The sequence below is a fragment of the Colletes latitarsis genome, chromosome 9, assembly GCF_051014445.1.
Source record: "Colletes latitarsis isolate SP2378_abdomen chromosome 9, iyColLati1, whole genome shotgun sequence".
NCBI lineage: Eukaryota > Metazoa > Arthropoda > Insecta > Hymenoptera > Colletidae > Colletes > Colletes latitarsis.
Genome location: NC_135142.1, coordinates 11,110,453 through 11,254,631, shown reverse-complemented (window position 1 = coordinate 11,254,631; position 144,179 = coordinate 11,110,453).

Genomic DNA, 144,179 nt, shown 5'->3' with positions numbered 1-144,179 from the left:
CTGAAGCAGTCAATTAAACCTGGTTTCGATCAATATTTTAGAGGATAACACCGGTTAGGTCTGGGTTTCGTCTGGGTTATGCCCGCATCTGGGTCATGATTTTGCCGTCTTCGCATACTTGTTGGCCATATCCTGGATTTTTTTCGTGTTTGAATCACGTAGTAATGTGGTAACACAGTGAAGCAGTCAATTAAACCTGGTTTCGATCAATATTTTAGAGGATAACACCGGTTAGGTCTGGGTTAGGTCTGGGTTATGCCCGCATCTCGCTCATGATTTTGCCTTCTTCGCATACTTGTTGGCCAGATCCTGGGTTTTCATCGTGTTTGAATCACGTAGTAATGTGGTAACATACTGAAGCAGTCAATTAAACCTGGTTTCGATCAATATTTTAGAGGATAACACCGGTTAGGTCTGGGTTAGGTCTGGGATATGCCCGCATCTGGCTCATGATTTTGCCTTCTTCGCATACTTGTTGGCCAGATCCTGGGTTTTTTTCGTCTTTGAATCACGTAGTAATGTGGTAACACACTGAAGGAGTCAATTAAACCTGGTTTCGATCATTATTTTAGAGGATAACACCGGTTAGGTCTGGGTTAGGTCTGGGATATGCGCGCATCTGGCTTATACTTTCTCCTTTTTCGCAGACTTGTTGGCTAGATCCTGGGTTTTTTCGGGTTCGAATCACGTAGTAATGTGGTAACACACTGAAGCAGTCAATTAAACCTGGATTCGGACAGTATTTTAGAGGATAACATCGGTTAGGTCTGGGTTAGGTCTGGGTTATGCCCGCATCTGGCTCATGATTTTGCCTTCTTCGCATACTTGTTGGCCAGATCCCGGGTTTTTTTCGTGTTTGAGTCACGTAGTAATGTGGTAACACACTGAAGCTGTCAATTAAACCTGGTTTCGATCAATATTTTAGAGGATAACACCGGTTAGGTCTGGGTTAGGTCTGGGTTATGCCCGCATCTGGCTCATGATTTTGCCTTCTTCGCATTCTTGTTGGCCAGATCCCGGGTTTTTTTCGTGTTTGAATCACGTAGTAATGTGGTAACACACTGAAGCAGTCAATTAAACCAGGTTTCGATCAATATTTTGGAGGATAACACCGGTTAGGTCTGGGTTAGGTCTGGGTTAGGCCCGCATCTGGCTCATGATTTTGCCTTCTTCGCATACTTGTTGGCCAGATCCTGGGTTTTTTTCGTGTTTGAATCACGTAGTAATGTGGTAACACACTGAAGCAGTCAATTAAACCTGGTTTCGATCAATATTTTAGAGGATAACACCGGTTAGGTCTGGGTTTCGTCTGGGTTATGCCCGCATCTGGGTCATGATTTTGCCGTCTTCGCATACTTGTTGGCCAGATCCTGGATTTTTTTCGTGTTTGAATCACGTAGTAATGTGGTAACACAGTGAAGCAGTCAATTAAACCTGGTTTCGATCAATATTTTAGAGGATAACACCGGTTAGGTCTGGGTTAGGTCTGGGTTATGCCCGCATCTCGCTCATGATTTTGCCTTCTTCGCATACTTGTTGGCCAGATCCTGGGTTTTCATCGTGTTTGAATCACGTAGTAATGTGGTAACATACTGAAGCAGTCAATTAAACCTGGTTTCGATCAATATTTTAGAGGATAACACCGGTTAGGTCTGGGTTAGGTCTGGGATATGCCCGCATCTGGCTCATGATTTTGCCTTCTTCGCATACTTGTTGGCCAGATCCTGGGTTTTTTTCGTCTTTGAATCACGTAGTAATGTGGTAACACACTGAAGGAGTCAATTAAACCTGGTTTCGATCAATATTTTAGAGGATAACACCGATTAGGTCTGGGTTAGGTCTGTGTTATGCCCGCATCTGGCTCATGATTTTGCCTTCTTCGCATACTTGTTGGCCAGATCCTGGGTTTTTTTCGGGTTTGAATCACGTAGTAATGTGGTAACACACTGAAGGAGTCAATTAAACCTGGTTTCGATCAATATTTTAAAGGATAACACCGGTTAGGTCTGGGTTAGGTCTGGGTTATGCCCGCATCTGGCTCATGGTTTTGCCTTCTTCGCATACTTGTTGGCCAGATCCTGGGTTTTTTTCGTGTTTGAATCACGTAGTAATGTGGTAACACACTGAAGGAGTCAATTAAACCTGGTTTCGATCAATATTTTAGAGGATAACACCGGTTAGGTCTGGGTTAGGTCTGGGTTATGCCCGCATCTGGCTCATGATTTTGCCATCTTCGCATACTTGTTGGCCAGATCCTGGGTTTTTTTCGTGCTTGAATCACGTAGTAATGTGGTAACACATTGAAGCAGTCAATTAAACCTGGTTTCGATCAATATTTTAGAGGATAACACCGGTTAGGTCTGGGTTAGGTCTGGGATATGCACGCATCTGGCTTATACTTTCGCGTTTTTCGCAAACTTGTTGGCCAGATCCTGGGCTTTTTCCGTGTTTGAATCACGTAGTAATGTGGTAACACACTGAAGCAGTCAATTAAACCTGGTTTCGATCAATATTTCAGAGGATAACACCGGTTAGGTCTGGGTTAGGTCTGGGAAATGCGCGCATCTGGCTTATACTTTCTCCTTTTTCGCAAACTTGTTGGCTAGATCCTGGGTTTTTTCGGGTTCGAATCACGTAGTAATGTGGTAACACACTGAAGCAGTCAATTAAACCTGGTTTCGATCAATATTTTGGAGGATAACACCAGATAGGTCTGGGTTAGGTCTGGGTTATGCCCGTATCTGGCTCATGGTTTTGCCTTTTTCGCAAACTTGTTGGCTAGATCCTGGGTTTTTTTCGGGTTTGTATTACGTGGTAATGTTGTACCACACTGAGGCAGTCAATTAAACCTGGATTCGGACAGTATTTTAGAGGATAACATCGGTTAGGTCTGGGTTAGGTCTGGGTTATGCCCGCATCTGGCTCATGATTTTGGCTTCTTCGCATACTTGTTGGCCAGTTCCTGGGTTTTTTTCGTGTTTGAATCACGTAGTAATGTGGTAATACACTGAAGCAGTCAATTAAACCTGGTTTCGATCAATATTTTAGAGGATAACACCGGTTAGGTCTGGGTTAGGTCTGGGATATGCGCGCATCTGGCTTATACTTTCGCGTTTTTCGCAAACTTGTTGGCCAGATCCTGGGCTTTTTCCGTGTTTGAATCACGTAGTAATGTGGTAACACACTGAAGCAGTCAATTAAACCTGGTTTCGATCAATATTTGAGAGGATAACACCGGTTAGGTCTGGGTTAGGTCTGGGAAATGCGCGCATCTGGCTTATACTTTCTCCTTTTTCGCAAACTTGTTGGCCAGATCCTGTGTTTTTTCCGTGTTTGAATCACGTAGTAATGTGGTAACACACTGAAGCAGTCAATTAACCCTGGTTTCGATCAGTATTTTAGAGGATAACACCGGTTAGGTCTGGGTTATGCCCGCATCTGGCTCATGAGTTTGCCTTCTTCGCATACTTGTTGGCCAGATCCTGGGTTTTTTTCGTGTTTGAATCACGTAGTAATGTGGTAACACACTGAAGGAGTCAATTAAACCTGGTTTCGATGAATATTTTAGAGGATAACACCGGTTAGGTCTGGGTTAGGTCTGGGTTATGCCCGCATCTGGCTCATGATTTTGCCTTCTTCGCATACTTGTTGGCCAGATCCTGGGTTTTTTTCGTGCTTGAATCACGTAGTAATGTGGTAACACATTGAAGCAGTCAATTAACCCTGGTTTCGATCAATATTTTAGGGGATAACACCGGTTAGGTCTGGGTTAGGTCTGGGTTATGCCCGCATCTGGCTCATGATTTTGCCTTCTTCGCATACTTGTTGGCCAGATCCTGGGTTTTTTTCGTGTTTGAATCACGTAGTAATGTGGTAACACACTGAAGCAGTCAATTAATCCTGGTTTCGATCAATATTTTAGAGGATAACACCGGTTAGGTCTGGGTTAGGTCTGGGATATGCGCGCATCTGGCTTATACTTTCTCCTTTTTCGCAAACTTGTTGGCTAGATCCTGGGTTTTTTCGGGTTCGAATCACGTAGTAATGTGGTAACACACTGAAGGAGTCAATTAAACCTGGTTTCGATCAATATTTTAGAGGATAACACCGGTTAGGTCTGGGTTAGGTCTGGGATATGCGCGCATCTGGCTTATACTTACGCGTTTTTCGCATACTTGTTGGCTAGATCCTGGTTTATTTCGGGTTCGAATCACGTAGTAATGTGGTAACACATTGAAGCAGTCAATTAAACCTGGTTTCGATCAATATTTTAGGGGATAACACCAGTTAGGTCTGGGTTAGGTCTGGGTTATGCCCGTATCTGGCTCATGGTTTTGCCTTTTTCGCAAACTTGTTGGCTAGAACCTGGGTTTTTTTCGGGTTTGAATTACGTGGTAATGTTGTACCACACTGAGGCAGTCAATTAAACCTGGATTCGGACAGTATTTTAGAGGATAACACCGGTTAGGTCTGGGTTAGGTCTGGGTAATGCCCGAATCTGGCTCATGATTTTGGCTTCTTCGCATACTTGTTGGCCAGTTCCTGGGTTTTTTTCGTGTTTGAATCACGTAGTAATGTGGTAATACACTGAAGCAGTCAATTAAACCTGGTTTCGATCAATATTTTAGAGGATAACACCGGTTAGGTCTGGGTTAGGTCTGGGATATGCGCGCATCTGGCTTATACTTACGCGTTTTTCGCATACTTGTTGGCTAGATCCTGGTTTATTTCGGGTTTGAATCACGTAGTAATGTGGTAGCACACTGAAGCAGTCAATTAAACCTGGTTTCGATCAATATTTCAGAGGATAACACCGGTTAGGTCTGGGTTAGGTCTGGGTTATGCCCGCATCTGGCTCATGATTTTGCCTTCTTCGCATACTTGTTGGCCAGATACTGGGTTCTTTTCGTGTTTGAATCACGTAGGAATGTGGTAACACACTGAAGCAGTCAATTAAACCTGGTTTCGATCAATATTTTAGAGGATAACACCGGTTAGGTCTGGGTTAGGTCTGGGATATGCGCGCATCTGGCTTATACTTTCTCCTTTTTCGCAAACTTGTTGGCTAGATCCTGGGTTTTTTCGGGTTCGAATCACGTAGTAATGTGGTAACACACTGAAGGAGTCAATTAAACCTGGTTTCGATCAATATTTCAGAGGATAACACCGGTTAGGTCTGGGTTAGGTCTGGGTTATGCCCGTATCTGGCTCATGGTTTTGCCTTTTTCGCAAACTTGTTGGCTAGATCCTGGGTTTTTTTCGGGTTTAAATTACGTGGTAATGTTGTACCACACTGAGGCAGTCAATTAAACCTGGATTCGGACAGTATTTTAGAGGATAACATCGGTTAGGTCTGGGTTAGGTCTGGGTTATGCCCGCATCTGGCTCATGATTTTGCCTTCTTCGCATACTTGTTGGCCAGATCCTGGGTTTTTTTCGTGTTTGAATCACGTAGAAATGTGGTAACACACTGAAGCAGTCAATTAAACCTGGTTTCGATCAATATTTTAGAGGATAACACCGGTTAGGTCTGGGTTTCGTCTGGGTTATGCCCGCATCTGGCTCATGATTTTGCCTTCTTCGCATACTTGTTGGCCAGATCCTGGGTTTTTTTCGTCTTTGAATCACGTTGTAATGTGGTAACACACTGAAGCAGTCAATTAAACCTGGTTTCGATCAATATTTTAGAGGATAACACCGGTTAGGTCTGGGTTAGGTCTGGGTTATGCCCGCATCTGGCTCATGATTTTGCCTTCTTCGCATACTTGTTGGCCAGTTCCTGGGTTTTTTTCGTGTTTGATTCACGTAGTAATGTGGTAATACACTGGAGCAGTCAATTAAACCTGGTTTCGATGAATATTTTAGAGGATAACACCGGTTAGGTCTGGGTTAGGTCTGGGATATGCACGCATCTGGCTTATACTTTCGCGTTTTTCGCAAACTTGTTGGCCAGATCCTGGGCTTTTTCCGTGTTTGAATCACGTAGTAATGTGGTAACACACTGAAGCAGTCAATTAAACCTGGTTTCGATCAATATTTCAGAGGATAACACCGGTTAGGTCTGGGTTAGGTCTGGGAAATGCGCGCATCTGGCTTATACTTTCTCCTTTTTCGCAAACTTGTTGGCGAGATCCTGGGTTTTTTCCGTGTTTGAATCACGTAGTAATGTGGTAACACACTGAAGCAGTCAATTAACCCTGGTTTCGATCAGTATTTTAGAGGATAACACAGGTTAGGTCTGGGTTAGGTCTGGGATATGCGCGCATCTGGCTTATACTTTCGCGATTTTCGCAAACTTGTTGGCCAGATCCTGGGCTTTTTCCGTGTTTGAATCACGTAGTAATGTGGTAACACACTGAAGCAGTCAATTAAACCTGGTTTCGATCAATATTTTAGAGGATAACGCCGGTTATCTCTGGGTTAGGTCTGGGTTATGCCCGCATCTGGCTCATGATTTTGCCTTCTTCGCAAACTTGTTGGCCAGATCCTGGGTTTTTTTCGGGTTTGAATCACGTAGTAATGTGGTATCACACAGAAACAGTCCATTAAACCTGGATTCGGACAGTATTTTAGAGGATAACACCGGTTAGGTCTGGGTTAGGTCTGGGTTATGCCCGCATCTGGCTCATGATTTCGCCTTCTTCGCATACGTGTTGGCCACGTGTTGGCGATAAAACTGTAAGATAAAGGATGAATTAAGTTCCAAGTCCCTAAAATTTTCCAAATCATAGATTTAAAAATGATTTAGATATTTACATGATTTTAGTGTGGGTATTTATACAAGTATGTAAATCTCTATTTATGCATAACATGTTACCCCTAAATGGGCAAGTTAATGAATTATATACATGTTAATTGTATAATAATAACCCTTTGTTTCTCATAAAAATTCACAACTGAATTGCTATCATTCTAAAAAAATCCATCCCAAAATATATTATCAAAACTAGTAATAAATTATTTGAACAAGGTGATAACAGATTTGAAATATTTAATAAAATTTAAATACCAGAGATTGATAGTATTAATAAAAGATAATATTAATACTATTTTGACACTGTTATTTGATTTTAATATTAATTATAGATACTTTGATTATTGATTTATTAAAACATAAAGTTAATGAAGTCCCAGTAGATTATAAATATTTTAAAGAGTATGAATTAGCATAGAATTTCATAAAAAATTTGATGAGTGATAGAAGTAACTTGAATAATCTGAATTTTGTAGCTTTTACTATATCTTTGGATATGGAATCACAGATTCATTTTATTAATAAAAATAGAGATAGTACTGATGATTTACTCAGGCTCGTTAAAGTAAGTGGGCCAAGTGGGAAGAATATTAAGATAGATGGATAGATATTGGTAAAAGTATTCTTCTTGTCCTTATATAGGAAATCTTTAATATTACAAATAAACTCTTTCTGTAAAATCTTGAACTTATCATTATAATTTATAGAATTAAAGTCAACGCATCTAATAATGAAAGTGAACTGAAGTATTTTATAGACTTGTCAAGAACGTTTTTTGGTATATTCCTAGCAAACGACCCGTTCAACGATCGGGATGAGTTATACGTAATTCGATTCGTCTAATTCAGTATATTATTTCATTAGTATATGCATTTCATTATCTGTGGAAATTCGGTATTTTTACAAAGTAACTAAGTATTTTAAATATATTCTGATAGGTTCACAGGTGGAAACAAGTGACTGTCGTTACCTGTGTTCAAAATGCCAGCTAGTAAAATGCTAATTTGTTAACAATAACATTTGTTGAATGAAATTTCTGCTATTTCTGCAAATATCTCATTGAATAAATCACCATCTTTCTATTATATATACATTTACTAAATACATAATGGCTCAGGTATCCAATGAAGTTACTCTTATTGAAAATATAAAATATTGATAGTATTATATGTTAGAAAAAAGTGGTTTCTTCAATTTAATTCATGTAAGCATCAGTAATGAGATCTTGAAAATTGACGCTGTGATTAATTTTCAAATGGCCTCTGTGCCATTATTTCTACAACAAAATGTTGATTCATCAGTCTCTATCTACTCTACCCTTCCACAATTGCTGCGCAGTATTTTTATTTAATGTTAGTTATATAATATCACGACATTGCTCATAATTATATGTTAGCATATATGGTAATTTTAAAACAATATCTGTAACTGAGTTTGTTTTTAGAAAACCACGTTCTTTGCTTTTCAAATATCTTTATATAATGCAATGGCTTTTAAAAAATAAGGGTATAAACATCTCACCGTAAACCGTAAATAGTTTACATTTTAAAGATCCAGAAACAGGCGCTCATACGAATAAAACAGAAACTACGTGGAAGCATAGTAAACACTTTTTGCCTGAATATTGTCGGTTAGTATTTGCAGTTCCACACGTTTTTTAATATGTTTTTCTAACATATAATACAAAATAATAAATATTATATTTTCTATTTTCAGCAAAAAAGATAATTTCATTGGGTACTTAAGCCATTACGTGTTTTATAAACCTTCCAAGCAAGGAAAGGATGATTTATTTAATCAGTTCTTAAAAGAAATTTCAGAAATTTCATTTGATGATGATCGATTCTGTAAAAAATCAAAATATACCAGACTTAGATGATAATGAAATTTAATAATAAAAACAAGTTAAACCAACGTACTGCGTACAATAGTAATTAATGTAACCAGGTTTATTTGTAAATTTATTGTAAACACTGTCAGCGACGGGGAGACATTTTTTACTGTTGCTGCATGTACTGTCTACATACCTGGTTTTAATACTGTCCACCTGACCGACTCGTGGAAGTTCTATGCCTAAAAAAATGATTTTTATGCATCATACAAATTCTTCTACAAATTCCCATTTGACAATGTAGAATAGATCCAATTAGATAAATTATTTATAATTTTTAAAATGAACATAGCAACGATGGTCACTAGTTTCTATCTGTGAACCTGTCAAAAAATCTACTTGACCTTACTTTTTTACTGTAACTTTTTATAATAACTGTTAAAATACTGTTTATATTATTTATTATAATGAATCTTGTTACAAAACAAACACACTCATTTTCCATTGTGAAAAGAAAACTTAAAAACTAAAAGAACATTCCTCTACATGTGCTTCTTTCACACACACACACACACACACACACACACACACACACACACACACTACCCCTCTTATCTGAAACGGTAAACTCCTAAACACTAAAGAAACTAACGAATTTTAAGTCATATTTCTAACACGCCTTCTTGACTTAAAATTTATCAAAACAACAACAAAAATTTTGCCTTTCCTAACGATTTAGTCAGTACATCTGCAATTTGATCGTCCGTAGTCACACTTATTAGTCCCTTTTTTCATAATCATAAACAAAATGATAACTTATATCTATATGCTTGGAATTTTTTGAAAATTTTCCATTTTTTGATAAGGCTATCGCTCCAATATTGTCTTCATATATTTTTACTGGATTGTCATTCTTCACGTCAAAAACAGATAAAATGCCCTTAATTGGAATGATTTCTTCTACACAATCAGCAAGAGCGTAGTATTCAGCATGCGTTGAGGCTCTGGAGACAATTTTTTGTTTTTGCGATTTCCATAGTACTACATTTCCAAAAACTCGTATGATTATCCCTGTAGTCGATTTTCTGTCCGTAGTGTCTGCAGCCCAATCAGCGTCAACAAATGCATCCATTATTTCCTGAGTAGTTGAGTTATAAACAAGATTTATGGAACGAGTGTGATACAAGTATTTTAGAACACGTGTGCTGTCATAGCTATTTTGGAATCGACTTAGGTAATTGACCGCAAATGAAATGTCTGGGCGAGTACCATTTGCAATATACAATAATGCTCCAATTAAATTCCTATATTTCAGTTCTTCATCCACTATATCAGCAGGTTCAATTTTTCGATTCATTTCCATAGGTGTATCGAACCTTTTACTATTTATTATTCCGTACTTATGACTAAGATTTTCAATATATTTTTCTTGATTCAAGTATATTTCCTCTTTACTTTGGTTACGTTGTACTTCAATTCCCAAGTATTGCTTTATTTGTCCCAAGTCTTTCATGCGAAATCGTTTATTAAGCATGATCTTAACTTCATCTATAGCCATTTCATTTATACCACTGATTAATATATCATCCACATATAAAATAATATATATTTTTGTGTCGTTTATCTCTCCAGTATACAGACAGTAATCATAATCAGATCTTTTAAAATGCAAGCTTATCATGTAATTATGAAAACAATCATACCAGTCACGTGGACTTTCTCTCAATCCATAAAGCGCCTTCTTAAGTAAACAAACCTTATCTGACTGTATATTACTACCATCAGGAGGGTAGATGTAAACTTCAGACTTGATATTTCCGTTTAAAAAAGCTGTTTGAACATCCATTTGTTCTATTTTTAAATTTTTAACACATGCAATTGACAGCAACACCTTTAGCGTGCTCATTCTTGCAACCGGTGAATAAACTTCTTCATCGCTTTGGTACAACTGTTGGAAATGCGACTTTGGCGACAATGCGCGCTTTGCATACTCCATCTGTCTTAATTCTATATATCCACTTTACTTCAATTATTTTCTTATTTATTGGAACGTTGACCAAATCCCATGTGTCGTTTTCTTTTAAACCATCAAGTTCTTGTTTCATAGCCGCTTTCCATTTTCTTGACTCTTCGCAGTTCAATGGTTCTTGGTAGTTTTCAGGTATCAAAGCATTGCAATAGTTTGTATATACGACATGATCATCAAATTTCACAACATTTCACACATTATGTTACGCTTGGGGCGTGTATCTTATTTAACTTCCTCAGTTTTGCTGCATTGATCATCGTCAGTTTTATTTTCTTTTATTTTCAAAACTCTTTCTTCTTCTTCTTCTTTTGGCGTTTCCCCTTCGTATTTTTCTTCGTTATCAGTATTTCTATAAATGGTATATCTTGCACGTGACGACTTACAACTATTTTGTCATTAACCAATATCTGTATACCCTATTAATATTAATTCCTTTTTCGGCCTTTGGATTTAGCTTTGAATATCTGCATGCCTCGGGAATTCGTACAAAAGCAGTGCTTCCATATAAGTGTAAGTTTGAAACATCAGCCCTTTTATTAAAAAATATTTCATATGGTGTTTTTCTTATTCTTGTGTTTGCTAATAGGCGATTTCCAATGTAGGCAGCCGTGTAAATACATTCTGGCCAATAAAACTTGTCGACATTTGCCTCTGACAGCAAGCAGCGTGCACGATCCATTATCGTTCTGTTGTGCCTTTCGGCGACTCCGTTCAATTCGTGTGTGTATGCTGGTCCTGGTTTCAAATAAATACCTTCTCGTTTCGCTAATTCATCAAAGTTTTTGTTAAGATATGATTCTCTTCCATTGTCACATCGAATTTCTTTAATACTTTTTCCAGTTTGATTTTTTACTAATTTCCTAATATACCTAATGAAGCAATAAAAAACATCACTTTTTTGTTTTATGCAATACACAACAGCAATTTTACTGAAATCATCTATAAAAGACACAAAGTATTTCTCACCATTATGACCTGTCTGAGTTATTGGACCATGGACATCTGTATGGACTATTTGTAACAAATCATTTGCTCTTGTACGTTTGTTTTTAAATTTCAAATTTGTCATTTTATTCTCCGGACAAACTTCGCATTTTATAAATTCGTTTTCGAGTTTCACCGGTGTTCCATTTAGCAGCTGAGCTTCACACAAATATTTTAAATCTCTAAAATTTGTGTGACAAAGTATATATCTATGCCATTTTTCTATATTTGAAATTCCCATTGAACTAGTGTACGTACTTGTTTTCTTATTCTCAAGTCTGGCAACTTCTCCATTTAATTCAAAGAGTTTATTTCTTTTAACAGCAATAGCAATGAGTTTTTCTTTCGAATTACAAATTTTATTGTAATTCATTGTCTTTCTCAAACATTATTTTTAATTGTTTTGATTTACAAATACAAGAGACACTTAGTAAGTTTTGTTTCATTTCTGGTACATAGTATGTACATTTTTAATCTTTATTTCCTCCGACTTGTCATTAATGTTAATCATTACATTACCAATTTTTCCAGATATTAGTTTAAAACCATCACCAACTTTAATATCAACCGGGTTTTGTAGATTTTTGGATTCATAAAAGTACTCATCTGTGTTTATTATGTGATCTGAGCAACCACTATCTAGTAGCCATTTAATATTTCTACTTCTTCTATTTTGCTACTTTTCATTACTTCAACCTTGAATGAATTGTAATTTCTACTGTCATCTAGACTCGAATTTCCAGCCACTTTTCTATCGTGTCTATTTTGTATATGTTTGAAAAGGTTGCATTTTGTAATAATTATTAAAGTTTTCTGGGCAGTAACGTTGGATGTGCCCTGACTTATTACACTGACTTAACATACCGCTTCAGTAGTCGTTGCACTGCTATGCTGATTATCCTTTGAATTGAGATACTTGTTCTGATTGCGTTGTACGTGTCGAAACCTATGACCTCTAGGATTTTTAGTTAAATTTGAACTAAACGTGCGAGTGTAATTTCTGCTGTACTCAAAGTAGTAACTTTTACCGTTTCTCTTTTGATACTCTAACAGTAATTTAGATTTTACATACTCAACTGTTTTCTCCTTCGTTGGCAGTGCATCAATAATATCAACAATACGTGAGAAGTTAACGTTAATAACAGATAATTCAATTTATCCTCTTCATTCACAGTCTCACCAGTATTTTTGAGCCTATTTATATGCGTTTCAAATTCGTTAAAGAAGTCACTTGGATTTTCACCTTCTTTCATTTTTAATTCTAACAATCTTCTTTTACACAATAGCTTTACTGCACTGTTTTTAACTAGATAAATTTCGTCAAGCTTTGCAATCATATTTTTCGCAGTCGTTTCTGATATTATTAATTCTAACTGAGTGTTTGAAATACTGTTTACGATGTAACATTTTGCTTTAATTTCCGTTTTTATTCCAATCTTCGACTCTTATTTCAGCCGGTCTTTCATCACGTAGAATAACCTCGTTACAGTCTTTCATTTCTAAAAATAAATTTAGCCTGAATTTCCAGTTCCATAAAATATTTGTAACATGAAATCGTCCTTTTTTTCACTTGCCATGCTTCAAATTTAGGTTATCTTCCTTTCAGAACTAAATTTCTTTTCTTTACTGTTAACGAACAAACCACGGACCTCTGCTACCATGTTAAAATACTGTTTATATTATTTATTATAATGAATCTTGTTACAAAACAAACACACTTATTTTCCATTGTGAAAAGAAAACTTAAAAACTAAAAGAACATTCCTCGACGTGTGCTTCTCTCACAAACACACACACACACTCCTAAACACTAAAGAAACTAACGAATTTTAAGTCATATTTCTAACAATAACAGTAACAGTTTATAAAAAAATAACGAATTTCCACAGATGCATAGAAATGCATATCAATAATGTACTGAATTAGGCGAATCGAATAATGTATAACTCACCCCGATCCGTGAACGGGCCGTTTGCTAGGAATATAATTAATGTTCCATAACTTTTCAACAAAGTCTAAAATTTTTCCCAAGGGTTTTTGAATACCTATACACTGTATAGATATCCTGTTTCCTTCAACCGAACGACACGTGTCCCTAAAAAATATATTTATAAAGTAAGTCGGTCAAGTAGGAAGAATATTCAGATATTTAAGAATATGAATATATTGGTAAAAATATCCATTCCTCTTACCTTTATGTCCTGTGTATTGGATAATATAGATTTACATACTTTTACCGCTGAATTCGAAATTCTGAACTAAACATAGGTACAGGACTCGTAAAAACCGTTTTTTATTCTTTTTATAGTTTTATCTGTTTTCCAAAAAACAACCAATTAAATTAAGTTGCAAGAATGCAAAAGCGATAAAACTTACAGAGGCTTTAATAGAAAATTATAAAACAAAATGTTTACTTAAGACTTTACCTTTTGTAAAAACCGGCGATATTGACTGTGTGTGTGTAAATCGTCGTACGTTCGTGCCCGGTGCAGTAAAACACGTGCATCGATCTAGGTTACGTACGTTCCTCACGTGCCACTTTCTCAATCTATACTTTTACATAAAAATTACTTAGAAAATCACTCCTACTCCTCATTTGGACAGAATTTTTACTTTCATGATTTTAGCGAAAAGTCGTTTTCCTGCTCGGGGAACACATATGTACAGGGTGTTCGGCCACCCCTGGGAAAAATTTTAATGGGGGATTCTAGATGCCAAAATACGAAAATACAGACGAAAATCAAGAATACCAATTTGTTGATAGAGGCTACGTTGAAAAGTTATTAACAATTAAACTCAAAAATTTCAAATCGTTCTGGAAAAATTGTTATCGGTTGCGGGGGTCAATTGCAATCATTTTTGGTGAATACACATACCTCCGAAATCTTACCCACTTTCGAGATAAAAATTCGAGAATGTGTGAAATTTTTTCGATGGAAAAGAAAAATTTCAAATCGTTTTGGAAAAATTGTTATCGGTTGCGGGGGTTACTTACAACCATTTTGGGTGAATCGTCATACCCCCCTAATCATGCGCATTTTCGAGAAAGAAATTCAGTACGGGCGGAACTTTAAACGTTAATAACTTTTTAATAAAGCCTCCATTAACAAATTGGTATTCTTGATTTTCGTCTTACTTTGGTCTCTAGAATCCCCTGGGAGAAATTGTAATGGGAGATTCTAGAGGTTAAAGTAGGATGAAAATCAAGAATACCAATTTGTTGATGGAGTAATACGATACTAAACAAGTTATTGACGTTTAAAGTTCCGCTCTTACTTTCGAATTTTTTTCTCGAAAATGCGCAGGATTTCGTATGTGGTATGTCTATTCACCGAAAATAATTGTAATTGACCCCCGAAACCGAAAGTAATTTTTTCAGAACGATTTGAAATTTTCTTTTTCTTTCGTCGAAAAATTTAGGCACTGTCTGTCGATTTTTCTTAAAAATTCCTTTCTGATTTTTATTCAGTTTGTAAAATAGTTGTTTAATAATACTCTTTGTGTAGGTACCCATGAGCTCTACTCGCGAAAAAAAACGTTTCATTGGAATATATTCACTATTCACTATATCAGTAGGAGTTGCGGGGGCTGTTTGAAAATTTGACCAGTTATATGGGATTTTTCTCACTTTACGGGGTCAAGGAACAACTTTTCCAACATCTCTACATATTCTCCATTAAAATATGCGTTGTGTTGCTGTTTGAAACATTAAAATCGTTCAATCCGGCTGTCGACCAAAAAAAAAAAATGCTTGTAACTGACCCCTGCAACGAAAACTAATTCTTCCAAGACGATTCGAAATTCTTTTTTACTTGAATTTTTTTTGTCGAAACTGAGTAGGATTTCGGGGGTACGATTCTAACTGACCTCCGCGACCAAAAATAATTTTTTCAGAACGATTTGAAATTTTTTTATTTAATGTTATTAATAACTACTTTTTAACGAAACCTCAGTCGAAAAATTGATATTCTTAATTTTCGTCTTATTTTGGCTTCTAGAATCTCCCATTAAAATTTTTCCCAGGGGTGGCCAAACACCCTGTATATATTAAATCAATATTAATGAAATTACACCTTGACCGAATTCATTTCAATCCCCCCACACTAATACATATATTGTGTGTAGCCCATAAATGGTTGAGAATGGAGTCACCTTTCCTATACTGGTATTATTAGATGGTCGCAGGTCCTGCATAAATTTCAATTTACATAATTTTTGTTTTGAGTAAACTCATTTTACTTTTTTGTATATTATTACCTAATGCAACTCATATTTTCCAGCCATGCGATGTAGGAATATTTAGACGATTAAAAGTTGCATGGCGAAGGGTAGTGCAGGAACATAGACAAAGTACGTAGGTAGACTAAACCCATTACGAAGGTGAATTTCGCACCAATATATCATACCATATATAAATTCCATGAAGAAGGAAATGCTTTTAAAGCTTGTGGTGGCCTATGACCGTTTAACTCAAATACAATTTACTAGACAAAACGTATTTCAGAAAGAAGAAAATAAATTAGAATTCATGTCGCCAGATGAAACTGACATCAATGACAGCAATATAGGTAGTTTTACATAGCATTCAAGAGCATATTCCAGATGATCTGAGAGGGGAACAATTTTCTTTTCTATATAGAAAATATTAAAATACAATCGGGACACAACTAAGACACAACACAAGACACAACTCGCAGAGAGAAAGCACTGCTGATGTTCAACGCAGTGCAGTTCATAGTAACAGTAAAACCAATACCAGTGTAGAAGACTAATTTAACAACGTTTCGCTAGAAGAAACTAATATATGATATACTGATCATTAATTAACTTTAATATTTCATGACAATGATGCTTTTACTTTTTTCTAATGGGAATTGTTTTGTTTCCGATGGTACTGAAATCAAACTACATTAATTCTACAACGTTACTTTACTTATTTTCTCGTAAAGACAAAGATTCTTCAGAATCTATTCTGGATAAACATTATCAACATTATCAAAAAATTGAAAAAACAACAAAGAAAAGAAAAGAAAAGAAAAGAAATATAGAAAGGTGTGTGCAATCAAAGTTACATCAAAGACATGGAAATAGACTCAGCTTGAAAAAATAGAAGCAATTGATAACCAGGAAAAAGAAAAACAAAGAATGAAAGAAGAACGATTAGAAAAGAAAAAAACAAGCCGAGAAATTAAAAGAAGAAAAGCTATTGAAAAAAGAAAGAAAAACAGAAAAATGAAAAGGAAAAGGAGAAAGAAAAGCAAGACGAAGAGAAGGAGAAATGTAAAACTCAAACTAAAAATAAAAATAAAGTTAAGAACGTGAAAAGAAAATAATAAATAATATTATTGTGTTCTTTTTACAGGGTGAATGTAGTAACTGAACCAGGTGGTTATGACTATGCAACATTTTTATTAGCATCTTTTTCAAACTCCACTTAGAACAACACTGTACGTATGTATGTATGGGATTATCAGGAACCGTGTTTGTTCGTTAATCGGCACACTCGTATTTATTTCGTTAAACACAGTCACACCTACTACGTACTTTTCTTCAATCTTTCTCTCTTCCGTGCTGTCTTTTCTCGCTTTCTGGGTTATTCACCCATCAGCCGTACGTTCGGCCGTACGCTCACCGCGTGTTGACGGCTTTTTCGGCGGTAACCGTCTTCGCTCGTGCAAGCTCGTGGACAGCGAACGATTCGCTGTTCGGCCAAAAATTCGTGCGCGATTTAATAATTTTCAACTGCACGGTTCCCTACATACAGGGTGTTCGGCCATCCATGGGAAAAATTTTAATGGGAGATTCTAGAGGTCAAAATAAGACGAAAATCAAGAATACCAATTTGTTGATGGAGGCACTGTTAAAAAGTTATTAATGTTTAAAGTTCCGCTCGTACTGAATTTTTTTCTCGAAAATGCGCAAGATTACGGGGGTATGTCTATACATAAAAAATGATTGTCACCGACCCTCGCAACTGAAAATAATTTTTCACAGAACGATTTGAAATCTTTCTTTTTCATCGAAAAATAAAGGCACCCGATTAGAATTTCGGTAAGGAATTTTTTTCTCGAAAGTGCGTAGGATTTCGGGGGTATGTGTAATGACCAAAAATGATTGTAATTGACCCCTGTAACCGAAAATAATTTTTTTAGAACGATTTGAAAAATTTGCTTTTCGCCGAAAAATATCAACACATACTCGAATTTTTTTCTCGAAACTGAGTAGGATTCCGAATATATGTCTATTCACTAAAAATGCTTGTAATTGACCTCCGCAGCCGAAAATAATTTTTCTGGAACGATTTGAAATTTTTGAATCAAATTGTTAATAACTTTTTAACGAAGCCTCCATCAACAAATTGATATTCTTGATTTTCGTCTTAGTTTGGCCTCTAGAATATCCTATTAAAATGTTTCTCAGGGCTGGCCGAACACCCTCTATACTACTATGTTTACCAGATCCTGGGTTTTTTTCGGGTTTGAATCACGTAGTAATGTGGTACCACACAGAAACAGTCCACTAAACCTGGATTCGGACAGTATTTTGGAGGATAACACTGGTTAGGCTTGGGTTTCGTCTGGGTTATGTCCGCACCTGGCTCATGATTTTGCCTTCTTCGCATACTTGTTGGCCAGATCCTGGGTTTTTTTCGTGTTTGAATCACGTACTAATGTGGTAACAAACTGAAGCAGTCAATAAAACCTGGTTTCGATCAAAATTTTAGAGGATAACACCGGTTAGGTCTGGGTTAGGTCTGAGATTTACGCGCATCTGGCTTATACTTTCGCCTTTTTCGCAAACTTGTTGGCCAGATCCTGGGTTTTTTCCGTGTTTGAATCACGTAGTAATGTGGTAACACACTGAAGCAGTCAATAAAACCTGGTTTCGATCAATATTTTAGAGGATAACACCGGTTAGGTCTGGGTTAGGTCTGGGATTTGCGCGCATCTGGCTTACACTTTCGCCTTTTTCGCAAACTTGTTGGCCAGATCCTGGGTATTTTCCGTGTTTGAAACACGTAGTAATGTGGTAATACACTGAAGCAGTCAATTAAACCTGGTTTCGATCAATATTTCAGAGGATAACACCGGTTAGGTCTGGGTTAGGTCTGGGATTTGCGCGCATCTGGCTTATACTTTCGCCTTTTTCGCAAACTTGTTGGCTAGATCCTGGGTTTTTTTCGGGTTTGAATAACGCAGTAATGTGGTACCACACTGAAGCAGTCAATTAAACCTGGTTTCGATCAATATTTTAGAGGATAACGCCGGTTAGGTCTGGGTTAGGTCTGAGATTTGCGCGCATCTGGCTTATACTTTCGCCTTTTTCGCAAACTTGCTGGCCAGATCCTGGGTTTTTTTCGGGTTTGAATAACGCAGTAATGTGGTACCACACTGAAGCAGTCAATTAAACCTGGTTTCGATCAATATTTTAGAGGATAACACCGGTTAGGTCTGGGTTAGGTCTGGGTTATGCCCGCATCTGGCTCATGATTTTACCTTCTTCGCATACATGTTGGCCAGATCCTGGGTTTTTTTCGTGTTTGAATCACGTAGTAATGTGGTAACACACTGAAGCAGTCAATTAAACCTGGTTTCGATCAATATTTTAGAGGATAACACCGGTTAGGTCTGGGATAGGTCCGGGATATGCCCGCATCTGGCTTATACTTTCGCCTTTTTCGCAAACTTGTTGGCTAGATCCTGGGTTTTTTTCCGGTTTGAATAAGGCAGTAATGTGGTACCACACTGAAGCAGTCAATTAAACCTGGTTTCGATCAATATTTTAGAGGATAACGCCGGTTAGGCCTGGGTTAGGTCTGGGTTATGCCCGCATCTGGCTCATGATTTTGCCTTCTTCGCATACTTGTTGGCCAGATCCTGGGGTTTTTTCGTGTTTGAATCACGTAGTAATGTGGTACCACACAGAAACAGTCCATTAAACCTGGATTCGGACAGTACTTTGGAGGATAACACTGGTTAGGCTTGGGTTTCGTCTGGGTTATGTCCGCACCTGGCTCATGATTTTGCCTTCTTCGCATACTTGTTGGCCAAATCCTGGGGTTTTTTCGTGTTTGAATCACGTAGTAATGTGGTAACACACTGAAGCAGTCAATTAAACCTGGTTTCGATCAATATTTTAGAGGATCACACCGGTTAGGTCTGGGATAGGTCCGGGATATGCCCGCATCTGGCTTATACTTTCGCCTTTTTCGCAAACTTGTTGGCTAGATCCTGGGTTTTTTTCCGGTTTGAATCACGTAGTAATGTGGTAACACTCTGAAGCAGTCAATAAAACCTGGTTTCGATCAATATTTTAGAGGATAACACCGGTTAGGTCTGGGTTAGGTCTGGGATTTGCGCGCATATGGCTTTTACTTTCGCCTTTTTCGCAAACTTGTTGGCCAGATCCTGGGTATTTTCCGTGTTTGAAACACGTAGTAATGTGGTAACACACTGAAGCAGTCAATTAAACCTGGTTTCGATCAATATTTTAGAGGATAACGCCGGTTAGGTCTGGGTTAGGTCTGGGAAATGCGCGCATCTGGCTTATACTTTCGCCTTTTTCGCAAACTTGTTGGCCAGATCCTGGGTTTTTTCCGTGTTTGAATCACGTAGTAATGTGGTAACACACTGAAGCAGTCAATAAAACCTGGTTTCGATCAATATTTTAGAGGATAACACCGGTTAGGTCTGGGTTAGGTCTGGGATTTGCGCGCATCTGGCTTACAATTTCGCCTTTTTCGCAAACTTGTTGGCCAGATCCTGGGTTTTTTTCGTGTTTGAATCATGTAGCAATGTGGTAACACACTGAAGCAGTCAATTAAACCTGGTTTCGATCAATATTTTAGAGGATAACACCGGTTAGGTCTGGGTTAGGTCTGAGATTTGCGCGCATCTGGCTTATACTTTCGCCTTTTTCGCAAACTTGCTGGCCAGATCCTGGGTTTTTTTCGGGTTTGAATAACGCAGTAATGTGGTACCACACTGAAGCAGTCAATTAAACCTGGTTTCGATCAATATTTTAGAGGATAACGCCGGTTAGGCCTGGGTTAGGTCTGGGTTATGCCCGCATCTGGCTCATGATTTTGCCTTCTTCGCATACTTGTTGGCCAGATCCTGGGGTTTTTTCGTGTTTGAATCACGTAGTAATGTGGTACCACACAGAAACAGTCCATTAAACCTGGATTCGGACAGTACTTTGGAGGATAACACTGGTTAGGCTTGGGTTTCGTCTGGGTTATGTCCGCACCTGGCTCATGATTTTGCCTTCTTCGCATACTTGTTGGCCAAATCCTGGGGTTTTTCCGTGTTTGAAACACGTAGTAATGTGGTAACACACTGAAGCAGTCAATTAAACCTGGTTTCGATCAATATTTCAGAGGATAACACCGGTTAGGTCTGGGTTAGGTCTGGGATATGCGCGCATCTGGCTTATACTTTCGCCTTTTTCGCAAACTTGTTAGCTAGATCCTGGGTTTTTTTCGGGTTTGAATAACGCAGTAATGTGGTACCACACTGAAGCAGTCAATTAAACCTGGTTTCGATCAATATTTTAGAGGATAACGCCGGTTAGGTCTGGGTCAGGTCTGGGAAATGCGCGCATCTGGCTTATACTTTCGCCTTTTTCGCAAACTTGTTGGCCAGATCCTGGGTTTTTTTCGTGTTTGAATCATGTAGTAATGTGGTAACACACTGAAGCAGTCACTTAAAGCTGGTTTCGATCAATATTTTAGAGGATAACACCGGTTAGGTCTGGGTTAGGTCTGGGTTATGCCCGCATCTGGCTCATGATTTTGCCTTCTTCGCATACTTGTTGGCCAGATCCTGGGTTTTTTTCGTGTTTGAATCACGTAGTAATGTGGTAATACACTGAAGCAATCAATAAAACCTGGTTTCGATCAATATTTTAGAGGATAACACCGGTTAGGTCTGGGTTAGGTCTGGGTTATGCCCGCATCTGGCTCATGATTTTGCCTTCATCGCATACTTGTTGGCCAGATCCTGGGCTTTTTTCGTGTTTGAATCGCGTAGTAATGTGGTAATACACAGAAGCAGTCAATAAAACCTGGTTTCGATCAATATTTTAGAGGATAACACCGGTTAGGTCTGGGTTAGGTCTGGGTTATGCCCGCATCTGGCTCCTGATTTTGCCTTCTTCGCATACTTGTTGGCCAGATCCTGCGTTTTTTTCGTGTTTGAATCACGTAGTAATGTGGTAATACACTGAAGCAGTCAATTAAACCTGGTTTCCATCAATATTTTAGAGGATAACACCGGTTAGGTCTGGGTTAGGTCTGGGATATGCGCGCATCTGGCTTATACTTTCGCCTTTTTCGCAAACTTGTTGGCTAGATCCTGGGTTTTTTTCGGGTTTGAATAACGCAGTAATGTGGTACCACACTGAAGCAGTCAATTAAACCTGTTTTGATCAATATTTTAGAGGATAACGCCGGTTAGGTCTTGGTTATGTCTGGGAAATGCGCGCATCTGGCTTATTCTTTCGCCTTTTTCGCAAACTAGTTGGCCAGATCCTGGGTTTTTTTCGTGTTTGAATCATGTAGTAATGTGGTAACACACTGAAGCAGTCAATTAAACCTGGTTTCGATCAATATTTTAGAGGATAACACCGGTTAGGTCTGGGTTAGGTCTGGGTTATGCCCGCATCTGGCCCATGATTTTGCCTTCTTCGCATACTTGTTGGCCAGATCCTGTGTTTTTTTCGTGTTTGAATCACGTAGTAATGTGGTGATACACTGAAGCAGTCAATAAAACCTGGTTTCGATCAATATTTTAGAGGATAACACCGGTTAGGTCTGGGTTAGGTCTGGATTATGCCCGCATCTGGCACATGATTTTGCCTTCTTCGCATACTTGTTGGCCAGATCCTGGGTTTTTTTCGTGTTTGAATCATGTAGCAATGTGGTAACACACTGAAGCAGTCAATTAAACCTGGTTTCGATCAATATTTTAGAGGATAACACCGGTCAGGTCTGGGATAGGTCCGGGATATGCCCGCATCTGGCTTATACTTTCGCCTTTTTCGCAAACTTGTTGGCTAGATCCTGGGTTTTTTTCCGGTTTGAATAACGCAGTAATGTGGTACCACACTGAAGCAGTCAATTAAACCTGGTTTCGATCAATATTTTAGAGGATAACGCCGGTTAGGTCTGGGTTAGGTCTGGGTTATGCCCGCATCTGGCTCATGATTTTGCATCCTTCGCATACTTGTTGGCCAGATCCTGGGGTTTCTTCGAGTTTGAATCACGTAGTAATGTGGTACCACACAGAAACAGTCCAGTAAACCTGGATTCGGACAGTATTTTGGAGGATAACACTGGTTAGGCTTGGGTTTCGTCTGGGTTATGTCCGCACCTGGCTCATGATTTTGCCTTCTTCGCATACTTGTTGGCCAGATCCTGGGGTTTTTTCGTGTTTGAATCCCGTAGTAATGTGGTAACACACTGAAGCAGTCAATTAAACCTGGTTTCGATCAATATTTTAGAGGATAACACCGGTTAGGTCTGGGATAGGTCCGGGATATGCCCGCATCTGGCTTATACTTTCGCCTTTTTCGCAAACTTGTTGGCTAGATCCTGGGTTTTTTTCCGGTTTGAATCACGTAGTAATGTGGTAACAAACTGAAGCAGTCAATAAAACCTGGTTTCGATCAATACTTTAGAGGATAACACCGGTTAGGTCTGGGTTAGGTCTGGGATTTGCGCGCATATGGCTTTTACTTTCGCCTTTTTCGCAAACTTGTTGGTCAGATCCTGGGTATTTTCCGTGTTTGAAACACGTAGTAATGTGGTAACACACTGATGCAGTCAATTAAACCTGGTTTCGATCAATATTTTAGAGGATAACGCCGGTTAGGTCTGGGTTAGGTCTGGGAAATGCGCGCATCTGGCTTATACTTTCGCCTTTTTCGCAAACTTGCTGGCCAGATCCTGGGTTTTTTTCGGGTTTGAATAACGCAGTAATGTGGTACCACACTGAAGCAGTCAATTAAACCTGGTTTCGATCAATATTTTAGAGGATAACACCGGTTAGGTCTGGGTTAGGTCTGGGTTATGCCCGCATCTGGCTCATGATTTTACCTTCTTCGCATACATGTTGGCCAGATCCTGGGTTTTTTTCGTGTTTGAATCACGTAGTAATGTGGTAACACACTGAAGCAGTCAATTAAACCTGGTTTCGATCAATATTTTAGAGGATAACACCGGTTAGGTCTGGGATAGGTCCGGGATATGCCCGCATCTGGCTTATACTTTCGCCTTTTTCGCAAACTTGTTGGCTAGATCCTGGGTTTTTTTCCGGTTTGAATAAGGCAGTAATGTGGTACCACACTGAAGCAGTCAATTAAACCTGGTTTCGATCAATATTTTAGAGGATAACGCCGGTTAGGCCTGGGTTAGGTCTGGGTTATGCCCGCATCTGGCTCATGATTTTGCCTTCTTCGCATACTTGTTGGCCAGATCCTGGGGTTTTTTCGTGTTTGAATCACGTAGTAATGTGGTACCACACAGAAACAGTCCATTAAACCTGGATTCGGACAGTACTTTGGAGGATAACACTGGTTAGGCTTGGGTTTCGTCTGGGTTATGTCCGCACCTGGCTCATGATTTTGCCTTCTTCGCATACTTGTTGGCCAAATCCTGGGGTTTTTTCGTGTTTGAATCACGTAGTAATGTGGTAACACACTGAAGCAGTCAATTAAACCTGGTTTCGATCAATATTTTAGAGGATCACACCGGTTAGGTCTGGGATAGGTCCGGGATATGCCCGCATCTGGCTTATACTTTCGCCTTTTTCGCAAACTTGTTGGCTAGATCCTGGGTTTTTTTCGGGTTTGAATAACGCAGTAATGTGGTACCACACTGAAGCAGTCAATTAAACCTGTTTTGATCAATATTTTAGAGGATAACGCCGGTTAGGTCTTGGTTATGTCTGGGAAATGCGCGCATCTGGCTTATTCTTTCGCCTTTTTCGCAAACTAGTTGGCCAGATCCTGGGTTTTTTTCGTGTTTGAATCATGTAGTAATGTGGTAACACACTGAAGCAGTCAATTAAACCTGGTTTCGATCAATATTTTAGAGGATAACACCGGTTAGGTCTGGGTTAGGTCTGGGTTATGCCCGCATCTGGCCCATGATTTTGCCTTCTTCGCATACTTGTTGGCCAGATCCTGTGTTTTTTTCGTGTTTGAATCACGTAGTAATGTGGTGATACACTGAAGCAGTCAATAAAACCTGGTTTCGATCAATATTTTAGAGGATAACACCGGTTAGGTCTGGGTTAGGACTGGATTATGCCCGCATCTGGCACATGATTTTGCCTTCTTCGCATACTTGTTGGCCAGATCCTGGGTTTTTTTCGTGTTTGAATCATGTAGCAATGTGGTAACACACTGAAGCAGTCAATTAAACCTGGTTTCGATCAATATTTTAGAGGATAACACCGGTCAGGTCTGGGATAGGTCCGGGATATGCCCGCATCTGGCTTATACTTTCGCCTTTTTCGCAAACTTGTTGGCTAGATCCTGGGTTTTTTTCCGGTTTGAATAACGCAGTAATGTGGTACCACACTGAAGCAGTCAATTAAACCTGGTTTCGATCAATATTTTAGAGGATAACGCCGGTTAGGTCTGGGTTAGGTCTGGGTTATGCCCGCATCTGGCTCATGATTTTGCATCCTTCGCATACTTGTTGGCCAGATCCTGGGGTTTCTTCGAGTTTGAATCACGTAGTAATGTGGTACCACACAGAAACAGTCCAGTAAACCTGGATTCGGACAGTATTTTGGAGGATAACACTGGTTAGGCTTGGGTTTCGTCTGGGTTATGTCCGCACCTGGCTCATGATTTTGCCTTCTTCGCATACTTGTTGGCCAGATCCTGGGGTTTTTTCGTGTTTGAATCCCGTAGTAATGTGGTAACACACTGAAGCAGTCAATTAAACCTGGTTTCGATCAATATTTTAGAGGATAACGCCGGTTAGGTCTGGGATAGGTCCGGGATATGCCCGCATCTGGCTTATACTTTCGCCTTTTTCGCAAACTTGTTGGCTAGATCCTGGGTTTTTTTCCGGTTTGAATCACGTAGTAATGTGGTAACAAACTGAAGCAGTCAATAAAACCTGGTTTCGATCAATACTTTAGAGGATAACACCGGTTAGGTCTGGGTTAGGTCTGGGATTTGCGCGCATATGGCTTTTACTTTCGCCTTTTTCGCAAACTTGTTGGTCAGATCCTGGGTATTTTCCGTGTTTGAAACACGTAGTAATGTGGTAACACACTGAAGCAGTCAATTAAACCTGGTTTCGATCAATATTTTAGAGGATAACGCCGGTTAGGTCTGGGTTAGGTCTGGGAAATGCGCGCATCTGGCTTATACTTTCGCCTTTTTCGCAAACTTGTTGGCCAGATCCTGGGTTTTTTCCGTGTTTGAATCACGTAGTAATGTGGTAACACACTGAAGCAGTCAATAAAACCTGGTTTCGATCAATATTTTAGAGGATAACACCGGTTAGGTCTGGGTTAGGTCTGGGATTTGCGCGCATCTGGCTTACAATTTCGCCTTTTTCGCAAACTTGTTGGCCAGATCCTGGGTTTTTTTCGTGTTTGAATCATGTAGTAATGTGGTAACACACTGAAGCAGTCAATTAAACCTGGTTTCGATCAGTATTTCAGAGGATAACACCGGTTAGGTCTGGGTTAGGTCTGGGTTATGCCCGCATCTGGCTCATGATTTTGCCTTCTTCGCATACTTGTTGGCCAGATCCTGGGTTTTTTTCGTGTTTGAATCACGTAGTAATGTGGTAACACACTGAAGCAGTCAATTAAACCTGGTTTCGATCAATATTTTAGAGGATAACACCGGTTAGGTCTGGGTTAGGTCTGGGTTATGCCCGCATCTGGCTCATGATTTTGCCTTCTTCGCATACTTGTTGGCCAGTTCCTGGGTTTTTTTCGTGTTTGAATCACGTAGTAATGTGGTAATACACTGAAGCAGTCAATTAAACCTGGTTTCGATGAATATTTTAGAGGATAACACCGGTTAGGTCTGGGTTAGGTCTGGGATATGCACGCATCTGGCTTATACTTTCGCGTTTTTCGCAGACTTGTTGGCTAGATCCTGGGTTTTTTCCGGTTCGAATCACGTAGTAATGTGGTAACACACTGAAGCAGTCAATTAAACCTGGTTTCGATGAATATTTTGGAGGATAACACCAGTTAGGTCTGGGTTAGGTCTGGGTTATGCCCGTAACTGGCTCATGGTTTTGCCTTTTTCGCAAACTTGTTGGCTAGATCCTGGGTTTTTTTCGGGTTTAAATTACGTGGTAATGTTGTACCACACTGAGGCAGTCAATTAAACCTGGATTCGGACAGTATTTTAGAGGATAACATCGGTTAGGTCTGCGTTACGTCTGGGTTATGCCCGCATCTGGCTCATGATTTTGCCTTCTTCGCATACTTGTTGGCTAGATCCTGGGTTTTTTTCGTGTTTGAATCACGTAGAAATGTGGTAACACACTGAAGCAGTCAATTAAACCTGGTTTCGATCAATATTTTAGAGGATAACACCGGTTAGGTCTGGGTTTCGTATGGGTTATGCCCGCATCTGGCTCATGATTTTGCCTTCTTCGCATACTTGTTGGCCAGATCCTGGGTTTTTTCCGTGTTTGAATCACGTAGTAATGTGGTAATACACTGAAGCAGTCAATTAAACCTGGTTTCGATGAATATTTTAGAGGATAACACCGGTTAGGTCTGGGTTAGGTCTGGGATATGCGCGCATCTGGCTTATACTTTCGCGTTTTTCGCAAACTTGTTGGCCAGATCCTGGGCTTTTTCCGTGTTTGAATCACGTAGTAATGTGGTAACACACTGAAGCAGTCAATTAAACCTGGTTTCGATCAATATTTCAGAGGATAACACCGGTTAGGTCTGGGTTAGGTCTGGGAAATGCGCGCATCTGGCTTATACTTTCTCCTTTTTCGCAAACTTGTTGGCCAGATCCTGGGTTTTTTCCGTGTTTGAATCACGTAGTAATGTGGTAACACACTGAAGCAGTCAATTAACCCTGGTTTCGATCAGTATTTTAGAGGATAACACCGGTTAGGTCTGGGTTAGGTCTGAGATATGCGCGCATCTGGCTCATGATTTTGCCTTCTTCGCATACTTGTTGGCCAGATCCTGGGGTTTTTTCGTGTTTGAATCACGTAGTAATGTGGTAACACACTGAAGCAGTCAATTAAACCTGGTTTCGATCAATATTTTAGAGGATAACACCGGTTAGGTCTGGGATAGGTCCGGGATATGCCCGCATCTGGCTCATGATTTTGCCTTCTTCGCATACTTGTTGGCCAGATCCTGGGTTTTTTTCGTGTTTGAATCACGTAGTAATGTGGTAACACACTGAAGCAGTCAATTAAACCTGGTTTCGATGAATACTTTAGAGGATAACACCGGTTAGGTCTGGGTTAGGTCTGGGATATGCGCGCATCTGGCTTATGCTTTCGCCTTTTTCGCAAACTTGTTGGCCAGATCCTGGGTTTTTTCCGTGTTTGAATCACGTAGTAATGTTGTACCACACTGAGGCAGTCAATTAAACTTGGATTCGGACAGTATTTTAGAGGATAACACCGGTTAGGTCTGGGTTAGGTCTGGGTTATGCCCGCATCTGGCTCATGATTTTGCCTTCTTCGCATCCTTGTTGGCCAGATCCTGGGTTTTTTCGTGTTTGAATCACGTAGTAATGTGGTAACACACTGAAGCAGTCAATTAAACCTGGTTTCGACGAATATTTTAGAGGATAACGCCGGTTAGGTCTGGGTTAGGTCTGGGTTATGCCCGCATCTGGCTCATGATTTTGCCTTTTTCGCAAACTTGTTGGCCAGATCCTGGGTTTTTTCCGTGTTTGAATCACGTAGTAATGTGGTAACACACTGAAGCAGTCAATTAAACCTGGTTTCGATCAATATTTCAGAGGATAACACCGGTTAGGTCTGGGTTAGGTCTGGGATTTGCGCGCATCTGGCTTATACTTTCGCCTGTTTCGCAAACTTGTTGGCCAGATCCTGGGTTTTTTCCGTGTTTGAATCACGTAGTAATGTGGTAACACACTGAAGCAGTCAATAAAACCTGGTTTCGATCAATATTTTAGAGGATAACACCGGTTAGGTCTGGGATTTGCGCGCATCTGGCTTATACTTTCGCCTTTTTCGCAAACTTGTTGGCCAGATTCTGGGTATTTTCCGTGTTTGAAACACGTAGTAATGTGGTAACACACTGATGCAGTCTAATAAACCTGGTTTCGATCAATATTTCAGAGTATAACACCGGTTAGGTCTGGGATATGCGCGCATCTGGCTTATACTTTCGCCTTTTTCGCATACTTGTTGGCTAGATCCTGGGTTTTTTTCGGCTTTAAATAACGCAGTAATGTGGTACCACACTGAAGCAGTCAATTAAACCTGGTTTCGATCAATATTTCTGAGGATAACACCGGTTAGGTCTGGGTTAGGTCTGGGAAATGCGCGCATCTGGCTTATACTTTCGCCTTCTTCGCATACTTGTTGACCAGATCCTGGGTTTTTTTCGTGTTTGAATCACGTAGTAATGTGGTAACACACTGAAGCAGTCAATTAAACCTGGTTTCGATCAATATTTTAGAGGATAACACCGGTTAGGTCTGGGATAGGTCCGGGATATGCCCGCATCTGGCTCATGATTTTGCCTTCTTCGCATACTTGTTGGCCAGATCCTGGGTTTTTTTCGTGTTTGAATCACGTAGTAATGTGGTGATACACTGAAGCAGTCAATAAAACCTGGTTTCGAACAATATTTTAGAGGATAACACCGGTTACGTCTGGGTTAGGTCTGGGTTATGCCCGCATCTGGCACATGATTTTGACTTCTTCGCATACTTGTTGGCCAGATCCTGGGCTTTTTTCGTGTTTGAATCACGTAGTAATGTGGTAATACACTGAAGCAGTCAATAAAACCTGGATTCGATCAATATTTTAGAGGATAACACCGGTTAGGTCTGGGTTAGGTCTGGGTTATGCCCGCATCTGGCTCATGATTTTGCCTTCCTCGCATACTTGTTGGCCAGATCCTGGGGTTTTTTCGTGTTTGAATCACGTAGTAATGTGGTAACACACTGAAGCAGTCAATTAAACCTGGTTTCGATGAATATTTTAGAGGATAACACCGGTTAGGTCTGGGATAGGTCCGGGATATGCCCGCATCTGGCTCATGATTTTGCCTTCTTCGCATACTTGTTGGCCAGATCCTGGGTTTTTTTCGTGTTTGAATCACGTAGTAATGTGGTAACACACTGAAGCAGTCAATTAAACCTGGTTTCGATGAATATTTTAGAGGATAACACCGGTTAGGTCTGGGTTAGGTCTGGGATATGCGCGCATCTGGCTTATGCTTTCGCCTTTTTCGCAAACTTGTTGGCCAGATCCTGGGTTTTTTCCGTGTTTGAATCACGTAGTAATGTTGTACCACACTGAGGCAGTCAATTAAACTTGGATTCGGACAGTATTTTAGAGGATAACACCGGTTAGGTCTGGGTTAGGTCTGGGTTATGCCCGCATCTGGCTCATGATTTTGCCTTCTTCGCATCCTTGTTGGCCAGATCCTGGGTTTTTTCGTGTTTGAATCACGTAGTAATGTGGTAACACACTGAAGCAGTCAATTAAACCTGGTTTCGACGAATATTTTAGAGGATAACGCCGGTTAGGTCTGGGTTAGGTCTGGGTTATGCCCGCATCTGGCTCATGATTTTGCCTTTTTCGCAAACTTGTTGGCCAGATCCTGGGTTTTTTCCGTGTTTGAATCACGTAGTAATGTGGTAACACACTGAAGCAGTCAATTAAACCTGGTTTCGATCAATATTTCAGAGGATAACACCGGTTAGGTCTGGGTTAGGTCTGGGATTTGCGCGCATCTGGCTTATACTTTCGCCTGTTTCGCAAACTTGTTGGCCAGATCCTGGGTTTTTTCCGTGTTTGAATCACGTAGTAATGTGGTAACACACTGAAGCAGTCAATAAAACCTGGTTTCGATCAATATTTTAGAGGATAACACCGGTTAGGTCTGGGATTTGCGCGCATCTGGCTTATACTTTCGCCTTTTTCGCAAACTTGTTGGCCAGATTCTGGGTATTTTCCGTGTTTGAAACACGTAGTAATGTGGTAACACACTGATGCAGTCTAATAAACCTGGTTTCGATCAATATTTCAGAGTATAACACCGGTTAGGTCTGGGATATGCGCGCATCTGGCTTATACTTTCGCCTTTTTCGCATACTTGTTGGCTAGATCCTGGGTTTTTTTCGGCTTTAAATAACGCAGTAATGTGGTACCACACTGAAGCAGTCAATTAAACCTGGTTTCGATCAATATTTCTGAGGATAACACCGGTTAGGTCTGGGTTAGGTCTGGGAAATGCGCGCATCTGGCTTATACTTTCGCCTTCTTCGCATACTTGTTGACCAGATCCTGGGTTTTTTTCGTGTTTGAATCACGTAGTAATGTGGTAACACACTGAAGCAGTCAATTAAACCTGGTTTCGATCAATATTTTAGAGGATAACACCGGTTAGGTCTGGGATAGGTCCGGGATATGCCCGCATCTGGCTCATGATTTTGCCTTCTTCGCATACTTGTTGGCCAGATCCTGGGTTTTTTTCGTGTTTGAATCACGTAGTAATGTGGTGATACACTGAAGCAGTCAATAAAACCTGGTTTCGAACAATATTTTAGAGGATAACACCGGTTACGTCTGGGTTAGGTCTGGGTTATGCCCGCATCTGGCACATGATTTTGACTTCTTCGCATACTTGTTGGCCAGATCCTGGGCTTTTTTCGTGTTTGAATCACGTAGTAATGTGGTAATACACTGAAGCAGTCAATAAAACCTGGATTCGATCAATATTTTAGAGGATAACACCGGTTAGGTCTGGGTTAGGTCTGGGTTATGCCCGCATCTGGCTCATGATTTTGCCTTCCTCGCATACTTGTTGGCCAGATCCTGGGGTTTTTTCGTGTTTGAATCACGTAGTAATGTGGTAACACACTGAAGCAGTCAATTAAACCTGGTTTCGATGAATATTTTAGAGGATAACACCGGTTAGGTCTGGGATAGGTCCGGGATATGCCCGCATCTGGCTCATGATTTTGCCTTCTTCGCATACTTGTTGGCCAGATCCTGGGTTTTTTTCGTGTTTGAATCACGTAGTAATGTGGTAACACACTGAAGCAGTCAATTAAACCTGGTTTCGATCAATATTTCAGAGGATAACACCGGTTAGGTCTGGGTTAGGTCTGGGATATGCGCGCATCTGGCTTATACTTTCACCTTTTTCGCAAACTTGTTGGCCAGATCCTGGGTTTTTTCCGTGTTTGAATCACGTAGTAATGTGGTAACACACTGAAGCAGTCAATTAAACCTGGTTTCGATCAATATTTCAGAGGATAACACCGGTTAGGTCTGGGTTAGGTCTGGGATATGCGCGCATCTGGCTTATACTTTCGCCTTTTTAGCAAACTTGTTGGCTAGATCCTGGGTTTTTTTCCGGTATGAATAGCGCAGTAATGTGGTACCACACTGAAGCAGTCAATTAAACCTGGTTTCGATCAATATTTTAGAGGATAACGCCGGTTAGGTCTGGGTTAGGTCTGGGAAATGCGCGCATCTGGCTTATACTTTCGCCTTCTTCGCATACTTGTTGGCAAGATCCTGGGTTTTTTTCGTGTTTGAATCACGTAGTAATGTGGTAGCACACTGAAGCAGTCAATTAAACCTGGTTTCGATCAATATTTTAGAGGATAATACCGGTTAGGTCTGGGTTAGGTCTGGGATTTGCGCGCATCTGGCTTATACTTTCGCCTTTTTCGCAAACTTGTTGGCCAGATCCTGGGTATTTTCCGTGTTTGAAACACGTAGTAATGTGGTAATACACTGAAGCAGTCAATTAAACCTGGTTTCGATCAATATTTCAGAGGATAACACCGGTTAGGTCTGGGTTAGGTCTGGGATATGCGCGCATCTGGCTTATACTTTCGCCTTTTTCGCAAACTTGTTGGCTAGATCCTGGGTTTTTTTCGGGTTTGAATAACGCAGTAATGTGGTACCACACTGAAGCAGTCAATTAAACCTGGTTTCGATCAATATTTTAGAGGATAACGCCGGTTAGGTCTGGGTCAGGTCTGGGAAATGCGCGCATCTGGCTTATACTTTCGCCTTTTTCGCAAACTTGTTGGCCAGATCCTGGGTTTTTTTCGTGTTTGAATCATGTAGTAATGTGGTAACACACTGAAGCAGTCACTTAAAGCTGGTTTCGATCAATATTTTAGAGGATAACACCGGTTAGGTCTGGGTTAGGTCTGGGTTATGCCCGCATCTGGCTCATGATTTTGCCTTCTTCGCATACTTGTTGGCCAGATCCTGGGTTTTTTTCGTGTTTGAATCACGTAGTAATGTGGTAATACACTGAAGCAATCAATAAAACCTGGTTTCGATCAATATTTTAGAGGATGACACCGGTTAGGTCTGGGTTAGGTCTGGGTTATGCCCGCATCTGGCTCATGATTTTGCCTTCATCGCATACTTGTTGGCCAGATCCTGGGCTTTTTTCGTGTTTGAATCACGTAGTAATGTGGTAATACACAGAAGCAGTCAATAAAACATGGTTTCGATCAATATTTTAGAGGATAACACCGGTTAGGTCTGGGTTAGGTCTGGGTTATGCCCGCATCTGGCTCCTGATTTTGCCTTCTTCGCATACTTGTTGGCCAGATCCTGGGTTTTTTTCGTGTTTGAATCACGTAGTAATGTGGTAATACACGGAAGCAGTCAATTAAACCTGGTTTCCATCAATATTTTAGAGGATAACACCGGTTAGGTCTGGGTTAGGTCTGGGATATGCGCGCATCTGGCTTATACTTTCGCCTTTTTCGCAAACTTGTTGGCTAGATCCTGGGTTTTTTTCGGGTTTGAATAACGCAGTAATGTGGTACCACACTGAAGCAGTCAATTAAACCTGGTTTCGATCAATATTTTAGAGGATAACGCCGGTTAGGTCTTGGTTATGTCTGGGAAATGCGCGCATCTGGCTTATTCTTTCGCCTTTTTCGCAAACTAGTTGGCCAGATCCTGGGTTTTTTTCGTGTTTGAATCATGTAGTAATGTGGTAACACACTGAAGCAGTCAATTAAACCTGGTTTCGATCAATATTTTAGAGGTTAACACCGGTTAGGTCTGGGTTAGGTCTGGGTTATGCCCGCATCTGGCCCATGATTTTGCCTTCTTCGCATACTTGTTGGCCAGATCCTGGGTTTTTTTCGTGTTTGAATCACGTAGTAATGTGGTGATACACTGAAGCAGTCAATAAAACCTGGTTTCGATCAATATTTTAGAGGATAACACCGGTTAGGTCTGGGTTAGGTCTGGATTATGCCCGCATCTGGCACATGATTTTGCCTTCTTCGCATACTTGTTGGCCAGATCCTGGGTTTTTTTCGTGTTTGAATCATGTAGCAATGTGGTAACACACTGAAGCAGTCAATTAAACCTGGTTTCGATCAATATTTTAGAGGATAACACCGGTCAGGTCTGGGATAGGACCGGGATATGCCCGCATCTGGCTTATACTTTCGCCTTTTTCGCAAACTTGTTGGCTAGATCCTGGGTTTTTTTCCGGTTTGAATAACGCAGTAATGTGGTACCACACTGAAGCAGTCAATTAAACCTGGTTTCGATCAATATTTTAGAGGATAACGCCGGTTAGGTCTGGGTTAGGTGTGGGTTATGCCCGCATCTGGCTCATGATTTTGCATCCTTCGCATACTTGTTGGCCAGATCCTGGGGTTTCTTCGAGTTTGAATCACGTAGTAATGTGGTACCACACAGAAACAGTCCATTAAACCTGGATTCGGACAGTATTTTGGAGGATAACACTGGTTAGGCTTGGGTTTCGTCTGGGTTATGTCAGCACCTGGCTCATGATTTTGCCTTCTTCGCATACTTGTTGGCCAGATCCTGGGGTTTTTTCGTGTTTGAATCACGTAGTAATGTGGTAACACACTGAAGCAGTCAATTAAACCTGGTTTCGATCAATATTTTAGAGGATAACACCGGTTAGGTCTGGGATAGGTCCGGGATATGCCCGCATCTGGCTTATACTTTCGCCTTTTTCGCAAACTTGTTGGCTAGATCCTGGGTTTTTTTCCGGTTTGAATCACGTAGTAATGTGGTAACAAACTGAAGCAGTCAATAAAACCTGGTTTCGATCAATATTTTAGAGGATAACACCGGTTAGGTCTGGGTTAGGTCTGGGATTTGCGCGCATATGGCTTTTACTTTCGCCTTTTTCGCAAACTTGTTGGTCAGATCCTGGGTATTTTCTGTGTTTGAAACACGTAGTAATGTGGTAACACACTGAAGCAGTCAATTAAACCTGGTTTCGATCAATATTTTAGAGGATAACGCCGGTTAGGTCTGGGTTAGGTCTGGGAAATGCGCGCATCTGGCTTATACTTTCGCCTTTATCGCAAACTTGTTGGCCAGATCCTGGGTTTTTTCCGTGTTTGAATCACGTAGTAATGTGGTAACACACTGAAGCAGTCAATAAAACCTGGTTTCGATCAATATTTTAGAGGATAACACCGGTTAGGTCTGGGTTAGGTCTGGGATTTGCGCGCATCTGGCTTACAATTTCGCCTTTTTCGCAAACTTGTTGGCCAGATCCTGGGTTTTTTTCGTGTTTGAATCATGTAGTAATGTGGTAACACACTGAAGCAGTCAATTAAACCTGGTTTCGATCAATATTTTAGAGGATAACACCGGTTAGGTCTGGGTTAGGTCTGGGTTATGCCCGCATCTGGCTCATGATTTTGCCCTCTTCGCATAGTTGTTGGCCAGATCCTGGGTTTTTTTCGTGTTTGAATCACGTACTAATGTGGTAACAAACTGAAGCAGTCAATAAAACCTGGTTTCGATCAATATTTTAGAGGATAACACCGGTTAGGTCTGGGTTAGGTCTGGATTATGCCCGCATCTGGCACATGATTTTGCCTTCTTCGCATACTTGTTGGCCAGATCCTGGGTTTTTTTCGTGTTTGAATCATGTAGCAATGTGGTAACACACTGAAGCAGTCAATTAAACCTGGTTTCGATCAATATTTTAGAGGATAACACCGGTCAGGTCTGGGAAGGGACCGGGATATGCCCGCATCTGGCTTATACTTTCGCCTTTTTCGCAAACTTGTTGGCTAGATCCTGGGTTTTTTTCCGGTTTGAATAACGCAGTAATGTGGTACCACACTGAAGCAGTCAATTAAACCTGGTTTCGATCAATATTTTAGAGGATAACACCGGTTAGGTCTGGGATAGGTCCGGGATATGCCCGCATCTGGCTTATACTTTCGCCTTTTTCGCAAACTTGTTGGCTAGATCCTGGGTTTTTTTCCGGTTTGAATCACGTAGTAATGTGGTAACAAACTGAAGCAGTCAATAAAACCTGGTTTCGATCAATATTTTAGAGGATAACACCGGTTAGGTCTGGGTTAGGTCTGGGATTTGCGCGCATATGGCTTTTACTTTCGCCTTTTTCGCAAACTTGTTGGCCAGATCCTGGGTATTTTCCGTGTTTGAATCACGTAGTAATGTGGTAATACACGGAAGCAGTCAATTAAACCTGGTTTCCATCAATATTTTAGAGGATAACACCGGTTAGGTCTGGGTTAGGTCTGGGATATGCGCGCATCTGGCTTATACTTTCGCCTTTTTCGCAAACTTGTTGGCTAGATCCTGGGTTTTTTTCGGGTTTGAATAACGCAGTAATGTGGTACCACACTGAAGCAGTCAATTAAACCTGGTTTCGATCAATATTTTAGAGGATAACGCCGGTTAGGTCTTGGTTATGTCTGGGAAATGCGCGCATCTGGCTTATTCTTTCGCCTTTTTCGCAAAATAGTTGGCCAGATCCTGGGTTTTTTTCGTGTTTGAATCATGTAGTAATGTGGTAACACACTGAAGCAGTCAATTAAACCTGGTTTCGATCAATATTTTAGAGGATAACACCGGTTAGGTCTGGGTTAGGTCTGGGTTATGCCCGCATCTGGCCCATGATTTTGCCTTCTTCGCATACTTGTTGGCCAGATCCTGGGTTTTTTTCGTGTTTGAATCACGTAGTAATGTGGTGATACACTGAAGCAGTCAATAAAACCTGGTTTCGATCAATATTTTAGAGGATAACACCGGTTAGGTCTGGGTTAGGTCTGGATTATGCCCGCATCTGGCACATGATTTTGCCTTCTTCGCATACTTGTTGGCCAGATCCTGGGTTTTTTTCGTGTTTGAATCATGTAGCAATGTGGTAACACACTGAAGCAGTCAATTAAACCTGGTTTCGATCAATATTTTAGAGGATAACACCGGTCAGGTCTGGGAAGGGACCGGGATATGCCCGCATCTGGCTTATACTTTCGCCTTTTTCGCAAACTTGTTGGCTAGATCCTGGGTTTTTTTCCGGTTTGAATAACGCAGTAATGTGGTACCACACTGAAGCAGTCAATTAAACCTGGTTTCGATCAATATTTTAGAGGATAACGCCGGTTAGGTCTGGGTTAGGTGTGGGTTATGCCCGCATCTGGCTCATGATTTTGCATCCTTCGCATACTTGTTGGCCAGATCCTGGGGTTTCTTCGAGTTTGAATCACGTAGTAATGTGGTACCACACAGAAACAGTCCATTAAACCTGGATTCGGACAGTATTTTGGAGGATAACACTGGTTAGGCTTGGGTTTCGTCTGGGTTATGTCAGCACCTGGCTCATGATTTTGCCTTCTTCGCATACTTGTTGGCCAGATCCTGGGGTTTTTTCGTGTTTGAATCACGTAGTAATGTGGTAACACACTGAAGCAGTCAATTAATCCTGGTTTCGATCAATATTTTAGAGGATAACACCGGTTAGGTCTGGGATAGGTCCGGGATATGCCCGCATCTGGCTTATACTTTCGCCTTTTTCGCAAACTTGTTGGCTAGATCCTGGGTTTTTTTCCGGTTTGAATCACGTAGTAATGTGGTAACAAACTGAAGCAGTCAATAAAACCTGGTTTCGATCAATATTTTAGAGGATAACACCGGTTAGGTCTGGGTTAGGTCTGGGATTTGCGCGCATATGGCTTTTACTTTCGCCTTTTTCGCAAACTTGTTGGTCAGATCCTGGGTATTTTCCGTGTTTGAAACACGTAGTAATGTGGTAACACACTGAAGCAGTCAATTAAACCTGGTTTCGATCAATATTTTAGAGGATAACGCCGGTTAGGTCTGGGTTAGGTCTGGGAAATGCGCGCATCTGGCTTATACTTTCGCCTTTATCGCAAACTTGTTGGCCAGATCCTGGGTTTTTTCCGTGTTTGAATCACGTAGTAATGTGGTAACACACTGAAGCAGTCAATAAAACCTGGTTTCGATCAATATTTTAGAGGATAACACCGGTTAGGTCTGGGTTAGGTCTGGGATTTGCGCGCATCTGGCTTACAATTTCGCCTTTTTCGCAAACTTGTTGGCCAGATCCTGGGTTTTTTTCGTGTTTGAATCATGTAGTAATGTGGTAACACACTGAAGCAGTCAATTAAACCTGGTTTCGATCAATATTTTAGAGGATAACACCGGTTAGGTCTGGGTTAGGTCTGGGTTATGCCCGCATCTGGCTCATGATTTTGCCCTCTTCGCATAGTTGTTGGCCAGATCCTGGGTTTTTTTCGTGTTTGAATCACGTACTAATGTGGTAACAAACTGAAGCAGTCAATAAAACCTGGTTTCGATCAATATTTTAGAGGATAACACCGGTTAGGTCTGGGTTAGGTCTAAGATTTGCGCGCATCTGGCTCATGATTTTGCCTTCTTCGCATACTTGTTGGCCAGATCCTGGGGTTTTTTCGTGTTTGAATCACGTAGTAATGTGGTACCACACAGAAACAGTCCATTAAACCTGGATTCGGACAGTATTTTGGAGGATAACACTGGTTAGGCTTGGGTTTCGTCTGGGTTATGTCAGCACCTGGCTCATGATTTTGCCTTCTTCGCATACTTGTTGGCCAGATCCTGGGGTTTTTTCGTGTTTGAATCACGTAGTAATGTGGTAACACACTGAAGCAGTCAATTAAACCTGGTTTCGATCAATATTTTAGAGGATAACACCGGTTAGGTCTGGGATAGGTCCGGGATATGCCCGCATCTGGCTTATACTTTCGCCTTTTTCGCAAACTTGTTGGCTAGATCCTGGGTTTTTTTCCGGTTTGAATCACGTAGTAATGTGGTAACAAACTGAAGCAGTCAATAAAACCTGGTTTCGATCAATATTTTAGAGGATAACACCGGTTAGGTCTGGGTTAGGTCTGGGATTTGCGCGCATATGGCTTTTACTTTCGCCTTTTTCGCAAACTTGTTGGCCAGATCCTGGGTATTTTCCGTGTTTGAAACACGTAGTAATGTGGTAACACACTGAAGCAGTCAATTAAACCTGGTTTCGATCAATATTTTAGAGGATAACGCCTGTTAGGTCTGGGTTAGGTCTGGGAAATGCGCGCATCTGGCTTATACTTTCGCCTTTTTCGCAAACTTGTTGGCCAGATCCTGGGTTTTTTCCGTGTTTGAATCACGTAGTAATGTGGTAACACACTGAAGCAGTCAATAAAACCTGGTTTCGATCAATATGTTAGAGGATAACACCGGTTAGGTCTGGGTTAGGTCTGGGTTATGCCCGCATCTGGCTCATGATTTTGCCCTCTTCGCATACTTGTTGGCCAGATCCTGGGTTTTTTTCGTGTTTGAATCACGTACTAATGTGGTAACAAACTGAAGCAGTCAATAAAACCTGGTTTCGATCAATATTTTAGAGGATAACACCGGTTAGGTCTGGGTCAGGTCTGAGATTTGCGCGCATCTGGCTTATACTTTCGCCTTCTTCGCAAACTTGTTGGCCAGATCCTGAGTTTTTTCCGTGTTTGAATCACGTAGTAATGTGGTAACACACTGAAGCAGTCAATAAAACCTGGTTTCGATCAATATTTTAGAGGATAACACCGGTTAGGTCTGGGTTAGATCTGGGATTTGCGCGCATCTGGCTTATACTTTCGCCTTTTTCGCAAACTTGTTGGCCAGATCCTGGGTATTTTCCGTGTTTGAAACACGTAGTAATGTGGTAACACACTGAAGCTGTCAATTAAACCTGGTTTCGATCAATATTTTAGAGGATAACACCGGTTAGGTCTGGGTTAGGTCTGGGTTATGCCCGCATCTGGCCCATGATTTTGCCTTCTTCGCATACTTGTTGGCCAGATCCTGGGTTTTTTTCGTGTTTGAATCACGTAGTAATGTGGTGATACACTGAAGCAGTCAATAAAACCTGGTTTCGAACAATATTTTAGAGGATAACACCGGTTACGTCTGGGTTAGGTCTGGGTTATGTCCGCATCTGGCACATGATTTTGACTTCTTCGCATACTTGTTGGCCAGATCCTGGGCTTTTTTCGTGTTTGAATCACGTAGTAATGTGGTAATACACTGAAGCAGTCAATAAAACCTGGTTTCGATCAATATTTTAGAGGATAACACCGGTTAGGTCTGGGTTAGGTCTGGGTTATGCCCGCATCTGGCTCATGATTTTGCCTTCCTCGCATACTTGTTGGCCAGATCCTGGGGTTTTTTCGTGTTTGAATCACGTAGTAATGTGGTAACACACTGAAGCAGTCAATTAAACCTGGTTTCGATGAATATTTTAGAGGATAACACCGGTTAGGTCTGGGATAGGTCCGGTGTTAAAGTACTAAGGGACTTTAACGTGGGTCCGGATGAGGGAACAGACAGGTAGAGAAACAGTTACAACTTTTACAAAAAAAGTTAAATTTATTTTACAAAATATAATGTATTACAAAACTAAAAATGTCAAAATAAATAAAAAGGAAAACAAAAATTGCGGAAAACACGGCTCACTTTTCCGGCCGGTCTCCTCTTTGCTTTCTCCTAATTCATTTACCTTGGTGGAGGCCTTCTGTAACACAATTGTACAGCAAAGTGTGAATATTTTGCGGACAGCTTACACGTTAACGCGCGCGTCAGCTGCTTATCTCGCGCTCCAGCGACAGTCTAGTGTGTTTGGAGGGGAGAGCTGCCTGGCAATTTAGCGCTCTAACCAGTGGACTGTATATTCTTTCTGGTCAATGAGATTCGTTTCTTACGATCTCACCGACGTGCACAACCGGGTAGATGAAGATCTCCTCCTATCTACCGGGTTCGCTCTCGCAATGCCACGGACGGGAAACCAAATGGAGGTTGTAAGGCTTCAAGAGGCTATATCCCGCGAGCACGCTCACCGTGCGAGTGGCGTCTGGACACCACCTACGCAAGAGGACGTCTTGTCCTGGTTCGGCTCCCTCGTCAGCTGCTCCTCAGGAGGGACCTGCGGCCTGCCTACGCAGCTGCCTAGCCAGCGATTCCTTTCAGCCAGGAATGCCCGACAGCCAGCCGTAGCGGCCTCGACGGCGGCTCCTTTAGTTCGAGGAACTGGCCTGCGGCTCGCCAGATTAGGACGAAATTCCCCTGCTAACCTATCCACCCTACTTTTACAGCCCAGTGTGGTCGACTCACAACTGGTAGTAGGTGTAGAGGTGGGAGTAAGGCTCTTCGAACCCTTTGCTCCACCGTACGCTTAGGCTCTACTTATTGTCCCCTCACGACGGTATATTGGAACGGGTTCTCCGAAGCCCGATGCACGGAGAGCACCACGAGGTGATATCCTTCCTGAATATCTACCTTCCGGTTGCTCCTACGCCGTATAGCTCCAGACTGGTCGGTGAAACTTTCCACCCCACCGGTCGGTGTACTCTCTACGGTACACAGGACGGGTGGCTTCAGTGGGTTTCCTACGACTTCTACAAACGGTGAACTACCACCAGGCGATACTAGTATATCAGTATCAGCCTTCCAGTAGCTCTAACCGGATAATTGGAAGAAGACTCAAGGCGATCGACACCGAGTCTCCAACGTCGCAGTCGCATCCACGACCGGCAACGTTCAATCACACTCCTGCGTCTACGATCGCTTCACACCCGGCGTGCCGTGCGATCGCTACAACAACAGGCAGATTGTCCTATCTCTGGGAAAATCTCAAGTCACGATGACGAGATTTTCCACTAAATTATTACGCTGTCCACTTGCTGTTTCTATTTAAGAGCGAGCTTAGCTCACACTCTTCTGAGCTTCGATTGAAAACCGGAGCGAGATCGTAAATAGGTCTGCTCTGGATCACCGACGGCTCAGTACTGAAGCGTGACGATCTGCAAGCAGCCACGGCCCCGGCTGGCTCCGTCGCGCAGGCGCAGTACTGGTTAGCGACGCATCGCGCTGCTGGGCCCCGGGCAGCTCCTCGCTGCGTGGCCACGGCGCGGCGCTGCCGCGTTTCGTCTATCGACCTTTCTTCGATAGATCTCGTTTCTCTCTCTTTCTCATCGCTAGCAACACAATTCCTAGAATTTCTCTCAAAACTCGAGAATTCCCGTGAAGCTAACTGGAAAAAACACGTAAATAGCCGCGGTATACAAAACTGAACGATGGAAAATTTCCACGTCAGCACAACCATCTAGAATTCCGCGAATTCAATATAGATACGGGCATCGCGGCCGAGGTTCTCCGTCTCGGACTCACGCGATATTTAAACATCCGGGATATGCCCGCATCTGGCTCATGATTTTGCCTTCTTCGCATACTTGTTGGCCAGATCCTGGGTTTTTTTCGTGTTTGAATCACGTAGTAATGTGGTAACACACTGAAGCAGTCAATTAAACCTGGTTTCGATCAATATTTCAGAGGATAACACCGGTTAGGTCTGGGTTAGGTCTGGGATATGCGCGCATCTGGCTTATACTTTCACCTTTTTCGCAAACTTGTTGGCCAGATCCTGGGTTTTTTCCGTGTTTGAATCACGTAGTAATGTGGTAACACACTGAAGCAGTCAATTAAACCTGGTTTCGATCAATATTTCAGAGGATAACACCGGTTAGGTCTGGGTTAGGTCTGGGATATGCGCGCATCTGGCTTATACTTTCGCCTTTTTAGCAAACTTGTTGGCTAGATCCTGGGTTTTTTTCCGGTATGAATAACGCAGTAATGTGGTACCACACTGAAGCAGTCAATTAAACCTGGTTTCGATCAATATTTTAGAGGATAACACCGGTTAGGTCTGGGTTAGGTCTGGGATTTGCGCGCATCTGGCTTATACTTTCGCCTTTTTCGCAAACTTGTTGGCCAGATCCTTGGTTTTTTCCGTGTTTGAATCACGTAGTAATGTGGTAACACACTGAAGCAGTCAATAAAACCTGGTTTCGATCAATATTTTAGAGGATAACACCGGTTAGGTCTGGGTTAGATCTGGGTTATGCCCGCATCTGGCTCATGATTTTGCCTTCTTCGCATACTTGTTGGCCAGATCCTGGGGTTACTTCGTGTTTGAATCACGTAGTAATGTGGTAACACACTGAAGCAGTCAATTAAACCTGGTTTCGATCAATATTTTAGAGGATAACACCGGTTAGGTCTGGGTTAGGTCTGGGTTATGCCCGCATCTGGCTCATGATTTTGCCTTCTTCGCATACTTGTTGGCCAGATCCTGGGGTTACTTCGTGTTTGAATCACGTAGTAATGTGGTAACACACTGAAGCAGTCAATTAAACCTGGTTTCGATGAATATTTTAGAGGATAACACCGGTTAGGTCTGGGATAGGTCAGGGATATGCCCGCATCTGGCTCATGATTTTGCCTTCTTCGCATACTTGTTGGCCAGATCCTGGGTTTTTTTCGTGTTTGAATCACGTAGTAATGTGGTAACACACTGAAGCAGTCAATTAAACCTGGTTTCGATCAATATTTTAGAGGATAACACCGGTTAGGTCTGGGTTAGGTCTGGGTTATGCCCGCATCTGGCTCATGATTTTGCCTTCTTCGCATACTTGTTGGCCAGATCCTGGGCTTTTTTCGTGTTTGAATCACGTAGTAATGTGGTAATACACAGAAGCAGTCAATAAAGCCTGGTTTCGATCAATATTTTAGAGGATAACACCGGTTAGGTCTGGGTTAGGTCTGGGTTATGCCCGCATCTGGCTCCTGATTTTGCCTTCTTCGCATACTTGTTGGCCAGATCCTGGGTTTTTTTCGTGTTTGAATCACGTAGTAATGTGGTAATACACTGAAGCAGTCAATTAAACCTGGTTTCCATCAATATTTTAGAGGATAACACCGGTTAGGTCTGGGTTAGGTCTGGGATATGCGCGCATCTGGCTTATACTTTCGCCTTTTTCGCAAACTTGTTGGCTAGATCGTGGGTTTTTTTTGGGTTTGAATAACGCAGTAATGTGGTACCACACTGAAGCAGTCAATTAAACCTGGTTTCGATCAATATTTTAGAGGATAACGCCGGTTAGGTCTGGGTTAGGTCTGGGTTATGCCCGCATCTGGCTCATGATTTTGCATCCTTCGCATACTTGTTGGCCAGATCCTGGGGTTTCTTCGAGTTTGAATCACGTAGTAATGTGGTACCACACAGAAACAGTCCATTAAACCTGGATTCGGACAGTATTTTGGAGGATAACACTGGTTAGGCTTGGGTTTCGTCTGGGTTATGTCCGCACCTGGCTCATGATTTTGCCTTCTTCGCATACTTGTTGGCCAGATCCTGGGGTTTTTTCGTGTTTGAATCACGTAGTAATGTGGTAACACACTGAAGCAGTCAATTAAACCTGGTTTCGATCAATATTTTAGAGGATAACACCGGTTAGGTCTGGGATAGGTCCGGGATATGCCCGCATCTGGCTTATACTTTCGCCTTTTTCGCAAACTTGTTGGCTAGATCCTGGGTTTTTTTCCGGTTTGAATCACGTAGTAATGTGGTAACAAACAGAAGCAGTCAATAAAACCTGGTTTCGATCAATATTTTAGAGGATAACACCGGTTAGGTCTGCGTTAGGTCTGGGATTTGCGCGCATATGGCTTTTACTTTCGCCTTTTTCGCAAACTTGTTGGTTAGATCCTGGGTATTTTCCGTGTTTGAAACACGTAGTAATGTAGTAACACACTGAAGCAGTCAATTAAACCTGGTTTCGATCAATATTTTAGAGGATAACGCCGGTTAGGTCTGGGTTAGGTCTGGGAAATGCGCGCATCTGGCTTATACTTTCGCCTTTTTCGCAAACTTGTTGGCCAGATCCTGGGTTTTTTCCGTGTTTGAATCACGTAGTAATGTGGTAACACACTGAAGCAGTCAATAAAACCTGGTTTCGATCAATAATTTAGAGGATAACACCGGTTAGGTCTGGGTTAGGTCTGGGATTTGCGCGCATCTGGCTTACAATTTCGCCTTTTTCGCAAACTTGTTGGCCAGATCCTGGGTTTTTTTCGTGTTTGAATCATGTAGTAATGTGGTAACACACTGAAGCAGTCAATTAAACCTGGTTTCGATCAATATTTTAGAGGATAACACCGGTTAGGTCTGGGTTAGGTCTGGGTTATGCCCGCATCTGGCTCATGATTTTGCCCTCTTCGCATACTTGTTGGCCAGATCCTGGGTTTTTTTCGTGTTTGAATCACGTACTAATGTGGTAACAAACTGAAGCAGTCAATAAAACCTGGTTTCGATCAATATTTTAGAGGATAACACCGGTTAGGTCTGGGTTAGGTCTGAGATTTGCGCGCATCTGGCTCATGATTTTGCCTTCTTCGCATACTTGTTGGCCAGATCCTGGGGTTTTTTCGTGTTTGAATCACGTAGTAATGTGGTAACACACTGAAGCAGTCAATTAAACCTGGTTTCGATCAATATTTTAGAGGATAACACCGGTTAGGTCTGGGATAGGTCCGGGATATGCCCGCATCTGGCTTATACTTTCGCCTTTTTCGCAAACTTGTTGGCTAGATCCTGGGTTTTTTTCCGGTTTGAATCACGTAGTAATGTGGTAACAAACTGAAGCAGTCAATAAAACCTGGTTTCGATCAATATTTTAGAGGATAACACCGGTTAGGTCTGGGTTAGGTCTGGGATTTGCGCGCATATGGCTTTTACGCACATTTCGCCTTTTTCGCAAACTTGTTGGCCAGAACCTGGGTATTTTCCGTGTTTGAAACACGTAGTAATGTGGTAACACACTGAAGCAGTCAATTAAACCTGGTTTCGATCAATATTTTAGAGGATAACGCCGGTTAGGTCTGCGTTAGGTCTGGGAAATGCGCGCATCTGGCTTATACTTTCGCCTTTTTCGCAAACTTGTTGGCCAGATCCTGGGTTTTTTCCGTGTTTGAATCACGTAGTAATGTGGTAACACACTGAAGCAGTCAATAAAACCTGGTTTCGATCAATATTTTAGAGGATAACACCGGTTAGGTCTGGGTTAGGTCTGGGTTATGCCCGCATCTGGCTCATGATTTTGCCCTCTTCGCATACTTGTTGGCCAGATCCTGGGTTTTTTTCGTGTTTGAATCACGTACTAATGTGGTAACAAACTGAAGCAGTCAATAAAACCTGGTTTCGATCAATATTTTAGAGGATAACACCGGTTAGGTCTGGGTCAGGTCTGAGATTTGCGCGCATCTGGCTTATACTTTCGCCTTTTTCGCAAACTTGTTGGCCAGATCCTGAGTTTTTTCCGTGTTTGAATCACGTAGTAATGTGGTAACACACTGAAGCAGTCAATAAAACCTGGTTTCGATCAATATTTTAGAGGATAACACCGGTTAGGCCTGGGTTAAGTCTGGGATTTGCGCGCATCTGGCTTATACTTTCGCCTTTTTCGCAAACTTGTTGGCCAGATCCTGTGTATTTTCCGTGTTTGAAACACGTAGTAATGTGGTAACACACTGAAGCTGTCAATTAAACCTGGTTTCGATCAATATTTCAGAGGATAACACCGGTTAGGTCTGGATTAGGTCTGGGATATGCGCGCATCTGGCTCATGATTTTACCTTCATCGCATACTTGTTGGCCAGATCCTGGGCTTTTTTCGTGTTTGAATCACGTAGTAATGTGGTAATACACTGAAGCAGTCAATAAAACCTGGTTTCGATCAATATTTTAGAGGATAACACCGGTTAGGTCTGGGTTAGGTCTGGGTTATGCCCGCATCTGGCTCATGATTTTGCCTTCTTCGCATACTTGTTGGCCAGATCCTGGGGTTACTTCGTGTTTGAATCACGTAGTAATGTGGTAACACACTGAAGCAGTCAATTAAACCTGGTTTCGATGAATATTTTAGAGCATAACACCGGTTAGGTCTGGGATAGGTCCGGGATATGCCCGCATCTGGCTCATGATTTTGCCTTCTTCGCATACTTGTTGGCTAGATCCTGGGTTTTTTCCGTGTTTGATCACGTAGTAATGTGGTAACACACTGAAGCAGTCAATAAAACCTGGTTTCGATCAATATTTTAGAGGATAACACCGGTTAGGTCTGGGATAGGTCTGGGATATGCGCGCTCCTGGCTTATACTTTCGCCTTTTTCGCAAACTTGTTGGCTAGATCGTGGGTTTTTTTCGGGTTTGAATCACGTAGTAATGTGGTAACACACTGAAGCAGTCAATTAAACCTGGTTTCGATGAATATTTTAGAGGATAACACCGGTTAGGTCTGGGATAGGTCAGGGATATGCCCGCATCTGGCTCACGATTCTGCCTTCTTCGCATACTTGTTGGCCAGATCCTGGGTTTTTTTCGTGTTTGAATCACGTAGTAATGTGGTAACACACTGAAGCAGTCAATTAAACCTGGTTTCGATCAATATTTTAGAGGATAACACCGGTTAGGTCTGCGTTAGGTCTGGGTTATGCCCGCATCTGGCTCATGATTTTGCCTTCTTCGCATAGTTGTTGGCCAGATCCTGGGCTTTTTTCGTGTTTGAATCACGTAGTAGTGTGGTAATACACTGAAGCAGTCAATAAAACCTGGTTTCGATCAATATTTTAGAGGATAACACCGGTTAGGTCTGGGTTAGGTCTGGGTTATGCCCGCATCTGGCTCATGATTTTGCCTTCTTCGCATACTTGTTGGCCAGATCCAGGGTTTTTTTCGTGTTTGAATCACGTAGTAATGTAGTAATACACTGAAGCAATCAATAAAACCTGGTTTCGATCAATATTTTAGAGGATAACACCGGTTAGGTCTGGGTTAGGTCTGGGTTATGCCCGCATCTGGCTCCTGATTTTGCCTTCTTCGCATACTTGTTGGCCAGATCCAGGGTTTTTTTCGTGTTTGAATCACGTAGTAATGTGGTAACACACTGAAGCAGTCAATTAAACCTGGTTTCGATGAATATTTTAGAGCATAACACCGGTTAGGTCTGGGATAGGTCCGGGATATGCCCGCATCTGGCTTATTCTTTCGCCTTTTTCGCAAACTTGTTGGCCAGATCCTTGGTTTTTTCCGTGTTTGAATCACGTAGTAATGTGGTAACACACTGAAGCAGTCAATAAAACCTGGTTTCGATCAATATTTTAGAGGATAACACCGGTTAGGTCTGGGTTAGGTCTGGGTTATGCCCGCATCTGGCTCCTGATTTTGCCTTCTTCGCATACTTGTTGGCCAGATCCTGGGTTTTTCTCGTGTTTGAATCACGCAGTAATGTGGTAATACACTGAAGCAGTCAATTAAACCTGGTTTCCATCAATATTTTAGAGGATAACACCGGTTAGGTCTGGGTTAGGTCTGGGATATGCGCGCATCTGGCTTATACTTTCGCCTTTTTCGCAAACTTGTTGGCTAGATCGTGGGTTTTTTTCGGGTTTGAATAACGCAGTAATGTGGTACCACACTGAAGCAGTCAATTAAACCTGGTTTCGATCAATATTTTAGAGGATAACGCCGGTTAGGTCTGGGTTAGGTCTGGGTTATGCCCGCATCTGGCTCATGATTTTGCATCCTTCGCATACTTGTTGGCCAGATCCTGGGGTTTCTTCGAGTTTGAATCACGTAGTAATGTAGTACCACACAGAAACAGTCCATTAAACCTGGATTCGGACAGTATTTTGGAGGATAACACTGGTTAGGCTTGGGTTTCGTCTGGGTTATGTCCGCACCTGGCTCATGATTTTGCCTTCTTCGCATACTTGTTGGCCAGATCCTGGGGTTTTTTCGTGTTTGAATCACGTAGTAATGTGGTAACACACTGAAGCAGTCAATTAAACCTGGTTTCGATCAATATTTTAGAGGATAACACCGGTTAGGTCTGGGATAGGTCCGGGATATGCCCGCATCTGGCTTATACTTTCGCCTTTTTCGCAAACTTGTTGGCTAGATCCTGGGTTTTTTTCCGGTTTGAATCACGTAGTAATGTGGTAACAAACAGAAGCAGTCAATAAAACCTGGTTTCGATCAATATTTTAGAGGATAACACCGGTTAGGTCTGCGTTAGATCTGGGATTTGCGCGCATATGGCTTTTACTTTCGCCTTTTTCGCAAACTTGTTGGTTAGATCCTGGGTATTTTCCGTGTTTGAAACACGTAGTAATGTGGTAACACACTGAAGCAGTCAATTAAACCTGGTTTCGATCAATATTTTAGAGGATAACGCCGGTTAGGTCTGGGTTAGGTCTGGGAAATGCGCGCATCTGGCTTATACTTTCGCCTTTTTCGCAAACTTGTTGGCCAGATCCTGGGTTTTTTCCGTGTTTGAATCATGTAGTAATGTGGTAACACACTGAAGCAGTCAATTAAACCTGGTTTCGATCAATATTTTAGAGGATAACACCGGTTAGGTCTGGGTTAGGTCTGGGTTATGCCCGCATCTGGCTCATGATTTTGCCCTCTTCGCATACTTGTTGGCCAGATCCTGGGTTTTTTTCGTGTTTGAATCACGTACTAATGTGGTAACAAACTAAAGCAGTCAATAAAACCTGGTTTCGATCAATATTTTAGAGGATAACACCGGTTAGGTCTGGGTTAGGTCTGAGATTTGCGCGCATCTGGCTCATGATTTTGCCTTCTTCGCATACTGGTGGCCAGATCCTGGGGTTTTTTCGTGTTTGAATCACGTAGTAATGTGGTACCATACAGAAACAGTCCATTAAACCTGGATTCGGACAGTATTTTGGAGGATAACACTGGTTAGGCTTGGGTTTCGTCTGGGTTATGTCCGCACCTGGCTCATGATTTTGCCTTCTTCGCATACTTGTTGGCCAGATCCTGGGGTTTTTTCGTGTTTGAATCACGTAGTAATGTGGTAACACACTGAAGCAGTCAATTAAACCTGGTTTCGATCAATATTTTAGAGGATAACACCGGTTAGGTCTGGGATAGGTCCGGGATATGCCCGCATCTGGCTTATACTTTCGCCTTTTTCGCAAACTTGTTGGCTAGATCCTGGGTTTTTTTCCGGTTTGAATCACGTAGTAATGTGGTAACAAACTGAAGCAGTCAATAAAACCTGGTTTCGATCAATATTTTAGAGGATAACACCGGTTAGGTCTGGGTTAGGTCTGGGATTTGCGCGCATATGGCTTTTACGCACATTTCGCCTTTTTCGCAAACTTGTTGGCCAGAACCTGGGTATTTTCCGTGTTTGAAACACGTAGTAATGTGGTAACACACTGAAGCAGTCAATTAAACCTGGTTTCGATCAATATTTTAGAGGATAACGCCGGTTAGGTCTGCGTTAGGTCTGGGAAATGCGCGCATCTGGCTTATACTTTCGCCTTTTTCGCACACTTGTTGGCCAGATCCTGGGTTTTTTCCGTGTTTGAATCACGTAGTAATGTGGTAACACACTGAAGCAGTCAATAAAACCTGGTTTCGATCAATATTTTAGAGGATAACACCGGTTAGGTCTGGGTTAGGTCTGGGTTATGCCCGCATCTGGCTCATGATTTTGCCCTCTTCGCATACTTGTTGGCCAGATCCTGGGTTTTTTTCGTGTTTGAATCACGTACTAATGTGGTAACAAACTGAAGCAGTCAATAAAACCTGGTTTCGATCAATATTTTAGAGGATAACACCGGTTAGGTCTGGGTCAGGTCTGAGATTTGCGCGCATCTGGCTTATACTTTCGCCTTTTTCGCAAACTTGTTGGCCAGATCCTGAGTTTTTTCCGTGTTTGAATCACGTAGTAATGTGGCAACACACTGAAGCAGTCAATAAAACCTGGTTTCGATCAATATTTTAGAGGATAACACCGGTTAGGTCTGGGTTAGGTCTGGGATTTGCGCGCATCTGGCTTATACTTTCGTCTTTTTCGCAAACTTGTTGGCCAGATCCTGGGTATTTTCCGTGTTTGAAACACGTAGTAATGTGGTAACACACTGAAGCTGTCAATTAAACCTGGTTTCGATCAATATTTCAGAGGATAACACCGGTTAGGTCTGGATTAGGTCTGGGATATGCGCGCATCTGACTTATACTTTCGCCTTTTTCGCAAACTTGTTGGCTAGATCCTGGGTTTTTTTCGGGTTTGAATGACGCAGTAATGTGGTACCACACTGAAGCAGTCAATTAAACCTGGTTTCGATCAATATTTTAGAGGATAACGCCGGTTAGGTCTGGGTCAGGTCTGGGAAATGCGCGCATCTGGCTTATACTTTCGCCTTTTTCGCAAACTTGTTGGCCAGATCCGGGGTTTTTTTCGTGTTTGAATCATGTAGTAATGTGGTAACACACTGAAGCAGTCAATTAAACCTGGTTTCGATCAATATTTTAGAGGATAACACCGGTTAGGTCTGGGTTAGGTCTGGGTTATGCCCGCATCTGGCTCATGATTTTACCTTCATCGCATACTTGTTGGCCAGATCCTGGGCTTTTTTCGTGTTTGAATCACGTAGTAATGTGGTAATACACTGAAGCAGTCAATAAAACCTGGTTTCGATCAATATTTTAGAGGATAACGCCGGTTAGGTCTGGGTCAGGTCTGGGAAATGCGCGCATCTGGCTTATACTTTCGCCTTTTTCGCAAACTTGTTGGCCAGATCCGGGGTTTTTTCCGTGTTTGATCACGTAGTAATGTGGTAACACACTGAAGCAGTCAATAAAACCTGGTTTCGATCAATATTTTAGAGGATAACACCGGTTAGGTCTGGGATAGGTCTGGGATATGCGCGCTCCTGGCTTATACTTTCGCCTTTTTCGCAAACTTGTTGGCTAGATCGTGGGTTTTTTTCGGGTTTGAATAACGCAGTAATGTGGTACCACACCGAAGCAGTCAATTAAACCTGGTTTCGATCAATATTTTAGAGGATAACGCCGGTTAGGTCTTGGTTATGTCTGGGAAATGCGCGCATCTGGCTTATACTTTCGCCTTTTTCGCAAACTAGTTGGCCAGATCCTGGGTTTTTTTCGTGTTTGAATCATGTAGTAATGTGGTAACACACTGAAGCAGTCAATTAAACCTGGTTTCGATCAATATTTTAGAGGATAACACCGGTTAGGTCTGGGTTAGGTCTGGGTTAGGTCTGGGTTATGCCCGCATCTGGCCCATGATTTTGCCTTCTTCGCATACTTGTTGGCCAGATCCTGGGTTTTTTTCGTGTTTGAATCACGTAGTAATGTGGTGATACACTGAAGCAGTCAATAAAACCTGGTTTCGATCAATATTTTAGAGGATAACACCGGTTAGGTCTGGGTTAGGTCTGGGATTTGCGCGCATATGGCTTTTACTTTCGCCTTTTTCGCAAACTTGTTGGCCAGATCCTGGGTTTTTTCCGTGTTTGAATCACGTAGTAATGTGGTAACACACTGAAGCAGTCAATTAAACCTGGTTTCGATCAATATTTTAGAGGATAACACCGGTTAGGTCTGGGATAGGTCCGGGATATGCCCGCATCTGGCTTATACTTTCGCCTTTTTCGCAAACTTGTTGGCTAGATCCTGGGTTTTTTTCCGGTTTGAATCACGTAGTAATGTGGTAACAAACTGAAGCAGTCAATAAAACCTGGTTTCGATCAATATTTTAGAGGATAACACCGGTTAGGTCTGGGTTAGGTCTGGGATTTGCGCGCATATGGCTTTTACTTTCGCCTTTTTCGCAAACTTGTTGGCCAGATCCTGGGTATTTTCCGTGTTTGAAACACGTAGTAATGTGGTAACACACTGAAGCAGTCAATTAAACCTGGTTTCGATCAATATTTTAGAGGATAACGCCTGTTAGGTCTGGGTTAGGTCTGGGAAATGCGCGCATCTGGCTTATACTTTCGCCTTTTTCGCAAACTTGTTGGCCAGATCCTGGGTTTTTTCCGTGTTTGAATCACGTAGTAATGTGGTAACACACTGAAGCAGTCAATAAAACCTGGTTTCGATCAATATGTTAGAGGATAACACCGGTTAGGTCTGGGTTAGGTCTGGGTTATGCCCGCATCTGGCTCATGATTTTGCCCTCTTCGCATACTTGTTGGCCAGATCCTGGGTTTTTTTCGTGTTTGAATCACGTACTAATGTGGTAACAAACTGAAGCAGTCAATAAAACCTGGTTTCGATCAATATTTTAGAGGATAACACCGGTTAGGTCTGGGTCAGGTCTGAGATTTGCGCGCATCTGGCTTATACTTTCGCCTTCTTCGCAAACTTGTTGGCCAGATCCTGAGTTTTTTCCGTGTTTGAATCACGTAGTAATGTGGTAACACACTGAAGCAGTCAATAAAACCTGGTTTCGATCAATATTTTAGAGGATAACACCGGTTAGGTCTGGGTTAGATCTGGGATTTGCGCGCATCTGGCTTATACTTTCGCCTTTTTCGCAAACTTGTTGGCCAGATCCTGGGTATTTTCCGTGTTTGAAACACGTAGTAATGTGGTAACACACTGAAGCTGTCAATTAAACCTGGTTTCGATCAATATTTTAGAGGATAACACCGGTTAGGTCTGGGTTAGGTCTGGGTTATGCCCGCATCTGGCCCATGATTTTGCCTTCTTCGCATACTTGTTGGCCAGATCCTGGGTTTTTTTCGTGTTTGAATCACGTAGTAATGTGGTGATACACTGAAGCAGTCAATAAAACCTGGTTTCGAACAATATTTTAGAGGATAACACCGGTTACGTCTGGGTTAGGTCTGGGTTATGTCCGCATCTGGCACATGATTTTGACTTCTTCGCATACTTGTTGGCCAGATCCTGGGCTTTTTTCGTGTTTGAATCACGTAGTAATGTGGTAATACACTGAAGCAGTCAATAAAACCTGGTTTCGATCAATATTTTAGAGGATAACACCGGTTAGGTCTGGGTTAGGTCTGGGTTATGCCCGCATCTGGCTCATGATTTTGCCTTCCTCGCATACTTGTTGGCCAGATCCTGGGGTTTTTTCGTGTTTGAATCACGTAGTAATGTGGTAACACACTGAAGCAGTCAATTAAACCTGGTTTCGATGAATATTTTAGAGGATAACACCGGTTAGGTCTGGGATAGGTCCGGTGTTAAAGTACTAAGGGACTTTAACGTGGGTCCGGATGAGGGAACAGACAGGTAGAGAAACAGTTACAACTTTTACAAAAAAAGTTAAATTTATTTTACAAAATATAATGTATTACAAAACTAAAAATGTCAAAATAAATAAAAAGGAAAACAAAAATTGCGGAAAACACGGCTCACTTTTCCGGCCGGTCTCCTCTTTGCTTTCTCCTAATTCATTTACCTTGGTGGAGGCCTTCTGTAACACAATTGTACAGCAAAGTGTGAATATTTTGCGGACAGCTTACACGTTAACGCGCGCGTCAGCTGCTTATCTCGCGCTCCAGCGACAGTCTAGTGTGTTTGGAGGGGAGAGCTGCCTGGCAATTTAGCGCTCTAACCAGTGGACTGTATATTCTTTCTGGTCAATGAGATTCGTTTCTTACGATCTCACCGACGTGCACAACCGGGTAGATGAAGATCTCCTCCTATCTACCGGGTTCGCTCTCGCAATGCCACGGACGGGAAACCAAATGGAGGTTGTAAGGCTTCAAGAGGCTATATCCCGCGAGCACGCTCACCGTGCGAGTGGCGTCTGGACACCACCTACGCAAGAGGACGTCTTGTCCTGGTTCGGCTCCCTCGTCAGCTGCTCCTCAGGAGGGACCTGCGGCCTGCCTACGCAGCTGCCTAGCCAGCGATTCCTTTCAGCCAGGAATGCCCGACAGCCAGCCGTAGCGGCCTCGACGGCGGCTCCTTTAGTTCGAGGAACTGGCCTGCGGCTCGCCAGATTAGGACGAAATTCCCCTGCTAACCTATCCACCCTACTTTTACAGCCCAGTGTGGTCGACTCACAACTGGTAGTAGGTGTAGAGGTGGGAGTAAGGCTCTTCGAACCCTTTGCTCCACCGTACGCTTAGGCTCTACTTATTGTCCCCTCACGACGGTATATTGGAACGGGTTCTCCGAAGCCCGATGCACGGAGAGCACCACGAGGTGATATCCTTCCTGAATATCTACCTTCCGGTTGCTCCTACGCCGTATAGCTCCAGACTGGTCGGTGAAACTTTCCACCCCACCGGTCGGTGTACTCTCTACGGTACACAGGACGGGTGGCTTCAGTGGGTTTCCTACGACTTCTACAAACGGTGAACTACCACCAGGCGATACTAGTATATCAGTATCAGCCTTCCAGTAGCTCTAACCGGATAATTGGAAGAAGACTCAAGGCGATCGACACCGAGTCTCCAACGTCGCAGTCGCATCCACGACCGGCAACGTTCAATCACACTCCTGCGTCTACGATCGCTTCACACCCGGCGTGCCGTGCGATCGCTACAACAACAGGCAGATTGTCCTATCTCTGGGAAAATCTCAAGTCACGATGACGAGATTTTCCACTAAATTATTACGCTGTCCACTTGCTGTTTCTATTTAAGAGCGAGCTTAGCTCACACTCTTCTGAGCTTCGATTGAAAACCGGAGCGAGATCGTAAATAGGTCTGCTCTGGATCACCGACGGCTCAGTACTGAAGCGTGACGATCTGCAAGCAGCCACGGCACCGGCTGGCTCCGTCGCGCAGGCGCAGTACTGGTTAGCGACGCATCGCGCTGCTGGGCCCCGGGCAGCTCCTCGCTGCGTGGCCACGGCGCGGCGCTGCCGCGTTTCGTCTATCGACCTTTCTTCGATAGATCTCGTTTCTCTCTCTTTCTCATCGCTAGCAACACAATTCCTAGAATTTCTCTCAAAACTCGAGAATTCCCGTGAAGCTAACTGGAAAAAACACGTAAATAGCCGCGGTATACAAAACTGAACGATGGAAAATTTCCACGTCAGCACAACCATCTAGAATTCCGCGAATTCAATATAGATACGGGCATCGCGGCCGAGGTTCTCCGTCTCGGACTCACGCGATATTTAAACATCCGGGATATGCCCGCATCTGGCTCATGATTTTGCCTTCTTCGCATACTTGTTGGCCAGATCCTGGGTTTTTTTCGTGTTTGAATCACGTAGTAATGTGGTAACACACTGAAGCAGTCAATTAAACCTGGTTTCGATCAATATTTCAGAGGATAACACCGGTTAGGTCTGGGTTAGGTCTGGGATATGCGCGCATCTGGCTTATACTTTCACCTTTTTCGCAAACTTGTTGGCCAGATCCTGGGTTTTTTCCATGTTTGAATCACGTAGTAATGTGGTAACACACTGAAGCAGTCAATTAAACCTGGTTTCGATCAATATTTCAGAGGATAACACCGGTTAGGTCTGGGTTAGGTCTGGGATATGCGCGCATCTGGCTTATACTTTCGCCTTTTTAGCAAACTTGTTGGCTAGATCCTGGGTTTTTTTCCGGTATGAATAACGCAGTAATGTGGTACCACACTGAAGCAGTCAATTAAACCTGGTTTCGATCAATATTTTAGAGGATAACACCGGTTAGGTCTGGGTTAGGTCTGGGATTTGCGCGCATCTGGCTTATACTTTCGCCTTTTTCGCAAACTTGTTGGCCAGATCCTTGGTTTTTTCCGTGTTTGAATCACGTAGTAATGTGGTAACACACTGAAGCAGTCAATAAAACCTGGTTTCGATCAATATTTTAGAGGATAACACCGGTTAGGTCTGGGTTAGATCTGGGTTATGCCCGCATCTGGCTCATGATTTTGCCTTCTTCGCATACTTGTTGGCCAGATCCTGGGGTTACTTCGTGTTTGAATCACGTAGTAATGTGGTAACACACTGAAGCAGTCAATTAAACCTGGTTTCGATCAATATTTTAGAGGATAACACCGGTTAGGTCTGGGTTAGGTCTGGGTTATGCCCGCATCTGGCTCATGATTTTGCCTTCTTCGCATACTTGTTGGCCAGATCCTGGGGTTACTTCGTGTTTGAATCACGTAGTAATGTGGTAACACACTGAAGCAGTCAATTAAACCTGGTTTCGATGAATATTTTAGAGGATAACACCGGTTAGGTCTGGGATAGGTCAGGGATATGCCCGCATCTGGCTCATGATTTTGCCTTCTTCGCATACTTGTTGGCCAGATCCTGGGTTTTTTTCGTGTTTGAATCACGTAGTAATGTGGTAATACACTGAAGCAATCAATAAAACCTGGTTTCGATCAATATTTTAGAGGATAACACCGGTTAGGTCTGGGTTAGGTCTGGGTTATGCCCGCATCTGGCTCATGATTTTGCCTTCATCGCATACTTGTTGGCCAGATCCTGGGCTTTTTTCGTGTTTGAATCACGTAGTAATGTGGTAATACACAGAAGCAGTCAATAAAGCCTGGTTTCGATCAATATTTTAGAGGATAACACCGGTTAGGTCTGGGTTAGGTCTGGGTTATGCCCGCATCTGGCTCCTGATTTTGCCTTCTTCGCATACTTGTTGGCCAGATCCTGGGTTTTTTTCGTGTTTGAATCACGTAGTAATGTGGTAATACACTGAAGCAGTCAATTAAACCTGGTTTCCATCAATATTTTAGAGGATAACACCGGTTAGGTCTGGGTTAGGTCTGGGATATGCGCGCATCTGGCTTATACTTTCGCCTTTTTCGCAAACTTGTTGGCTAGATCGTGGGTTTTTTTCGGGTTTGAATAACGCAGTAATGTGGTACCACACTGAAGCAGTCAATTAAACCTGGTTTCGATCAATATTTTAGAGGATAACGCCGGTTAGGTCTGGGTTAGGTCTGGGTTATGCCCGCATCTGGCTCATGATTTTGCATCCTTCGCATACTTGTTGGCCAGATCCTGGGGTTTCTTCGAGTTTGAATCACGTAGTAATGTGGTACCACACAGAAACAGTCCATTAAACCTGGATTCGGACAGTATTTTGGAGGATAACACTGGTTAGGCTTGGGTTTCGTCTGGCTTATGTCCGCACCTGGCTCATGATTTTGCCTTCTTCGCATACTTGTTGGCCAGATCCTGGGGTTTTTTCGTGTTTAAATCACGTAGTAATGTGGTAACACACTGAAGCAGTCAATTAAACCTGGTTTCGATCAATATTTTAGAGGATAACACCGGTTAGGTCTGGGATAGGTCCGGGATATGCCCGCATCTGGCTTATACTTTCGCCTTTTTCGCAAACTTGTTGGCTAGATCCTGGGTTTTTTTCCGGTTTGAATCACGTAGTAATGTGGTAACAAACAGAAGCAGTCAATAAAACCTGGTTTCGATCAATATTTTAGAGGATAACACCGGTTAGGTCTGCGTTAGGTCTGGGATTTGCGCGCATATGGCTTTTACTTTCGCCTTTTTCGCAAACTTGTTGGTTAGATCCTGGGTATTTTCCGTGTTTGAAACACGTAGTAATGTAGTAACACACTGAAGCAGTCAATTAAACCTGGTTTCGATCAATATTTTAGAGGATAACGCCGGTTAGGTCTGGGTTAGGTCTGGGAAATGCGCGCATCTGGCTTATACTTTCGCCTTTTTCGCAAACTTGTTGGCCAGATCCTGGGTTTTTTCCGTGTTTGAATCACGTAGTAATGTGGTAACACACTGAAGCAGTCAATAAAACCTGGTTTCGATCAATAATTTAGAGGATAACACCGGTTAGGTCTGGGTTAGGTCTGGGATTTGCGCGCATCTGGCTTACAATTTCGCCTTTTTCGCAAACTTGTTGGCCAGATCCTGGGTTTTTTTCGTGTTTGAATCATGTAGTAATGTGGTAACACACTGAAGCAGTCAATTAAACCTGGTTTCGATCAATATTTTAGAGGATAACACCGGTTAGGTCTGGGTTAGGTCTGGGTTATGCCCGCATCTGGCTCATGATTTTGCCCTCTTCGCATACTTGTTGGCCAGATCCTGGGTTTTTTTCGTGTTTGAATCACGTACTAATGTGGTAACAAACTGAAGCAGTCAATAAAACCTGGTTTCGATCAATATTTTAGAGGATAACACCGGTTAGGTCTGGGTTAGGTCTGAGATTTGCGCGCATCTGGCTCATGATTTTGCCTTCTTCGCATACTTGTTGGCCAGATCCTGGGGTTTTTTCGTGTTTGAATCACGTAGTAATGTGGTAACACACTGAAGCAGTCAATTAAACCTGGTTTCGATCAATATTTTAGAGGATAACACCGGTTAGGTCTGGGATAGGTCCGGGATATGCCCGCATCTGGCTTATACTTTCGCCTTTTTCGCAAACTTGTTGGCTAGATCCTGGGTTTTTTTCCGGTTTGAATCACGTAGTAATGTGGTAACAAACTGAAGCAGTCAATAAAACCTGGTTTCGATCAATATTTTAGAGGATAACACCGGTTAGGTCTGGGTTAGGTCTGGGATTTGCGCGCATATGGCTTTTACGCACATTTCGCCTTTTTCGCAAACTTGTTGGCCAGAACCTGGGTATTTTCCGTGTTTGAAACACGTAGTAATGTGGTAACACACTGAAGCAGTCAATTAAACCTGGTTTCGATCAATATTTTAGAGGATAACGCCGGTTAGGTCTGCGTTAGGTCTGGGAAATGCGCGCATCTGGCTTATACTTTCGCCTTTTTCGCAAACTTGTTGGCCAGATCCTGGGTTTTTTCCGTGTTTGAATCACGTAGTAATGTGGTAACACACTGAAGCAGTCAATAAAACCTGGTTTCGATCAATATTTTAGAGGATAACACCGGTTAGGTCTGGGTTAGGTCTGGGTTATGCCCGCATCTGGCTCATGATTTTGCCCTCTTCGCATACTTGTTGGCCAGATCCTGGGTTTTTTTCGTGTTTGAATCACGTACTAATGTGGTAACAAACTGAAGCAGTCAATAAAACCTGGTTTCGATCAATATTTTAGAGGATAACACCGGTTAGGTCTGGGTCAGGTCTGAGATTTGCGCGCATCTGGCTTATACTTTCGCCTTTTTCGCAAACTTGTTGGCCAGATCCTGAGTTTTTTCCGTGTTTGAATCACGTAGTAATGTGGTAACACACTGAAGCAGTCAATAAAACCTGGTTTCGATCAATATTTTAGAGGATAACACCGGTTAGGTCTGGGTTAAGTCTGGGATTTGCGCGCATCTGGCTTATACTTTCGCCTTTTTCGCAAACTTGTTGGCCAGATCCTGTGTATTTTCCGTGTTTGAAACACGTAGTAATGTGGTAACACACTGAAGCTGTCAATTAAACCTGGTTTCGATCAATATTTCAGAGGATAACACCGGTTAGGTCTGGATTAGGTCTGGGATATGCGCGCATCTGGCTTATACTTTCGCCTTTTTCGCAAACTTGTTGGCTAGATCCTGGGTTTTTTTCGGGTTTGAATGACGCAGTAATGTGGTACCACACTGAAGCAGTCAATTAAACCTGGTTTCGATCAATATTTTAGAGGATAACACCGGTTAGGTCTGGGTTAGGTCTGGGTTATGCCCGCATCTGGCTCATGATTTTACCTTCATCGCATACTTGTTGGCCAGATCCTGGGCTTTTTTCGTGTTTGAATCACGTAGTAATGTGGTAATACACTGAAGCAGTCAATAAAACCTGGTTTCGATCAATATTTTAGAGGATAACACCGGTTAGGTCTGGGTTAGGTCTGGGTTATGCCCGCATCTGGCTCATGATTTTGCCTTCTTCGCATACTTGTTGGCCAGATCCTGGGGTTACTTCGTGTTTGAATCACGTAGTAATGTGGTAACACACTGAAGCAGTCAATTAAACCTGGTTTCGATGAATATTTTAGAGCATAACACCGGTTAGGTCTGGGATAGGTCCGGGATATGCCCGCATCTGGCTCATGATTTTGCCTTCTTCGCATACTTGTTGGCTAGATCCTGGGTTTTTTCCGTGTTTGATCACGTAGTAATGTGGTAACACACTGAAGCAGTCAATAAAACCTGGTTTCGATCAATATTTTAGAGGATAACACCGGTTAGGTCTGGGATAGGTCTGGGATATGCGCGCTCCTGGCTTATACTTTCGCCTTTTTCGCAAACTTGTTGGCTAGATCGTGGGTTTTTTTCGGGTTTGAATCACGTAGTAATGTGGTAACACACTGAAGCAGTCAATTAAACCTGGTTTCGATGAATATTTTAGAGGATAACACCGGTTAGGTCTGGGATAGGTCAGGGATATGCCCGCATCTGGCTCACGATTCTGCCTTCTTCGCATACTTGTTGGCCAGATCCTGGGTTTTTTTCGTGTTTGAATCACGTAGTAATGTGGTAACACACTGAAGCAGTCAATTAAACCTGGTTTCGATCAATATTTTAGAGGATAACACCGGTTAGGTCTGGGTTAGGTCTGGGTTATGCCCGCATCTGGCTCATGATTTTGCCTTCTTCGCATAGTTGTTGGCCAGATCCTGGGCTTTTTTCGTGTTTGAATCACGTAGTAATGTGGTAATACACTGAAGCAGTCAATAAAACCTGGTTTCGATCAATATTTTAGAGGATAACACCGGTTAGGTCTGGGTTAGGTCTGGGTTATGCCCGCATCTGGCTCATGATTTTGCCTTCTTCGCATACTTGTTGGCCAGATCCAGGGTTTTTTTCGTGTTTGAATCACGTAGTAATGTAGTAATACACTGAAGCAATCAATAAAACCTGGTTTCGATCAATATTTTAGAGGATAACACCGGTTAGGTCTGGGTTAGGTCTGGGTTATGCCCGCATCTGGCTCATGATTTTGCCTTCATCGCATACTTGTTGGCCAGATCCTGGGCTTTTTTCGTGTTTGAATCACGTAGTAATGTGGTAATACACAGAAGCAGTCAATAAAACCTGGTTTCGATCAATATTTTAGAGGATAACACCGGTTAGGTCTGGGTTAGGTCTGGGTTATGCCCGCATCTGGCTCCTGATTTTGCCTTCTTCGCATACTTGTTGGCCAGATCCTGGGTTTTTCTCGTGTTTGAATCACGCAGTAATGTGGTAATACACTGAAGCAGTCAATTAAACCTGGTTTCCATCAATATTTTAGAGGATAACACCGGTTAGGTCTGGGTTAGGTCTGGGATATGCGCGCATCTGGCTTATACTTTCGCCTTTTTCGCAAACTTGTTGGCTAGATCGTGGGTTTTTTTCGGGTTTGAATAACGCAGTAATGTGGTACCACACTGAAGCAGTCAATTAAACCTGGTTTCGATCAATATTTTAGAGGATAACGCCGGTTAGGTCTGGGTTAGGTCTGGGTTATGCCCGCATCTGGCTCATGATTTTGCATCCTTCGCATACTTGTTGGCCAGATCCTGGGGTTTCTTCGAGTTTGAATCACGTAGTAATGTGGTACCACACAGAAACAGTCCATTAAACCTGGATTCGGACAGTATTTTGGAGGATAACACTGGTTAGGCTTGGGTTTCGTCTGGGTTATGTCCGCACCTGGCTCATGATTTTGCCTTCTTCGCATACTTGTTGGCCAGATCCTGGGGTTTTTTCGTGTTTGAATCACGTAGTAATGTGGTAACACACTGAAGCAGTCAATTAAACCTGGTTTCGATCAATATTTTAGAGGATAACACCGGTTAGGTCTGGGATAGGTCCGGGATATGCCCGCATCTGGCTTATACTTTCGCCTTTTTCGCAAACTTGTTGGCCAGATCCTGAGTTTTTTCCGTGTTTGAATCACGTAGTAATGTGGCAACACACTGAAGCAGTCAATAAAACCTGGTTTCGATCAATATTTTAGAGGATAACACCGGTTAGGTCTGGGTTAGGTCTGGGATTTGCGCGCATCTGGCTTATACTTTCGCCTTTTTCGCAAACTTGTTGGCCAGATCCTGGGTATTTTCCGTGTTTGAAACACGTAGTAATGTGGTAACACACTGAAGCTGTCAATTAAACCTGGTTTCGATCAATATTTCAGAGGATAACACCGGTTAGGTCTGGATTAGGTCTGGGATATGCGCGCATCTGGCTTATACTTTCGCCTTTTTCGCAAACTTGTTGGCTAGATCCTGGGTTTTTTTCGGGTTTGAATGACGCAGTAATGTGGTACCACACTGAAGCAGTCAATTAAACCTGGTTTCGATCAATATTTTAGAGGATAACGCCGGTTAGGTCTGGGTCAGGTCTGGGAAATGCGCGCATCTGGCTTATACTTTCGCCTTTTTCGCAAACTTGTTGGCCAGATCCGGGGTTTTTTTCGTGTTTGAATCATGTAGTAATGTGGTAACACACTGAAGCAGTCAATTAAACCTGGTTTCGATCAATATTTTAGAGGATAACACCGGTTAGGTCTGGGTTAGGTCTGGGTTATGCCCGCATCTGGCTCATGATTTTACCTTCATCGCATACTTGTTGGCCAGATCCTGGGCTTTTTTCGTGTTTGAATCACGTAGTAATGTGGTAATACACTGAAGCAGTCAATAAAACCTGGTTTCGATCAATATTTTAGAGGATAACGCCGGTTAGGTCTGGGTCAGGTCTGGGAAATGCGCGCATCTGGCTTATACTTTCGCCTTTTTCGCAAACTTGTTGGCCAGATCCGGGGTTTTTTCCGTGTTTGATCACGTAGTAATGTGGTAACACACTGAAGCAGTCAATAAAACCTGGTTTCGATCAATATTTTAGAGGATAACACCGGTTAGGTCTGGGATAGGTCTGGGATATGCGCGCTCCTGGCTTATACTTTCGCCTTTTTCGCAAACTTGTTGGCTAGATCGTGGGTTTTTTTCGGGTTTGAATAACGCAGTAATGTGGTACCACACCGAAGCAGTCAATTAAACCTGGTTTCGATCAATATTTTAGAGGATAACGCCGGTTAGGTCTGGGTCAGGTCTGGGAAATGCGCGCATCTGGCTTATACTTTCGCCTTTTTCGCAAACTTGTTGGCCAGATCCGGGGTTTTTTCCGTGTTTGATCACGTAGTAATGTGGTAACACACTGAAGCAGTCAATAAAACCTGGTTTCGATCAATATTTTAGAGGATAACACCGGTTAGGTCTGGGATAGGTCTGGGATATGCGCGCTCCTGGCTTATACTTTCGCCTTTTTCGCAAACTTGTTGGCTAGATCGTGGGTTTTTGTCGGGTTTGAATAACGCAGTAATGTGGTACCACACCGAAGCAGTCAATTAAACCTGGTTTCGATCAATATTTTAGAGGATAACGCCGGTTAGGTCTTGGTTATGTCTGGGAAATGCGCGCATCTGGCTTATACTTTCGCCTTTTTCGCAAACTAGTTGGCCAGATCCTGGGTTTTTTTCGTGTTTGAATCATGTAGTAATGTGGTAACACACTGAAGCAGTCAATTAAACCTGGTTTCGATCAATATTTTAGAGGATAACACCGGTTAGGTCTGGGTTAGGTCTGGGTTAGGTCTGGGTTATGCCCGCATCTGGCCCATGATTTTGCCTTCTTCGCATACTTGTTGGCCAGATCCTGGGTTTTTTTCGTGTTTGAATCACGTAGTAATGTGGTGATACACTGAAGCAGTCAATATAACCTGGTTTCGAACAATATTTTAGAGGATAACACCGGTTACGTCTGGGTTAGGTCTGGGTTATGCCCGCATCTGGCACATGATTTTGACTTCTTCGCATACTTGTTGGCCAGATCCTGGGCTTTTTTCGTGTTTGAATCACGTAGTAATGTGGTAATACACTGAAGCAGTCAATAAAACCTGGTTTCGATCAATATTTTAGAGGATAACACCGGTTAGGTCTGGGTTAGGTCTGGGTTATGCCCGCATCTGGCTCATGATTTTGCCTTCCTCGCATACTTGTTGGCCAGAACCTGGGTATTTTCCGTGTTTGAATCACGTAGTAATGTGGTAACACACTGAAGCAGTCAGTTAAACCTGGTGTCGATCAATATTTCAGAGGATAACACCGGTTAGGTCTGGGTTAGGTCTGGGATATGCGCGCATCTGGCTTATACTTTCGCCTTTTTCGCAAACTTGTTGGCTAGATCCTGGGTTTTTTTCCGGTTTGAATCACGTAGTAATGTGGAAATACACTGAAGCTGTCAATTAAACCTGGTTTCGATCAATATTTTAGAGGATAACACCGGTTAGGTCTGTTGGCCAGATCCTGGGTTTTTTTCGTGTTTGAATCACGTAGTAATGTGGTAACACACTGAAGCAGTCAATTAAACCTGGTTTCGATCAATATTTTAGAGGATAACACCGGTTAGGTCTGGGATAGGTCCGGGATATGCCCGCATCTGGCTTATACTTTCGCCTTTTTCGCAAACTTGTTGGCTAGATCCTGGGTTTTTTTCCGGTTTGAATCACGTAGTAATGTGGTAACAAACTGAAGCAGTCAATAAAACCTGGTTTCGATCAATATTTTAGAGGATAACACCGGTTAGGTCTGGGTTAGGTCTGGGATTTGCGCGCATATGGCTTTTACGCACATTTCGCCTTTTTCGCAAACTTGTTGGCCAGAACCTGGGTATTTTCCGTGTTTGAAACACGTAGTAATGTGGTAACACACTGAAGCAGTCAATTAAACCTGGTTTCGATCAATATTTTAGAGGATAACGCCGGTTAGGTCTGCGTTAGGTCTGGGAAATGCGCGCATCTGGCTTATACTTTCGCCTTTTTCGCAAACTTGTTGGCCAGATCCTGGGTTTTTTCCGTGTTTGAATCACGTAGTAATGTGGTAACACACTGAAGCAGTCAATAAAACCTGGTTTCGATCAATATTTTAGAGGATAACACCGGTTAGGTCTGGGTTAGGTCTGGGTTATGCCCGCATCTGGCTCATGATTTTGCCCTCTTCGCATACTTGTTGGCCAGATCCTGGGTTTTTTTCGTGTTTGAATCACGTACTAATGTGGTAACAAACTGAAGCAGTCAATAAAACCTGGTTTCGATCAATATTTTAGAGGATAACACCGGTTAGGTCTGGGTCAGGTCTGAGATTTGCGCGCATCTGGCTTATACTTTCGCCTTTTTCGCAAACTTGTTGGCCAGATCCTGAGTTTTTTCCGTGTTTGAATCACGTAGTAATGTGGTAACACACTGAAGCAGTCAATAAAACCTGGTTTCGATCAATATTTTAGAGGATAACACCGGTTAGGTCTGGGATTTGCGCGCATCTGGCTTATACTTTCGCCTTTTTCGCAAACTTGTTGGCCAGATCCTGGGTATTTTCCGTGTTTGAAACACGTAGTAATGTGGTAACACACTGAAGCTGTCAATTAAACCTGGTTTCGATCAATATTTCAGAGGATAACACCGGTTAGGTCTGGATTAGGTCTGGGATATGCGCGCATCTGGCTTATACTTTCGCCTTTTTCGCAAACTTGTTGGCTAGATCCTGGGTTTTTTTCGGGTTTGAATGACGCAGTAATGTGGTACCACACTGAAGCAGTCAATTAAACCTGGTTTCGATCAATATTTTAGAGGATAACGCCGGTTAGGTCTGGGTCAGGTCTGGGATTTGCGCGCATCTGGCTTATACTTTCGCCTTTTTCGCAAACTTGTTGGCCAGATCCTTGGTTTTTTCCGTGTTTGAATCACGTAGTAATGTGGTAACACACTGAAGCAGTCAATAAAACCTGGTTTCGATCAATATTTTAGAGGATAACACCGGTTAGGTCTGGGTTAGATCTGGGTTATGCCCGCATCTGGCTCATGATTTTGCCTTCTTCGCATACTTGTTGGCCAGATCCTGGGCTTTTTTCGTGTTTGAATCACGTAGTAATGTGGTAATACACTGAAGCAGTCAATAAAACCTGGTTTCGATCAATATTTTGGAGGATAACACCGGTTAGGTCAGGGTTAGGTCTGGGTTATGCCCGCATCTGGCTCATGATTTTGCCTTCTTCGCATACTTGTTGGCCAGATCCTGGGTTTTTTTCGTGTTTGAATCACGTAGTAATGTGGTAATACACTGAAGCAATCAATAAAACCTGGTTTCGATCAATATTTTAGAGGATAACACCGGTTAGGTCTGGGTTAGGTCTGGGTTATGCCCGCATCTGGCTCATGATTTTGCCTTCATCGCATACTTGTTGGCCAGATCCTGGGCTTTTTTCGTGTTTGAATCACGTAGTAATGTGGTAATACACAGAAGCAGTCAATAAAACCTGGTTTCGATCAATATTTTAGAGGATAACACCGGTTAGGTCTGGGTTAGGTCTGGGTTATGCCCGCATCTGGCTCCTGATTTTGCTTTCTTCGCATACTTGTTGGCCAGATCCTGGGTTTTTTTCGTGTTTGAATCACGTAGTAATGTGGTAATACACTGAAGCAGTCAATTAAACCTGGTTTCCATCAATATTTTAGAGGATAACACCGGTTAGGTCTGGGTTAGGTCTGGGATATGCGCGCATCTGGCTTATACTTTCGCCTTTTTCGCAAACTTGTTGGCTAGATCGTGGGTTTTTTTCGGGTTTGAATAACGCAGTAATGTGGTACCACACTGAAGCAGTCAATTAAACCTGGCTTCGATCAATATTTTAGAGGATAACGCCGGTTAGGTCTGGGTTAGGTCTGGGTTATGCCCGCATCTGGCTCATGATTTTGCATCCTTCGCATACTTGTTGGCCAGATCCTGGGGTTTTTTCGTGTTTGAATCACGTAGTAATGTGGTAACACACTGAAGCAGTCAATTAAACCTGGTTTCGATCAATATTTTAGAGGATAACACCGGTTAGGTCTGGAATAGGTCCGGGATATGCCCGCATCTGGCTTATACTTTCGCCTTTTTCGCAAACTTGTTGGCTAGATCCTGGGTTTTTTTCCGGTTTGAATCACGTAGTAATGTGGTAACAAACAGAAGCAGTCAATAAAACCTGGTTTCGATCAATATTTTAGAGGATAACACCGGTTAGGTCTGCGTTAGGTCTGGGATTTGCGCGCATATGGCTTTTACTTTCGCCTTTTTCGCAAACTTGTTGGTTAGATCCTGGGTATTTTCCGTGTTTGAAACACGTAGTAATGTGGTAACACACTGAAGCAGTCAATTAAACCTGGTTTCGATCAATATTTTAGAGGATAACGCCGGTTAGGTCTGGGTTAGGTCTGGGAAATGCGCGCATCTGGCTTATACTTTCGCCTTTTTCGCAAACTTGTTGGCCAGATCCTGGGTTTTTTCCGTGTTTGAATCACGTAGTAATGTGGTAACACACTGAAGCAGTCAATAAAACCTGGTTTCGATCAATAATTTAGAGGATAACACCGGTTAGGTCTGGGTTAGGTCTGGGATTTGCGCGCATCTGGCTTACAATTTCGCCTTTTTCGCAAACTTGTTGGCCAGATCCTGGGTTTTTTTCGTGTTTGAATCATGTAGTAATGTGGTAACACACTGAAGCAGTCAATAAAACCTGGTTTCGATCAATATTTTAGAGGATAACACCGGTAAGGTCTGGGTTAGATCTGGGTTATGCCCGCATCTGGCTCATGATTTTGCCCTCTTCGCATACTTGTTGGCCAGATCCTGGGTTTTTTTCGTGTTTGAATCACGTACTAATGTGGTAACAAACTGAAGCAGTCAATAAAACCTGGTTTCGATCAATATTTTAGAGGATAACACCGGTTAGGTCTGGGTTAGGTCTGAGATTTGCGCGCATCTGGCTCATGATTTTGCCTTCTTCGCATACTTGTTGGCCAGATCCTGGGGTTTTTTCGTGTTTGAATCACGTAGTAATGTGGTACCACACAGAAACAGTCCATTAAACCTGGATTCGGACAGTATTTTGGAGGATAACACTGGTTAGGCTTGGGTTTCGTCTGGGTTATGTCCGCACCTGGCTCATGATTTTGCCTTCTTCGCATACTTGTTGGCCAGATCCTGGGGTTTTTTCGTGTTTGAATCACGTAGTAATGTGGTAACACACTGAAGCAGTCAATTAAACCTGGTTTCGATCAATATTTTAGAGGATAACACCGGTTAGGTCTGGGATAGGTCCGGGATATGCCCGCATCTGGCTTATACTTTCGCCTTTTTCGCAAACTTGTTGGCTAGATCCTGGGTTTTTTTCCGGTTTGAATCACGTAGTAATGTGGTAACAAACTGAAGCAGTCAATAAAACCTGGTTTCGATCAATATTTTAGAGGATAACACCGGTTAGGTCTGGGTTAGGTCTGGGATTTGCGCGCATATGGCTTTTACGCACATTTCGCCTTTTTCGCAAACTTGTTGGCCAGAACCTGGGTATTTTCCGTGTTTGAAACACGTAGTAATGTGGTAACACACTGAAGCAGTCAATTAAACCTGGTTTCGATCAATATTTTAGAGGATAACGCCGGTTAGGTCTGCGTTAGGTCTGGGAAATGCGCGCATCTGGCTTATACTTTCGCCTTTTTCGCAAACTTGTTGGCTAGATCCTGGGTTTTTTTCCGGTTTGAATCACGTAGTAATGTGGTAATACACTGAAGCTGTCAATTAAACCTGGTTTCGATCAATATTTTAGAGGATAACACCGGTTAGGTCTGTTGGCCAGATCCTGGGTTTTTTTCGTGTTTGAATCACGTAGTAATGTGGTAACACACTGAAGCAGTCAATTAAACCTGGTTTCGATCAATATTTTAGAGGATAACACCGGTTAGGTCTGGGATAGGTCCGGGATATGCCCGCATCTGGCTTATACTTTCGCCTTTTTCGCAAACTTGTTGGCTAGATCCTGGGTTTTTTTCCGGTTTGAATCACGTAGTAATGTGGTAACAAACTGAAGCAGTCAATAAAACCTGGTTTCGATCAATATTTTAGAGGATAACACCGGTTAGGTCTGGGTTAGGTCTGGGATTTGCGCGCATATGGCTTTTACGCACATTTCGCCTTTTTCGCAAACTTGTTGGCCAGAACCTGGGTATTTTCCGTGTTTGAAACACGTAGTAATGTGGTAACACACTGAAGCAGTCAATTAAACCTGGTTTCGATCAATATTTTAGAGGATAACGCCGGTTAGGTCTGCGTTAGGTCTGGGAAATGCGCGCATCTGGCTTATACTTTCGCCTTTTTCGCAAACTTGTTGGCCAGATCCTGGGTTTTTTCCGTGTTTGAATCACGTAGTAATGTGGTAACACACTGAAGCAGTCAATAAAACCTGGTTTCGATCAATATTTTAGAGGATAACACCGGTTAGGTCTGGGATTTGCGCGCATCTGGCTTATACTTTCGCCTTTTTCGCAAACTTGTTGGCCAGATCCTGGGTATTTTCCGTGTTTGAAACACGTAGTAATGTGGTAACACACTGAAGCTGTCAATTAAACCTGGTTTCGATCAATATTTCAGAGGATAAAACCGGTTAGGTCTGGATTAGGTCTGGGATATGCGCGCATCTGGCTTATACTTTCGCCTTTTTCGCAAACTTGTTGGCTAGATCCTGGGTTTTTTTCGGGTTTGAATGACGCAGTAATGTGGTACCACACTGAAGCAGTCAATTAAACCTGGTTTCGATCAATATTTTAGAGGATAACGCCGGTTAGGTCTGGGTCAGGTCTGGGAAATGCGCGCATCTGGCTTATTCTTTCGCCTTTTTCGCAAACTTGTTGGCCAGATCCTGGGTTTTTTTCGTGTTTGAATCATGTAGTAATGTGGTAACACACTGAAGCAGTCAATTAAACCTGGTTTCGATCAATATTTTAGAGGATAACACCGGTTAGGTCTGGGTTAGGTCTGGGTTATGCCCGCATCTGGCTCATGATTTTACCTTCATCGCATACTTGTTGGCCAGATCCTGGGCTTTTTTCGTGTTTGAATCACGTAGTAATGTGGTAATACACTGAAGCAGTCAATAAAACCTGGTTTCGATCAATATTTTAGAGGATAACACCGGTTAGGTCTGGGTTATGCCCGCATCTGGCTCATGATTTTGCCTTCTTCGCATACTTGTTGGCCAGATCCTGGGGTTACTTCGTGTTTGAATCACGTAGTAATGTGGTAACACACTGAAGCAGTCAATTAAACCTGGTTTCGATGAATATTTTAGAGGATAACACCGGTTAGGTCTGGGATAGGTCCGGGATAGGCCCGCATCTGGCTCATGATTTTGCCTTCTTCGCATACTTGTTGGCTAGATCCTGGGTTTTTTCCGTGTTTGATCACGTAGTAATGTGGTAACACACTGAAGCAGTCAATAAAACCTGGTTTCGATCAATATTTTAGAGGATAACACCGGTTAGGTCTGGGATAGGTCTGGGATATGCGCGCTCCTGGCTTATACTTTCGCCTTTTTCGCAAACTTGTTGGCTAGATCGTGGGTTTTTTTCGGGTTTGAATAACGCAGTAATGTGGTACCACACCGAAGCAGTCAATTAAACCTGGTTTCGATCAATATTTTAGAGGATAACGCCGGTTAGGTCTTGGTTATGTCTGGGAAATGCGCGCATCTGGCTTATACTTTCGCCTTTTTCGCAAACTAGTTGGCCAGATCCTGGGTTTTTTTCGTGTTTGAATCATGTAGTAATGTGGTAACACACTGAAGCAGTCAATTAAACCTGGTTTCGATCAATATTTTAGAGGATAACACCGGTTAGGTCTGGGTTAGGTCTGGGTTAGGTCTGGGTTATGCCCGCATCTGGCCCATGATTTTGCCTTCTTCGCATACTTGTTGGCCAGATCCTGGGTTTTTTTCGTGTTTGAATCACGTAGTAATGTGGTGATACACTGAAGCAGTCAATATAACCTGGTTTCGAACAATATTTTAGAGGATAACACCGGTTACGTCTGGGTTAGGTCTGGGTTATGCCCGCATCTGGCACATGATTTTGACTTCTTCGCATACTTGTTGGCCAGATCCTGGGCTTTTTTCGTGTTTGAATCACGTAGTAATGTAGTAATACACTGAAGCAGTCAATAAAACCTGGTTTCGATCAATATTTTAGAGGATAACACCGGTTAGGTCTGGGTTAGGTCTGGGTTATGCCCGCATCTGGCTCATGATTTTGCCTTCCTCGCATACTTGTTGGCCAGATCCTGGGGTTTTTTCGTGTTTGAATCACGTAGTAATGTGGTAACACACTGAAGCAGTCAGTTAAACCTGGTGTCGATCAATATTTCAGAGGATAACACCGGTTAGGTCTGGGTTAGGTCTGGGATATGCGCGCATCTGGCTTATACTTTCGCCTTTTTCGCAAACTTGTTGGCTAGATCCTGGGTTTTTTTCCGGTTTGAATCACGTAGTAATGTGGTAATACACTGAAGCTGTCAATTAAACCTGGTTTCGATCAATATTTTAGAGGATAACACCGGTTAGGTCTGTTGGCCAGATCCTGGGTTTTTTTCGTGTTTGAATCACGTAGTAATGTGGTAATACACTGAAGCAGTCAATAAAACCTGGTTTCGATCAATATTTTAGAGGATAACACCGGTTAGGTCTGGGTTAGGTCTGGGTTATGCCCGCATCTGGCTCATGATTTTGCCTTCCTCGCATACTTGTTGGCCAGATCCTGGGGTTTTTTCGTGTTTGAATCACGTAGTAATGTGGTAACACACTGAAGCAGTCAATTAAACCTGGTTTCGATGAATATTTTAGAGGATAACACCGGTTAGGTCTGGGATAGGTCCGGGATATGCCCGCATCTGGCTCATGATTTTGCCTTCTTCGCATACTTGTTGGCCAGATCCTGGGCTTTTTTCGTGTTTGAATCACGTAGTAATGTGGTAACACACTGAAGCAGTCAATTAAACCTGGTTTCGATCAATATTTCAGAGGATAACACCGGTTAGGTCTGGGTTAGGTCTGGGATATGCGCGCATCTGGCTTATACTTTCACCTTTTTCGCAAACTTGTTGGCCAGATCCTGGGTTTTTCCGTGTTTGAATCACGTAGTAATGTGGTAACACACTGAAGCAGTCAATTAAACCTGGTTTCGATCAATATTTCAGAGGATAACACCGGTTAGGTCTGGGTTAGGTCTGGGATATGCGCGCATCTGGCTTATACTTTCGCCTTTTTAGCAAACTTGTTGGCTAGATCCTGGGTTTTTTTCCGGTATGAATAACGCAGTAATGTGGTACCACACTGAAGCAGTCAATTAAACCTGGTTTCGATCAATATTTTAGAGGATAACACCGGTTAGGTCTGGGATAGGTCCGGGATATGCCCGCATCTGGCTCATGATTTTGCCTTCTTCGCATACTTGTTGGCCAGATCCTGGGTTTTTTTCGTGTTTGAATCACGTAGTAATGTGGTAACACACTGAAACTGTCAATAAAACCTGGTTTCGATCAATATTTTAGAGGATAACACCGGTTAGGTCTGGGTTAGGTCTGGGATTTGCGCGCATCTGGCTTATACTTTCGCCTTTTTCGCAAACTTGTTGGCCAGATCCTTGGTTTTTTCCGTGTTTGAATCACGTAGTAATGTGGTAACACACTGAAGCAGTCAATAAAACCTGGTTTCGATCAATATTTTAGAGGATAACACCGGTTAGGTCTGGGTTAGATCTGGGTTATGCCCGCATCTGGCTCATGAATTTGCCTTCTTCGCATACTTGTTGGCCAGATCCTGGGGTTACTTCGTGTTTGAATCACGTAGTAATGTGGTAACACACTGAAGCAGTCAATTAAACCTGGTTTCGATCAATATTTTAGAGGATAACACCGGTTAGGTCTGGGTTAGGTCTGGGTTATGCCCGCATCTGGCTCATGATTTTGCCTTCTTCGCATACTTGTTGGCCAGATCCTGGGGTTACTTCGTGTTTGAATCACGTAGTAATGTGGTAACACACTGAAGCAGTCAATTAAACCTGGTTTCGATGAATATTTTAGAGGATAACACCGGTTAGGTCTGGGATAGGTCAGGGATATGCCCGCATCTGGCTCATGATTTTGCCTTCTTCGCATACTTGTTGGCCAGATCCTGGGTTTTTTTCGTGTTTGAATCACGTAGTAATGTGGTAACACACTGAAGCAGTCAATTAAACCTGGTTTCGATCAATATTTTAGAGGATAACACCGGTTAGGTCTGCGTTAGGTCTGGGTTATGCCCGCATCTGGCTCATGATTTTGCCTTCTTCGCATACTTGTTGGCCAGATCCTGGGCTTTTTTCGTGTTTGAATCACGTAGTAATGTGGTAATACACTGAAGCAGTCAATAAAACCTGGTTTCGATCAATATTTTGGAGGATAACACCGGTTAGGTCAGGGTTAGGTCTGGGTTATGCCCGCATCTGGCTCATGATTTTGCCTTCTTCGCATACTTGTTGGCCAGATCCTGGGTTTTTTTCGTGTTTGAATCACGTAGTAATGTGGTAACACACTGAAGCAGTCAATTAAACCTGGTTTCGATCAATATTTTAGAGGATAACACCGGTTAGGTCTGGGTTAGGTCTGGGTTATGCCCGCATCTGGCTCCTGATTTTGCCTTCTTCGCATACTTGTTGGCCAGATCCTGGGTTTTTTTCGTGTTTGAATCACGTAGTAATGTGGTAATACACTGAAGCAGTCAATTAAACCTGGTTTCCATCAATATTTTAGAGGATAACACCGGTTAGGTCTGGGTTAGGTCTGGGATATGCGCGCATCTGGCTTATACTTTCGCCTTTTTCGCAAACTTGTTGGCTAGATCGTGGGTTTTTTTCGGGTTTGAATAACGCAGTAATGTGGTACCACACTGAAGCAGTCAATTAAACCTGGCTTCGATCAATATTTTAGAGGATAACGCCGGTTAGGTCTGGGTTAGGTCTGGGTTATGCCCGCATCTGGCTCATGATTTTGCATCCTTCGCATACTTGTTGGCCAGATCCTGGGGTTTTTTCGTGTTTGAATCACGTAGTAATGTGGTAACACACTGAAGCAGTCAATTAAACCTGGTTTCGATCAATATTTTAGAGGATAACACCGGTTAGGTCTGGAATAGGTCCGGGATATGCCCGCATCTGGCTTATACTTTCGCCTTTTTCGCAAACTTGTTGGCTAGATCCTGGGTTTTTTTCCGGTTTGAATCACGTAGTAATGTGGTAACAAACAGAAGCAGTCAATAAAACCTGGTTTCGATCAATATTTTAGAGGATAACACCGGTTAGGTCTGCGTTAGGTCTGGGATTTGCGCGCATATGGCTTTTACTTTCGCCTTTTTCGCAAACTTGTTGGTTAGATCCTGGGTATTTTCCGTGTTTGAAACACGTAGTAATGTGGTAACACACTGAAGCAGTCAATTAAACCTGGTTTCGATCAATATTTTAGAGGATAACGCCGGTTAGGTCTGGGTTAGGTCTGGGAAATGCGCGCATCTGGCTTATACTTTCGCCTTTTTCGCAAACTTGTTGGCCAGATCCTGGGTTTTTTCCGTGTTTGAATCACGTAGTAATGTGGTAACACACTGAAGCAGTCAATAAAACCTGGTTTCGATCAATAATTTAGAGGATAACACCGGTTAGGTCTGGGTTAGGTCTGGGATTTGCGCGCATCTGGCTTACAATTTCGCCTTTTTCGCAAACTTGTTGGCCAGATCCTGGGTTTTTTTCGTGTTTGAATCATGTAGTAATGTGGTAACACACTGAAGCAGTCAATAAAACCTGGTTTCGATCAATATTTTAGAGGATAACACCGGTAAGGTCTGGGTTAGATCTGGGTTATGCCCGCATCTGGCTCATGATTTTGCCCTCTTCGCATACTTGTTGGCCAGATCCTGGGTTTTTTTCGTGTTTGAATCACGTACTAATGTGGTAACAAACTGAAGCAGTCAATAAAACCTGGTTTCGACCAATATTTTAGAGGATAACACCGGTTAGGTCTGGGTTAGGTCTGAGATTTGCGCGCATCTGGCTCATGATTTTGCCTTCTTCGCATACTTGTTGGCCAGATCCTGGGGTTTTTTCGTGTTTGAATCACGTAGTAATGTGGTACCACACAGAAACAGTCCATTAAACCTGGATTCGGACAGTATTTTGGAGGATAACACTGGTTAGGCTTGGGTTTCGTCTGGGTTATGTCCGCACCTGGCTCATGATTTTGCCTTCTTCGCATACTTGTTGGCCAGATCCTGGGGTTTTTTCGTGTTTGAATCACGTAGTAATGTGGTAACACACTGAAGCAGTGAATTAAACCTGGTTTCGATCAATATTTTAGAGGATAACACCGGTTAGGTCTGGGATAGGTCCGGGATATGCCCGCATCTGGCTTATACTTTCGCCTTTTTCGCAAACTTGTTGGCTAGATCCTGGGTTTTTTTCCGGTTTGAATCACGTAGTAATGTGGTAACAAACTGAAGCAGTCAATAAAACCTGGTTTCGATCAATATTTTAGAGGATAACACCGGTTAGGTCTGGGTTAGGTCTGGGATTTGCGCGCATATGGCTTTTACGCACATTTCGCCTTTTTCGCAAACTTGTTGGCCAGAACCTGGGTATTTTCCGTGTTTGAAACACGTAGTAATGTGGTAACACACTGAAGCAGTCAATTAAACCTGGTTTCGATCAATATTTTAGAGGATAACGCCGGTTAGGTCTGCGTTAGGTCTGGGAAATGCGCGCATCTGGCTTATACTTTCGCCTTTTTCGCAAACTTGTTGGCCAGATCCTGGGTTTTTTCCGTGTTTGAATCACGTAGTAATGTGGTAACACACTGAAGCAGTCAATAAAACCTGGTTTCGATCAATATTTTAGAGGATAACACCGGTTAGGTCTGGGTTAGGTCTGGGTTATGCCCGCATCTGGCTCATGATTTTGCCCTCTTCGCATACTTGTTGGCCAGATCCTGGGTTTTTTTCGTGTTTGAATCACGTACTAATGTGGTAACAAACTGAAGCAGTCAATAAAACCTGGTTTCGATCAATATTTTAGAGGATAACACCGGTTAGGTCTGGGTCAGGTCTGAGATTTGCGCGCATCTGGCTTATACTTTCGCCTTTTTCGCAAACTTGTTGGCCAGATCCTGAGTTTTTTCCGTGTTTGAATCACGTAGTAATGTGGTAACACACTGAAGCAGTCAATAAAACCTGGTTTCGATCAATATTTTAGAGGATAACACCGGTTAGGTCTGGGTTAGGTCTGGGATTTGCGCGCATCTGGCTTATACTTTCGCCTTTTTCGCAAACTTGTTGGCCAGATCCTGGGTATTTTCCGTGTTTGAAACACGTAGTAATGTGGTAACACACTGAAGCTGTCAATTAAACCTGGTTTCGATCAATATTTCAGAGGATAACACCGGTTAGGTCTGGATTAGGTCTGGGATATGCGCGCATCTGGCTTATACTTTCGCCTTTTTCGCAAACTTGTTGGCTAGATCCTGGGTTTTTTTCGGGTTTGAATAACGCAGTAATGTGGTACCACACTGAAGCAGTCAATTAAACCTGGTTTCGATCAATATTTTAGAGGATAACGCCGGTTAGGTCTGGGTCAGGTCTGGGAAATGCGCGCATCTGGCTTATACTTTCGCCTTTTTCGCAAACTTGTTGGCCAGATCCTGGGTTTTTTTCGTGTTTGAATCATGTAGTAATGTGGTAACACACTGAAGCAGTCAATTAAACCTGGTTTCGATCAATATTTTAGAGGATAACACCGGTTAGGTCTGGGTTAGGTCTGGGTTATGCCCGCATCTGGCTCATGATTTTACCTTCATCGCATACTTGTTGGCCAGATCCTGGGCTTTTTTCGTGTTTGAATCACGTAGTAATGTGGTAATACACTGAAGCAGTCAATAAAACCTGGTTTCGATCAATATTTTAGAGGATAACACCGGTTAGGTCTGGGTTAGGTCTGGGTTATGCCCGCATCTGGCTCATGATTTTGCCTTCTTCGCATACTTGTTGGCCAGATCCTGGGGTTACTTCGTGTTTGAATCACGTAGTAATGTGGTAACACACTGAAGCAGTCAATTAAACCTGGTTTCGATGAATATTTTAGAGGATAACACCGGTTAGGTCTGGGATAGGTCCGGGATATGCCCGCATCTGGCTCATGATTTTGCCTTCTTCGCATACTTGTTGGCTAGATCCTGGGTTTTTTCCGTGTTTGATCACGTAGTAATGTGGTAACACACTGAAGCAGTCAATAAAACCTGGTTTCGATCAATATTTTAGAGGATAACACCGGTTAGGTCTGGGATAGGTCTGGGATATGCGCGCTCCTGGCTTATACTTTCGCCTTTTTCGCAAACTTGTTGGCTAGATCGTGGGTTTTTTTCGGGTTTGAATAACGCAGTAATGTGGTACCACACCGAAGCAGTCAATTAAACCTGGTTTCGATCAATATTTTAGAGGATAACGCCGGTTAGGTCTTGGTTATGTCTGGGAAATGCGCGCATCTGGCTTATACTTTCGCCTTTTTCGCAAACTAGTTGGCCAGATCCTGGGTTTTTTTCGTGTTTGAATCATGTAGTAATGTGGTAACACACTGAAGCAGTCAATTAAACCTGGTTTCGATCAATATTTTAGAGGATAACACCGGTTAGGTCTGGGTTAGGTCTGGGTTATGCCCGCATCTGGCCCATGATTTTGCCTTCTTCGCATACTTGTTGGCCAGATCCTGGGTTTTTTTCGTGTTTGAATCACGTCGTAATGTGGTGATACACTGAAGCAGTCAATATAACCTGGTTTCGGACAATATTTTAGAGGATAACACCGGTTACGTCTGGGTTAGGTCTGGGTTATGCCCGCATCTGGCACATGATTTTGACTTCTTCGCATACTTGTTGGCCAGATCCTGGGCTTTTTTCGTGTTTGAATCACGTAGTAATGTGGTAATACACTGAAGCAGTCAATAAAACCTGGTTTCGATCAATATTTTAGAGGATAACACCGGTTAGGTCTGGGTTAGGTCTGGGTTATGCCCGCATCTGGCTCATGATTTTGCCTTCCTCGCATACTTGTTGGCCAGATCCTGGGGTTTTTTCGTGTTTGAATCACGTAGTAATGTGGTAACACACTGAAGCAGTCAGTTAAACCTGGTGTCGATCAATATTTCAGAGGATAACACCGGTTAGGTCTGGGTTAGGTCTGGGATATGCGCGCATCTGGCTTATACTTTCGCCTTTTTCGCAAACTTGTTGGCTAGATCCTGGGTTTTTTTCCGGTTTGAATCACGTAGTAATGTGGTAATACACTGAAGCTGTCAATTAAACCTGGTTTCGATCAATATTTTAGAGGATAACACCGGTTAGGTCTGTTGGCCAGATCCTGGGTTTTTTTCGTGTTTGAATCACGTAGGAATGTGGTAACACTCTGAAGCAGTCAATTAAACCTGGTTTCGATCAATATTTTAGAGGATAAGACCGGTTAGGTCTGGGGTAGGTCCGGGATATGCCCGCATCTGGCTCATGATTTTGCCTTCTTCGCATACTTGATGGCCAGATCCTGGGGTTTTTTCGTGTTTGAATCACGTAGTAATGTGGTAACACACTGAAGCAGTCAATAAAACCTGGTTTCGATCAATATTTTAAAGGATAACACCGGTTAGGTGTGGGTTAGGTCTGGGATTTGCGCGCATCAGGCTTATACTTTCGCCATTTTCGCAAACTTGTTGGCCAGATCCTGGGTTTTTGTCGTGTTTGAATCACGTAGTAATGTGGTAACACACTGAAGCAGTCAATTAAACCTGGTTTCGATCAATATATTAGAGGATAACACCGGTTAGGTCTGGGTTAGGTCTGGGTTATGCCCGCATCTGGCTCATGATTTTGCCTTCTTCGCATACTTGTTGGCCAGATCCTGGGTTTTTTTCGTGTTTGAATCACGTAGTAATGTGGTAACACACTGGAGCAGTCAATTAAACCTGGTTTCGATCAATATTTTAGAGGATAACGCCGGTTAGGTCTGGGTTAGGTCTGGGAAATGCGCGCATCTGGCTTATACTTTCGCCTTCAACGCATACTTGTTGGCCAGATCCTGGGTTTTTTTATACGTAGGAATGTGGTAATACACTGAAGCAGTCAATAAAACCTGGTTTCGATCAATATTTTAGAGGATAACACCGGTTAGGTCTGGGATAGGTCTGGGATATGCGCGCTCCTGGCTTATACTTTCGCCTATTTCGCAAACTTGTTGGCTAGATCGTGGGTTTTTTTCGGGTTTGAATAACGCAGTAATGTGGTACCACACCGAAGCAGTCAATTAAACCTGGTTTCGATCAATATTTTAGAGGATAACGCCGGTTAGGTCTTGGTTATGTCTGGGAAATGCGCGCATCTGGCTTATACTTTCGCCTTTTTCGCAAACTAGTTGGCCAGATCCTGGGTTTTTTTCGTGTTTGAATCACGTAGTAATGTGGTAACACACTGAAGCAGTCAATTAAACCTGGTTTCGATCAATATTTTAGAGGATAACACCGGTTAGGTCTGGGTTAGGTCTGGGTTATGCCCGCATCTGGCCCATGATTTTGCCTTCTTCGCATACTTGTTGGCCAGATCCTGGGTTTTTTTCGTGTTTGAATCACGTAGTAATGTGGTGATACACTGAAGCAGTCAATAAAACCTGGTTTCGAACAATATTTTAGAGGATAACACCGGTTACGTCTGGGTTAGGTCTGGGTTATGCCCGCATCTGGCACATGATTTTGACCTCTTCGCATACTTGTTGGCCAGATCCTGGGCTTTTTTCGTGTTTGAATCACGCAGTAATGTGGTAATACACTGAAGCAGTCAATAAAACCTGGTTTCGATCAATATTTTAGAGGATAACACCGGTTAGGTCTGGGTTAGGTCTGGGTTATGCCCGCATCTGGCTCATGATTTTGCCTTCCTCGCATACTTGTTGGCCAGATCCTGGGGTTTTTTCGTGTTTGAATCACGTAGTAATGTGGTAACACACTGAAGCAGTCAATTAAACCTGGTTTCGATGAATATTTTAGAGGATAACACCGGTTAGGTCTGGGATAGGTCCGGGATATGCCCGCATCTGGCTCATGATTTTGCCTTCTTCGCATACTTGTTGGCCAGATCCTGGGTTTTTTTCGTGTTTGAATCACGTAGTAATGTGGTAACACACTGAAGCAGTCAATTAAACCTGGTTTCGATCAATATTTCAGAGGATAACACCGGTTAGGTCTGGGTTAGGTCTGGGATATGCGCGCATCTGGCTTATACTTTCACCTTTTTCGCAAACTTGTTGGCCAGATCCTGGGTTTTTTCCGTGTTTGAATCACGTAGTAATGTGGTAACACACTGAAGCAGTCAATTAAACCTGGTTTCGATCAATATTTCAGAGGATAACACCGGTTAGGTCTGGGTTAGGTCTGGGATATGCGCGCATCTGGCTTATACTTTCGCCTTTTTAGCAAACTTGTTGGCTAGATCCTGGGTTTTTTTCCGGTATGAATAACGCAGTAATGTGGTACCACACTGAAACTGTCAATAAAACCTGGTTTCGATCAATATTTTAGAGGATAACACCGGTTAGGTCTGGGTTAGGTCTGGGATTTGCGCGCATCTGGCTTATACTTTCGCCTTTTTCGCAAACTTGTTGGCCAGATCCTTGGTTTTTTCCGTGTTTGAATCACGTAGTAATGTGGTAACACACTGAAGCAGTCAATAAAACCTGGTTTCGATCAATATTTTAGAGGATAACACCGGTTAGGTCTGGGTTAGGTCTGGGATTTGCGCGCATCTGGCTTATACTTTCGCCTTTCTCGCAAACTTGTTGGCCAGATCCTGGGTATTTTCCGTGTTTGAAACACGTAGTAATGTGGTAACACACTGAAGCTGTCAATTAAACCTGGTTTCGATCAATATTTTAGAGGATAACACCGGTTAGGTCTGGGTTAGGTCTGGGTTATGCCCGCATCTGGCTCATGATTTTGCCTTCTTCGCATACTTGTTGGCCAGATCCTGGGCTTTTTTCGTGTTTGAATCACGTAGTAATGTGGTAATACACTGAAGCAGTCAATAAAACCTGGTTTCGATCAATATATTAGAGGATAACACCAGTTAGATCTGGGTTAGGTCTGGGTTATGCCCGCATCTGGCTCATGATTTTGCCTTCTTCGCATACTTGTTGGCCAGATCCTGGGGTTACTTCGTGTTTGAATCACGTAGTAATGTGGTAACACACTGAAGCAGTCAATTAAACCTGGTTTCGATCAATATTTCAGAGGATAACACCGGTTAGGTCTGGGTTAGGTCTGGGATATGCGCGCATCTGGCTTATACTTTCACCTTTTTCGCAAACTTGTTGGCCAGATCCTGGGTTTTTTCCGTGTTTGAATCACGTAGTAATGTGGTAACACACTGAAGCAGTCAGTTAAACCTGGTGTCGATCAATATTTCAGAGGATAACACCGGTTAGGTCTGGGTTAGGTCTGGGATATGCGCGCATCTGGCTTATACTTTCGCCTTTTTCGCAAACTTGTTGGCTAGATCCTGGGTTTTTTTCCGGTTTGAATCACGTAGTAATGTGGTAATACACTGAAGCTGTCAATTAAACCTGGTTTCGATCAATATTTCAGAGGATAACACCGGTTAGGTCTGTTGGCCAGATCCTGGGTTTTTTTCGTGTTTGAATCACGTAGTAATGTGGTAACACACTGAAACTGTCAATAAAACCTGGTTTCGATCAATATTTTAGAGGATAACACCGGTTAGGTCTGGGTTAGGTCTGGGATTTGCGCGCATCTGGCTTATGCTTTCGCCTTTTTCGCAAACTTGTTGGCCAGATCCTTGGTTTTTTCCGTGTTTGAATCACGTAGTAATGTGGTAACACACTGAAGCAGTCAATAAAACCTGGTTTCGATCAATATTTTAAAGGATAACACCGGTTAGGTGTGGGTTAGGTCTGGGATTTGCGCGCATCTGGCTTATACTTTCGCCATTTTCGCAAACTTGTTGGCCAGATCCTGGGTTTTTTTCGTGTTTGAATCACGTAGTAATGTGGTAACACACTGAAGCAGTCAATTAAACCTGGTTTCGATCAATATATTAGAGGATAACACCGGTTAGGTCTGGGTGAGGTCTGGGTTATGCCCGCATCTGGCTCATGATTTTGCCTTCTTCGCATACTTGTTGGCCAGATCCTGGGTTTTTTTCGTGTTTGAATCACGTAGTAATGTGGTAACACACTGAAGCAGTCAATTACACCTGGTTTCGATCAATATTTTAGAGGATAACGCCGGTTAGGTCTGGGTTAGGTCTGGGAAATGCGCGCATCTGGCTTATACTTTCGCCTTCAACGCATACTTGTTGGCCAGATCCTGGGTTCTTTTATACGTAGGAATGTGGTAACACACTGAAGCAGTCAACATAAACCTGGTTTCGATCAATATTTTAGAGGATAACACCGGTTAGGTCTGGGTTAGGTCCGGGATATGCCGGCATCTGGCTCATGATTTTGCCTTCTTCGCATACTTGTTGGCCAGATCCTGGGTTTTTTTCGTGTTTGAATCACGTAGTAATGTGGTACCACACTGAAGCAGTCAATAAAACCTGGTTTCGATCAATATTTTAGAGGATAACACCGGTTAGGTCTGGGTTAGGTCTGGGATTTGCGCGCATCTGGCTTATACTTTCGCCATTTTCGCAAACTTGTTGGCCAGATCCTGGGTTTTTTTCGTGTTCGAATCACGTAGTAATGTGGTACCACACTGAAGCAGTCAATAAAACCTGGTTTCGATCAATATTTTAGAGGATAACATCGGTTAGGTCTGGGTTAGGTCTGGGATTTGCGCGCATCTGGCTTATACTTTCGCCTTTTTCGCAAACTTGTTGTCCAGATCCTGGGTTTTTTTCGTGTTTGAATCACGTAGTAATGTGGTAACACACTGAAGCAGTCAATTAAACCTGGTTTCGATCAATATATTAGAGGATAACACCGGTTAGGTCTGGGTGAGGTCTGGGTTATGCCCGCATCTGGCTCATGATTTTGCCTTCTTCGCATACTTGTTGGCCAGATCCTGGGTTTTTTTCGTGTTTGAATCACGTAGTAATGTGGTACCACACTGAAGCAGTCAACTAAACCTGGTTTCGATCAATATTTTAGAGGATAACACCGGTTAGGTCTGGGATAGGTCCGGGATATGCCCGCATCTGGCTCATGATTTTGCCTTCTTCGCATACTTGTTGGCCAGATCCTGGGTTTTTTTCGAGTTTGAATCACGTAGTAATGTGGTAACACACTGATGCAGTCAATAAAACCTGGTTTCGATCAATATTTTAGAGGATAACACCGGTTAGGTCTGGGTTAGGTCTGGGTTATGCCCGCATCTGGCTCATGATTTTGCCTTCCTCGCATACTTGTTGGCCAGATCCTGGGGTTTTTTCGTGTTTGAATCACGTAGTAATGTGGTAACACACTGAAGCAGTCAATTAAACCTGGTTTCGATGAATATTTTAGAGGATAACACCGGTTAGGTCTGGGATAGGTCCGGGATATGCCTGCATCTGGCTCATGATTTTGCCTTCTTCGCATACTTGTTGGCCAGATCCTGGGTTTTTTTCGAGTTTGAATCACGTAGTAATGTGGTAACACACTGAAGCAGTCAATTCAACCTGGTTTCGATCAATATTTCAGAGGATAACACCGGTTAGGTCTGGGTTAGGTCTGGAATATGCGCGCATCTGGCTTATACTTTCACCATTTTCGCAAACTTGTTGGCCAGATCCTTGGTTTTTTCCGTGTTTGAATCACGTAGTAATGTGGTAACACACTGATGCAGTCAATAAAACCTGGTTTCGATCAATATCTTAGAGGATAACACCGGTTAGGTCTGGGTTAGGTCTGGGATTTGCGCGCATCTGGCTTATACTTTCGCCTTTTTCGCAAACTTGTTGGCCAGATCCTGGGTATTTTCCGTGTTTGAAACACGTAGTAATGTGGTAACACACTGAAGCAGTCAATTAAACCTGGTTTCGATCAATATTTTAGAGGATAACAGCGGTTAGGTCTGGGTTAGGTCTGGGTTATGCCCGCATCTGGCTCATGATTTTGCCTTCTTCGCATACTTGTTGGCCAGATCCTGGGTTTTTTTCGTGTTTGAATCACGTAGTAATGTGGTAATACACTGAAGCAGTCAATAAAACCTGGTTTCGATCAATATTTTAGAGGATAACACCGGTTAGGTCTGGGTTAGGTCTGGGATTTGCGCGCATCTGGCTTATACTTTCGCCTTTTTCGCAAACTTGTTGGCCAGATCCTGGGTATTTTCCGTGTTTGAAACACGTAGTAATGTGGTAACACACTGAAGCAGTCAATTAAACCTGGTTTCGATCAATATTTTAGAGGATAACAGCGGTTAGGTCTGGGTTAGGTCTGGGTTATGCCCGCATCTGGCTCATGATTTTGCATTCCTCGCATACTTGTTGGCCAGATCCTGGGGTTCTTTCGTGTTTGAATCACGTAGTAATGTGGTAACACACTGAAGCAGTAAATTAAACCTGGTTTCGATCAATATTTCAGAGGATAACACCGGTTAGGTCTGGGTTAGGTCTGGGATAGGCGCGCATCTGGCTTATACTTTCACCTTTTTCGCAAACTTGTTGGCCAGATCCTGGGTTTTTTCCGTGTTTGAATCACGTGGTAATGTGGTAACACACTAAAGCAGTCAATTAAACCTGGTTTCGATCAATATTTCAGAGGATAACACCGGTTAGGTCTGGGTTAGGTCTGGGATATGCGCGCATCTGGCTTATACTTTCGCCTTTTTCGCAAACTTGTTGGCTAGATCCTGGGTTTTTTTCCGGTTTGAATCACATAGTAATGTGGTAATACACTGAAGCTGTCAATTAAACCTGGTTTCGATCAATATTTTAGAGGATAACACCGGTTAGGTCTGGGTTAGGTCTGGGTTATGCCCGCATCTGGCACATGATTTTGCCTTCTTCGCAAACTTGTTGGCCAGATCCTGGGTTTTTTTTCGTGTTTGAATCACGTAGGAATGTGGTAACACACAGAAGCAGTCAATTAGACCTGGTTTCGATCAATATTTTAGAGGATAACACCGGTTAGGTCTGGGATAGGTCCGGGATATGCCCGCATCTGGCTCATGATTTTGCCTTCTTCGCATACTTGTTGGCCAGATCCTGGGTTTTTTTCGTGTTTGAATCACGTAGTAATGTGGTAACACACTGAAACTGTCAATAAAACCTGGTTTCGATCAATATTTTAGAGGATAACACCGGTTAGGTCTGGGTTAGGTCTGGGATTTGCGCGCATCTGGCTTATTCTTTCGCCTTTTTCGCAAACTTGTTGGCCAGATCCTTGGTTTTTTCCGTGTTTGAATCACGTAGTAATGTGGTAACACACTGAAGCAGTCAATAAAACCTGGTTTCGATCAATATTTTAGAGGATAACACCGGTTAGGTCAGGGTTAGGTCTGGGATTTGCGCGCATCTGGCTTATACTTTCGCCATTTTCGCAAACTTGTTGGCCAGATCCTGGGTTTTTTTCGTGTTTGAATCACGTAGTAATGTGGTAACACACTGAAACTGTCAATAAAACCTGGTTTCGATCAATATTTTAGAGGATAACACCGGTTAGGTCTGGGTTAGGTCTGGGATTTGCGCGCATCTGGCTTATTCTTTCGCCTTTTTCGCAAACTTGTTGGCCAGATCCTTGGTTTTTTCCGTGTTTGAATCACGTAGTAATGTGGTAACACACTGAAGCAGTCAATAAAACCTGGTTTCGATCAATATTTTAGAGGATAACACCGGTTAGGTCTGGGTTAGGTCTGGGATTTGCGAGCATCTGGCTTATACTTTCGCCATTTTCGCAAACTTGTTGGCCAGATCCTGGGTTTTTTCCGGGTTTGAATCACGTAGTAATGTGGTAACACACTGAAGCAGTCAATTAAACCTGGATTCGATCAATATTTTAGAGGATAACACCGGTTAGGTCTGGGTTAGGTCTGAGTTATGCCCGCATCTGGCTCATGATTTTGCCTTCTTCGCATACTTGTCGGCCAGATCCTGGGTTTTTTTCCTGTTTGAATCACGTAGTAATGTGGTCACACTGAAGCAGTCAATTAAACCTGGTTTCGATCAATATTTTAGAGGATAACGCGGGTTAGGTCTGGGTTAGGTCTGGGAAATACGCGCATCTGGCTTATACTTTCGCCTTCAACGCATACTTGTTGGCCAGATCCTGGGTTTTTTTCGTGTTTCAATCACGTAGGAATGTGGTAACACACTGAAGCAGTCAACTAAACCTGGCTTCGATCAATATTTTAGAGGATAACACCGGTTAGGTCTGGGTTAGGTCCGGGATATGCCGGCATCTGGCTCATGATTTTGCCTTCTTCGCATACTTGTTGGCCAGATCCTGGGTTTTTTTCGTGTTTGAATCACGTAGTAATGTGGTAACACACTGAAGCAGTCAATTAAACCTGGTTTCGATCAATATTTTAGAGGATAACATCGGTTAGGTCTGGATTAGGTCTGGGATTTGCGCGCATCTGGCTAATACTTTCGCATTTTTTGCAAACTTTTTGGCCAGATCCTGGGTATTTTCCGTGTTTGAAACACGTAGTAATGTGGTAACACACTGAAACTGTCAATAAAACCTGGTTTCGATCAATATTTTAGAGGATAACACCGGTTAGGTCTGGGTTAGGTCTGGGATTTGCGCGCATCTGGCTTATTCTTTCGCCTTTTTCGCAAACTTGTTGGCCAGATCCTTGGTTTTTTCCGTGTTTGAATCACGTAGTAATGTGGTAACACACTGAAGCAGTCAATAAAACCTGGTTTCGATCAATATTTTAGAGGATAACACCGGTTAGGTCTGGGTTAGGTCTGGGATTTGCGAGCATCTGGCTTATACTTTCGCCTTTTTCGCAAACTTGTTGGCCAGATCCTTGGTTTTTTCCGTGTTTGAATCACGTAGTAATGTGGTAACACACTGAAGCAGTCAATAAAACCTGGTTTCGATCAATATTTTAGAGGATAACACCGGTTAGGTCTGGGTTAGGTCTGGGATTTGCGAGCATCTGGCTTATACTTTCGCCATTTTCGCAAACTTGTTGGCCAGATCCTGGGTATTTTCCGTGTTTGAAACACGTAGTAATGTGGTAACACACTGAAGCAGTCAATTAAACCTGGTTTCGATCAATATTTTAGAGGATAACACCGGTTAGGTCTGGGTTAGGTCTGGGTTATGCCCGCATCTGGCTCATGATTTTGCCTTCTTCGCATACTTGTTGGCCAGATCCTGGGCTTTTTTCGTGTTTGAATCACGTAGTAATGTGGTAATACACTGAAGCAGTCAATAAAACCTGGTTTCGATCTATATATTAGAGGATAACACCAGTTAGATCTGGGTTAGGTCTGGGTTATGCCCGCATCTGGCTCATGATTTTGCCTTCTTCGCATACTTGTTGGCCAGATCCTGGGGTTACTTCGTGTTTGAATCACGTAGTAATGTGGTAACACACTGAAGCAGTCAATTAAACCTGGTTTCGATCAATATTTCAGAGGATAACACCGGTTAGGTCTGGGTTAGGTCTGGGATATGCGCGCATCTGGCTTATACTTTCACCTTTTTCGCAAACTTGTTGGCCAGATCCTGGGTTTTTTCCGTGTTTGAATCACGTAGTAATGTGGTAACACACTGAAGCAGTCAGTTAAACCTGGTGTCGATCAATATTTCAGAGGATAACACCGGTTAGGTCTGGGTTAGGTCTGGGATATGCGCGCATCTGGCTTATGCTTTCGCCTTTTTCGCAAACTTGTTGGCCAGATCCTTGGTTTTTTCCGTGTTTGAATCACGTAGTAATGTGGTAACACACTGAAGCAGTCAATTAAACCTGGTTTCGATCAATATATTAGAGGATAACACCGGTTAGGTCTGGGTGAGGTCTGGGTTATGCCCGCATCTGGCTCATGATTTTGCCTTCTTCGCAAACTTGTTGGCTAGATCCTGGGTTTTTTTCCGGTTTGAATCACATAGTAATGTGGTAATACACTGAAGCTGTCAATTAAACCTGGTTTCGATCAATATTTTAGAGGATAACACCGGTTAGGTCTGGGTTAGGTCTGGGTGAGGTCTGGGTTATGCCCGCATCTGGCTCATGATTTTGCCTTCTTCGCATACTTGTTGGCCAGATCCTGGGTTTTTTTCGTGTTTGAATCACGTAGTAATGTGGTAACACACTGAAGCAGTCAATTAAACCTGGTTTCGATCAATATTTCAGAGGATAACGCCGGTTAGGTCTGGGTTAGGTCTGGGAAATGCGCGCATCTGGCTTATACTTTCGCCTTCAACGCATACTTGTTGGCCAGATCCTGGGTTCTTTTATACGTAGGAATGTGGTAACACACTGAAGCAGTCAACTAAACCTGGTTTCGATCAATATTTTAGAGGATAACACCGGTTAGGTCTGGGTTAGGTCCGGGATATGCCGGCATCTGGCTCATGATTTTGCCTTCTTCGCATACTTGTTGGCCAGATCCTGGGTTTTTTTCGTGTTTGAATCACGTAGTAATGTGGTACCACACTGAAGCAGTCAATAAAACCTGGTTTCGATCAATATTTTAGAGGATAACACCGGTTAGGTCTGGGTTAGGTCTGGGATTTGCGCGCATCTGGCTTATACTTTCGCCTTTTTCGCAAACTTGTTGGCCAGATCCTGGGCTTCTTTCGTGTTTGAATCACGTAGTAATGTGGTAATACACTGAAGCAGTCAATAAAACCTGGTTTCGATCAATATTTTAGAGGATAACACCGGTTAGGTCTGGGTTAGGTCTGGGTTATGCCCGCATCTGGCTCATGATTTTGCCTTCCTCGCATACTTGTTGGCCAGATCCTGGGGTTTTTTCGTGTTTGAATCACGTAGTAATGTGGTAACACACTGAAGCAGTCAATTAAACCTGGTTTCGATCAATATTTTAGAGGATAACACCGGTTAGGTCTGGGTTAGGTCTGGGATTTGCGCGCATCTGGCTTATACTTTCGCCTTTTTCGCAAACTTGTTGGCCAGATCCTGGGCTTCTTTCGTGTTTGAATCACGTAGTAATGTGGTAATACACTGAAGCAGTCAATAAAACCTGGTTTCGATCAATATTTTAGAGGATAACACCGGTTAGGTCTGGGTTAGGTCTGGGATTTGCGCGCATCTGGCTTATACTTTCGCCTTTTTCGCAAACTTGTTGGCCAGATCCTGGGTATTTTCCGTGTTTGAAACACGTAGTAATGTGGTAACACACTGAAGCAGTCAATTAAACCTGGTTTCGATCAATATTTTAGAGGATAACAGCGGTTAGGTCTGGGTTAGGTCTGGGTTATGCCCGCATCTGGCTCATGATTTTGCCTTCTTCGCATACTTGTTGGCCAGATCCTGGGTTTTTTTCGTGTTTGAATCACGTAGTAATGTGGTAATACACTGAAGCAGTCAATAAAACCTGGTTTCGATCAATATTTTAGAGGATAACACCGGTTAGGTCTGGGTTAGGTCTGGGATTTGCGCGCATCTGGCTTATACTTTCGCCTTTTTCGCAAACTTGTTGGCCAGATCCTGGGTATTTTCCGTGTTTGAAACACGTAGTAATGTGGTAACACACTGAAGCAGTCAATTAAACCTGGTTTCGATCAATATTTTAGAGGATAACAGCGGTTAGGTCTGGGTTAGGTCTGGGTTATGCCCGCATCTGGCTCATGATTTTGCATTCCTCGCATACTTGTTGGCCAGATCCTGGGGTTCTTTCGTGTTTGAATCACGTAGTAATGTGGTAACACACTGAAGCAGTAAATTAAACCTGGTTTCGATCAATATTTCAGAGGATAACACCGGTTAGGTCTGGGTTAGGTCTGGGATAGGCGCGCATCTGGCTTATACTTTCACCTTTTTCGCAAACTTGTTGGCCAGATCCTGGGTTTTTTCCGTGTTTGAAACACGTAGTAATGTGGTAACACACTGAAGCAGTCAATAAAACCTGGTTTCGATCAATATTTTAGAGGATAACACCGGTTAGGTCTGGGTTAGGTCTGGGATTTGCGCGCATCTGACTTATACTTTCGCCTTTTTCGCAAACTTGTTGGCCAGATCCTGGGTATTTTCCGTGTTTGAAACACGTAGTAATGTGGTAACACACTGAAGCAGTCAATTAAACCTGGTTTCGATCAATATTTCAGAGGATAACACCGGATAGGTCTGGGTTAGGTCTGGGATATGCGCGCATCTGGCTTATACTTTCGCCTTTTTCGCAAACTTGTTGGCTAGATCCTGGGTTTTTTTCGGGTTTGAATAACGCAGTAATGTGGTACCACACTGAAGCAGTCAATTAAACCTGGTTTCGATCAATATTTTAGAGGATAACGCGGTTAGGTCTGGGTTAGGTCTGGGAAATGCGCGCATCTGGCTTATACTTTCGCCTTTTTCGCAAACTTGTTGGCCAGATCCTTGGTTTTTTCCGTGTTTGAATCACGTAGTAATGTGGTAACACACTGATGCAGTCAATAAAACCTGGTTTCGATCAATATTTCAGAGGATAACACCGGTTAGGTCTGGGTTAGGTCTGGGTTATGCCCGCATCTGGCTCATGATTTTGCCTTCTTCGCATACTTGTTGGCCAGATCCTAGGCTTTTTTCGTTTTTGAATCACGTAGTAATGTGGTAATACACTGAAGCAGTCAATAAAACCTGGTTTCGATGAATATTTTAGAGGATAACACCGGTTAGGTGTGTGTTAGGTCTGGGTTATGCCCGCATCTGGCTCATGATTTTGCCTTCTTCGCATACTTGTTGGCCAGATCCTGGGGCTACTTCGTGATTGAATCACGTAGTAATGTGGTAACACACTGAAGCAGTCAATTAAACCTGGTTTCGATCAATATTTTAGAGGATAACACCGGTTAGGTCTCGGTTAGGTCTGGGATTTGCGCGCATCTGGCTAATACTTTCGCATTTTTTGCAAACTTGTTGGCCAAATCCTGGGTATTTTCCGTGTTTGAAACACGTAGTAATGTGGTAACACACTGAAGCAGTCAATTAAACCTGGTTTCGATGAATATTTTAGAGGATAACACCGGTTAGGTCTGGGATAGGTCCGGGATATGCCCGCATCTGCCTCATGATTTTGCCTTCTTCGCGTACTTGTTGGCTAGATCCTGGGTTTTTTCCGTGTTTGATCACGTAGTAATGTGGTAACACACTGAAGCAGTCAATAAAACCTGGTTTCGATCAATATTTTAGAGGATAACACCGGTTAGGTCTGGGTTAGGTCTGGGATATGCGCGCATCTGGCTTATACTTTCGCCTTTTTCGCAAACTTGTTGGCTAGATCCTGGGTTTTTTTCGCGTTTGAATAACGCAGTAATGTGGTACCACACTGAAGCAGTCAATTAAACCTGGTTTCGATCAATATTTTAGAGGATAACGCCGGTTAGGTCTGAGTTAGGTCTGGGAAATGCGCGCATCTGGCTAATACTTTCGCATTTTTTGCAAACTTGTTGGCCAAATCCTGGGTATTTTCCGTGTTTGAAACACGTAGTAATGTGGTAACACACTGAAGCAGTCAATAAAACCTGGTTTCGATGAATATTTTAGAGGATAACACCGGTTAGGTCTGGGTTAGGTCTGGGTTATGCCCGCATCTGGCTCATGATTATGCCTTCTTCGCATACTTGTTGGCCAGATCCTGGGGTTACTTCGTGTTTGAATCACGTAGTAATGTGGTAACACACTGAAGCAGTCAATTAAACCTGGTTTCGATCAATATTTTAGAGGATAACACCGGATAGGTCTGGGTTAGGTCTGGGATATGCGCGCATCTGGCTTATACTTTCGCCTTTTTCGCAAACTTGTTGGCTAGATCCTGGGTTTTTTTCGCGTTTGAATAACGCAGTAATGTGGTACCACACTGAAGCAGTCAATTAAACCTGGTTTCGATCAATATTTTAGAGGATAACGCCGGTTAGGTCTGAGTTAGGTCTGGGAAATGCGCGCATCTGGCTTATTCTTTCGCCTTTTTCGCAAACTTGTTGGCCAGATCCTTGGTTTTTTCCGTGTTTGAATCACGTAGTAATGTGGTAACACACTGAAGCAGTCAATAAAACCTGGTTTCGATCAATATTTTAGAGGATAACACCGGTTAGGTCTGGGTTAGGTCTGGGATTTGCGCGCATCTGGCTTATACTTTCGCCATTTTCGCAAGCTTGTTGGCCAGATCCTGGGTATTTTCCGTGTTTGACACACGTAGTAATGTGGTAACACACTGAAGCAGTCAATTAAACCTGGTTTCGATCAATATTTCAGAGGATAACACCGGTTAGGTCTGGGTTAGGTCTGGGTTAGGCCCGCATCTGGCTCATGATTTTGCCTTCTTCGCATACTTGTTGGCCAGATCCTGGGCTTTTTTCGTGTTTGAATCACGTAGTAATGTGGTAATACACTGAAGCAGTCAATAAAACCTGGTTTCGATGAATATTTTAGAGGATAACACCGGTTAGGTCTGGGTTACGTCTGGGTTATGCGCGCATCTGGCTCATGATTTTGCCTTCTTCGCATACTTGTTGGCCAGATCCTGGGGTTACTTCGTGTTTGAATCACGTAGTAATGTGGTAACACACTGAAGCAGTCAATAAAACCTGGTTTCGATCAATATCTTAGAGGATAACACCGGTTAGGTCTGGGTTAGGTCTGGGATTTGCGCGCATCTGGCTTATACTTTCGCCTTTTTCGCAAACTTGTTGGCCAGATCCTGGGTATTTTCCGTGTTTGAAACACGTAGTAATGTGGTAACACACTGAAGCAGTCAATTAAACCTGGTTTCGATCAATATTTTAGAGGATAACACCGGTTAGGTCTGGGTTAGGTCTGGGTTATGCCCGCATCTGGCTCATGATTTTGCCTTCTTCGCATACTTGTTGGCCAGATGCTGGGTTTTTTTCGTGTTTGAATCACGTAGTAATGTGGTAATACACTGAAGCAGTCAATTAAACCTGGTTTCGATGAATATTTTAGAGGATAACACCGGTTAGGTCTGGGATAGGTCCGGGATATGCCCGCATCTGGCTCATGATTTTGCCTTCTTCGCATACTTGTTGGCCAGATCCTGGGTTTTTTTCGTGTTTGAATCACGTAGTAATGTGGTAACACACTGAAGCAGTCAATTAAACCTGGTTTCGATCAATATTTCAGAGGATAACACCGGTTAGGTCTGGGTTAGGTCTGGGATATGCGCGCATCTGGCTTATACTTTCGCCTTTTTCGCAAACTTGTTGGCTAGATCCTGGGTTTTTTTCCGGTTTGAATCACGTAGTAATGTGGTAATACACTGAAGCTGTCAATTAAACCTGGTTTCGATCAATGTTTTAGAGGATAACACCGGTTATGTCTGGGTTAGGTCTGGGTTATGCCCGCATCTGGCTCATGATTTTGCCTTTTTCGCAAACTTGTTGGCCAGATCCTGGGTTTTTTTCGTGTTTGAATCACGTAGGAATGTGGTAACACACTGAAGCAGTCAATTAAACCTGGTTTCGATCAATATTTTAGAGGATAACACCGGTTAGGTCTGGGATAGGTCCGGGATATGCCCGCATCTGGCTCATGATTTTGCCTTCTTCGCATACTTGTTGGCCAGATCCTGGGTTTTTTTCGTGTTTGAATCACGTAGTAATGTGGTAACACACTGAAACTGTCAATAAAACCTGGTTTCGATCAATATTTTAGAGGATAACACCGGTTAGGTCAGGGTTAGGTCTGGGATTTGCGCGCATCTGGCTTATACTTTCGCCTTTTTCGCAAACTTGTTGGCCAGATCCTTGGTTTTTTCCGTGTTTGAATCACGTAGTAATGTGGTAACACACTGAAGCAGTCAATAAAACCTGGTTTCGATCAATATTTTAGAGGATAACACCGGTTAGGTCTGGGTTAGGACTGGGATTTGCGCGCATCTGCCTTATACTTTCGCCATTTTCGCAAACTTGTTGGCCAGATCCTGGGTTTTTTTCGTGTTTGAATCACGTAGTATTGTGGTAACACACTGAAGCAGTCAATTAAACCTGGTTTCGATCAATATATTAGAGGATAACACCGGTTAGGTCTGGGTTAGGTCTGGGTTATGCCCGCATCTGGCTCATGATTTTGCCTTCTTCGCATACTTGTTGGCCAGATCCTGGGTTTTTTTCGTGTTTGAATCACGTAGTAATGTGGTAATACACTGAAGCAGTCAATAAAACCTGGTTTCGATCAATATTTTAGAGGATAACACCGGTTAGGTCTGGGTTAGGTCTGGGATTTGCGCGCATCTGGCTTATACTTTCGCCTTTTTCGCAAACCTGTTGGCCAGATCCTGGGTTTTTTCCGTGTTTGAATCACGTAGTAATGTGGTAACACACTGAAGCAGTCAATAAAACCTGGTTTCGATCAATATTTTAAAGGATAACACCGGTTAGGTCTGGGTTAGATCTGGGATTTGCGCGCATCTGGCTCATACTTTCGCCTTTTTCGCAAACTTGTTGGCCAGATCCTGGGTATTTTCCGTGTTTGAAACACGTAGTAATGTGGTACCACACTGACGCAGTCAATTAGACCTGGTTTCGATCAATATTTTAGAGGATAACGCCGGTTAGGTCTGGGTTAGGTCTGGGAAATGCGCGCATCTGGCTTATACTTTCGCCTTTTTCGCAAACTTGTTGGCCAAATCCTGGGTTTTTTTCGTGTTTGAATCATGTAGTAATGTGGTAACACACTGAAGCAGTCAATTAAACCTGGTTTCGATCAATATTTTAGAGGATAACACCGGTTTGGTCTGGGTTAGGTCTGGGTTATGCCCGCATCTGGCTCATGATTTTGCCTTCCTCGCATACTTGTTGGCCAGATCCTGGGGTTTTTTCGTGTTTGAATCACGCAGTAATGTGGTAACACACTGAAGCAGTCAATTAAACCTGGTTTCGATGAATATTTTAGAGGATAACACCGGTTAGGTCTGGGATAGGTCCGGGATATGCCCGCATCAGGCTCATGATTTTGCCTTCTTCGCATACTTGTTGGCTAGATCCTGGGTTTTTTTCCGGTTTGAATAACGCAGTAATGTGGTACCACACTGAAGCAGTCAATTAAACCTGGTTTCGAACAATATTTTAGAGGATAACACCGGTTAGGTCTGGGTTAGGTCTGGGTTATGCCCGCATCTGGCTCATGATTTTGCCTTCTTCGCATACTTGTTGGCCAGATCCTGGGGTTACTTCGTGTTTGAATCACGTAGTAATGTGGTAACACACTGAAGCAGTCAATTAAACCTGGTTTCGATGAATATTTTAGAGGATAACACCGGTTAGGTCTGGGTTAGGTCTGGGTTATCCCCGCTTCTGGCACATGATTTTGCCTTCTTCGCATACTTGTTGGCCAGATCCTGGGGTTTTTTCGTGTTTGAATCACGCAGTAATGTGGTAACACACTGAAGCAGTCAATTAAACCTGGTTTCGATCAATATTTTAGAGGATAACACCGGTTAGGTCTGGGTTAGGTCTGGGATTTGCGCGCATATGGCTTATACTTTCGCCTTTTTCGCAAACTTGTTGGCCAGATCCTGGGTATTTTCCGTGTTTGAAACACGTAGTAATGTGGTAACACACTGAAGCAGTCAATTAAACCTGGCTTCGATCAATATTTTAGAGGATAACGCCGGTTAGGTCTGGGTTAGGTCTGGGAAATGCGCGCATCTGGCTTATACTTTAGCCTTTTTCGCAAACTTGTTGGCCAGATCCTGGGTTTTTTCCGTGTTTGAATCACGTAGTAATGTGGTAACACACTGAAGCAGTCAACAAAACCTGGTTTCGATCAATATTTTAGAGGATAACACCGGCTAGGTCTGGGTTAGGTCTGGGATTTGCGCGCATCTGGCTTATACTTTCGCCTTTTTCGCAAACTTGTTGGCCAGATCCTGGGTTTTTTCCGTGTTTGAATCACGTAGTAATGTGGTAACACACTGAAGCAGTCAATAAAACCTGGTTTCGATCAATATTTTAGAGGATAACACCGGCTAGGTCTGGGTTAGGTCTGGGATTTGCGCGCATCTGGCTTATACTTTCGCCTTTTTCGCAAACTTGTTGGCCAAATCCTGGGTTTTTTTCGTGTTTGAATCATGTAGTAATGTGGTAACACACTGAAGCAGTCAATTAAACCTGGTTTCGATCAATATTTTAGAGGATAACACCGGTTTGGTCTGGGTTAGGTCTGGGTTATGCCCGCATCTGGCTCATGATTTTGCCTTCCTCGCATACTTGTTGGCCAGATCCTGGGGTTTTTTCGTGTTTGAATCACGCAGTAATGTGGTAACACACTGAAGCAGTCAATTAAACCTGGTTTCGATGAATATTTTAGAGGATAACACCGGTTAGGTCTGGGATAGGTCCGGGATATGCCCGCATCAGGCTCATGATTTTGCCTTCTTCGCATACTTGTTGGCTAGATCCTGGGTTTTTTTCCGGTTTGAATAACGCAGTAATGTGGTACCACACTGAAGCAGTCAATTAAACCTGGTTTCGTACAATATTTTAGAGGATAACACCGGTTAGGTCTGGGTTAGGTCTGGGTTATGCCCGCATCTGGCTCATGATTTTGCCTTCTTCGCATACTTGTTGGCCAGATCCTGGGGTTACTTCGTGTTTGAATCACGTAGTAATGTGGTAACACACTGAAGCAGTCAATTAAACCTGGTTTCGATGAATATTTTAGAGGATAACACCGGTTAGGTCTGGGTTAGGTCTGGGTTATCCCCGCTTCTGGCACATGATTTTGCCTTCTTCGCATACTTGTTGGCCAGATCCTGGGGTTTTTTCGTGTTTGAATCACGCAGTAATGTGGTAACACACTGAAGCAGTCAATTAAACCTGGTTTCGATCAATATTTTAGAGGATAACACCGGTTAGGTCTGGGTTAGGTCTGGGATTTGCGCGCATATGGCTTATACTTTCGCCTTTTTCGCAAACTTGTTGGCCAGATCCTGGGTATTTTCCGTGTTTGAAACACGTAGTAATGTGGTAACACACTGAAGCAGTCAATTAAACCTGGCTTCGATCAATATTTTAGAGGATAACGCCGGTTAGGTCTGGGTTAGGTCTGGGAAATGCGCGCATCTGGCTTATACTTTAGCCTTTTTCGCAAACTTGTTGGCCAGATCCTGGGTTTTTTCCGTGTTTGAATCACGTAGTAATGTGGTAACACACTGAAGCAGTCAACAAAACCTGGTTTCGATCAATATTTTAGAGGATAACACCGGCTAGGTCTGGGTTAGGTCTGGGATTTGCGCGCATCTGGCTTATACTTTCGCCTTTTTCGCAAACTTGTTGGCCAGATCCTGGGTTTTTTCCGTGTTTGAATCACGTAGTAATGTGGTAACACACTGAAGCAGTCAATAAAACCTGGTTTCGATCAATATTTTAAAGGATAACACCGGTTAGGTCTGGGTTAGATCTGGGATTTGCGCGCATCTGGCTCATACTTTCGCCTTTTTCGGAAAACTTGTTGGCCAGATCCTGGGTATTTTCCGTGTTTGAAACACGTAGTAATGTGGTACCACACTGACGCAGTCAATTAAACCTGGTTTCGATCAATATTTTAGAGGATAACGCCGGTTAGGTCTGGGTTAGGTCTGGGAAATGCGCGCATCTGGCTTATACTTTCGCCTTTTTCGCAAACTTGTTGGCCAAATCCTGGGTTTTTTTCGTGTTTGAATCATGTAGTAATGTGGTAACACACTGAAGCAGTCAATTAAACCTGGTTTCGATCAATATTTTAGAGGATAACACCGGTTTGGTCTGGGTTAGGTCTGGGTTATGCCCGCATCTGGCTCATGATTTTGCCTTCCTCGCATACTTGTTGGCCAGATCCTGGGGTTTTTTCGTGTTTGAATCACGCAGTAATGTGGTAACACACTGAAGCAGTCAATTAAACCTGGTTTCGATGAATATTTTAGAGGATAACACCGGTTAGGTCTGGGATAGGTCCGGGATATGCCCGCATCAGGCTCATGATTTTGCCTTCTTCGCATACTTGTTGGCTAGATCCTGGGTTTTTTTCCGGTTTGAATAACGCAGTAATGTGGTACCACACTGAAGCAGTCAATTAAACCTGGTTTCGAACAATATTTTAGAGGATAACACCGGTTAGGTCTGGGTTAGGTCTGGGTTATGCCCGCATCTGGCTCATGATTTTGCCTTCTTCGCTTACTTGTTGGCCAGATCCTGGGATTACTTCGTGTTTGAATCACGTAGTAATGTGGTAACACACTGAAGCAGTCAATTAAACCTGGTTTCGATGAATATTTTAGAGGATAACACCGGTTAGGTCTGGGTTAGGTCTGGGTTATCCCCGCTTCTGGCACATGATTTTGCCTTCTTCGCACACTTGTTGGCCAGATCCTGGGGTTTTTTCGTGTTTGAATCACGCAGTAATGTGGTAACACACTGAAGCAGTCAATTAAACCTGGTTTCGATGAATATTTTAGAGGGTAACACCGGTTAGGTCTGGGATAGGTCCGGGATATGCCCGCATCAGGCTCATGATTTTGCCTTCTTCGCATACTTGTTGGCTAGATCCTGGGTTTTTTTCCGGTTTGAATAACGCAGTAATGTGGTACCACACTGAAGCAGTCAATTAAACCTGGTTTCGATCAATATTTTAGAGGATAACGCCGGTTAGGTCTGGGTTAGGTCTGGGAAATGCGCGCATCTGGCTTATACTTTCGCCTTCTTCGCATACTTGTTGGCCAGATCCTGGGTTTTTTTCGTGTTTGAATCACGTAGGAATGTGGTAACACACTGAATCAGTCAATTAAACCTGGTTTCGATCAATATTTTAGAGGATAACACCGGTTAGGTCTGGGATAGGTCCGGGATATGCCCGCATCTGGCTCATGATTTTGCCTTCTTCGCATACCTGTTGGCCAGATCCTGGGTTTTTTTCGTGTTTGAATCACGTAGTAATGTGGTAACACACTGAAAGTGTCAATAAAACCTGGTTTCGATCAATATTTTAGAGGATAACACCGGTTAGGTCTGGGTTAGGTCTGGGATTTGCGCGCATCTGGCTTATACTTTCGCCTTTTTCGCAAACTTGTTGGCCTGATCCTGGGTTTTTTTCGTGTTTGAATCACGTAGTAATGTGGTAACACACTGAAGCAGTCAATTAAACCTGGTTTCGATCAATATTTTAGAGGATAACACCGGTTAGGTCTGGGTTAGGTCTGGGTTATGCCTGCATCTGGCCCACGATTTCGCCTTCTTCGCATACTTGTTGGCCAGATCCTGGGTTTTTTTCGTGTTTGAATCACGTAGCAATGTGGTAACACACTGAAGCAGTCAATTAAACCTGGTTTCGATCAATATTTTAGAGGATAACACCGGTTAGGTCTGGGTTAGGTCTGGGATTTGCGCGTATCTGGCTTATACTTTCGCCTTTTTCGCAAACTTGTTGGCCAGATCCTGGGTATTTTCCGTGTTTGAAACACGTAGAAATGTGGTAACACACTGAAGCAGTCAATTAAACCTGGTTTCGATCAATATTTCAGAGTATAACACCGGTTAGGTCTGGGTTAGGTCTGGGATATGCGCGCATCTGGCTTATACTTTCGCCTTTTTCGCAAACTTGTTGGCCAGATCCTGGGCTTTTCCGTGTTTGAAACACGTAGTAATGTGGTAACACACTGAAGCAGTCAATAAAACCTGGTTTCGATCAATATTTTAGAGGATAACACAGGTTAGGTCTGGGTTAGGTCCGGGATATGCCGGCATCTGGCTCATGATTTTGCCTTCTTCGCATACCTGTTGGCCAGATCCTGGGTTTTTTTCGTGTTTGAATCACGTAGTAATGTGGTAACACACTGAAGCAGTCAATTAAACCTGGTTTCGATCAATATTTCAGAGGATAACACCGGTTAGGTCTGGGTTAGGTCTGGGTTATGCCCGCATCTGGCTCATGATTTTGCCTTCTTCACATACTTGTTGGCCAGATTCTGGGTTTTTTTCGTGTTTGAATCATGTAGTAATGTGGTACCACACAGAAACAGTCCATTAAACCTGGATTCGGACAGTATTTTGGAGGATAACACTGGTTAGCCTTGGGTTTCGTCTGGGTTATGTCCGCACCTGGCTCATGATTTTGCCTTCTTCGCATACTTGTTGGCCAGATCCTGGGTATTTTCCGTGTTTGAAACACGTAGTAATGTGGTAACACACTGAAGCAGTCAATTAAACCTGGTTTCGATCAATATTTTAGAGGATAACGCCGGTTAGATCTGGGTTAGGTCTGGGAAATGCGCGCATCTGGCTTATACTTTCGCCTTTTTCGCAAACTTGTTGGCCAGATCCTGGGTTTTTTCCGTGTTTGAATCACGTAGTAATGTGGTAACACACTGAAGCAGTCAATAAAACCTGGTTTCGATGAATATTTTAGAGGATAACACCGGTTAGGTCTGGGTTAGTTCTGGGATTTGCGCGCATCTGGCTTATACTTTCGCCATTTTCGCAAACTTGTTGGCCAGATCCTGGGTATTTTCCGTGTTTGGAACACGTAGTAATGTGGTAACACACTGAAGCAGTCAATTAAACCTGGTTTCGATCAATATTTCAGAGGATAACACCGGTTAGGTCTGGGTTAGGTCTGGGATATGCGCGCATCTGGCTCATGATTTTGCCTTTTTCGCAAACTTGTTGGCCAGATCCTGGGTTTTTTTTCGTGTTTGAATCATGACGTAATGTGGTAATACACTGAAGCAGTCAATAAAACCTGGTTTCGATCAATATTTCAGAGGATAACACCGGTTAGGTCTGGGTTAGGTCTGGGATATGCGCGCATCTGGCTCATGATTTTGCCTTTTTCGCAAACTTGTTGGCCAGATCCTGGGTTTTTTTTCGTGTTTGAATCATGACGTAATGTGGTAATACACTGAAGCAGTCAATAAAACCTGGTTTCGATCAATATTTTAGAGGATAACACCGGTTAGGTCTGGGTTAGGTCTGGGTTATGCCCACATCTGGCTCATGATTTTGCCTTCTTCGCATACTTGTTGGCCAGATCCTGGGGTTACTTCGTGTTTGAATCACGTAGTAATGTGGTAACACACTGAAGCAGTCAATTAAACCTGGTTTCGATGAATATTTTAGAGGATAACACCGGTTAGGTCTGGGATAGGTCTGGGTTATGCCCGCATCTGGCTCATGATTTTGCCTTCTTCGCATACTTGTTGGCCAGATCCTGGGGTTTTTTCGTGTTTGAATCACGCAGTAATGTGGTAACACACTGAAGCAGTCAATTAAACCTGGTTTCGATGAATATTTTAGAGGATAACACCGGTTACGTCTGGGATAGGTCCGGGATATGCCCGCATCAGGCTCATGATTTTGCCTTCTTCGCATACTTGTTGGCTAGATCCTGGGTTTTTTTCCGGTTTGAATAACGCAGTAATGTGGTACCACACTGAAGCAGTCAATTAAACCTGGTTTCGATCAATATTTTAGAGGATAACGCCGGTTAGGTCTGGGTTAGGTCTGGGAAATGCGCGCATCTGGCTTATACTTTCGCCTTCTTCGCATACTTGTTGGCCAGATCCTGGGTTTTTTTCGTGTTTGAATCACGTAGGAATGTGGTAACACACTGAATCAGTCAATTAAACCTGGTTTCGATCAATATTTTAGAGGATAACACCGGTTAGGTCTGGGATAGGTCCGGGATATGCCCGCATCTGGCTCATGATTTTGCCTTCTTCGCATACCTGTTGGCCAGATCCTGGGTTTTTTTCGTGTATGAATCACGTAGTAATGTGGTAACACACTGAAACTGTCAATAAAACCTGGTTTCGATCAATATTTTAGAGGATAACACCGGTTAGGTCTGGGTTAGGTCTGGGATTTGCGCGCATCTGGCTTATACTTTCGCCTTTTTCGCAAACTTGTTGGCCTGATCCTGGGTTTTTTTCGTGTTTGAATCACGTAGTAATGTGGTAACACACTGAAGCAGTCAATTAAACCTGGTTTCGATCAATATTTTAGAGGATAACACCGGTTAGGTCTGGGTTAGGTCTGGGTTATGCCTGCATCTGGCCCACGATTTCGCCTTCTTCGCATACTTGTTGGCCAGATCCTGGGTTTTTTTCGTGTTTGAATCACGTAGCAATGTGGTAACACACTGAAGCAGTCAATTAAACCTGGTTTCGATCAATATTTTAGAGGATAACACCGGTTAGGTCTGGGTTAGGTCTGGGATTTGCGCGCATCTGGCTTATACTTTCGCCTTTTTCGCAAACTTGTTGGCCAGATCCTGGGTATTTTCCGTGTTTGAAACACGTAGAAATGTGGTAACACACTGAAGCAGTCAATTAAACCTGGTTTCGATCAATATTTCAGAGTATAACACCGGTTAGGTCTGGGTTAGGTCTGGGATATGCGCGCATCTGGCTTATACTTTCGCCTTTTTCGCAAACTTGTTGGCCAGATCCTGGGCTTTTCCGTGTTTGAAACACGTAGTAATGTGGTAACACACTGAAGCAGTCAATAAAACCTGGTTTCGATCAATATTTTAGAGGATAACACAGGTTAGGTCTGGGTTAGGTCCGGGATATGCCGGCATCTGGCTCATGATTTTGCCTTTTTCGCATACCTGTTGGCCAGATCCTGGGTTTTTTTCGTGTTTGAATCACGTAGTAATGTGGTAACACACTGAAGCAGTCAATTAAACCTGGTTTCGATCAATATTTCAGAGGATAACACCGGTTAGGTCTGGGTTAGGTCTGGGTTATGCCCGCATCTGGCTCATGATTTTGCCTTCTTCACATACTTGTTGGCCAGATTCTGGGTTTTTTTCGTGTTTGAATCATGTAGTAATGTGGTACCACACAGAAACAGTCCATTAAACCTGGATTCGGACAGTATTTTGGAGGATAACACTGGTTAGCCTTGGGTTTCGTCTGGGTTATGTCCGCACCTGGCTCATGATTTTGCCTTCTTCGCATACTTGTTGGCCAGATCCTGGGTATTTTCCGTGTTTGAAACACGTAGTAATGTGGTAACACACTGAAGCAGTCAATTAAACCTGGTTTCGAACAATATTTTAGAGGATAACGCCGGTTAGATCTGGGTTAGGTCTGGGAAATGCGCGCATCTGGCTTATACTTTCGCCTTTTTCGCAAACTTGTTGGCCAGATCCTGGGTTTTTTCCGTGTTTGAATCACGTAGTAATGTGGTAACACACTGAAGCAGTCAATAAAACCTGGTTTCGATGAATATTTCAGAGGATAACACCGGTTAGGTCTGGGTTAGGTCTGGGATATGCGCGCATCTGGCTCATGATTTTGCCTTTTTCGCAAACTTGTTGGCCAGATCCTGGGTTTTTTTTCGTGTTTGAATCATGACGTAATGTGGTAATACACTGAAGCAGTCAATAAAACCTGGTTTCGATCAATATTTCAGAGGATAACACCGGTTAGGTCTGGGTTAGGTCTGGGATATGCGCGCATCTGGCTCATGATTTTGCCTTTTTCGCAAACTTGTTGGCCAGATCCTGGGTTTTTTTTCGTGTTTGAATCATGACGTAATGTGGTAATACACTGAAGCAGTCAATAAAACCTGGTTTCGATCAATATTTTAGAGGATAACACCGGTTAGGTCTGGGTTAGGTCTGGGTTATGCCCACATCTGGCTCATGATTTTGCCTTCTTCGCATACTTGTTGGCCAGATCCTGGGGTTACTTCGTGTTTGAATCACGTAGTAATGTGGTAACACACTGAAGCAGTCAATTAAACCTGGTTTCGATGAATATTTTAGAGGATAACACCGGTTAGGTCTGGGATAGGTCTGGGTTATGCCCGCATCTGGCTCATGATTTTGCCTTCTTCGCATACTTGTTGGCCAGATCCTGGGGTTTTTTCGTGTTTGAATCACGCAGTAATGTGGTAACACACTGAAGCAGTCAATTAAACCTGGTTTCGATGAATATTTTAGAGGATAACACCGGTTACGTCTGGGATAGGTCCGGGATATGCCCGCATCAGGCTCATGATTTTGCCTTCTTCGCATACTTGTTGGCTAGATCCTGGGTTTTTTTCCGGTTTGAATAACGCAGTAATGTGGTACCACACTGAAGCAGTCAATTAAACCTGGTTTCGATCAATATTTTAGAGGATAACGCCGGTTAGGTCTGGGTTAGGTCTGGGAAATGCGCGCATCTGGCTTATACTTTCGCCTTCTTCGCATACTTGTTGGCCAGATCCTGGGTTTTTTTCGTGTTTGAATCACGTAGGAATGTGGTAACACACTGAAGCAGTCAATTAAACCTGGTTTCGATCAATATTTCAGAGGATAACACCGGTTAGGTCTGGGTTAGGTCTGGGTTATGCCCGCATCTGGCTCATGATTTTGCCTTCTTCACATACTTGATGGCCAGATTCTGGGTTTTTTTCGTGTTTGAATCATGTAGTAATGTGGTACCACACAGAAACAGTCCATTAAACCTGGATTCGGACAGTATTTTGGAGGATAACACTGGTTAGCCTTGGGTTTCGTCTGGGTTATGTCCGCACCTGGCTCATGATTTTGCCTTCTTCGCATACTTGTTGGCCAGATCCTGGGTATTTTCCGTGTTTGAAACACGTAGTAATGTGGTAACACACTGAAGCAGTGAATTAAACCTGGTTTCGATCAATATTTTAGAGGATAACGCCGGTTAGGTCTGGGTTAGGTCTGGGAAATGCGCGCATCTGGCTTATACTTTCGCCTTTTTCGCAAACTTGTTGGCCAGATCCTGGGTTTTTTCCGTGTTTGAATCACGTAGTAATGTGGTAACACACTGAAGCAGTCAATAAAACCTGGTTTCGATCAATATTTTAGAGGATAACACCGGTTAGGTCTGGATTAGGTCTGGGATTTGCGCGCATCTGGCTAATACTTTCGCATTTTTTGCAAACTTTTTGGCCAGATCCTGGGTATTTTCCGTGTTTGAAACACGTAGTAATGTGGTAACACACTGAAACTGTCAATAAAACCTGGTTTCGATCAATATTTTAGAGGATAACACCGGTTAGGTCTGGGTTAGGTCTGGGATTTGCGCGCATCTGGCTTATTCTTTCGCCTTTTTCGCAAACTTGTTGGCCAGATCCTTGGTTTTTTCCGTGTTTGAATCACGTAGTAATGTGGTAACACACTGAAGCAGTCAATAAAACCTGGTTTCGATCAATATTTTAGAGGATAACACCGGTTAGGTCTGGGTTAGGTCTGGGATTTGCGAGCATCTGGCTTATACTTTCGCCTTTTTCGCAAACTTGTTGGCCAGATCCTTGGTTTTTTCCGTGTTTGAATCACGTAGTAATGTGGTAACACACTGAAGCAGTCAATAAAACCTGGTTTCGATCAATATTTTAGAGGATAACACCGGTTAGGTCTGGGTTAGGTCTGGGATTTGCGAGCATCTGGCTTATACTTTCGCCATTTTCGCAAACTTGTTGGCCAGATCCTGGGTATTTTCCGTGTTTGAAACACGTAGTAATGTGGTAACACACTGAAGCTGTCAATTAAACCTGGTTTCGATCAATATTTTAGAGGATAACACCGGTTAGGTCTGGGTTAGGTCTGGGTTATGCCCGCATCTGGCTCATGATTTTGCCTTCTTCGCATACCTGTTGGCCAGATCCTGGGTTTTTTTCGTGTTTGAATCACGTAGTAATGTGGTAACACACTGAAACTGTCAATAAAACCTGGTTTCGATCAATATTTTAGAGGATAACACCGGTTAGGTCTGGGTTAGGTCTGGGTTATGCCCGCATCTGGCTCATGATTTTGCCTTCTTCGCATACTTGTTGGCCAGATCCTGGGCTTTTTTCGTGTTTGAATCACGTAGTAATGTGGTAATACACTGAAGCAGTCAATAAAACCTGGTTTCGATCAATATATTAGAGGATAACACCAGTTAGATCTGGGTTAGGTCTGGGTTATGCCCGCATCTGGCTCATGATTTTGCCTTCTTCGCATACTTGTTGCCCAGATCCTGGGGTTACTTCGTGTTTGAATCACGTAGTAATGTGGTAACACACTGAAGCAGTCAATTAAACCTGGTTTCGATCAATATTTCAGAGGATAACACCGGTTAGGTCTGGGTTAGGTCTGGGATATGCGCGCATCTGGCTTATACTTTCACCTTTTTCGCAAACTTGTTGGCCAGATCCTGGGTTTTTTCCGTGTTTGAATCACGTAGTAATGTGGTAACACACTGAAGCAGTCAGTTAAACCTGGTGTCGATCAATATTTCAGAGGATAACACCGGTTAGGTCTGGGTTAGGTCTGGGATATGCGCGCATCTGGCTTATACTTTCGCCTTTTTCACAAACTTGTTGGCTAGATCCTGGGTTTTTTTCCGGTTTGAATCACGTAGTAATGTGGTAATACACTGAAGCTGTCAATTAAACCTGGTTTCGATCAATATTTTAGAGGATAACACCGGTTAGGTCTGTTGGCCAGATCCTGGGTTTTTTTCGTGTTTGAATCACGTAGTAATGTGGTAACACACTGAAACTGTCAATAAAACCTGGTTTCGATCAATATTTTAGAGGATAACACCGGTTAGGTCTGGGTTAGGTCTGGGATTTGCGCGCATCTGGCTTATGCTTTCGCCTTTTTCGCAAACTTGTTGGCCAGATCCTTGGTTTTTTCCGTGTTTGAATCATGACGTAATGTGGTAATACACTGAAGCAGTCAATAAAACCTGGTTTCGATCAATATTTCAGAGGATAACACCGGTTAGGTCTGGGTTAGGTCTGGGATATGCGCGCATCTGGCTCATGATTTTGCCTTTTTCGCAAACTTGTTGGCCAGATCCTGGGTTTTTTTTCGTGTTTGAATCATGACGTAATGTGGTAATACACTGAAGCAGTCAATAAAACCTGGTTTCGATCAATATTTTAGAGGATAACACCGGTTAGGTCTGGGTTAGGTCTGGGTTATGCCCACATCTGGCTCATGATTTTGCCTTCTTCGCATACTTGTTGGCCAGATCCTGGGGTTACTTCGTGTTTGAATCACGTAGTAATGTGGTAACACACTGAAGCAGTCAATTAAACCTGGTTTCGATGAATATTTTAGAGGATAACACCGGTTAGGTCTGGGATAGGTCTGGGTTATGCCCGCATCTGGCTCATGATTTTGCCTTCTTCGCATACTTGTTGGCCAGATCCTGGGGTTTTTTCGTGTTTGAATCACGCAGTAATGTGGTAACACACTGAAGCAGTCAATTAAACCTGGTTTCGATGAATATTTTAGAGGATAACACCGGTTACGTCTGGGATAGGTCCGGGATATGCCCGCATCAGGCTCATGATTTTGCCTTCTTCGCATACTTGTTGGCTAGATCCTGGGTTTTTTTCCGGTTTGAATAACGCAGTAATGTGGTACCACACTGAAGCAGTCAATTAAACCTGGTTTCGATCAATATTTTAGAGGATAACGCCGGTTAGGTCTGGGTTAGGTCTGGGAAATGCGCGCATCTGGCTTATACTTTCGCCTTCTTCGCATACTTGTTGGCCAGATCCTGGGTTTTTTTCGTGTTTGAATCACGTAGGAATGTGGTAACACACTGAATCAGTCAATTAAACCTGGTTTCGATCAATATTTTAGAGGATAACACCGGTTAGGTCTGGGATAGGTCCGGGATATGCCCGCATCTGGCTCATGATTTTGCCTTCTTCGCATACCTGTTGGCCAGATCCTGGGTTTTTTTCGTGTTTGAATCACGTAGTAATGTGGTAACACACTGAAACTGTCAATAAAACCTGGTTTCGATCAATATTTTAGAGGATAACACCGGTTAGGTCTGGGTTAGGTCTGGGATTTGCGCGCATCTGGCTTATACTTTCGCCTTTTTCGCAAACTTGTTGGCCTGATCCTGGGTTTTTTTCGTGTTTGAATCACGTAGTAATGTGGTAACACACTGAAGCAGTCAATTAAACCTGGTTTCGATCAATATTTTAGAGGATAACACCGGTTAGGTCTGGGTTAGGTCTGGGTTATGCCTGCATCTGGCCCACGATTTCGCCTTCTTCGCATACTTGTTGGCCAGATCCTGGGTTTTTTTCGTGTTTGAATCACGTAGCAATGTGGTAACACACTGAAGCAGTCAATTAAACCTGGTTTCGATCAATATTTTAGAGGATAACACCGGTTAGGTCTGGGTTAGGTCTGGGATTTGCGCGCATCTGGCTTATACTTTCGCCTTTTTCGCAAACTTGTTGGCCAGATCCTGGGTATTTTCCGTGTTTGAAACACGTAGAAATGTGGTAACACACTGAAGCAGTCAATTAAACCTGGTTTCGATCAATATTTCAGAGTATAACACCGGTTAGGTCTGGGTTAGGTCTGGGATATGCGCGCATCTGGCTTATACTTTCGCCTTTTTCGCATACCTGTTGGCCAGATCCTGGGTTTTTTTCGTGTTTGAATCACGTAGTAATGTGGTAACACACTGAAGCAGTCAATTAAACCTGGTTTCGATCAATATTTCAGAGGATAACACCGGTTAGGTCTGGGTTAGGTCTGGGTTATGCCCGCATCTGGCTCATGATTTTGCCTTCTTCACATACTTGTTGGCCAGATTCTGGGTTTTTTTCGTGTTTGAATCATGTAGTAATGTGGTACCACACAGAAACAGTCCATTAAACCTGGATTCGGACAGTATTTTGGAGGATAACACTGGTTAGCCTTGGGTTTCGTCTGGGTTATGTCCGCACCTGGCTCATGATTTTGCCTTCTTCGCATACTTGTTGGCCAGATCCTGGGTATTTTCCGTGTTTGAAACACGTAGTAATGTGGTAACACACTGAAGCAGTCAATTAAACCTGGTTTCGATCAATATTTTAGAGGATAACGCCGGTTAGATCTGGGTTAGGTCTGGGAAATGCGCGCATCTGGCTTATACTTTCGCCTTTTTCGCAAACTTGTTGGCCAGATCCTGGGTTTTTTCCGTGTTTGAATCACGTAGTAATGTGGTAACACACTGAAGCAGTCAATAAAACCTGGTTTCGATGAATATTTCAGAGGATAACACCGGTTAGGTCTGGGTTAGGTCTGGGATATGCGCGCATCTGGCTCATGATTTTGCCTTTTTCGCAAACTTGTTGGCCAGATCCTGGGTTTTTTTTCGTGTTTGAATCATGACGTAATGTGGTAATACACTGAAGCAGTCAATAAAACCTGGTTTCGATCAATATTTCAGAGGATAACACCGGTTAGGTCTGGGTTAGGTCTGGGATATGCGCGCATCTGGCTCATGATTTTGCCTTTTTCGCAAACTTGTTGGCCAGATCCTGGGTTTTTTTTCGTGTTTGAATCATGACGTAATGTGGTAATACACTGAAGCAGTCAATAAAACCTGGTTTCGATCAATATTTTAGAGGATAACACCGGTTAGGTCTGGGTTAGGTCTGGGTTATGCCCACATCTGGCTCATGATTTTGCCTTCTTCGCATACTTGTTGGCCAGATCCTGGGGTTACTTCGTGTTTGAATCACGTAGTAATGTGGTAACACACTGAAGCAGTCAATTAAACCTGGTTTCGATGAATATTTTAGAGGATAACACCGGTTAGGTCTGGGATAGGTCTGGGTTATGCCCGCATCTGGCTCATGATTTTGCCTTCTTCGCATACTTGTTGGCCAGATCCTGGGGTTTTTTCGTGTTTGAATCACGCAGTAATGTGGTAACACACTGAAGCAGTCAATTAAACCTGGTTTCGATGAATATTTTAGAGGATAACACCGGTTACGTCTGGGATAGGTCCGGGATATGCCCGCATCAGGCTCATGATTTTGCCTTCTTCGCATACTTGTTGGCTAGATCCTGGGTTTTTTTCCGGTTTGAATAACGCAGTAATGTGGTACCACACTGAAGCAGTCAATTAAACCTGGTTTCGATCAATATTTTAGAGGATAACGCCGGTTAGGTCTGGGTTAGGTCTGGGAAATGCGCGCATCTGGCTTATACTTTCGCCTTCTTCGCATACTTGTTGGCCAGATCCTGGGTTTTTTTCGTGTTTGAATCACGTAGGAATGTGGTAACACACTGAAGCAGTCAATTAAACCTGGTTTCGATCAATATTTCAGAGGATAACACCGGTTAGGTCTGGGTTAGGTCTGGGTTATGCCCGCATCTGGCTCATGATTTTGCCTTCTTCACATACTTGATGGCCAGATTCTGGGTTTTTTTCGTGTTTGAATCATGTAGTAATGTGGTACCACACAGAAACAGTCCATTAAACCTGGATTCGGACAGTATTTTGGAGGATAACACTGGTTAGCCTTGGGTTTCGTCTGGGTTATGTCCGCACCTGGCTCATGATTTTGCCTTCTTCGCATACTTGTTGGCCAGATCCTGGGTATTTTCCGTGTTTGAAACACGTAGTAATGTGGTAACACACTGAAGCAGTGAATTAAACCTGGTTTCGATCAATATTTTAGAGGATAACGCCGGTTAGGTCTGGGTTAGGTCTGGGAAATGCGCGCATCTGGCTTATACTTTCGCCTTTTTCGCAAACTTGTTGGCCAGATCCTGGGTTTTTTCCGTGTTTGAATCACGTAGTAATGTGGTAACACACTGAAGCAGTCAATAAAACCTGGTTTCGATCAATATTTTAGAGGATAACACCGGTTAGGTCTGGATTAGGTCTGGGATTTGCGCGCATCTGGCTAATACTTTCGCATTTTTTGCAAACTTTTTGGCCAGATCCTGGGTATTTTCCGTGTTTGAAACACGTAGTAATGTGGTAACACACTGAAACTGTCAATAAAACCTGGTTTCGATCAATATTTTAGAGGATAACACCGGTTAGGTCTGGGTTAGGTCTGGGATTTGCGCGCATCTGGCTTATTCTTTCGCCTTTTTCGCAAACTTGTTGGCCAGATCCTTGGTTTTTTCCGTGTTTGAATCACGTAGTAATGTGGTAACACACTGAAGCAGTCAATAAAACCTGGTTTCGATCAATATTTTAGAGGATAACACCGGTTAGGTCTGGGTTAGGTCTGGGATTTGCGAGCATCTGGCTTATACTTTCGCCTTTTTCGCAAACTTGTTGGCCAGATCCTTGGTTTTTTCCGTGTTTGAATCACGTAGTAATGTGGTAACACACTGAAGCAGTCAATAAAACCTGGTTTCGATCAATATTTTAGAGGATAACACCGGTTAGGTCTGGGTTAGGTCTGGGATTTGCGAGCATCTGGCTTATACTTTCGCCATTTTCGCAAACTTGTTGGCCAGATCCTGGGTATTTTCCGTGTTTGAAACACGTAGTAATGTGGTAACACACTGAAGCTGTCAATTAAACCTGGTTTCGATCAATATTTTAGAGGATAACACCGGTTAGGTCTGGGTTAGGTCTGGGTTATGCCCGCATCTGGCTCATGATTTTGCCTTCTTCGCATACTTGTTGGCCAGATCCTGGGCTTTTTTCGTGTTTGAATCACGTAGTAATGTGGTAATACACTGAAGCAGTCAATAAAACCTGGTTTCGATCAATATATTAGAGGATAACACCAGTTAGATCTGGGTTAGGTCTGGGTTATGCCCGCATCTGGCTCATGATTTTGCCTTCTTCGCATACTTGTTGCCCAGATCCTGGGGTTACTTCGTGTTTGAATCACGTAGTAATGTGGTAACACACTGAAGCAGTCAATTAAACCTGGTTTCGATCAATATTTCAGAGGATAACACCGGTTAGGTCTGGGTTAGGTCTGGGATATGCGCGCATCTGGCTTATACTTTCACCTTTTTCGCAAACTTGTTGGCCAGATCCTGGGTTTTTTCCGTGTTTGAATCACGTAGTAATGTGGTAACACACTGAAGCAGTCAGTTAAACCTGGTGTCGATCAATATTTCAGAGGATAACACCGGTTAGGTCTGGGTTAGGTCTGGGATATGCGCGCATCTGGCTTATACTTTCGCCTTTTTCACAAACTTGTTGGCTAGATCCTGGGTTTTTTTCCGGTTTGAATCACGTAGTAATGTGGTAATACACTGAAGCTGTCAATTAAACCTGGTTTCGATCAATATTTTAGAGGATAACACCGGTTAGGTCTGTTGGCCAGATCCTGGGTTTTTTTCGTGTTTGAATCACGTAGTAATGTGGTAACACACTGAAACTGTCAATAAAACCTGGTTTCGATCAATATTTTAGAGGATAACACCGGTTAGGTCTGGGTTAGGTCTGGGATTTGCGCGCATCTGGCTTATGCTTTCGCCTTTTTCGCAAACTTGTTGGCCAGATCCTTGGTTTTTTCCGTGTTTGAATCACGTAGTAATGTGGTAACACACTGAAGCAGTCAATTAAACCTGGTTTCGATCAATATATTAGAGGATAACACCGGTTAGGTCTGGGTGAGGTCTGGGTTATGCCCGCATCTGGCTCATGATTTTGCCTTCTTCGCAAACTTGTTGGCTAGATCCTGGGTTTTTTTCCGGTTTGAATCACATAGTAATGTGGTAATACACTGAAGCTGTCAATTAAACCTGGTTTCGATCAATATTTTAGAGGATAACACCGGTTAGGTCTGGGTTAGGTCTGGGTTATGCCCGCATCTGGCACATGATTTTGCCTTCTTCGCAAACTTGTTGGCCAGATCCTGGGTTTTTTTTCGTGTTTGAATCACGTAGGAATGTGGTAACACACAGAAGCAGTCAATTAGACCTGGTTTCGATCAATATTTTAGAGGATAACACCGGTTAGGTCTGGGATAGGTCCGGGATATGCCCGCATCTGGCTTATACTTTCGCCTTTTTCGCAAACTTGTTGGCCAGATCCTGGGCTTTTCCGTGTTTGAAACACGTAGCAATGTGGTAACACACTGAAGCAGTCAATAAAACCTGGTTTCGATCAATATTTTAGAGGATAACACCGGTTAGGTCTGGGTTAGGTCTGGGATTTGCGCGCATCTGGCTTATTCTTTCGCCTTTTTCGCAAACTTGTTGGCCAGATCCTGGGTTTTTTTCGTGTTTGAATCACGTAGTAATGTGGTAACACACTGAAACTGTCAATAAAACCTGGTTTCGATCAATATTTTAGAGGATAACACCGGTTAGGTCTGGGTTAGGTCTGGGATTTGCGCGCATCTGGCTTATGCTTTCGCCTTTTTCGCAAACTTGTTGGCCAGATCCTTGGTTTTTTCCGTGTTTGAAACACGTAGTAATGTGGTAACACACTGAAGCAGTCAATAAAACCTGGTTTCGATCAATATTTTAGAGGATAACACCGGTTAGGTCTGGGTTAGGTCTGGGATTTGCGCGCATCTGGCTTATTCTTTCGCCTTTTTCGCAAACTTGTTGGCCAGATCCTTGGTTTTTTCCGTGTTTGAATCACGTAGTAATGTGGTAACACACTGAAGCAGTCAATAAAACCTGGTTTCGATCAATATTTTAGAGGATAACACCGGTTAGGTCAGGGTTAGGTCTGGGATTTGCGCGCATCTGGCTTATACTTTCGCCATTTTCGCAAACTTGTTGGCCAGATCCTGGGTTTTTTTCGTGTTTGAATCACGTAGTAATGTGGTAACACACTGAAACTGTCAATAAAACCTGGTTTCGATCAATATTTTAGAGGATAACACCGGTTAGGTCCGGGTTAGGTCTGGGATTTGCGCGCATCTGGCTTATTCTTTCGCCTTTTTCGCAAACTTGTTGGCCAGATCCTTGGTTTTTTCCGTGTTTGAATCACGTAGTAATGTGGTAACACACTGAAGCAGTCAATAAAACCTGGTTTCGATCAATATTTTAGAGGATAACACCGGTTAGGTCTGGGTTAGGTCTGGGATTTGCGAGCATCTGGCTTATACTTTCGCCATTTTCGCAAACTTGTTGGCCAGATCCTGGGTTTTTTCCGGGTTTGAATCACGTAGTAATGTGGTAACACACTGAAGCAGTCAATTAAACCTGGATTCGATCAATATTTTAGAGGATAACACCGGTTAGGTCTGGGTTAGGTCTGAGTTATGCCCGCATCTGGCTCATGATTTTGCCTTCTTCGCATACTTGTCGGCCAGATCCTGGGTTTTTTTCCTGTTTGAATCACGTAGTAATGTGGTCACACTGAAGCAGTCAATTAAACCTGGTTTCGATCAATATTTTAGAGGATAACGCGGGTTAGGTCTGGGTTAGGTCTGGGAAATACGCGCATCTGGCTTATACTTTCGCCTTCAACGCATACTTGTTGGCCAGATCCTGGGTTTTTTTCGTGTTTCAATCACGTAGGAATGTGGTAACACACTGAAGCAGTCAACTAAACCTGGCTTCGATCAATATTTTAGAGGATAACACCGGTTAGGTCTGGGTTAGGTCCGGGATATGCCGGCATCTGGCTCATGATTTTGCCTTCTTCGCATACTTGTTGGCCAGATCCTGGGGTTTTTTCGTGTTTGAATCACGTAGTAATGTGGTAACACACTGAAGCAGTCAATTAAACCTGGTTTCGATCAATATTTTAGAGGATAACACCGGTTAGGTCTGGATTAGGTCTGGGATTTGCGCGCATCTGGCTAATACTTTCGCATTTTTTGCAAACTTTTTGGCCAGATCCTGGGTATTTTCCGTGTTTGAAACACGTAGTAATGTGGTAACACACTGAAACTGTCAATAAAACCTGGTTTCGATCAATATTTTAGAGGATAACACCGGTTAGGTCTGGGTTAGGTCTGGGATTTGCGCGCATCTGGCTTATTCTTTCGCCTTTTTCGCAAACTTGTTGGCCAGATCCTTGGTTTTTTCCGTGTTTGAATCACGTAGTAATGTGGTAACACACTGAAGCAGTCAATAAAACCTGGTTTCGATCAATATTTTAGAGGATAACACCGGTTAGGTCTGGGTTAGGTCTGGGATTTGCGAGCATCTGGCTTATACTTTCGCCTTTTTCGCAAACTTGTTGGCCAGATCCTTGGTTTTTTCCGTGTTTGAATCACGTAGTAATGTGGTAACACACTGAAGCAGTCAATAAAACCTGGTTTCGATCAATATTTTAGAGGATAACACCGGTTAGGTCTGGGTTAGGTCTGGGATATGCGCGCATCTGGCTTATACTTTCGCCTTTTTCGCAAACTTGTTGGCTAGATCCTGGGTTTTTTTCCGGTTTGAATCACGTAGTAATGTGGTAATACACTGAAGCTGTCAATTAAACCTGGTTTCGATCAATATTTTAGAGGATAACACCGGTTAGGTCTGTTGGCCAGATCCTGGGTTTTTTTCGTGTTTGAATCACGTAGTAATGTGGTAACACACTGAAACTGTCAATAAAACCTGGTTTCGATCAATATTTTAGAGGATAACACCGGTTAGGTCTGGGTTAGGTCTGGGATTTGCGCGCATCTGGCTTATGCTTTCGCCTTTTTCGCAAACTTGTTGGCCAGATCCTTGGTTTTTTCCGTGTTTGAATCACGTAGTAATGTGGTAACACACTGAAGCAGTCAATTAAACCTGGTTTCGATCAATATATTAGAGGATAACACCGGTTAGGTCTGGGTGAGGTCTGGGTTATGCCCGCATCTGGCTCATGATTTTGCCTTCTTCGCATACTTGTTGGCCAGATCCTGGGTTTTTTTCGTGTTTGAATCACGTAGTAATGTGGTAACACACTGAAGCAGTCAATTAAACCTGGTTTCGATCAATATTTTAGAGGATAACGCCGGTTAGGTCTGGGTTAGGTCTGGGAAATGCGCGCATCTGGCTTATACTTTCGCCTTCAACGCATACTTGTTGGCCAGATCCTGGGTTCTTTTATACGTAGGAATGTGGTAACACACTGAAGCAGTCAACTAAACCTGGTTTCGATCAATATTTTAGAGGATAACACCGGTTAGGTCTGGGTTAGGTCCGGGATATGCCGGCATCTGGCTCATGATTTTGCCTTCTTCGCATACTTGTTGGCCAGATCCTGGGTTTTTTTCGTGTTTGAATCACGTAGTAATGTGGTACCACACTGAAGCAGTCAATAAAACCTGGTTTCGATCAATATTTTAGAGGATAACACCGGTTAGGTCTGGGTTAGGTCTGGGATTTGCGCGCATCTGGCTTATACTTTCGCCTTTTTCGCAAACTTGTTGGCCAGATCCTGGGCTTCTTTCGTGTTTGAATCACGTAGTAATGTGGTAATACACTGAAGCAGTCAATAAAACCTGGTTTCGATCAATATTTTAGAGGATAACACCGGTTAGGTCTGGGTTAGGTCTGGGTTATGCCCGCATCTGGCTCATGATTTTGCCTTCCTCGCATACTTGTTGGCCAGATCCTGGGGTTTTTTCGTGTTTGAATCACGTAGTAATGTGGTAACACACTGAAGCAGTCAATTAAACCTGGTTTCGATGAATATTTTAGAGGATAACACCGGTTAGGTCTGGGATAGGTCCGGGATATGCCCGCATCTGGCTCATGATTTTGCCTTCTTCGCATACTTGTTGGCCAGATCCTGGGTTTTTTTCGAGTTTGAATCACGTAGTAATGTGGTAACACACTGAAGCAGTCAATTCAACCTGGTTTCGATCAATATTTCAGAGGATAACACCGGTTAGGTCTGGGTTAGGTCTGGAATATGCGCGCATCTGGCTTATACTTTCACCATTTTCGCAAACTTGTTGGCCAGATCCTTGGTTTTTTCCGTGTTTGAATCACGTAGTAATGTGGTAACACACTGATGCAGTCAATAAAACCTGGTTTCGATCAATATCTTAGAGGATAACACCGGTTAGGTCTGGGTTAGGTCTGGGATTTGCGCGCATCTGGCTTATACTTTCGCCTTTTTCGCAAACTTGTTGGCCAGATCCTGGGTATTTTCCGTGTTTGAAACACGTAGTAATGTGGTAACACACTGAAGCAGTCAATTAAACCTGGTTTCGATCAATATTTTAGAGGATAACAGCGGTTAGGTCTGGGTTAGGTCTGGGTTATGCCCGCATCTGGCTCATGATTTTGCCTTCTTCGCATACTTGTTGGCCAGATCCTGGGTTTTTTTCGTGTTTGAATCACGTAGTAATGTGGTAATACACTGAAGCAGTCAATAAAACCTGGTTTCGATCAATATTTTAGAGGATAACACCGGTTAGGTCTGGGTTAGGTCTGGGATTTGCGCGCATCTGGCTTATACTTTCGCCTTTTTCGCAAACTTGTTGGCCAGATCCTGGGTATTTTCCGTGTTTGAAACACGTAGTAATGTGGTAACACACTGAAGCAGTCAATTAAACCTGGTTTCGATCAATATTTTAGAGGATAACAGCGGTTAGGTCTGGGTTAGGTCTGGGTTATGCCCGCATCTGGCTCATGATTTTGCATTCCTCGCATACTTGTTGGCCAGATCCTGGGGTTCTTTCGTGTTTGAATCACGTAGTAATGTGGTAACACACTGAAGCAGTAAATTAAACCTGGTTTCGATCAATATTTCAGAGGATAACACCGGTTAGGTCTGGGTTAGGTCTGGGATAGGCGCGCATCTGGCTTATACTTTCACCTTTTTCGCAAACTTGTTGGCCAGATCCTGGGTTTTTTCCGTGTTTGAAACACGTAGTAATGTGGTAACACACTGAAGCAGTCAATAAAACCTGGTTTCGATCAATATTTTAGAGGATAACACCGGTTAGGTCTGGGTTAGGTCTGGGATTTGCGCGCATCTGACTTATACTTTCGCCTTTTTCGCAAACTTGTTGGCCAGATCCTGGGTATTTTCCGTGTTTGAAACACGTAGTAATGTGGTAACACACTGAAGCAGTCAATTAAACCTGGTTTCGATCAATATTTCAGAGGATAACACCGGATAGGTCTGGGTTAGGTCTGGGATATGCGCGCATCTGGCTTATACTTTCGCCTTTTTCGCAAACTTGTTGGCTAGATCCTGGGTTTTTTTCGGGTTTGAATAACGCAGTAATGTGGTACCACACTGAAGCAGTCAATTAAACCTGGTTTCGATCAATATTTTAGAGGATAACGCGGTTAGGTCTGGGTTAGGTCTGGGAAATGCGCGCATCTGGCTTATACTTTCGCCTTTTTCGCAAACTTGTTGGCCAGATCCTTGGTTTTTTCCGTGTTTGAATCACGTAGTAATGTGGTAACACACTGATGCAGTCAATAAAACCTGGTTTCGATCAATATTTCAGAGGATAACACCGGTTAGGTCTGGGTTAGGTCTGGGTTATGCCCGCATCTGGCTCATGATTTTGCCTTCTTCGCATACTTGTTGGCCAGATCCTGGGTTTTTTTCGTGTTTGAATCACGTAGTAATGTGGTAACACACTGAAGCAGTCAATTAAACCTGGTTTCGATCAATATTTTAGAGGATAACACCGGTTAGGTCTGGATTAGGTCTGGGATTTGCGCGCATCTGGCTAATACTTTCGCATTTTTTGCAAACTTTTTGGCCAGATCCTGGGTATTTTCCGTGTTTGAAACACGTAGTAATGTGGTAACACACTGAAACTGTCAATAAAACCTGGTTTCGATCAATATTTTAGAGGATAACACCGGTTAGGTCTGGGTTAGGTCTGGGATTTGCGCGCATCTGGCTTATTCTTTCGCCTTTTTCGCAAACTTGTTGGCCAGATCCTTGGTTTTTTCCGTGTTTGAATCACGTAGTAATGTGGTAACACACTGAAGCAGTCAATAAAACCTGGTTTCGATCAATATTTTAGAGGATAACACCGGTTAGGTCTGGGTTAGGTCTGGGATTTGCGAGCATCTGGCTTATACTTTCGCCTTTTTCGCAAACTTGTTGGCCAGATCCTTGGTTTTTTCCGTGTTTGAATCACGTAGTAATGTGGTAACACACTGAAGCAGTCAATAAAACCTGGTTTCGATCAATATTTTAGAGGATAACACCGGTTAGGTCTGGGTTAGGTCTGGGATTTGCGAGCATCTGGCTTATACTTTCGCCATTTTCGCAAACTTGTTGGCCAGATCCTGGGTATTTTCCGTGTTTGAAACACGTAGTAATGTGGTAACACACTGAAGCTGTCAATTAAACCTGGTTTCGATCAATATTTTAGAGGATAACACCGGTTAGGTCTGGGTTAGGTCTGGGTTATGCCCGCATCTGGCTCATGATTTTGCCTTCTTCGCATACTTGTTGGCCAGATCCTGGGCTTTTTTCGTGTTTGAATCACGTAGTAATGTGGTAATACACTGAAGCAGTCAATAAAACCTGGTTTCGATCAATATATTAGAGGATAACACCAGTTAGATCTGGGTTAGGTCTGGGTTATGCCCGCATCTGGCTCATGATTTTGCCTTCTTCGCATACTTGTTGGCCAGATCCTGGGGTTACTTCGTGTTTGAATCACGTAGTAATGTGGTAACACACTGAAGCAGTCAATTAAACCTGGTTTCGATCAATATTTCAGAGGATAACACCGGTTAGGTCTGGGTTAGGTCTGGGATATGCGCGCATCTGGCTTATACTTTCACCTTTTTCGCAAACTTGTTGGCCAGATCCTGGGTTTTTTCCGTGTTTGAATCACGTAGTAATGTGGTAACACACTGAAGCAGTCAGTTAAACCTGGTGTCGATCAATATTTCAGAGGATAACACCGGTTAGGTCTGGGTTAGGTCTGGGATATGCGCGCATCTGGCTTATACTTTCGCCTTTTTCGCAAACTTGTTGGCTAGATCCTGGGTTTTTTTCCGGTTTGAATCACGTAGTAATGTGGTAATACACTGAAGCTGTCAATTAAACCTGGTTTCGATCAATATTTTAGAGGATAACACCGGTTAGGTCTGTTGGCCAGATCCTGGGTTTTTTTCGTGTTTGAATCACGTAGTAATGTGGTAACACACTGAAACTGTCAATAAAACCTGGTTTCGATCAATATTTTAGAGGATAACACCGGTTAGGTCTGGGTTAGGTCTGGGATTTGCGCGCATCTGGCTTATGCTTTCGCCTTTTTCGCAAACTTGTTGGCCAGATCCTTGGTTTTTTCCGTGTTTGAATCACGTAGTAATGTGGTAACACACTGAAGCAGTCAATTAAACCTGGTTTCGATCAATATATTAGAGGATAACACCGGTTAGGTCTGGGTGAGGTCTGGGTTATGCCCGCATCTGGCTCATGATTTTGCCTTCTTCGCATACTTGTTGGCCAGATCCTGGGTTTTTTTCGTGTTTGAATCACGTAGTAATGTGGTAACACACTGAAGCAGTCAATTAAACCTGGTTTCGATCAATATTTTAGAGGATAACGCCGGTTAGGTCTGGGTTAGGTCTGGGAAATGCGCGCATCTGGCTTATACTTTCGCCTTCAACGCATACTTGTTGGCCAGATCCTGGGTTCTTTTATACGTAGGAATGTGGTAACACACTGAAGCAGTCAACTAAACCTGGTTTCGATCAATATTTTAGAGGATAACACCGGTTAGGTCTGGGTTAGGTCCGGGATATGCCGGCATCTGGCTCATGATTTTGCCTTCTTCGCATACTTGTTGGCCAGATCCTGGGCTTCTTTCGTGTTTGAATCACGTAGTAATGTGGTAATACACTGAAGCAGTCAATAAAACCTGGTTTCGATCAATATTTTAGAGGATAACACCGGTTAGGTCTGGGTTAGGTCTGGGTTATGCCCGCATCTGGCTCATGATTTTGCCTTCCTCGCATACTTGTTGGCCAGATCCTGGGGTTTTTTCGTGTTTGAATCACGTAGTAATGTGGTAACACACTGAAGCAGTCAATTAAACCTGGTTTCGATGAATATTTTAGAGGATAACACCGGTTAGGTCTGGGATAGGTCCGGGATATGCCCGCATCTGGCTCATGATTTTGCCTTCTTCGCATACTTGTTGGCCAGATCCTGGGTTTTTTTCGAGTTTGAATCACGTAGTAATGTGGTAACACACTGAAGCAGTCAATTCAACCTGGTTTCGATCAATATTTCAGAGGATAACACCGGTTAGGTCTGGGTTAGGTCTGGAATATGCGCGCATCTGGCTTATACTTTCACCATTTTCGCAAACTTGTTGGCCAGATCCTTGGTTTTTTCCGTGTTTGAATCACGTAGTAATGTGGTAACACACTGATGCAGTCAATAAAACCTGGTTTCGATCAATATCTTAGAGGATAACACCGGTTAGGTCTGGGTTAGGTCTGGGATTTGCGCGCATCTGGCTTATACTTTCGCCTTTTTCGCAAACTTGTTGGCCAGATCCTGGGTATTTTCCGTGTTTGAAACACGTAGTAATGTGGTAACACACTGAAGCAGTCAATTAAACCTGGTTTCGATCAATATTTTAGAGGATAACAGCGGTTAGGTCTGGGTTAGGTCTGGGTTATGCCCGCATCTGGCTCATGATTTTGCCTTCTTCGCATACTTGTTGGCCAGATCCTGGGTTTTTTTCGTGTTTGAATCACGTAGTAATGTGGTAATACACTGAAGCAGTCAATAAAACCTGGTTTCGATCAATATTTTAGAGGATAACACCGGTTAGGTCTGGGTTAGGTCTGGGATTTGCGCGCATCTGGCTTATACTTTCGCCTTTTTCGCAAACTTGTTGGCCAGATCCTGGGTATTTTCCGTGTTTGAAACACGTAGTAATGTGGTAACACACTGAAGCAGTCAATTAAACCTGGTTTCGATCAATATTTTAGAGGATAACAGCGGTTAGGTCTGGGTTAGGTCTGGGTTATGCCCGCATCTGGCTCATGATTTTGCATTCCTCGCATACTTGTTGGCCAGATCCTGGGGTTCTTTCGTGTTTGAATCACGTAGTAATGTGGTAACACACTGAAGCAGTAAATTAAACCTGGTTTCGATCAATATTTCAGAGGATAACACCGGTTAGGTCTGGGTTAGGTCTGGGATAGGCGCGCATCTGGCTTATACTTTCACCTTTTTCGCAAACTTGTTGGCCAGATCCTGGGTTTTTTCCGTGTTTGAAACACGTAGTAATGTGGTAACACACTGAAGCAGTCAATAAAACCTGGTTTCGATCAATATTTTAGAGGATAACACCGGTTAGGTCTGGGTTAGGTCTGGGATTTGCGCGCATCTGACTTATACTTTCGCCTTTTTCGCAAACTTGTTGGCCAGATCCTGGGTATTTTCCGTGTTTGAAACACGTAGTAATGTGGTAACACACTGAAGCAGTCAATTAAACCTGGTTTCGATCAATATTTCAGAGGATAACACCGGATAGGTCTGGGTTAGGTCTGGGATATGCGCGCATCTGGCTTATACTTTCGCCTTTTTCGCAAACTTGTTGGCTAGATCCTGGGTTTTTTTCGGGTTTGAATAACGCAGTAATGTGGTACCACACTGAAGCAGTCAATTAAACCTGGTTTCGATCAATATTTTAGAGGATAACGCGGTTAGGTCTGGGTTAGGTCTGGGAAATGCGCGCATCTGGCTTATACTTTCGCCTTTTTCGCAAACTTGTTGGCCAGATCCTTGGTTTTTTCCGTGTTTGAATCACGTAGTAATGTGGTAACACACTGATGCAGTCAATAAAACCTGGTTTCGATCAATATTTCAGAGGATAACACCGGTTAGGTCTGGGTTAGGTCTGGGTTATGCCCGCATCTGGCTCATGATTTTGCCTTCTTCGCATACTTGTTGGCCAGATCCTAGGCTTTTTTCGTTTTTGAATCACGTAGTAATGTGGTAATACACTGAAGCAGTCAATAAAACCTGGTTTCGATGAATATTTTAGAGGATAACACCGGTTAGGTGTGTGTTAGGTCTGGGTTATGCCCGCATCTGGCTCATGATTTTGCCTTCTTCGCATACTTGTTGGCCAGATCCTGGGGCTACTTCGTGATTGAATCACGTAGTAATGTGGTAACACACTGAAGCAGTCAATTAAACCTGGTTTCGATCAATATTTTAGAGGATAACACCGGTTAGGTCTCGGTTAGGTCTGGGATTTGCGCGCATCTGGCTAATACTTTCGCATTTTTTGCAAACTTGTTGGCCAAATCCTGGGTATTTTCCGTGTTTGAAACACGTAGTAATGTGGTAACACACTGAAGCAGTCAATTAAACCTGGTTTCGATGAATATTTTAGAGGATAACACCGGTTAGGTCTGGGATAGGTCCGGGATATGCCCGCATCTGCCTCATGATTTTGCCTTCTTCGCGTACTTGTTGGCTAGATCCTGGGTTTTTTCCGTGTTTGATCACGTAGTAATGTGGTAACACACTGAAGCAGTCAATAAAACCTGGTTTCGATCAATATTTTAGAGGATAACACCGGTTAGGTCTGGGTTAGGTCTGGGATATGCGCGCATCTGGCTTATACTTTCGCCTTGTGCGCAAACTTGTTGGCTAGATCCTGGGTTTTTTTCGGGTTTGAATAACGCAGTAATGTGGTACCACACTGAAGCAGTCAATTAAACCTGGTTTCGATCAATATTTTAGAGGATAACGCCGGTTAGGTCTTGGTTATGTCTGGGAAATGCGCGCATCTGGCTTATACTTTCGCATTTTTCGCAACCTAGTTGGCCAGATCCTGGGTTTTTTTCGTGTTTGAATCATGTAGTAATGTGGTAACACACTGAAGCAGTCAATAAAACCTGGTTTCGATGAATATTTTAGAGGATAACACCGGTTAGGTCTGGGTTAGGTCTGGGTTATGCCCGCATCTGGCTCATGATTATGCCTTCTTCGCATACTTGTTGGCCAGATCCTGGGGTTACTTCGTGTTTGAATCACGTAGTAATGTGGTAACACACTGAAGCAGTCAATTAAACCTGGTTTCGATCAATATTTTAGAGGATAACACCGGATAGGTCTGGGTTAGGTCTGGGATATGCGCGCATCTGGCTTATACTTTCGCCTTTTTCGCAAACTTGTTGGCTAGATCCTGGGTTTTTTTCGCGTTTGAATAACGCAGTAATGTGGTACCACACTGAAGCAGTCAATTAAACCTGGTTTCGATCAATATTTTAGAGGATAACGCCGGTTAGGTCTGAGTTAGGTCTGGGAAATGCGCGCATCTGGCTTATTCTTTCGCCTTTTTCGCAAACTTGTTGGCCAGATCCTTGGTTTTTTCCGTGTTTGAATCACGTAGTAATGTGGTAACACACTGAAGCAGTCAATAAAACCTGGTTTCGATCAATATTTTAGAGGATAACACCGGTTAGGTCTGGGTTAGGTCTGGGATTTGCGCGCATCTGGCTTATACTTTCGCCATTTTCGCAAGCTTGTTGGCCAGATCCTGGGTATTTTCCGTGTTTGACACACGTAGTAATGTGGTAACACACTGAAGCAGTCAATTAAACCTGGTTTCGATCAATATTTCAGAGGATAACACCGGTTAGGTCTGGGTTAGGTCTGGGTTAGGCCCGCATCTGGCTCATGATTTTGCCTTCTTCGCATACTTGTTGGCCAGATCCTGGGCTTTTTTCGTGTTTGAATCACGTAGTAATGTGGTAATACACTGAAGCAGTCAATAAAACCTGGTTTCGATGAATATTTTAGAGGATAACACCGGTTAGGTCTGGGTTACGTCTGGGTTATGCGCGCATCTGGCTCATGATTTTGCCTTCTTCGCATACTTGTTGGCCAGATCCTGGGGTTACTTCGTGTTTGAATCACGTAGTAATGTGGTAACACACTGAAGCAGTCAATAAAACCTGGTTTCGATCAATATCTTAGAGGATAACACCGGTTAGGTCTGGGTTAGGTCTGGGATTTGCGCGCATCTGGCTTATACTTTCGCCTTTTTCGCAAACTTGTTGGCCAGATCCTGGGTATTTTCCGTGTTTGAAACACGTAGTAATGTGGTAACACACTGAAGCAGTCAATTAAACCTGGTTTCGATCAATATTTTAGAGGATAACACCGGTTAGGTCTGGGTTAGGTCTGGGTTATGCCCGCATCTGGCTCATGATTTTGCCTTCTTCGCATACTTGTTGGCCAGATGCTGGGTTTTTTTCGTGTTTGAATCACGTAGTAATGTGGTAATACACTGAAGCAGTCAATTAAACCTGGTTTCGATGAATATTTTAGAGGATAACACCGGTTAGGTCTGGGATAGGTCCGGGATATGCCCGCATCTGGCTCATGATTTTGCCTTCTTCGCATACTTGTTGGCCAGATCCTGGGTTTTTTTCGTGTTTGAATCACGTAGTAATGTGGTAACACACTGAAGCAGTCAATTAAACCTGGTTTCGATCAATATTTCAGAGGATAACACCGGTTAGGTCTGGGTTAGGTCTGGGATATGCGCGCATCTGGCTTATACTTTCGCCTTTTTCGCAAACTTGTTGGCTAGATCCTGGGTTTTTTTCCGGTTTGAATCACGTAGTAATGTGGTAATACACTGAAGCTGTCAATTAAACCTGGTTTCGATCAATGTTTTAGAGGATAACACCGGTTATGTCTGGGTTAGGTCTGGGTTATGCCCGCATCTGGCTCATGATTTTGCCTTTTTCGCAAACTTGTTGGCCAGATCCTGGGTTTTTTTCGTGTTTGAATCACGTAGGAATGTGGTAACACACTGAAGCAGTCAATTAAACCTGGTTTCGATCAATATTTTAGAGGATAACACCGGTTAGGTCTGGGATAGGTCCGGGATATGCCCGCATCTGGCTCATGATTTTGCCTTCTTCGCATACTTGTTGGCCAGATCCTGGGTTTTTTTCGTGTTTGAATCACGTAGTAATGTGGTAACACACTGAAACTGTCAATAAAACCTGGTTTCGATCAATATTTTAGAGGATAACACCGGTTAGGTCAGGGTTAGGTCTGGGATTTGCGCGCATCTGGCTTATACTTTCGCCCTTTTCGCAAACTTGTTGGCCAGATCCTTGGTTTTTTCCGTGTTTGAATCACGTAGTAATGTGGTAACACACTGAAGCAGTCAATAAAACCTGGTTTCGATCAATATTTTAGAGGATAACACCGGTTAGGTCTGGGTTAGGACTGGGATTTGCGCGCATCTGCCTTATACTTTCGCCATTTTCGCAAACTTGTTGGCCAGATCCTGGGTTTTTTTCGTGTTTGAATCACGTAGTAATGTGGTAACACACTGAAGCAGTCAATTAAACCTGGTTTCGATCAATATATTAGAGGATAACACCGGTTAGGTCTGGGTTAGGTCTGGGTTATGCCCGCATCTGGCTCATGATTTTGCCTTCTTCGCATACTTGTTGGCCAGATCCTGGGTTTTTTTCGTGTTTGAATCACGTAGTAATGTGGTAATACACTGAAGCAGTCAATAAAACCTGGTTTCGATCAATATTTTAGAGGATAACACCGGTTAGGTCTGGGTTAGGTCTGGGATTTGCGCGCATCTGGCTTATACTTTCGCCTTTTTCGCAAACCTGTTGGCCAGATCCTGGGTTTTTTCCGTGTTTGAATCACGTAGTAATGTGGTAACACACTGAAGCAGTCAATAAAACCTGGTTTCGATCAATATTTTAAAGGATAACACCGGTTAGGTCTGGGTTAGATCTGGGATTTGCGCGCATCTGGCTCATACTTTCGCCTTTTTCGCAAACTTGTTGGCCAGATCCTGGGTATTTTCCGTGTTTGAAACACGTAGTAATGTGGTACCACACTGACGCAGTCAATTAAACCTGGTTTCGATCAATATTTTAGAGGATAACGCCGGTTAGGTCTGGGTTAGGTCTGGGAAATGCGCGCATCTGGCTTATACTTTCGCCTTTTTCGCAAACTTGTTGGCCAAATCCTGGGTTTTTTTCGTGTTTGAATCATGTAGTAATGTGGTAACACACTGAAGCAGTCAATTAAACCTGGTTTCGATCAATATTTTAGAGGATAACACCGGTTTGGTCTGGGTTAGGTCTGGGTTATGCCCGCATCTGGCTCATGATTTTGCCTTCCTCGCATACTTGTTGGCCAGATCCTGGGGTTTTTTCGTGTTTGAATCACGCAGTAATGTGGTAACACACTGAAGCAGTCAATTAAACCTGGTTTCGATGAATATTTTAGAGGATAACACCGGTTAGGTCTGGGACAGGTCCGGGATATGCCCGCATCAGGCTCATGATTTTGCCTTCTTCGCATACTTGTTGGCTAGATCCTGGGTTTTTTCCGGTTTGAATAACGCAGTAATGTGGTACCACACTGAAGCAGTCAATTAAACCTGGTTTCGAACAATATTTTAGAGGATAACACCGGTTAGGTCTGGGTTAGGTCTGGGTTATGCCCGCATCTGGCTCATGATTTTGCCTTCTTCGCATACTTGTTGGCCAGATCCTGGGGTTACTTCGTGTTTGAATCACGTAGTAATGTGGTAACACACTGAAGCAGTCAATTAAACCTGGTTTCGATGAATATTTTAGAGGATAACACCGGTTAGGTCTGGGTTAGGTCTGGGTTATCCCCGCTTCTGGCACATGATTTTGCCTTCTTCGCATACTTGTTGGCCAGATCCTGGGGTTTTTTCGTGTTTGAATCACGCAGTAATGTGGTAACACACTGAAGCAGTCAATTAAACCTGGTTTCGATCAATATTTTAGAGGATAACACCGGTTAGGTCTGGGTTAGGTCTGGGATTTGCGCGCATATGGCTTATACTTTCGCCTTTTTCGCAAACTTGTGGGCCAGATCCTGGGTATTTTCCGTGTTTGAAACACGTAGTAATGTGGTAACACACTGAAGCAGTCAATTAAACCTGGCTTCGATCAATATTTTAGAGGATAACGCCGGTTAGGTCTGGGTTAGGTCTGGGAAATGCGCGCATCTGGCTTATACTTTAGCCTTTTTCGCAAACTTGTTGGCCAGATCCTGGGTTTTTTCCGTGTTTGAATCACGTAGTAATGTGGTAACACACTGAAGCAGTCAACAAAACCTGGTTTCGATCAATATTTTAGAGGATAACACCGGCTAGGTCTGGGTTAGGTCTGGGATTTGCGCGCATCTGGCTTATACTTTCGCCTTTTTCGCAAACTTGTTGGCCAGATCCTGGGTTTTTTCCGTGTTTGAATCACGTAGTAATGTGGTAACACACTGAAGCAGTCAATAAAACCTGGTTTCGATCAATATTTTAAAGGATAACACCGGTTAGGTCTGGGTTAGATCTGGGATTTGCGCGCATCTGGCTCATACTTTCGCCTTTTTCGGAAAACTTGTTGGCCAGATCCTGGGTATTTTCCGTGTTTGAAACACGTAGTAATGTGGTACCACACTGACGCAGTCAATTAAACCTGGTTTCGATCAATATTTTAGAGGATAACGCCGGTTAGGTCTGGGTTAGGTCTGGGAAATGCGCGCATCTGGCTTATACTTTCGCCTTTTTCGCAAACTTGTTGGCCAAATCCTGGGTTTTTTTCGTGTTTGAATCATGCAGTAATGTGGTAACACACTGAAGCAGTCAATTAAACCTGGTTTCGATCAATATTTTAGAGGATAACACCGGTTTGGTCTGGGTTAGGTCTGGGTTATGCCCGCATCTGGCTCATGATTTTGCCTTCCTCGCATACTTGTTGGCCAGATCCTGGGGTTTTTTCGTGTTTGAATCACGCAGTAATGTGGTAACACACTGAAGCAGTCAATTAAACCTGGTTTCGATGAATATTTTAGAGGATAACACCGGTTAGGTCTGGGATAGGTCCGGGATATGCCCGCATCAGGCTCATGATTTTGCCTTCTTCGCATACTTGTTGGCTAGATCCTGGGTTTTTTTCCGGTTTGAATAACGCAGTAATGTGGTACCACACTGAAGCAGTCAATTAAACCTGGTTTCGAACAATATTTTAGAGGATAACACCGGTTAGGTCTGGGTTAGGTCTGGGTTATGCCCGCATCTGGCTCATGATTTTGCCTTCTTCGCTTACTTGTTGGCCAGATCCTGGGATTACTTCGTGTTTGAATCACGTAGTAATGTGGTAACACACTGAAGCAGTCCATTAAACCTGGTTTCGATGAATATTTTAGAGGATAACACCGGTTAGGTCTGGGTTAGGTCTGGGTTATCCCCGCTTCTGGCACATGATTTTGCCTTCTTCGCACACTTGTTGGCCAGATCCTGGGGTTTTTTCGTGTTTGAATCACGCAGTAATGTGGTAACACACTGAAGCAGTCAATTAAACCTGGTTTCGATGAATATTTTAGAGGATAACACCGGTTAGGTCTGGGATAGGTCCGGGATATGCCCGCATCAGGCTCATGATTTTGCCTTCTTCGCATACTTGTTGGCTAGATCCTGGGTTTTTTTCCGGTTTGAATAACGCAGTAATGTGGTACCACACTGAAGCAGTCAATTAAACCTGGTTTCGATCAATATTTTAGAGGATAACGCCGGTTAGGTCTGGGTTAGGTCTGGGAAATGCGCGCATCTGGCTTATACTTTCGCCTTCTTCGCATACTTGTTGGCCAGATCCTGGGTTTTTTTCGTGTTTGAATCACGTAGGAATGTGGTAACACACTGAATCAGTCAATTAAACCTGGTTTCGATCAATATTTTAGAGGATAACACCGGTTAGGTCTGGGATAGGTCCGGGATATGCCCGCATCTGGCTCATGATTTTGCCTTCTTCGCATACCTGTTGGCCAGATCCTGGGTTTTTTTCGTGTTTGAATCACGTAGTAATGTGGTAACACACTGAAACTGTCAATAAAACCTGGTTTCGATCAATATTTTAGAGGATAACACCGGTTAGGTCTGGGTTAGGTCTGGGATTTGCGCGCATCTGGCTTATACTTTCGCCTTTTTCGCAAACTTGTTGGCCTGATCCTGGGTTTTTTTCGTGTTTGAATCACGTAGTAATGTGGTAACACACTGAAGCAGTCAATTAAACCTGGTTTCGATCAATATTTTAGAGGATAACACCGGTTAGGTCTGGGTTAGGTCTGGGTTATGCCTGCATCTGGCCCACGATTTCGCCTTCTTCGCATACTTGTTGGCCAGATCCTGGGTTTTTTTCGTGTTTGAATCACGTAGCAATGTGGTAACACACTGAAGCAGTCAATTAAACCTGGTTTCGATCAATATTTTAGAGGATAACACCGGTTAGGTCTGGGTTAGGTCTGGGATTTGCGCGCATCTGGCTTATACTTTCGCCTTTTTCGCAAACTTGTTGGCCTGATCCTGGGTTTTTTTCGTGTTTGAATCACGTAGTAATGTGGTAACACACTGAAGCAGTCAATTAAACCTGGTTTCGATCAATATTTTAGAGGATAACAACGGTTAGGTCTGGGTTAGGTCTGGGTTATGCCTGCATCTGGCCCATGATTTTGCCTTCTTCGCATACTTGTTGGCCAGATCCTGGGTTTTTTTCGTGTTTGAATCACGTAGTAATGTGGTAACACACTGAAGCAGTCAATTAAACCTGGTTTCGATCAATATTTTAGAGGATAACACCGGTTAGGTCTGGGTTAGGTCTGGGATTTGCGCGCATCTGGCTTATACTTTCGCCTTTTTCGCAAACTTGTTGGCCAGATCCTGGGTATTTTCCGTGTTTGAAACACGTAGTAATGTGGTAACACACTGAAGCAGTCAATTAAACCTGGTTTCGATCAATATTTCAGAGTATAACACCGGTTAGGTCTGGGTTAGGTCTGGGATATGCCCGCATCTGGCTTATACTTTCGCCTTTTTCGCAAACTTGTTGGCCAGATCCTGGGCTTTTCCGTGTTTGAAACACGTAGTAATGTGGTAACACACTGGAGCAGTCAATAAAACCTGGTTTCGATCAATATTTTAGTGGATAACACAGGTTAGGTCTGGGTTAGGTCCGGGATATGCCGGCATCTGGCTCATGATTTTGCCTTCTTCGCATACCTGTTGGCCAGATCCTGGGTTTTTTTCGTGTTTGAATCACGTAGTAATGTGGTAACACACTGAAGCAGTCAATTAAACCTGGTTTCGATCAATATTTCAGAGGATAACACCGGTTAGGTCTGGGTTAGGTCTGGGTTATGCCCGCATCTGGCTCATGATTTTGCCTTCTTCACATACTTGATGGCCAGATTCTGGGTTTTTTTCGTGTTTGAATCATGTAGTAATGTGGTACCACACAGAAACAGTCCATTAAACCTGGATTCGGACAGTATTTTGGAGGATAACACTGGTTAGCCTTGGGTTTCGTCTGGGTTATGTCCGCACCTGGCTCATGATTTTGCCTTCTTCGCATACTTGTTGGCCAGATCCTGGGTATTTTCCGTGTTTGAAACACGTAGTAATGTGGTAACACACTGAAGCAGTGAATTAAACCTGGTTTCGATCAATATTTTAGAGGATAACGCCGGTTAGGTCTGGGTTAGGTCTGGGAAATGCGCGCATCTGGCTTATACTTTCGCCTTTTTCGCAAACTTGTTGGCCAGATCCTGGGTTTTTTCCGTGTTTGAATCACGTAGTAATGTGGTAACACACTGAAGCAGTCAATAAAACCTGGTTTCGATCAATATTTAAGAGGATAACACCGGTTAGGTCTGGGTTAGGTCTGGGATTTGCGCGTATCTGGCTTATACTTTCGCCTTTTTCGCAAACTTGTTGGCCAGATCCTGGGTTTTTTTCGTGTTTGAATCATGTGGTAACACACTGAAGCAGTCAATTAAACCTGGTTTCGATCAATATTTTAGAGGATAACACCGGTTAGGTCTGGGTTAGGTCTGGGTTATGCCCGCATCTGGCTCATGATTTTGCCTTCTTCACATACTTGATGGCCAGATTCTGGGTTTTTTTCGTGTTTGAATCACGTAGTAATGTGGTACCACACAGAAACAGTCCATTAAACCTGGATTCGGACAGTATTTTGGAGGATAACACTGGTTAGCCTTGGGTTTCGTCTGTGTTATGTCCGCACCTGGCTCATGATTTTGCCTTCTTCGCATACTTGTTGGCCAGATCCTGGGTATTTTCCGTGTTTGAAACACGTAGTAATGTGGTAACACACTGATGCAGTCAATAAAACCTGGTTTCGATCAATATTTCAGAGGATAACACCGGTTAGGTCTGGGTTAGGTCTGGGTTATGCCCGCATCTGGCTCATGATTTTGCCTTCTTCGCATACTTGTTGGCCAGATCCTAGGCTTTTTTCGTTTTTGAATCACGTAGTAATGTGGTAATACACTGAAGCAGTCAATAAAACCTGGTTTCGATGAATATTTTAGAGGATAACACCGGTTAGGTCTGGGTTAGGTCTGGGTTATGCCCGCATCTGGCTCATGATTTTGCCTTCTTCGCATACTTGTTGGCCAGATCCTGGGGCTACTTCGTGATTGAATCACGTAGTAATGTGGTAACACACTGAAGCAGTCAATTAAACCTGGTTTCGATCAATATTTCAGAGGATAACACCGGTTAGGTCTGGGTTAGGTCTGGGTTAGGCCCGCATCTGGCTCATGATTTTGCCTTCTTCGCATACTTGTTGGCCAGATCCTGGGGCTACTTCGTGATTGAATCACGTAGTAATGTGGTAACACACTGAAGCAGTCAATTAAACCTGGTTTCGATGAATATTTTAGAGGATAACACCGGTTAGGTCTGGGATAGGTCCGGGATATGCCCGCATCTGGCTCATGATTTTGCCTTCTTCGCGTACTTGTTGGCTAGATCCTGGGTTTTTTCCGTGTTTGATCACGTAGTAATGTGGTAACACACTGAAGCAGTCAATAAAACCTGGTTTCGATCAATATTTTAGAGGATAACACCGGTTAGGTCTGGGTTAGGTCTGGGATATGCGCGCATCTGGCTTATACTTTCGCCTTGTGCGCAAACTTGTTGGCTAGATCCTGGGTTTTTTTCGGGTTTGAATAACGCAGTAATGTGGTACCACACTGAAGCAGTCAATTAAACCTGGTTTCGATCAATATTTTAGAGGATAACGCCGGTTAGGTCTTGGTTATGTCTGGGAAATGCGCGCATCTGGCTTATACTTTCGCATTTTTCGCAACCTAGTTGGCCAGATCCTGGGTTTTTTTCGTGTTTGAATCATGTAGTAATGTGGTAACACACTGAAGCAGTCAATAAAACCTGGTTTCGATGAATATTTTAGAGGATAACACCGGTTAGGTCTGGGTTAGGTCTGGGTTATGCCCGCATCTGGCTCATGATTATGCCTTCTTCGCATACTTGTTGGCCAGATCCTGGGGTTACTTCGTGTTTGAATCACGTAGTAATGTGGTAACACACTGAAGCAGTCAATTAAACCTGGTTTCGATCAATATTTTAGAGGATAACACCGGATAGGTCTGGGTTAGGTCTGGGATATGCGCGCATCTGGCTTATACTTTCGCCTTTTTCGCAAACTTGTTGGCTAGATCCTGGGTTTTTTTCGGGTTTGAATAACGCAGTAATGTGGTACCACACTGAAGCAGTCAATTAAACCTGGTTTCGATCAATATTTTAGAGGATAACGCCGGTTAGGTCTGAGTTAGGTCTGGGAAATGCGCGCATCTGGCTTATTCTTTCGCCTTTATCGCAATCTTGTTGGCCAGATCCTGGGTATTTTCCGTGTTTGAAACACGTAGTAATGTGGTAACACACTGAAGCAGTCAATTAAACCTGGTTTCGATCAATATTTCAGAGGATAACACCGGTTAGGTCTGGGTTAGGTCTGGGTTAGGCCCGCATCTGGCTCATGATTTTGCCTTCTTCGCATACTTGTTGGCCAGATCCTGGGCTTTTTTCGTGTTTGAATCACGTAGTAATGTGGTAACACACTGAAGCAGTCAATAAAACCTGGTTTCGATGAATATTTTAGAGGATAACACCGGTTAGGTCTGGGTTACGTCTGGGTTATGCGCGCATCTGGCTCATGATTTTGCCTTCTTCGCATACTTGTTGGCCAGATCCTGGGGTTACTTCGTGTTTGAATCACGTAGTAATGTGGTAACACACTGAAGCAGTCAATAAAACCTGGTTTCGATCAATATCTTAGAGGATAACACCGGTTAGGTCTGGGTTAGGTCTGGGATTTGCGCGCATCTGGCTTATACTTTCGCCTTTTTCGCAAACTTGTTGGCCAGATCCTGGGTATTTTCCGTGTTTGAAACACGTAGTAATGTGGTAACACACTGAAGCAGTCAATTAAACCTGGTTTCGATCAATATTTTAGAGGATAACACCGGTTAGGTCTGGGTTAGGTCTGGGTTATGCCCGCATCTGGCTCATGATTTTGCCTTCTTCGCATACTTGTTGGCCAGATCCTGGGTTTTTTTCGTGTTTGAATCACGTAGTAATGTGGTAACACACTGAAGCAGTCAATTAAACCTGGTTTCGATCAATATTTCAGAGGATAACACCGGTTAGGTCTGGGTTAGGTCTGGGTTAGGCCCGCATCTGGCTCATGATTTTGCCTTCTTCCCATACTTGTTGGCCAGATCCTGGGCTTTTTTCGTGTTTGAATCACGTAGTAATGTGGTAACACACTGAAGCAGTCAATAAAACCTGGTTTCGATGAATATTTTAGAGGATAACACCGGTTAGGTCTGGGTTACGTCTGGGTTATGCGCGCATCTGGCTCATGATTTTGCCTTCTTCGCATACTTGTTGGCCAGATCCTGGGGTTACTTCGTGTTTGAATCACGTAGTAATGTGGTAACACACTGAAGCAGTCAATTAAACCTGGTTTCGATCAATATTTCAGAGGATAACACCGGTTAGGTCTGGGTTAGGTCTGGGATATGCGCGCATCTGGCTTATACTTTCGCCTTTTTCGCAAACTTGTTGGCTAGATCCTGGGTTTTTTTCCGGTTTGAATCACGTAGTAATGTGGTAATACACTGAAGCTGTCAATTAAACCTGGTTTCGATCAATGTTTTAGAGGATAACACCGGTTATGTCTGGGTTAGGTCTGGGTTATGCCCGCATCTGGCTCATGATTTTGCCTTTTTCGCAAACTTGTTGGCCAGATCCTGGGTTTTTTTCGTGTTTGAATCACGTAGGAATGTGGTAACACACTGAAGCAGTCAATTAAACCTGGTTTCGATCAATATTTTAGAGGATAACACCGGTTAGGTCTGGGATAGGTCCGGGATATGCCCGCATCTGGCTCATGATTTTGCCTTCTTCGCATACTTGTTGGCCAGATCCTGGGTTTTTTTCGTGTTTGAATCACGTAGTAATGTGGTAACACACTGAAACTGTCAATAAAACCTGGTTTCGATCAATATTTTAGAGGATAACACCGGTTAGGTCAGGGTTAGGTCTGGGATTTGCGCGCATCTGGCTTATACTTTCGCCTTTTTCGCAAACTTGTTGGCCAGATCCTTGGTTTTTTCCGTGTTTGAATCACGTAGTAATGTGGTAACACACTGAAGCAGTCAATAAAACCTGGTTTCGATCAATATTTTAGAGGATAACACCGGTTAGGTCTGGGTTAGGTCTGGGATTTGCGCGCATCTGCCTTATACTTTCGCCATTTTCGCAAACTTGTTGGCCAGATCCTGGGTTTTTTTCGTGTTTGAATCACGTAGTAATGTGGTAACACACTGAAGCAGTCAATTAAACCTGGTTTCGATCAATATATTAGAGGATAACACCGGTTAGGTCTGGGTTAGGTCTGGGTTATGCCCGCATCTGGCTCATGATTTTGCCTTCTTCGCATACTTGTTGGCCAGATCCTGGGTTTTCTTCGTGTTTGAATCACGTAGTAATGTGGTAATACACTGAAGCAGTCAATAAAACCTGGTTTCGATCAATATTTTAGAGGATAACACCTGTTAGGTCTGGGTTAGGTCTGGGATTTGCGCGCATATGGCTTATACTTTCGCCTTTTTCGCAAACTTGTTGGCCAGATCCTGGGTATTTTCCGTGTTTGAAACACGTAGTAATGTGGTAACACACTGAAGCAGTCAATTAAACCTGGCTTCGATCAATATTTTAGAGGATAACGCCGGTTAGGTCTGTTTTAGGTCTGGGAAATGCGCGCATCTGGCTTATACTTTCGCCTTTTTCGCAAACTTGTTGGCCAGATCCTGGGTTTTTTCCGTGTTTGAATCACGTAGTAATGTGGTAACACACTGAAGCAGTCAATAAAACCTGGTTTCGATCAATATTTTAGAGGATAACACCGGTTAGGTCTGGGTTAGGTCTGGGATTTGCGCGCATCTGGCTTATACTTTCGCCTTTTTCGCAAACTTGTTGGCCAGATCCTGGGTTTTTTCCGTGTTTGAATCACGTAGTAATGTGGTAACACACTGAAGCAGTCAATAAAACCTGGTTTCGATCAATATTTTAAAGGATAACACCGGTTAGGTCTGGGTTAGATCTGGGATTTGCGCGCATCTGGCTCATACTTTCGCCTTTTTCGCAAACTTGTTGGCCAGATCCTGGGTATTTTCCGTGTTTGAAACACGTAGTAATGTGGTACCACACTGACGCAGTCAATTAAACCTGGTTTCGATCAATATTTTAGAGGATAACGCCGGTTAGGTCTGGGTTAGGTCTGGGAAATGCGCGCATCTGGCTTATACTTTCGCCTTTTTCGCAAACTTGTTGGCCAAATCCTGGGTTTTTTTCGTGTTTGAATCATGTAGTAATGTGGTAACACACTGAAGCAGTCAATTAAACCTGGTTTCGATCAATATTTTAGAGGATAACACCGGTTTGGTCTGGGTTAGGTCTGGGTTATGCCCGCATCTGGCTCATGATTTTGCCTTCCTCGCATACTTGTTGGCCAGATCCAGGGGTTTTTTCGTGTTTGAATCACGCAGTAATGTGGTAACACACTGAAGCAGTCAATTAAACCTGGTTTCGATGAATATTTTAGAGGATAACACCGGATAGGTCTGGGATAGGTCCGGGATATGCCCGCATCAGGCTCATGATTTTGCCTTCTTCGCATACTTGTTGGCTAGATCCTGGGTTTTTTTCCGGTTTGAATAACGCAGTAATGTGGTACCACACTGAAGCAGTCAATTAAACCTGGTTTCGAACAATATTTTAGAGGATAACACCGGTTAGGTCTGGGTTAGGTCTGGGTTATGCCCGCATCTGGCTCATGATTTTGCCTTCTTCGCATACTTGTTGGCCAGATCCTGGGGTTACTTCGTGTTTGAATCACGTAGTAATGTGGTAACACACTGAAGCAGTCAATTAAACCTGGTTTCGATGAATATTTTAGAGGATAACACCGGTTAGGTCTGGGTTAGGTCTGGGTTATCCCCGCTTCTGGCACATGATTTTGCCTTCTTCGCATACTTGTTGGCCAGATCCTGGGGTTTTTTCGTGTTTGAATCACGTAGTAATGTGGTAACACACTGAAGCAGTCAATAAAACCTGGTTTCGATCAATATTTTAGAGGATAACACCGGTTAGGTCTGGGTTAGGTCTGGGTTATGCCCGCATCTGGCTCATGATTTTGCCTTCCTCGCATACTTGTTGGCCAGATCCTGGGGTTTTTTCGTGTTTGAATCACGCAGTAATGTGGTAACACACTGAAGCAGTCAATTAAACCTGGTTTCGATGAATATTTTAGAGGATAACACCGGTTAGGTCTGGGATAGGTCCGGGATATGCCCGCATCAGGCTCATGATTTTGCCTTCTTCGCATACTTGTTGGCTAGATCCTGGGTTTTTTTCCGGTTTGAATAACGCAGTAATGTGGTACCACACTGAAGCAGTCAATTAAACCTGGTTTCGATCAATATTTTAGAGGATAACGCCGGTTAGGTCTGGGTTAGGTCTGGGAAATGCGCGCATCTGGCTTATACTTTCGCCTTCTTCGCATACTTGTTGGCCAGATCCTGGGTTTTTTTCGTGTTTGAATCGCGTAGGAATGTGGTAACACACTGAATCAGTCAATTAAACCTGGTTTCGATCAATATTTTAGAGGATAACACCGGTTAGGTCTGGGATAGGTCCGGGATATGCCCGCATCTGGCTTATACTTTCGCGTTTTTCGCAAACTTGTTGGCCTGATCCTGGGTTTTTTTCGTGTTTGAATCACGTAGTAATGTGGTAACACACTGAAGCAGTCAATTAAACCTGGTTTCGATCAATATTTTAGAGGATAACACCGGTTAGGTCTGGGTTAGGTCTGGGTTATGCCTGCATCTGGCCCATGATTTTGCCTTCTTCGCATACTTGTTGGCCAGATCCTGGGTTTTTTTCGTGTTTGAATCACGTAGTAATGTGGTAACACACTGAAGCAGTCAATTAAACCTGGTTTCGATCAATATTTTAGAGGATAACACCGGTTAGGTCTGGGTTAGGTCTGGGATTTGCGCGCATCTGGCTTATACTTTCGCCTTTTTCGCAAACTTGTTGGCCAGATCCTGGGTATTTTCCGTGTTTGAAACACGTAGAAATGTGGTAACACACTGAAGCAGTCAATTAAACCTGGTTTCGATCAATATTTCAGAGTATAACACCGGTTAGGTCTGGGTTAGGTCTGGGATATGCGCGCATCTGGCTTATACTTTCGCCTTTTTCGCAAACTTGTTGGCCAGATCCTGGGCTTTTCCGTGTTTGAAACACGTAGTAATGTGGTAACACACTGAAGCAGTCAATAAAACCTGGTTTCGATCAATATTTTAGAGGATAACACAGGTTAGGTCTGGGTTAGGTCCGGGATATGCCGGCATCTGGCTCATGATTTTGCCTTCTTCGCATACCTGTTGGCCAGATCCTGGGTTTTTTTCGTGTTTGAATCACGTAGTAATGTGGTAACACACTGAAGCAGTCAATTAAACCTGGTTTCGATCAATATTTCAGAGGATAACACCGGTTAGGTCTGGGTTAGGTCTGGGTTATGCCCGCATCTGGCTCATGATTTTGCCTTCTTCACATACTTGTTGGCCAGATTCTGGGTTTTTTTCGTGTTTGAATCATGTAGTAATGTGGTACCACACAGAAACAGTCCATTAAACCTGGATTCGGACAGTATTTTGGAGGATAACACTGGTTAGCCTTGGGTTTCGTCTGGGTTATGTCCGCACCTGGCTCATGATTTTGCCTTCTTCGCATACTTGTTGGCCAGATCCTGGGTATTTTCCGTGTTTGAAACACGTAGTAATGTGGTAACACACTGAAGCAGTCAATTAAACCTGGTTTCGATCAATATTTTAGAGGATAACGCCGGTTAGGTCTGGGTTAGGTCTGGGAAATGCGCGCATCTGGCTTATACTTTCGCCTTTTTCGCAAACTTGTTGGCCAGATCCTGGGTTTTTTCCGTGTTTGAATCACGTAGTAATGTGGTAACACACTGAAGCAGTCAATAAAACCTGGTTTGGATCAATATTTTAGAGGATAACACCGGTTAGGTCTGGGTTAGGTCTGGGTTATGCCCGCATCTGGCTCATGATTTTGCCTTCTTCGCATACTTGTTGGCCAGATCCTGGGTTTTTTTCGTGTTTGAATCACGTAGTAATGTGGTAACAAACTGAAGCAGTCAATAAAACCTGGTATCGATCAATATTTTAGAGGATAACGCCGGTTAGGCCTGGGTTAGGTCTGAGATTTGCGCGCATCTGGCTTATACATTCGCCTTTTTCGCAAACTTGTTGGCCAGATCCTGGGATTTTTCCGTGTTTGAATCACGTAGTAATGTGGTAACACACTGAAGCAGTCAATAAAACCTGGTTTCGATGAATATTTTAGAGGATAACACCGGTTAGGTCTGGGTTAGTTCTGGGATTTGCGCGCATCTGGCTTATACTTTCGCCATTTTCGCAAACTTGTTGGCCAGATCCTGGGTATTTTCCGTCTTTGAAACACGTAGTAATGTGGTAACACACTGAAGCAGTCAATAAAACCTGGTTTCGATCAATATTTTAGAGGATAACACCGGTTAGGTCTGGGTTAGGTCTGGGTTATGCCCGCATCTGGCTCATGATTTTGCCTTCTTCGCATACTTGTTGGCCAGATCCTGGGGTTACTTCGTGTTAGAATCACGTAGTAATGTGGTAACACACTGAAGCAGTCAATTAAACCTGGTTTCGATGAATATTTTAGAGGATAACACCGGTTAGGTCTGGGATAGGTCCGGGATATGCCCGCATCAGGCTCATGATTTTGCCTTCCTCGCATACTTGTTGGCCAGATCCAGGGGTTTTTTCGTGTTTGAATCACGCAGTAATGTGGTAACACACTGAAGCAGTCAATTAAACCTGGTTTCGATGAATATTTTAGAGGATAACACCGGATAGGTCTGGGATAGGTCCGGGATATGCCCGCATCAGGCTCATGATTTTGCCTTCTTCGCATACTTGTTGGCTAGATCCTGGGTTTTTTTCCGGTTTGAATAACGCAGTAATGTGGTACCACACTGAAGCAGTCAATTAAACCTGGTTTCGAACAATATTTTAGAGGATAACACCGGTTAGGTCTGGGTTAGGTCTGGGTTATGCCCGCATCTGGCTCATGATTTTGCCTTCTTCGCATACTTGTTGGCCAGATCCTGGGGTTACTTCGTGTTTGAATCACGTAGTAATGTGGTAACACACTGAAGCAGTCAATTAAACCTGGTTTCGATGAATATTTTAGAGGATAACACCGGTTAGGTCTGGGTTAGGTCTGGGTTATCCCCGCTTCTGGCACATGATTTTGCCTTCTTCGCATACTTGTTGGCCAGATCCTGGGGTTTTTTCGTGTTTGAATCACGTAGTAATGTGGTAACACACTGAAGCAGTCAATAAAACCTGGTTTCGATCAATATTTTAGAGGATAACACCGGTTAGGTCTGGGTTAGGTCTGGGTTATGCCCGCATCTGGCTCATGATTTTGCCTTCCTCGCATACTTGTTGGCCAGATCCTGGGGTTTTTTCGTGTTTGAATCACGCAGTAATGTGGTAACACACTGAAGCAGTCAATTAAACCTGGTTTCGATGAATATTTTAGAGGATAACACCGGTTAGGTCTGGGATAGGTCCGGGATATGCCCGCATCAGGCTCATGATTTTGCCTTCTTCGCATACTTGTTGGCTAGATCCTGGGTTTTTTTCCGGTTTGAATAACGCAGTAATGTGGTACCACACTGAAGCAGTCAATTAAACCTGGTTTCGATCAATATTTTAGAGGATAACGCCGGTTAGGTCTGGGTTAGGTCTGGGAAATGCGCGCATCTGGCTTATACTTTCGCCTTCTTCGCATACTTGTTGGCCAGATCCTGGGTTTTTTTCGTGTTTGAATCGCGTAGGAATGTGGTAACACACTGAATCAGTCAATTAAACCTGGTTTCGATCAATATTTTAGAGGATAACACCGGTTAGGTCTGGGATAGGTCCGGGATATGCCCGCATCTGGCTTATACTTTCGCGTTTTTCGCAAACTTGTTGGCCTGATCCTGGGTTTTTTTCGTGTTTGAATCACGTAGTAATGTGGTAACACACTGAAGCAGTCAATTAAACCTGGTTTCGATCAATATTTTAGAGGATAACACCGGTTAGGTCTGGGTTAGGTCTGGGTTATGCCTGCATCTGGCCCATGATTTTGCCTTCTTCGCATACTTGTTGGCCAGATCCTGGGTTTTTTTCGTGTTTGAATCACGTAGTAATGTGGTAACACACTGAAGCAGTCAATTAAACCTGGTTTCGATCAATATTTTAGAGGATAACACCGGTTAGGTCTGGGTTAGGTCTGGGATTTGCGCGCATCTGGCTTATACTTTCGCCTTTTTCGCAAACTTGTTGGCCAGATCCTGGGTATTTTCCGTGTTTGAAACACGTAGAAATGTGGTAACACACTGAAGCAGTCAATTAAACCTGGTTTCGATCAATATTTCAGAGTATAACACCGGTTAGGTCTGGGTTAGGTCTGGGATATGCGCGCATCTGGCTTATACTTTCGCCTTTTTCGCAAACTTGTTGGCCAGATCCTGGGCTTTTCCGTGTTTGAAACACGTAGTAATGTGGTAACACACTGAAGCAGTCAATAAAACCTGGTTTCGATCAATATTTTAGAGGATAACACAGGTTAGGTCTGGGTTAGGTCCGGGATATGCCGGCATCTGGCTCATGATTTTGCCTTCTTCGCATACCTGTTGGCCAGATCCTGGGTTTTTTTCGTGTTTGAATCACGTAGTAATGTGGTAACACACTGAAGCAGTCAATTAAACCTGGTTTCGATCAATATTTCAGAGGATAACACCGGTTAGGTCTGGGTTAGGTCTGGGTTATGCCCGCATCTGGCTCATGATTTTGCCTTCTTCACATACTTGTTGGCCAGATTCTGGGTTTTTTTCGTGTTTGAATCATGTAGTAATGTGGTACCACACAGAAACAGTCCATTAAACCTGGATTCGGACAGTATTTTGGAGGATAACACTGGTTAGCCTTGGGTTTCGTCTGGGTTATGTCCGCACCTGGCTCATGATTTTGCCTTCTTCGCATACTTGTTGGCCAGATCCTGGGTATTTTCCGTGTTTGAAACACGTAGTAATGTGGTAACACACTGAAGCAGTCAATTAAACCTGGTTTCGATCAATATTTTAGAGGATAACGCCGGTTAGGTCTGGGTTAGGTCTGGGAAATGCGCGCATCTGGCTTATACTTTCGCCTTTTTCGCAAACTTGTTGGCCAGATCCTGGGTTTTTTCCGTGTTTGAATCACGTAGTAATGTGGTAACACACTGAAGCAGTCAATAAAACCTGGTTTGGATCAATATTTTAGAGGATAACACCGGTTAGGTCTGGGTTAGGTCTGGGTTATGCCCGCATCTGGCTCATGATTTTGCCTTCTTCGCATACTTGTTGGCCAGATCCTGGGTTTTTTTCGTGTTTGAATCACGTAGTAATGTGGTAACAAACTGAAGCAGTCAATAAAACCTGGTATCGATCAATATTTTAGAGGATAACGCCGGTTAGGCCTGGGTTAGGTCTGAGATTTGCGCGCATCTGGCTTATACATTCGCCTTTTTCGCAAACTTGTTGGCCAGATCCTGGGATTTTTCCGTGTTTGAATCACGTAGTAATGTGGTAACACACTGAAGCAGTCAATAAAACCTGGTTTCGATGAATATTTTAGAGGATAACACCGGTTAGGTCTGGGTTAGTTCTGGGATTTGCGCGCATCTGGCTTATACTTTCGCCATTTTCGCAAACTTGTTGGCCAGATCCTGGGTATTTTCCGTCTTTGAAACACGTAGTAATGTGGTAACACACTGAAGCAGTCAATAAAACCTGGTTTCGATCAATATTTTAGAGGATAACACCGGTTAGGTCTGGGTTAGGTCTGGGTTATGCCCGCATCTGGCTCATGATTTTGCCTTCTTCGCATACTTGTTGGCCAGATCCTGGGGTTACTTCGTGTTAGAATCACGTAGTAATGTGGTAACACACTGAAGCAGTCAATTAAACCTGGTTTCGATGAATATTTTAGAGGATAACACCGGTTAGGTCTGGGATAGGTCCGGGATATGCCCGCATCAGGCTCATGATTTTGCCTTCTTCGCATACTTGTTGGCTAGATCCTGGGTTTTTTTCCGGTTTGAATAACGCAGTAATGTGGTACCACACTGAAGCAGTCAATTAAACCTGGTTTCGATGAATATTTTAGAGGATAACACCGGTTAGGTCTGGGATAGGTCCGGGATATGCCCGCATCAGGCTCATGATTTCGCCTTCTTCGCATACTTGTTGGCCAGATCCTGGGTTTTTTTCGTGTTTGAATCACGTAGGAATGTGGTAACACACTGAATCAGTCAATTAAACCTG